This window comes from Sphaerodactylus townsendi, linkage group LG07 (assembly GCF_021028975.2).
Source record: "Sphaerodactylus townsendi isolate TG3544 linkage group LG07, MPM_Stown_v2.3, whole genome shotgun sequence".
Lineage (NCBI taxonomy): Eukaryota > Metazoa > Chordata > Lepidosauria > Squamata > Sphaerodactylidae > Sphaerodactylus > Sphaerodactylus townsendi.
Window position 1 is genome coordinate 88,920,460 of NC_059431.1, and position 144,179 is coordinate 89,064,638.

A 144,179-nucleotide genomic window follows, 5' to 3' on the forward strand; every position below is an offset into this window, starting at 1 on the left:
TTAACTGTGATTCGAGAAGATCTCCAAGCCCCATTTGGAGGCTGGTAAGTCTAGATGTTTTTAGACCTATTTGACTCAGACTCCAACGGGAAGATTTAAACATAGAATATCCATTGATCTCTCTTATTCCAGCTGAATCTGTGTGGTGGCAAATGATACCAGAAAGTCCCATTAAAGATTGTTCTCAGTTAAGAGAAGAGTGTTGCAGTGAAATTTGCTATTTTTCTAGAAAAAAGGAAAGTGAAAGGTAATGAACAAAAATATCCTCCAGTTTGCCAGCCCCAAGTAAACTGAAACTGCTAAATTTAGTCAGCAGACTTCTGCTAGAGAAGAGGCAGTTAGTCACAAGGAATACCACTTAAAAACTGTTAATTTATATGCTAAAAAGCTCCTTTTAATTAGGACTATGTGAAATGTGTCTCAAGGGGTGAAGTCCAAACACTGGCAAAAATGAGAGTAGGAGAAATTAAAAATTATATTATTTTTCAACTTAATTTTAAGACCAAAAATGACTTGCTTCTCTTAAAAAGAGAATGCTGGTGAATCTTTACCTAACCTTTTTTCAGTAGGTCTTGCTGCCACATTTCCTGTGGGCTATGAAATAAAATGGACTTATTCAATAACCATAAAATGGACTAATCCAATAACCACAAAAAAATCGTTTATGCCCTTTTGGGCATGTTCCTCTGTGCCTCAGAATTGGCAAGCATTTACAAATTGTGAGCATCACAATTATTTACCAGTAGAATAAGAATTTTTGGTTTTCGTGATCTCCCTATTTATAAGGAAGATGCCACTGAGGTGCCAACATCAGTCAGAACTGTTTAAAACGGTGGGAAGTCGAAGCAAAAAGAGACATTGAGAAGTTTACATGTCCATTGAGATAATGTGCGAGATCTTTTGCCAGTGGTTTAGGATGACTTTTATACTTATTTCAATCATTTTTTCCTGACCATTCTTCAAGGAGCTTGGGGGACATGCATCATCCCCCCCCCCATTTGATCTCTACAGCAATCTATCTAGTGAGGTATATTAGGCTTAGAAATAATGACCTGAAAGACCAGTGAAAGACAATTTGAATCTGGATTTTTCACTTCTGGTTTCCAAACATAGAGCAGCATAAGGCACCAAATGAGGCAAGTCAAGTACTTTATATAGGAAATTAGATTGAATACATTCAGTGTCCTGGCTCCAAGCCTGGATCCAGAGTGGAATGCCTGTGGGCACACTTTGGCATTAAAAACTTTTAATGCCACAGGCAGATACTCGTGTCCTTTTCTGCAAAAAAATAAAGAAGGGGGGTAGAATTGCCATTGTATTAGTTTTACTAGTTACTGTGGCTTTATTCCTATGAGGAAACCATCCTGCTCTAAAATGGAAACTTAGGCCTAAATAACTTAACCTGTTCTAGGGCCACACCACTGAGGACCCATCTTGAAGAATGCCACGTGCTAGTAAAAGACATGATCTTGGATGTAGCATAATTGAGAGTCAAGTTGTTGATGTTGCAGTACTCAGCACAGCAAGAGAGGAGACACTTAAGACCAACTGTAGAACGAGAGATCTGCTTAGAGTAAGATAGGCACTCTCATGTTCCTGATAGTAGGACAGTGAGAGTCTACTTTTTGCTGGATAGAAGACAAATCATTAAGGAAGAGGTGGAATAGTGTGGGAGCCCTGACCCCTCTTTCTGTTGCAATCATGGGGTTGAGAAGCCCATCATTAGTGTACTTAACTTGACAAAAAGTGTTGCTCTGGAGAGCCATTATCAGAAAAAGCAATCTTTTGTCCATATCCAACCCCATTAGTTTCCTCCATAAAAGATCTCCAGAAACAGAGTCAAAAGCTGTTGTGCACTTTGAAAATATTTCTACTGCAGTTTATCACACCAGATAACTGCACATAGAAGACCAAGAGACTATATTTTTGCATAAGTTCCAGCAGTAGCTTTTCCTTAAAACAAATACTCATTCTCTGTAGTTTCACTCTGAAATAAAATGCACCTTGAACATCCTAAGATTTGTTAGCTGCAACGGAATTAAATTATGGTGCAGATTTCCTTAGCATGCGTGGATGCAACTCACCTTATTCATTTAAAAATCAGGGTTCAGTAATTTTATTATAAAATGTTTGTGTTATTCTAAAGCAGTAGTTTATTTTCTGAAAGAGATTTTTTCCTCTCTATAAGATTCTCTCCCCACCCCCCACCCCCCACCCCCCAATTTCTTTGACTTCAATGGTAACAATATCAGAAGCAGGGATCTTTGATACAATAAGGAAAGAAATGAGAAAATTTGAACATAGGAAACTGCCTTATACTGAGTCAGGTTTTCGGGCATTTTGTGCTCTTTTCTACTGCTGCGATTACTATGGCAGGAATTAACAATGGCGTCTCATATTTGCTTCTGAAATTATCCAATTTTCATGAATTTAAACAAGGTTTGTCTCATGACTATATCCATGAACGAGTTAGCGTCCAGTTAATCTCCAAATGCCAGCAGCAGCATCATGTGGTGGGGGGAGCAAATTCAGTTCTTGCCCTGGGGGCCATTTTCTGTAGCTATGCCCCTGCTCAAAGCAGCTGACAATTGCCTTCCCTTCCCTCCCCCAACAGGCACCTTGTGAGGTAGTTGGGGCTGAGTGAGTTCTGACAGGACTGTGACTGACACAAGTAACCCAGTAGACTTCATGTGGAGGAGCGGGGAATCAAACTTGGTTCTCCAGATTAGAGTCCTCCACTCTTAATCACTATGCCATTGCTGGTTCAAGCATTTTGAATTGTGCCCAGAAAAATTGAGCAGCAGTGGAGATCTTTTAACTACAGGATTACATGATCTCTATATCCTGCCACTGGCAGCAGCCTGGCCACTGCATTTTGAACCAACTGAGATTCCGAGACCATTTTCACAGACAATCCCACAGAGAGTACATTGAAGTAATCAAACTTGGATGTAATCGAAGCATGGACCAACAGGCCAGATCATGCAGTAGAAAGCAACGAAAGGGTAATCCTCAAGGACTGTCTATGTACAAAACCAGAAAGAAGACCTTGGATTAAGCATGAAATTCAGCAACATCAAGAAGTGTCACATTGCCAGTTACTTCTTTTAACATTAGATCTTTAGCACAATGGAAGGGAGGACCAGTCAAATTTTGTTATGTAATATGTTTTATCTTGCTCTTCCTCCAAGGCACTCAGGAAGGCATACATCCCTTTTCCCCTCCTCACAGCAGGAGCCCCGTGAGGCAAATGAAGTTGACAGAACCCAGCAAGCTTCATGGCAGGTTAGAGATTCAAATCTTGTCACCCATATACTAGACCAGCACATGAACATCACAGTGGCCAAACATGTCATGGACATTTCTAGAAGACTAGTTCACAGAACCTTTCCATGGCATATCATGGCACTGGGTTTTCTTGAACAGGGGTGTCATCAGACCCCACTGCAGCCAGGAGAGGGGGACTGCCACAAGGGGCATAATATTTCACAAGTGTAATACAAACCTGAGTGCTCCAATAATGATAGCCACGTGGTAAACAAAATGCCTTTCAGTTGTATGGTGTCCCCATTCATGGCCAAACTATGCCTCCATTCCCATTCTGGTTGTCTAGCACTGCTGCACAATGCTACAACACATTTGGTAAGATTGATTTAAGAACCAGCTCCAGTTAGGCTGGCCATGTCTCCCACTGTAGCAAGAGTAGCAGACTTCCTGCCATGGATCTCTACCCCCCCTCCTCCACAATTCCCTGTCACAATTCCTTGACAAGGTAAAGCACAGGAGAAATGGGGGGGGGAGGATTGATAGTATGTAATATGTGACACCACTTCTGGTACAAAAGCAGTTCAACCATAGGGTTTTGAGTGAATCCTAAAATATTGCCATGACATAATGACACCACTTCCGGTTTTGCACTGGAAATGATTGCTGAATTGCTTGTCTCCATCCCCTGAATTTTCATGCTGGTTGTCAGCTAACTCTAGGTTCAAGATAACTTTTAGAATCAGTAAGCAGCACCTCAAATTATGATATTGTACTGGGAAAATTCCTTTGATGTGTGAACTAAAATCTTTTATTAAAGCAGGACATAGGAATGTTAAAGATGATTCTAACTAAGAGAACTTTAACCTGCAAAGTACACTTTATCCTTTTCAAGACTCCTCAAGGACTGGTACTGTCCCCATTGTAAAAAGGAATATTCTGGTTATTGTTTTAAATAGAACACAGTTGTTGATTGTTCCAGCTCTATATTCAGTCTTTCTAAGCTATTTCAGGCTTTTAAAAAAATCACCTGAACAGAGACCTACATATTGTACAGAACCCTTTAAACCATTATATCTGGGCAGCTGCTGTGAAACTTCACACTTACAAAAGGCTTTTTTATTTCAGTCTGGTCTAAGTGTTTGCATTGCAGTGCTGCTCCAATGTTTCCAATCTGGGGACCAATTAAATGTACATTTGTTTGATGTGTGCGGATGATCTGCACAGAACACAACAGCTTAGAGAGATCAATGAATTTGGGTAATAAAATATAATGTGACATCAAGAACCATCAGACTAATTATTTTGTTGCAAAAAAAATTCAAATCTTGCCAATCCTCCAGCAATTTCCAAATTTCCTCTGACTCCATGTACCTTGTAACAGGGAAATACTGGAATACTTCTGTTGTGATAGCTATGAAGCTGCTAACCTTCTCTCAGACCATACTATGTATGCCATCAAATCACAATTGACTTATGGTGACCCTGGAGGATTTTCAAGGCAAGAGATGTTGCCATTGCCAACCTCTGTGTGGACTGAGACAGTTCTGAGAGAACTGTGACTGGCCCAAGGTCACCCAGTAGGCTTCCTGTAGAAGAATGGGGAATCAAACCTAATTCTCCAATGTACTGTCGAAGGCTTTCATGACCAGATTCAACTGGTTCTGGTGGGTTTTCCGGGCTGTGTGGCAGTGGTCTGGTGGATCTTGTTCCTAATGTTTTGCCTGCATCTGTGGCTGGCATCTTCAGAGGTGTATCACAAAGGGAAGTCTGTTACACACTGTGTGTCTGTTACAGACTTGTGTCTGTTAACAGACTTCCCTCTGTGATCCACCTCTGAAGATGCCAGCCACAGATGCAGGCGAAACGTTAGGAACAAGTTCCACCAGACCATGGCCACACAGCCTGGAAAACCCACCAGAACTAATTCTCCAAATTTCACTATGATTCTCCCTCCCCTTTTTAAGACAACCTGGAGTTTTCTTTAATAAACTGTATTGGTGTCCCTATGTATTGATTTAAACAGGAAACTTTTCTGAGGAAGAAAATGTCCTGTTTTTTTCAGCAGCGGGATATGTACTGCAGAAGCCTTTTACAACAGTGAGGAATATAATAACCCATTAAAGCTCTGCTAGGACAGGAGACGCCACCTGTGATATTTTAAGTAACGCGATTGGGTTCCTCCTCTTGGGATCCACCCAGCTAATTTGGAAACTGGAAAAAGGATTTCTGTTTTGGAGGCAATTAAAATGCTGCCTTTAGGGTTGCCAACCTCCAGGTGGGACCTGGGGATCCCCCAGAATTCAACCTCATCACCAGACTACACAGACCAGTACCTCTGGAGAAAATGGGTGCTTTGGAGGGCTCCACTGGTATAGTATTGTGCTCCACTGAGGTCCTTATCTCCCTAGGCTCCATCTGAAAATTGTTAGGAGTTTCCCAGTCTGGATCTGGCAAGCCTACTCCTATCCCCTGCTGGTGGTCAGGGGAGACCTGGCAAGCCTAGTTACTTTCCTCCCATTGTTTTGTAGGCAGCTAAAGTGCTTCCCACACACCCTAGCCCCACTGGTGGCCTGGAAGAACATGGCAATAATAGTTGCTTTACAGAGCGGGTACAGGGTGACATGAAATGGATTCTGCCTAAGGATTTATATCAAAGAAATATTCATAGTTTAAACAAAACAACAATTACCAATGTTGGCCCCAGGCTGTAGAACCACTAGCTGATTACGGACAAGGCATCTACTGGTGATGGGTGCAAATGTGCGTTGCCACAAGATTTTTGGTACAGATATATTTCCTAAAGCCCTGCTTTCATTTTTTTTCCTGGCAGCAAGACTACTTCTAGCATGAATTTAATTTTGCTTCATAGCCAGAGTGAGCAGATTTGCCAGTGAGCACAGCTTGTCCCCTGACCTCTTCACTCCACCCAAAACCAGCCTGCCTATTCTTACCTCTCCACTGTCTCGCACTGCTTTGCATGCTTTCCCCTTGCCCTCCTCCCTGTTGCCAGCTCCTTCCCACTTCTTTAATGCTTGTATTGATACATCAATATAGAGCCAGTGCGGTGTAGTGGTTAAGAGCAGGTGCACTTTTCCGGGTTTGATTTCCTGCTCTGCCATTTGAACTGCCTCAAATGTGGAGACTTATCTGGTGAACCAGATTAGCTTGTGCACTCTAACACATGCCAGGTGGGTGACCTTGGGCAGTCACAGTTCTTTAGAGCTCTCTCAGCCCCACTCACCTCACAGGGTGTTTGTTTGGGGGGAGGAGGGAAGAGAGAGAGTCTGCTTACAGGAGAGAAAGGGGGGATATAAATCCAAACTACTACTACTACTACTACTCTTCTTCTAAAAGCAGAGAGTTGGCTTTTGCAAAGAAAGAGCAGAAGCAGAGTCTCTTTTTGGCTCCATACCACCTCTCCCGCTCTGCTTCTGCCCTCCCGAAGATCAGGAGGGTTTTTTAAAAAAACTTTATTTCAGACAAGCTTCTACTTGCAGCAGCAGTTAAGAAGAGAGAGAGAAAGAGTGAGTGGGAGTATGTGTATGTGTAGGGGAAGGGGAAGGGAGGGGAGGGGAGGGGAAGGGAGGGGAGGGGAGGGGAGGGGAAGAGAATATCAGTGATATCTGTGTCTTCAAGGCTGTTGATGGGCAAAATTAAGAGAAGCAGCAAAAGGAGAGACTTCAGCAGGCAGCTGTAGGGCAGGCAGTGGGCTGCCTCCTTGCATGTAAACAGAGGAGTGTAAGCCCATTGTGTTGAGAAGAGTCCTGAGGTAAGTGTTCTCTGCAAAACTGGTCACTAATAACCTTTTGGATATAAAGTGAAAGAGACCACAGAATTTACAAATGGTCAAAGGCTAAGCAGTACAAGAGGGTGGTGTCTCATCACTACAAACAAGTTCTTTCAGAGGTCCAGAGAGATCTGGATAGCAGCTAGCATTTGAGGCCCTTGGTGGAAAAAATATATGTACAAACAAAAAGTACAACACACGATGAATATAAAAACAAGTTGTGAAACTTATGAAATGTCCCAAAATTAACTAGTGAGTACATCTGAAGCCGCCCCAGAGAAAAGTGAAGTCAAGATCCTGGATGTAAGTGGCAACAACTGGCAAGATAAATGATAAACACAACAAATGTTTCATGGCTGCTGTGAGGGTTTTTTCCCTCTCTTTTTGACTATTTGTAGAATTGATGCTTTGAAGACTCAATGCATGGATGTTGCTGTGTGTAATCAATGCTTTGAAGATTTAATCAGTTTTTTAATATAAAGTATTAAATTCTTCAGAAAGAATACATTGAGGGGGGAAATCATGCTTAATCAACATCATACAGATATTTCAACCTCCATCTTCACAATCATCTGAGAAATAACTATCTTACCCAGAACTGATGTAAATAAAGAGGCGAGGGGGAACTGGGTGAGCTCAGGGATGGGATAAAACGGTATTGAGTGGAAGTTCAGAGATGGCACCAAGGCATGGAGAATGCAGCAAGAAAGATAAAACATTTGAAATAGGCCTGCAAAGCAAGGGAAGATGTTTTGAAAACGTTTCAGACAAAAGAATTGTTGTAAAAGGGTTTTCAGATAAAATGTTTCCAAGCTGGAAATAAAACGTTTCCAGAATGTAAGGGGGAGGGGGGACCAAAGCAGGCCTCCATGGAGAAAATGTTTTATTTCCTGCCTCAAAACTTTTTAAAAGGTTTGTGCGAAAAGAGCCTAAGTTTGCCCAATGACAGGTTGAATGGTGCAGGGGGCACCAAAGTGGGTGATCCTCAGCCATCAGTGGGAGGGAGTCTAGCAACCCTAGACCTCATTGTCTCCAAGGTCCATGACACAAATCCAGAGGCATAGGGGGGCAAAATGACACCTGGGGCAAAATGGCACCCAGCCGCCACCCCTTCCTCTTCCCTCCGCTGCCACTCCCCCTCACTTACCTTACTTTAAAGCAGCCTGGTGGGAACTACACTTCCTGGTGTAGAAAAACCAGCCGGGTGGAAACTACACTTCCCAGGAGACCTTGTGAGCCTGATTTTACACCCTCACATGACCCACTGGTGCACACCTGGTGTGTGGCACAATCCCCCATCCCCTTATAGCTACACCTCTGCACAAATCTCCAGGTATTTCCTAGCCCAGAGCTGGCAGTTCCAATAGAGTTGTGTATAGTCCTTCTACAGAGGTTACAGGCACTCTGAAAAGATGCTTGGGTTGCTTCCTGCCCTCCCATGGATTCCCTCATAAATGGTGTTTAGTAGTCTAGTAGTTTGTAGTAGTGTTTCATTCAACTGAGCTGGCTGGCCAGCTACAACGTTTGGGAGGTTGTAGCATGCAAATCATCCCATGAAAACAACTTCCTTGGTTTCTTTTCCATATTATTTCTCTTTGCTATCTCTGAAGTGTAGGCCAGCACTCATCAGGCAATTGCATATCTCTAACAGAGCTCAAACACTCTGCATGACAGTAACTCTGAGGACAAAGACAGCATTCTTCAAGGCTCAAGTAAAAAAACTGCTTGGATTTTATTGTATTGATTAAAACAGTTACCTTTCACCAGATCCTTTTTAATCTATAGGCCTTTTTGCCCTCCAATTTGGAAGAGAAAAGTCAAATTTGAACTGAGAGTGGGAGTAAGGGAGATAGGGGCCAAGAAGCCTGAAGTATCCCCCATTTCAATGGTGCTTGTCAGACACGGAGTTTTCAGTTCATTTATTCATTCAACCCGCAGTCCCTGTCATCATTCCATCTGCAAATACTGGCAGAAGCCAAAAGCTTTGATAAGTTTCATAAAAGCTGCTGCAGATCTGCAATTTGTCCTGCTAGGCCTTGAGTTAGTATAATAGGAGGGGAGGGGTTGTGTCACATTTTCTCACCCCTCCCATGCTATATTTAATATCAGGTTAACTTAAGAGTCAGCTCTGGTAAAATTAGTCTCCACTTTAAGCTGCTAAGTACCCGTATCCAAATTACTAGCAGTTATTTCTAGCCTGAGAGAAGAACTAAATGAGAATTTAATTTTTAAGAGAATTTCATTTCTAGCCGAAAGGGATAACAATTACAAAGAATGAGCTGAACGACTCCCCCCACCCTTAAATTCTGTACCAAATGACATGGTGCGGGTGCAAGAGGATACTGTACTATGGTTTGAAATAGCAGGGTATAGGAGGGGAGGAAATGTACGGAAGACATTGCTAATAAGGCATTCAATTGCTTGACTATATCTCTGTTAGAAAAAGGAGGTCCTCTCCTGTCACTTGGTGGGCTCAAAGAAATTTTGCATACACATCGAGATTTCTACCATATGCACTGCAGTGGGTGATGAACAAAAAAACCCCATTCTGAGATGCTGCATCATGGTGATATGTTAACTTCCCTTTCTGTAGCGCTATTAGCCGCATGCCTGCAAACCACTTTCTCCAAAGTTTAAAAAAAATAGTGTTTGGAATGGAGCCAAAAGGAAGGACAGATTCTATTTTTGTTCACATAGCCTCACACATTTAAATGTAAATGTGTCATCTGGGGGAAGGAGAGAGAACATCATAGAAACTTTCCATTTAGAGTTTATTTTTCATTACGGGCTTCTCCAGATGGCAACTTCTGCCAGGATGGAAAGCTCTGACCTTGCTGATTGCAATGCGAGAGTTCAGATTTCCCGATGATGACACAGCAGAAGGCAAGGCAAGCATCCAGCCTTGTTGGCTCCTAGCTTCAGCCATCCGTTCCTTCACAGCTGGGTCTTTAGTGTGTTGTTAACCAAGAAGCAAAGATAAAGTTTTGAGAAACAAGTACCATTGATTGACACTCTTAACCATGAACAGATTAATGTCCCTTACCTTCAAACTAACTGTTGGTTTCTCAAGGTCAATATTGTCTGCTGTGATGGGCTGCAGCCCTCCATGGTCCCTTGTAGAGTTTTTCACATCATTTACTATCTGATCCTTTTAACTGGAGATGCCACAGATTGAACCTGGCACTTTCTGAATGCAAAGTGTTGGCTCTGCCACAAAGTCATGGCTTCACTCCTAGCTCATCATGCTAATTCCTGATCTCCCATGTGGCCACTAAAAAAGTGTATGGTTCGTGAACACTTGGGAGCTGCTAGGAAGAGTTAGATGCAGTGTACAGGAGGATTTTGGCAAGGTGCCTCACAGTGCTTCTCCTCCTCTGCCAGATAGGAGACGGATGAAAGTAGAGCTCCTTGAAGCCACACAAGAGACTTCCCACCTAATAAAACCTCTTTTTGATGCCCTCCCACAGTGTGGCTATATCCCTACTGAACAGTCAACTGTCTTCCCAGCAGATCAGAAAGGAAGAGATACAGAAGTGATGGGCAGGAGAGATCCCATCCTTTGTCTTCATTGCCTGAGTAGTTGCTGGCAGAACAAGGTGGGGGAGGAGGCACTGCCAGAGTCATGCCAGGAACGGGAAGGCCTTATTGCTGCTGCCCATGCTCAAAAGCCAATACAGGGCCAATAAGTAAGCAACAACAGGACACCTGGTTTCTGTCCATTTTATCAGTTGCTCCTCCCAGCACACCTGCTCTGCTGCTCCCAGCAGTCTTTGCTACTTCTGTATTCCCTCTGATTTCTGTCCAATTCCAGGAAAGAGAAACAGGTCGATTCCCCACTGGCAGGTTTGACCTAGGTTCAACCTATGTTTGACTTAGGTATTCCTCACAGCCTCTGAGTTCGACATGGTTCCGTCCCAGCTTCACCCCCTCAAACTGTCAAATTCCGACTCCATCAGGGAGGTACAACTTTTTCAGCGAACCTAGGTCGAACTCAGGTCGAAGCCGGTAAAGTGGGGAATCATCGAGGAACTGTTTCCTCTGGTCAGTCAATCACAGTTCAGTGTTTGGGGTATGCTCAGAACGAAAGACTCGTGGCGGGGAAAAGCGCGTTCCTTTTAAAAAAAAAAAAATCCTTCTTGTAAGGCGAAGCCGATGTATTACACATATAAACAGCACACGTTTACAGGCTGCTTTTAGCTACATAGAGCACTGATTTGTGGCTATGTTGCCGTTATGTAAAAAACAAACGCATGTTCATGTTCCCATGGTAACACAACAGCCAATTGGGAACAAAGAGCAGAAGAGGCACTGAGGTGATCCCGCCCTCTGAGCTCAGCTCTGGTGGGACTAACTTGGCTGCTGTGGGGAGTAACAATGGAGTCGAACTAGGTCAGTTCCTTTTCAGGGAACCGGGTCGAATCTAGTCGACTCTGCAGTGGGGAATCAACCAGAGTGTGGCATCCATGCCCTGAGCCTCATCTCAGAAAAAATATCCCTAGCCATATGTAGGAGCCTGCTGCACATCAAAGAATGGCTACCATAGTGATGATCTGCTTGAATGGTGTTGGCTTTCCTTGGCACAAGGACAAGTAGGTGAATGTTTAAAAGACACATCATCCCAAGGTTAGCCTCACACTGGTGACCCTTCTGGATACTAGCTTGGCTTCTATTTGCTTGGCTGCTCTACCTGCACTTCACTGGGTAGATCCTTGCTCCCTTGAAGTGGACTGCTCCACTCCTGTCCATCTCCTTGCTTGTGAACCTTTAGAAATCTCCAAGTTTAGGTTTGATGCCCCTGTCAGCCAAAGCCATAGCAGGGGGGAACTGTGCCTGGGGCACATGAGCACCCTACGCCCCGCCCCGCCACACCCATGCCCCGCCACACCCCAGAAAGCCCCTGTCATGCCCCCACACTGGCACGTACTCAGTGTGTCATGCCCCATGCCCAGTGGCGGGATTCAAATAATTTAACAACCGATTCCGGTTGTGGGATTAAAATAATTTAGCATCATTTGGTCAGATGGCTGGATCTACAGCAGCAGGCAGTAGCAAGCAAACTATTGTGAAGTGCCTCATGATGCAAATTTCAACAATGAAAAGCCACCAACTGCACACATAGGCAATGCAAATAAGTGGACTTGTTTCATTAAAAAAAATTAGGCCACCTACAATCATGCTCATCTATGCTGATGATTCCCTACCAGTGCACCATAAGAAAGGCCAAACTGTCTGTTGAAAAAGAAAGCCCCCATGCTGTTTGATGCATTCAAAATTACAAGCCACTTGGTGCTGGAAAGTCTTCTGCTGCACTGATACTGCCTGCCTAGCTAATGTAAGAGGAAAGAGTAGGGTTGCTTTGAGATTTATTCATTCAAATGTTAAAACCCTGTGGTTGTTTTGGCAAGAAAATATCCCAAAGCAGCTTGGAGTAGTAGTAGAAAGTACGATCAAGTTGCAGCTGACTTATGGTGACCCAGTCCCGTTTTCAAGGCAAGAGATATCAAATCAACACTCAACAATCAGAGAAAGGGGACAAAGGCAAGTAACTTTTTTTTTTTTAAAAAAAGGTGATTCCTTGAACTGCACCTCTTATGCAGTTGAAAAGCTATCACTGCTGCCCAGGGAGCATGATCCCATCCATGAACCCTGACAGAGCTAGCAAGATGGTGGCTTGTCGGATGGAATCACTGTTGTCATGCAGTTGCAAGCATATTTGCCTACTTTTTCTGAAAACAGCTTAACATCTAAAATCATAGAATCAAGTGTGCTTCCCCCTTTAATCCACACCGCAAACCATCCTATCCCGTCCCATGTATCGAACTATTGAGAAGAACTGAAAATAGAATGATGTGATGTTTAGGAGGTAGGTATTTCTATATCCTTCCCTCCGACACTGATTGTCCCTTACAAATATCTTCAGGACACTTTAATCCTCTGCTCAGCCAGGATTCAAAATAAGAAATAAACTTTACAGTGGGGGCAGAGAGAGAGAGAGAGAGAGAGAGAGAGAGAGAGAGAGAGAGAGAGAGAGAGAGAGAGAACTTTGAGGGCATTTGCAACGTGGATTAAACACATACTCTCCCCACCACCAATTCTCTCCTGAAAATATCTTTCCCTGCCTTTGTATTACATTGGCAAATATGAATTTACTGTCACCAACAATTGCAGATTATGGAGGATACATTCTCTCTGCTCTCGTAATTGCAAGCTGTACAATGAAATTGGACCTGTTTCTTGCATAGCCAAGTTTTTTCCCCACAATCAGAAATGCCTTCTCTAAAGCTTCCCTCCCCACCCCCACAGTGAGTGTGGGGGCAAAGGTGTGTGTGTAGGAAGAGATTTTAGCTAATGATGCTGTGTCAGGGAACTATGGAGGTTGTATCAGGCAACCATAATGACTGATTTGTATGCTGTGCAGTTGTAATGAGCATAATCATGGGGGCTTCACATTATTGCTCACATAGAAAAAAATATTTGGTCATTGACCGGAAATAAAGTATTCTATTCACATAGAAAAAATGTATAAAATGTATACTATGTTTTCTATAAGATTTTATCAACGCTGAAGTGATCTTTAGGGTTCTTCATCAATTTTTTTCAGTAATGCAAAGGAATAGAAAAAGAACTTTCCATGCATTCTCACTTTATCTGCCCATCCTTGTCCACACCACACTAGTGACCTGATAAAACATGTACATATATAGCACTACCCACCCACTCCCTTACACAAAATACCTTTCAATGCTTCATTAAACTAAATGGTAATCAAAAGACTATTTTTTGACTACTGTGTACCAGGAAGCTTCTAGCTTTTGAAAATTAACTGTAAGATTGGGTTGACTTTTAAAGGCGCAATGTGAGTTTCTCATTAGCCTTATTATCATTTCTGAATCATAAATATGTAAATGATGAGTTTCACATGGGAGGTTTAATTCTGTGCTCTTAGTTCTGATTAGCTCAAAATATACTCTGGCTCTGTCAGATAATTGGTAACACTGCACACCAATAAGGCATTTCCCTACGCTTCATCAGAAGTGGTTGAAATTAAAGAAGGCAGCACTGTTACCATTTTGACAGATTTTTAACACCAACTTGTTAAAGTTTTAACTCAGCCATTAATATCACCAATGAATTATGAATCTAATTTTTACATTCATTTTTTTAAACAAAAAAAAAGAGTATCTAAGCCTTACCATAGAAACATGGTAGAAAACAGAATTTTCCTTGTGTGTGAGTGTGGGTGTGCGTGCCCTTTTAAAAATCTGTACCCTAAATAAAACATATCAATTTCTTTGAATTTCTATGAAGGGACAGTTACCAGTGATGTTTTGCAATCTGTCTGAACATGTAAGTGCTCAAAAAGAACATTGCTACTGGAGATAAATTGATTTGGTGACACTACTCAAGGAAGTCTGGAAAACAGGTATGAATTCCTTGCAAAGTGGGCACTGTACAAAAAGGGGGCAGGGAAGCAGTGGCTAGCTTACCTGAACTGCATTTAGGATTGCCTCAAAAAGTTATACTGCAGTCAGGCAACAAAGAATATAAATATAATGCAAATAATGTTTGGGAATCCTGTGTACAAAGTTGGAATACATAAATGCCACATAATAATGTTAAATTTTATTCCTTGGTCCAGTGGTCATACAAACCAGCTACAAAATGTACATTGCTACATTCTCACTGGAACTTTGAGCTCAAAGTAAATGCATCCCTTTTAAAAAAAATCAAATTCCTGGATTTTATCACTTTGTCACACGCTGGTGTAACTAACAAATACAATGCAAAGTAGAGCTAGAGCAGACAGGTGTAGCTTGACTTTCAGCGACTCTCACTGAATTCCATGGAATAAAGTAAATGGGAATTTGACTAAACATACGAAGAAGCCAAACCCATCCATGAAGCTGCAGATTCATCCCACCCCAAAGAACATCCCTGAACATTTTGCTTTCTCTAATCACAATTACCTTATAAGAGAGAGAAAAAATCAGTCTATTCTGTTTTTATTTGACACTTTTCCTACATGTTCCGGACAGCAATTCCTACTATGCTACAACAGAACTAGCAACTCACAGGATCCACAATGTAGTGTTGCAGCACAGAAATGGTATGCATAAAATTTCAGGTTTAATACCATCATCTCCAGTTAAAAGGATCCCAGATAGCAAGACTGGGAAAGATTCTTCCTGGAACCCGAACAGCTGCTGCTACCAGTTAGAGGAGATAAATCAATTATAGGGATGAGTGAATATGCCCCTTTTCATTTCTTTTGGTTACTGTGTGCTTTCTTACGAGCCAGTTTTGAAAAACAGGTTGAGCCTGTAGCCTATCTTCCAATGTCTCAAATTTTGTGTGTTTGTATCAGCACCACCCAAATGCGGAGACATGGCAACAATATAAGGGTGCAACTAGGTTTCATTAATTGGCTGATCAGCATCATTAAACTACTCGCTCCACTTTTAAGTGGGAGCTGCACCACACATTTGCTACCCACATCTTGGGCAACACTACCTTGACACCAAAGCTAGCCACCATTATTGCTGTTACTGTTACAATTTATCCTAGCTGGTACATTAACTAATGGGGTGTGCCAGATTTCGCCCTCCACCTCCAACATTCTGCTCTTGGCAGCCCACACTATCCCTGACATCCCTACTTATGGCCTGAGTTGTTTTACAAGGTACCATAATATATCCTCCATCCCCAGATCCTATTTCCTGCTGCCGCTTCCAGTGGTATAATTAATAAGGTTTATTAAAAGAAAATGATTACAACTACAACTACAAGAACAATGCAAAAAAATGACAAAAATAATAAAAACTAAACAGCTGAATTAAAATACACATACAGGCTTTTCAGTCCTTTAATCCAGATTTTACCTGACAGACTGGAAAACAGAGTCTAAATAGAGTTCCAAAGTCCAAGAGCAGGTATTACGGAGGGTTCCAGTGCTATACAGGAACAGGGCCAATGGGCTGGCTATTGCTGTGCTTTGCTTGACGCTGACATACTCAATGAGGTGCACACATTGCACAGCATCGCTACTGCTTTCCAATTACAGCTATGGGCATGGGTAGCCAGGGACCTCGCCATAGGCTTCATCATGACTGATAGTACAGCAAACATCTGGGCAGCAGCAAAGGCATTGGGCCTGAAGTGCATTTACTGTGTGACCCACCTTCTCCACCTTGTGTTGAATTATGCTCTTAGCCTGAGTTCTGCAGAGAATCCCAGAATGGACACTGAGGCTTGTGCATTCCAACATCTTTTCCAGAAATGCCGGCACATTGTGGATCATGTCTCATGCAGTGTGAGGGATTTCCACTTGCTGCGTGAGAAATAGGCATTGACAGGCACGCTGCAGCATAGCCTGATCTGTGATGTAGCAACTCACTGGAACTCCACCTACACCCTGCTTGAGCATCTGGTGGTGCATAAGGAAGCCCTCATCGCCTTGTTCCAAGAGACTAAGGTAGTGCACAGAGAGAGCCAGCTAATTAGTAGTGGTTGACTGTCTCTCAGACAGTGGAGGTCATTAAGCCCTTTGAGGATTTCACACTGTTGCATTTGTCTGACATGGTGATGCTGACACTGATCATTCCCATGGTCCATACAGCCCATGACAACCCAACCACACTTCTTGAGCCAGCTGAAAAACATGCAGACCTCCTTCCAGCAGTGCCCATTCTGCAAGAAGTGGTGGCACGCCATCTTGAAACTTTTGCTCAGAAAGAGGGCTACATGTTGGTGAGCATGTGTGACCCACATATCAAGGGCAGCATTGCTGAGTAGGCCAGAGAGCCCATGCTTTGGAGAGATGCTGTCATCCAGCCCCTTGAACAAATGTGTGCCCAAATGGAAACATGGGCAAGGAAGGGAGGGGGCTTGCAGTAGCTCTGCTGCTGCTGCTGCTGCTCCACCCCTCCCTCTCCCCCTCCAGGTGATGCTTCCCCAAGGACAACTGCCATGATGACCCTAAGAAATTTCTGAGGGTCTCTGTATGGGGTACATTTTTCAAGGTGGTGACACCGAAATTGTAGGGTGAATTTGGGAGACCCTCCTGATAAGTCCATCCAGGTTTGGTAAAATTTGGTTCAAGGGGGCCAATTTTATGGGTCATCAATGGGGTAGCTCCTAGCTCACATTAGAAATGACTGGAAACAATGGGAGATGGGGCATTTATTTTGGGGGCCCATAAAATTTGGCACCCTGAACCAAACTTCACCACACTTGGGTCGTCTCATTAGGAGAGTCTTTCAAAGCCACCATGCAGGTTTGGTAATGCTTCCTTGAAAAATGGTCCCCTACATTGGAAAACCATAAAAATGCGAAAAAATCTCCATAAGGTTAAACAGACACAATTTATTTTGAGTTTTTTCAGGAAACCTGACTATTTTTGGGTTCCTGGCCTTGAAGCTCCCACAATCATATTTGTACCTGGGTCCATCTCATCACTTATCTCCCTCTCTGAACTACAAGTCATCATGATATTAAGTACCAAGGAAGGCCTTTGGTAACTTACTGGGCCCAAAGGCCTGGAAGATTTTGAAAAGGCCCAAAAAATGGCTAAGTCAAGACCAGTTTCTCAACAGTGCAAAGGGTATCTCTAGGAATTGCCAGAATTTGATGGTAAGAATTTCTGGTTTGTCATTTCAGATAAACCAAAGAACATGCAACACCACTGAAAATCCCTGTTTCTTGTTGCTGGTAGGATGAATATAGGCAGAGGCTGTTTCCTTCAAGCATTCTGGCCCCAAGCAGTTTAAGACCTTAAAAGGAAAGAAGCAACACTTTGTACTGTGCACAGAAACAGATTGGCAGTCAGTGCAGCTCTTGAAGTATCAGGGTGATACAATCCAGTATTATTTGTCATCTTAGTGTTCCAAATATTTGAAAAATTCCCCAAACCGGGTAGTCTGGTTTTTTATGTCTTGTCTTCTCATCCACAAAACATGGTTCTTTAATTATTCTTTAACAGATGCTCGCATTGTCTGATCTTTGAGAGGGGAGAGGATAGCAACTCTGGCTAACACAGAAGGAACTTCTAGATAATAAAGCCAACATGCACTCAAACACTTTCAATGTGGGCTGCCTTTAGCTTAGAGATAAAAAAGGTTTTTTTCTGCCAAAATCAGTTTACAGTACACTTAATCTCTGCAGCATTTTTGTGTTTGCTTCAATTTTTTTTTAACATCTCAAGCATAATTGCATGGCAAAAACACACAAAGCCAAGCAAGTCTGTTTTGTTGTTGCATCAGATTTGTTGTACAACGATAGACCAGCAGGGGGGCTTTTTTCCTCCCCTGACATTCAGCGTGCTAATTTTCCATTTTTTCCTGTTAGTCAAGAAAGGAGACACATATGAGCATATCTCAAGATCCAAAGGAGGATAAAACAACAAAATTACCACATGCAAACTGCCCACTCAATTTCCCACAAAGTTTCCCAACAGAGCACTGATTCCCAAACAGTATGCTGGGATGAGCTAATTTGCCACAACAGAACAGTTAGAGTTCTGCCAGAAATAAATTAATTAAAACATAAAGGCTCCTGTGAGCCCTAAGAACTAACTCACAATGGAGCAGAGGGGCTCACTATAGCCATGCATGATTCACTAGTACGCTATTTGCAATAAGCCTCTGCTGTCTGTTGGTCTGTCTAGCTGAGAGATGGATTTAGACATGAGCTCAGTAAACTATGGTTTGGGGCTTGAAATTATCAGAAACCTCTTAATAAAAATAACTGAAATAGTAAACTTTTATTGTAATACTATGAGGTCTCTTAAATTTGACATAGTTTAGGGCCTGAGTAAGTCTTAATTTGGCCCTGAACCAGTTAGCTAGCTAGTGTGGTATAGTGGTTAGTGTATCAGACTAGAGCCTGGGAGACTAAGGTACAATCTTCATCCCAGCCATTAAGCTCACTGAATGATCTTAAGCCAACCGGTCTGTCTCAGGCTTATTTATGTTGCAGGACTTTGTGAATATAAAATGGGAAAGAGAAAGTCATTTCTGTTACCCCAAGGTTCTTGGAGGGATGAAAATATACTAACACAGACTCAGCTAGTAGATAAGTTATCTAACAAGATTGCTATATATCCCAGTCAGGTATGATTGTGTCACTTGTTTACTCTTAATTGAGTGAAATGCACAAGTACATGCATTCAGAGAAAGAATAGTGGGTTGGATCTCACCATGGAAGTCTGCTGCAGTGGGAGACCTCCCACTCTGCCTGCTGCCATGCAAGTGAGCAGCAGGGAAAACCTGTAGGAGGAGAATGGAAGTGATCAATAGGGTGCAGTTCTGGTTTGGAAAATTCATGGAGATTTTGGCAGTGGTGATTCCCCAGCAAGCCATAATAACATGGGAGGGGGGATATTTCTGAGTGCCCTACCAGTCATACTCTTGATATTATATACAGCCCAGACTCATGGAGCAGAGCAAGGGTAAAATGAACACCAATCATAATTCAAGGGCTTTGATATCAAGAGGGTTTGCCTAAGACAGTGATGGCGAACCTATGGCACGGGTGCCAGAGGTGGCACTCGGAGCCCTCTCTGTGGGCACGTGCACAGAGTGGAAAATCACCCACACACATACATCTAGGCTGGCCTGGATCACTGAGCATAAGGTGTGCGCACCGCGGTGAGCAGGGAGGACTCGGCTGGCGAGCCTGGTGCCTGTGCTCCGGGTGGCTGCTGCCCGAGGGGTAGGGGCACAGAGGAGGCAGAGAGGCTAGAGAGGCACAGAGCGGTGCGTGCAGGACTTGCTGGAGGCTAGAGCAGGCTGGCCTCTGCTTGAGCGGGTGGGGCGAAGGAAGAGGGAGCCAACCGATTTTTTCTAAACTAAAACCTCAGCATTCAGGTTAAATTGCCGGGTTGGCACTTTGCGATAAATAAGTGGAGTTTGGGTTGCAATTTGGGCACTCAGTCTCAAAAAGGTTCGCCATCTCTGGCCTAAGACATGTCATCAGTCTTTCCTCTACCAAATTAACAATGCATAGCTTCAGACAATGCCTCTCCTGAGGGCCCAGCCACTTGAATCTGGTTCACAACAGTCCAGCCTTGAGCTCTTGCACCTGGCTCTGGCTTCACAAGGTACTTGCAAATGCTCACATCCTGATTTCATCAGTGGACTTGCTAAATTACCCTGCACCCCTTTCTCCCAGATGTTAACCCAGTCTTAAACCTCCTGCCCAACTATTAAGGGTCATAAAACTTTCAGAGTTTCTTTTTTTTTAACAGTCCAAGTTCCTCAAGACTTGGAATATTCATGTTTTAATTTCTTCAGCACAGCCCCAAAGCCCGTCAAGTTTTGGGCCAACCCTGGTCTTAATCAAATCAAACAATTTTCCAGAATATTCTCTGTTCCTGGGAATATAGCAAAAGACCCTTCTAAATAGACTAGTCTTACAGGTCTTCCTAAGGGTCAGCATAGCAACCAGCCTCCTGACCTTTGTTGGTAAACCATTCCATAACATTGGCACCATTTATGACATAATCCAAGCTGCTGATCAGAAGAGCATAGCTGGAGTCCAATATATGAATGAATGAAGTACACCTGCAATTTTACATCAGAAAAATTGTACCTCAATTTGTTAACTGCACTAAAGACAAGAATGGAGATGGTTGCACATTGTAGATAATCTGCACGCTTCTTTTTTAAAAGCTGATTGACTCTGGATTGACTTGCCAGTCCTTACTGTGAGCTGTGCAGGAAACAGGAATCTGCTGCCAGCGCCAAGTAATGTTTAATTTGAGGTCAAGAACCAAAAATGAAGCTAGAATGATTGCAAAATAACTGTATTTATTTTACATAGTACAACTAACAAGCACAGCAATAGGCTTTGATCAGGTTCTCAAGCTGTACAGTGTTCCTTTCCAGTAATATAATGTGTGTCTCCCAACCCTATTTTATTTTTATTTTTTTGCTAGAAGCACTGTGGAACTCGGGCTTCAAATTGCAGTACCATACCACAGCTATTCTATGCAGCCTTCATGCAATGTAGACTCCTCATGCAGCCTATTCACCATAAACTATGCATAGTGTGGGAATCCCTGCACAGATATAAGAAGTACACCTACTCACTTAATGCCACTCCTATAGTGCATTGCAAATCTCGTCAAATAGTGTATTCTACTGGTTCCAGTCTTCCCTAGGAGGAAAGGCACCAAAAGGCCTTTGGATCTATTTACAGTAGAGACTATGTCTCTGATTCACTCTTCATACACGCTTAGGCTACCAAGAAAAACAGAAGGGATTCTCTGTGAACCATACTCACATATATTGGGTAAGACCAGTTTCTTTTCAGACTATAATATATACTCCTGAGTGTTTTTAATAAATTTATTGTAATATTTATTGTAATATTTATTGTAATTTATCATGCATTTATATTACACTAGCGAGGCCCGGCCACGCGTTGCTGTGGCAATTGTCATTCTCATCACAGTCCGCAACCCACACAGATGTCCATGCAGGTCCAATGATCCCCAGCATAGCCTTTTGGGAGCAGCAGTGGCGTAGTGGCTAAGAGCAGGTGCACTCTGATCTGGAGGAACCGGGTTTGATTCCCAGCTCTGCAGCTTGAGTTGTGGAGGCTATCTGGGGAATTCAGATTAGCCTGTGCACTCCCACACACGCCAGCTGTGTGATGTTACAGCCTTAACAGGGGAAGGGGTTTTAGGAAAGGGATACTCCACCAGCTGCTAAGAGTGTAGCAGCACACTTTTAGGTTTTTATGTAGCACAGGGGAATAAAAACAAAAACTCACGTTGGCAGCAAGAGGTTGGCCAAGGGGATCTTTAGGACTGTATAATACGGGGAAGGGATTCTGGCAAAGAATATTCCACAGAGGAACGCAAGAGTCCAATTGAGTTTAAACGTTTTATATTAATTTAGTTCAAAAATACACACATACAGTAAGGCACAAGAGCACATACATTCAAGTTCTAGTATATAAAAAGGTTTGAAAGATAGATGGGAGGATAGAAAGGGAATGTGGTTTTGCAGGGTAATACATTACCTAACGATTCTTGAGAGTAGACAAAGTAGAAGGCAGGGATTCCACGCCAGCACAGAAACTCGGTGAAGACGATATCGTGTCTCAACACTGACCAGACCAAGGGAGGAAAAGGCTAGTAATGAGCAAGGTGCTCCAGGGGAACTAAACCTTTTTAGGGTAGATCGTTCTTTGGCAGGAAAGGGAACCAATCAGAGTAAGTTTAACATCTGTGCTGGATTTGGGGTGCTGACCTCGATAAGTCAGCTCACCTACTGCTAACCCCGTGACAATAGGGCCAGAATTGCATTGTTAAGCTAAATGAGGGAGGGCTGCAATGCTCCCATGCAGATTAACCCTGTAGGGTCACTGCCCAAGATATTCAGATTTTGGCTGAGACCTTTAGACCTGGGAGAGGTAAAGGGCTTTTAGGAGAACCATTACAAAAGAAGGGGGAAATGCAGAGCAGTAAGTGTTTGCTGCTGACCTGTGTTTCCAATAGAGATAAAGAATACAGTATCTGCTGGCAGGGTGACTTTCCATATCCTTTGTCTTTAACAGTTCTATAGCAAGGTATGGTAATCAAGCACACTATTAACTCAAATGAGACCTCCAGGTTGCCAGGAGTAACTCATTATCTTAACTTAGCTTTTGTTAAAGTAGTTTTGACCTTTAGCTTGTGGCCAAGTGATCATGCGGCTACCTACACCCAGAGGAGTGCTTTTTGGCAACTGGCTTTTGCCAATATGATTTTAAAGCAAAGTATATTTACTAATATTATTCTGGGGGTCCTTTGGGTTGTTACAGTGACCTTGGGCTAGTCACAGCTTTTCTCTCAGCCCCACCCACCTCACAGGGTGTTTGTTGTGAGGGGTGAAGGGCACGGAGGTTTTAAGCCCCTTTGAATCTCCTACAGGAGAGAAAGGGGGGATATAAATCCAAACTACTACTACTACTACTACTACTACTACTACTACTACTACTACTACTACTACTACTACTACTACTTCTTCTTCTTCTTCTTCTTCTTCTTCTTCTTCTTCTTCTTCTTCTTCTTCTTCTTCTTCTTCTTCTTTTGGGGTGGTCAAATGGAATGCCTCTTTCCCTTTTCAATTCACATTATCATATGGTGCTGTCTTGATTTTTAGTATAATGTAACCCTTTCCATTCCACAACGGAACTGTCCAGAGCGCGAATCCCGCTGTCCATGAGGCTGGTTGACACACAGTCCTGGCTTGGGTAAAGCAGAACTGGGGCAAGGAGGCTATCCCAGTCAGGCAGCAGAGGCAGGGTGGTGAGGCGCTCAGATCGAGGCCAGCTCCCTGGGTTCTTAAAGGGCCATGTGCAAAAGAAGCGGAGCCGGTAGTGTTGGTTCGCCCCCACCCCACGGATTTTCTTAGAAGAAAAAGGCAAACTCCAGCTCGCTTTTAGTAAAAGAGAGCTGTGGTGAATATGGGTGAGGAATTGGGTAAGTGTTGGTTGGATGTGAGAGAGGGCAGAGTGAGGTGTGTGAGGATGAGATGGATGTGTATTGTGTGGTAGCAGTGGGTGAGGCACAGAGAGTGAAAGTTACCTGTGTGTGAGGGGGGGAACCCCACCTGACATCTCACACGACAAAGTGTGTATGTGTTTCACTTCCACTTGTATTACCTAACAGTGTTACCTATTTACTGTTTCCACTGCTCATCTCTGCCCATCTGCATGAACATTCTAAGCCTTCATACCAAGCCCTCAGGCCACAGACAGACAGGCTGCACGGACATTCTAAGGGTGACAGTTAAACACAGCCAGCTTCATGGCCTGGTGTGCCAGGAAAAAGATGTTTTACCTAGCTCAGGTATGGACTTTCAGCGATTTGAAGGTCCCATTACCAGCCCGCAACAGGGAGGAACGTCATGTGAAAATTTGGGGGTGTTTCGGCGTTAGGGAGTGACCAACAAAGTCACTGTTTGCTTTATATATATATATATATATAGATAGATTTATTACAGATGTCTAGTGATCATATGTTTTGACAGCATTTTGTATATATCACAGGCAATACTGTATAATATTTCAAGGATTATGGACTGAGATCTGTTGGAATTATGAATGTTGTATAAGCACTGAAGATTTACAGCTCGAAAACATATCCTCAGAGCACAGGCGTTCTGCTGCCGATACAGCTACGAGCCACTTGCTTGCTACTGTTTGCTGCCGATACAGCTACGTGCAACTTGTTTGCCATGTTTACTATATTGGAGTGCGATTTGCATCTTTCTTACCTGTGATTCATTTATTGCATGGTGTAGTCCTGAAGAATTTTTTGTATACATGATTTGAAGCAATAGTGGAACGTTTACATCTTCGCACAACACTTACCCACATAATTATCGCTATTGTAGAACTTTATATATTTATGAATGGACTATCCCCGTTGATGTATGCTTCATGTACTATGCTGATGAATGAATCATTTCTTTGATGTATTTTGATGCATTTTAACTGATGATGTTTACCTAAAGTTTCACTTTAAAAATTATAAGAATATACATCTTCCCTTGTTGTTGGGTGAGTAATTGGGTCTTGGCCAATCTTGTTGCTTTGCATCGAGTAATTTTATGCCATCATTAGTGGCTATTTTTGGGAAAGAATTGTTTCACCCACTGGCTACTGGTGACAAGAGATCTTGCACCCCCAGTGTGCACATGACAGCCCTAGTCTGAGATGAGGATTGTCCAACTAATATTAACTGAGATTGAGCTGTTTTCTTCTCCAATATCCTAATGGTCACGTAAAGCAACAATTACACCTAGTAGGATCTCTATCATAACTCCAGCACTGTTGTAAACAGGTTCAAGACCACTGAAACTATAGATAAATAGTTTCAACTGAATCCCCTGTAGTTCCCAAAAGCCTCAGATGCTTAAGACTGCATTGGCTTGGGTGGTTTGTTTGCGCCCCCCCCCCCAGCCAGCCAGTGTTTTTTCTGCCTTTTGGGGTAGGGGTGGGAGTGAGGCGTCGGCTGCAGGTGGGTGGGTGGTTCTGGGCTTTTTTGCAGTTCTACAGACTCCGACGAGCAGCGGCTCAAACAAGCCACCGATCTTAATCCCATGGATTCAGATTGGGCAAGATTCAAACAGCTTGGGTTCAAACACTGCTTGTCTGAGCCCCTCCAAATCAATGTGGCTCAGTCCGAACCGTGGATTCGGAGCGTCTGAATCTCCAACTTCAAATGCAACTGCTATGTCTACAGCTGTATGGAACAAGGGAGACCCCCTTAAGATTTCTGTGGCCATCATAGGAAAGCAGAGATCATCCATAATTCATCCTCATCACTCACTCAGGTGATCATTCACAATGTAACCATGATCAGCTGGTATTTCTTCTATTGGAATGTCCCTATGAAAAAAATCGTAGAGATGTGTTACCCACAGTAGATTCTTCCTTTAGTTACCCCCCCCCCCCAAATATGAGTTTGGGGAGAACAGTAGCATTAACAGAATTCAGACATGAGCCCAGGGGGTACACTGTCATAGTTAACATTCTCAATTGGACTCAAATTCCCTTGAGTCTACTCATGTGAGACCTAGGAACCCTCCAGAGTCTGGAAGAACCAACATTCAGATGGATCACATGTCATCAGACTGGATCATGATGAACCATTCATTCATCATTTTAAACTTCCCCTGGTCACATTTTGAATGGAGCAACATGGGTGTTTGTCAAGCTATATGTGCTATACATCCAGGCTCTATAGCTCATAAGCGAGATTGTCTGCTTGTATGCAAATATGTACGTTGCACTTGTAGATGTGTGTGATCATTTAAAAAGGCAATATTATGTTTGTTCCTGTACAAGATGCTGTTATGTGAGCATTTTTTCTTTGTATAACCAAAAGAGGATTTTTGTTTTGTTTTATGGATTGGGCCACTTTTGTTTGAATTCTTCTCTTGTCATGCAAATTGTCATCACAGCCCATAATTATGAAGAATCCCTGATTGTAAAATAAAATAATGAGGAAAAAAGCAAGAGGAGACTGCCTGTGGTGAATTTATGATGCGTTTATAGTGTGAAGCTGTTCATTTAACCCTTAACAATATTCATTTTCTTCACAGTGTGTAAGCCTTGTCAGTAGTTTGAAAAGCTATGAATTAAAATTACCATAAATAGTCTGAAAAAAGAATAATTTGAGATGTATATGTGTTAGTCTGTTGGCCACCTTCCTTCCTCTTCACCTTCAGGGATTTAGGGGATGTTCACCAAATCCAGGGGTGCATCAAAGAGGGAGAAATACATTTATTTTAAGGGGGAAGGAAAATAAAATTCTCAAGCACAACTTTTGACAACATATTGATAAAACCCAGAACCACTTTTTCCCCTCTTCTGTGGAATAATAGCATCTTTTCAACAAAAGTCTCATTCTAATGGATGAGAGTAAACTGATGAGTCAATGGCCCTTCGAAAGCCAGTTTTGTTCAGTGTAATACTATTTCATAATCAAGGTACATACAAGTTCACTAACTTGCTTTGACTGATAGCCTTGTTGATGTTAGTGGGGGCGGGGAGGGTGAATAAGATCCCTTCATCAAATGCCTTCCCTTCTGCGAATCTGCAAGACTACAGGAGAGCTGAAACATATTCATTCAGCTCAGGACTCAGCCTCTGTTTGGTGGCTTTACACACTTGGCATTCCCTGCAGAATGGAGAGACTGAACAAATGTAATTCAGGATTCGCTGGTTCCTCCAGATGCTGTGTCCCACACCCACATACACAAAGGCCAAAGGTTGATTTGATTTGGAGTTAAAGAACACAGTAACCAGCACGGCAGCTTATTGACATGTGTACAGTGTACACTCCAACAAATACGGCAGGGCAGATCTCAGCTCAGAACCGTTAGTTCTTTATATCCAGCAGTCAGCATGAGTATGAAGGAGACCTGTGTATAAAGTGAGTGCAGGTGGGAGCCTGGGCGACTAGTAAAACTTTGAAAATGCCACATAAGCCCACATTAGCAAGCAGTGAGCTCTCATCAGCTTAATACTGAAGGGTTTCTAATTAATTCCATATATGTGACTTCTTTAAATTTAGGCACTGCACAAATTGGGCCATATCATAGCCTTGCTCAACTGAACTGGAATGTCAAAGGGGGGGAAGTATAAAAATCTTCAGAGTAAATAATTCCACTTTACCATCAGAAATTAACATGGGTTCATCTGTTAATATGTGTGGTGAAAAGACATGTACAGCCTCAACATGTCAGTGTGAATATGGCCTACTATTCAATTGAGGCCAAAAGTAGACTACCTTCTCTCACTATCTCTCACTCCTAGGAGCTGCTGGTTTGGGTTCTACACCTGTCTTAAACAAGCTCTCAAATCTCAGCAGTGACCCGTATGACTGTATTAAGAAATCTGTGACTAAAGTGGTAAGGTGACTGGAAGGAACAGTGACAGAAATATTATTTCTGAAGGCAAATAATACAAACATGTGGGCTGAGGAATTAGCAGATCTCATAGCAAAAATAACTTCAAGCACTCTAAGTTAATACCAGCTGCTATAAGTCCATTGAGGAACCAGTCACTCGAGGTATCCAACCAGTCTGCGAGTTATACCACTCCAGAGAGGTAAGGTTGCCAACACTAACCTGAATAATTCCTGGTGATTTGGGGCAGTGCCTATAGAGGGTGGAATTTAGGCAGGAATTTCACCTAGAATCTATGGTATACCATAACATTTTCCATCTGAAACTGTCATTATGTTCAGAAGAACTGATCTCTGAAATCTGATCAATTGTAATTCCTGGAGAAATCCAGGCCCCATATGGAGATTGGCAACCCCAGCAAGGGGCTAACTACTACTGATTCCTTGAAGATCATGTGGTGGGGGGAGAGCGAGAGAAAGAAACAAGGCAGGAATCCAAGCATTTGAGATAGTATAAACTGAGAAAGGAGAAGAATAAGGATCATGTCTCATCATAGTCCAAATCAGAAGCTTTTCCCTTTATAGAAGACAAAGCAGAAGGAACAAAAATTATATCTGCTTTGGTTGCTGTGTGGTTTCCAGGCTGTATGGCCGTGTTCTAGCAGCATTCTCTCCTGACGTTTCGCCTGCATCTGTGGCTGGCATCTTCAGAGCCTTCGACAATATATCTGCTTTGCTATTCTACCATAAAGCAAACATGACATACCATTCTCTCCTGCTTCTAGTCTTTTGAAATAGCCTGTGTCATTCATGTCAGTGGTTACCATAAGCAGAGAACAAGTCTGGAAGCTGAAAACAGAAGCAGAAGTAGAAAGATCCCAGAAAAGTGAAAGTTGACCCACATATAACTTTTTGGCTCACCCAAAAATTCCACATGTGACCAGGTCATCACAATTAGGATTTTGTAATGATGTCAGCTCTTCAGTCATGAAATAGTTAATGATGCTATTTGTTGATAGACATTAGCAAGATTTGTCTGTAAACATTAACTAGATTAGCATAGCCCAGGGGTCGGGAACCCGCGGCTCTCGAGCCGCAAGCGGCTCTTTCACTCCTCTCCTGCGGCTCCACGGGGCTTCCCGCATGGTCCTGCAAGAGAGTCCTGCAGGCAGATTTCCTGCCTGCTCGAACGTGGTGTCTCGGTGTCCCACCACCTCCACCGCCACCACCAGGTCATTCATACGCAAGGCCGACCGCACCGCACGTGGCTCCATTTCTCCCCACCCTGCACGCCTCTGGCATGTGCAGAGCGCTCTCAGTGGCCTCACTCACACACACGCCCCTGACCTCATCCTGCGGCTTTTCCGGAGTGGAGATCCCAAGAAGGAGCAGTCAGGTGGGAGGGGCCTCTTGGAGGGAAGGGGAAGGGCTCCTGGGTGGGGGAGGGGGTTTTGCAGCGTGGCTCTCCACGGCCAGGTTTCCCCAGGCAGCCCTTCGGTTCCATTTTCTCAAGGCAAGCCTCCCCGCACGTGTGCAAGCAAACACGCGCGCCATCCCAGCCACTCCGCCCATGTCTCCCTGGCCCAGCTGCAGCCGACTCTGACCGGACTGGCCCTGCGCAGAGCGGCTCCTCCCATGCGTCTGGCATCAGGTCTGTGGGCAGCATCCTGGGGGTTGCGGGCGCGGCGCAAGTTCGCTGGCAACCTCTTGGCCCCGAGCTAGACCCTCCTTGCTTGCCAGCCCTTTGCCCCCTCCCCGCCCGCCCGCCCGCCCGCCCGCCCGGGTCTGACCCAGACCCAAAGCGGGTTTGCTATGTCGATTTTCTTCCCAGCAGGCATCCAAGAGGCAGCAGACGCTGTTCTCCTTTTCCCCTTTTTATCCCCACAACAACAACCCCACGAGGTAGGGTAGGCTGAAATAAGATGACTGGCCCAAGGCTGACCACTAAACTTCCGTGGCAGTGCAGAGATTTGAACCGGGGTCTCCCAGACTCCAGTTTGCCAGCTACTTCCCTGGTGCTCTGTGGGCCTGACCCAGCAAAGAATACCCCAGAGCAGAGGGGGAGGTGTGGTAGATTTGGATTTCCCCCCTACTGCATAGAGATGCTGCTGCAGATATGGCCTCCAACGCAGCCTAAGGGCAGTCTCTTTTAAAAAATGTATTATTATTATAATTATTATATGTATAATTTTTCATAATTAACAAAACGAGGAAATACATGCATGCCTTATCAACAAAGAGAGCCTTTAAAGTTTCCCAATACTTTCCCACAAAAACCAAGTGTTGTTTCCTGAAAGCCCCATTGAGGGTGGCCCCTTTCCTTGGGGGGAATTAGGCCAGCTGGCCATGTGTTTTGGAAATGCTGTAAGGCCTGGTTTTTTGGGGGGGTGGGGTGGGGGTGGGAGAATACCAGGTTGTAAAATGGAAGATAAGGCTGATTTGCAAATGAGCAAACACTCATATTGTGGCCTTTAAAAGATGTAGCATGAAATATTTATGCAGGGCAATCATCAGCATTAGATAATAATCCCTATGCCAGTTATGGGCCAGAATTTAGGATGGAGCTGTCAGGCATTTATATTTGGAAATTTCATAAATCTGCCAAATAATATAATGTTATATGCTAATTTATAAAGGATGCATTTATGTTGTAAAAAAGTAACATAATTTAAATCTGACAGGAACTAAGTATTGCATATATATATCAATTTCCCCCAAAATTTCTGGGTTTGTTTGAGAAAATAAACCACCACTACCCCTGAGTTCAAAATGTTCAAAATGTGTTTACATAAATAAAAAATTATTTTATCTATAGCACTTCATGGATTTCATAAGCAACACACTGTAATTGTTTATATACAAAGCGTAAAGGTAAAAAAAACAATATATACAGTGTTATATTCATTTTAAATGTCAAAAAGTATTTGCGGCTCCACGTGTTTTCTTTTCCGTGGAAAACGGGTCCAAATGGCTCTTTGAGTGTTAAAGGTTCCCTACCCCTGGCATAGCCAATGGGTTGTCGAATATAGGCTCGGTGATTCAGTAAATCAGAATCACCAAAAACCCAAAGAGCCCTTATTGGGTCAGTGAAGAAATGACTTTTCCCTCTTACGGTTTGAAGGAAATATTTTGACCATTTTTTTCTCTCCGCAGGAAAATGGGATGAGGAAGAGAGAGTGTGATCTAAATGCTGTGCTGGGCTCAGATCTCACCATCATCTTCGTCTTTGTCTCCCAATCACTCCTGGGAGTGACAGAACAGGCCCCCATTGCAAGATTGCCCCCCATCTCTGCTGTCTAAGCCTCAAAGGATTTTATTTGGCTTTACCGAGTTAAAAAACCCCAGGCCCAAAATTTATCAATAGTTTCTATCAGTGTTCAAGCCTAGTCAAATAAATAGTTACCAGCATTAACGAAATGATCCACTGATTGTCACTGACTCATCAATATATTGGAATTGACTGTGTGTTTCTAAGCACATATACTTGAGAGGAAGTTGAAAAAGTAGCTTCCCATCTTTGTTCTCAGTCAAAGCTGTGCAGCATGTAGCTCACCTTTGTTTTGTTGTTTTCTACCATGTTAGCCTTCCCTTCTGTTTTTCTTAGTAAACTTTATTTAAGCTAACCAGCAGTGTCTATAATTGTTTACTCTGCTAACTATTTATATTTTTCAACAACAATAGGTTATGGGCCCAGATGCTTTTTTGCTTTTTGTTAGTTAGGCAGACTTAGACTATTTTTAAAAGGTTCCTTTTTTTCCTGTGGTTGCTAATTTTACCAACTGAACATTTTGGATTAATTGTGCAAGAGCCCACCAGTCATGTGGGACAGAGGGAAAGGGAGTTTGCTGTGAATTATGCCAGCATGGAAAAGGAAATGCAAGCATTCCAAAGGAGGTTTAAATTGTGCTCCTAAAGCCAGCAATATGTCTACACCATCAAGCAGCTGCAGCAACATACCCACAAAAGATTACAAGTCAAACTATTCCTTCTATCCCTAAAGTTCCATAGCTAAACCAACAAAACTATTTAATGTGGCAAAACACAATTCCTTGTCTCTTGGAAATCCAAGAGGTTTTAAAAGTTATTACAGAAGAAATGCTGCAGTCAGACCCAGAAAAAAAGTGCATTTATGAAAACACACTTTACAATTTTGAGTTCAATTAATGACACTGACTGCTTTCTAATAAATGAATGTAAAACTGCAAAAGACTTGTGGAAAAAATTAGAAAAGAAATACTGTGTAAAGTCTTCTAAACAAATACAGCTGTTGAGGAAACAGCTGTATACTTTTAGATTGCATGAAACTGGAGATTTGCATGAACACCTTAACGAAATAGTGGAGCATATGAATCAAGTTAAGGCAGTAGGGATTTCAATCACAAATGAGGAAATTAATACCACAATTTTGAGCAGTTTGCCAAGCTCATATGCCAATCAAATTGCTGCATTAGAGATAAGAGATGAGGTGGATGCTGAACATACACTAACCTTCTTAAAAGATGAATTTTCAAAGAGACTCTAATGAAATTTCTGTTAGAATGTCAGTGTTAAAATTACAGCATGGAAGGGAAGATGCTGTATGTTACAATTGCCATTAAAAGGGGACTATTGCAATTTTTTGTCGGTTTAGGGAGTCAAGCAGACAGAAGCAGGATAATGTGGCTTTTAGATTCTGGAACTTTTTGTCATGTTTGTAACAGCATGAATTATTTTGTGGAACTGAATGAAGTAAAAGGGGATAGCTTATTTCAGGCTGATGATACTCCTTTTTGTCTGTGGAAGGAACTGGTGTAGTGCTCCATGGTGTAGTGCTCCATATGCTCAATGCAGAAGGTACTGGTTGAGCTTCACCTAAAGGAATGCACGTATGCACTGCAAGCCAATAAGAACCTGTTATCTGTGAGGAAAACTGCAGATAGTGGAACTCAATTCTTATTAAAAGAAAAAGTTTTCAGCATTTTTCATTCTGAGTCAAATGTTGAGAGAGAACTGGTGCATTTTACTATTGAGGAATATTAAAGAGAGAGTGTATAAGGCAAAGCAAATGGAATGGTCTCATTCAAAATGTGTACAAGCATGGCATGTAAGAGTGGGTCACAGGAATCTTCAGTCTGTGCAAAAGCTGCTGAAGGAATGTGGCATTGGTATGGATAAATGGGATCAGATGGTTTGCTGTGAAAAATGTACAAAAGCGAAGGGGATGGTACCCAGTTATGAGGGGAATCAGACTGTGTACAATGAGGAACAGTTAAAGCAAGTGCGTTCTGATCTAATTAGCTCTTTTAGTCCCTCAACTGGAGGAAATAATTCATTTGAACTTTTATGGATGCTGGCCATCACTTTATTTATATCTTATAAAATCTAAGGGTGAGGTGCTTGAGAGATTTGGAGTTAAGGTGGTAATTGTGAAAAACAAATTCCAAAATGCTCCAGAGGTTTTGTTTATGGACAGCAGGACTGAATACTGTAGCAATGAGTTCCAAAGTTTCCTTGAACGAGGAAAAATAGAGCACCTTAAAAGCGTAATATTCTCACCTCAGCAAAATGGTGCTGTTGAGCACCTCAACAGAACCATCCAAGAAATGGCATGCTGCCTATTCTTTCAAGCTGGCATGCTTGATCTCTGCTGGGCAGAGGCTGTAAATACAGCTGTCTGTCTTTATAATAGGAGCCCCTGTCAGGCTACAAGAAAAACACCATTTGAACTATGGTATTGAAAGAAGCTATAGTACAAAAAGAAGAAACATTTGAAACATCTGGGTCTAAAGCTTATGACCATGTACCCAAGGAGAGAAGGGGGAATCTAGACACCAGAGCTCAGGAGGGAATCCTTGTTGGTGTTGCTCCAAGTGGGAAAAATTACAGAATTATGGCTCCAAGACATTTTTGATCAAAATATGTGATGTGGTGCACATTGATGAAAGCAAAATACTCCAAGCTAACAAGCAAGTTGAGTTCACAGAGCTGACTAGCCATGAAGCTAGAGGAGTCTCTTTTGCTGACATTTGAATTAAATGTGGATCAGTGCATACAGTACAACCCAATAGAAATTACACTGAAGAAGGCTCACAGCAATTGCTGTCTACTTTCAAATGAAGTCTTGCTACAAGTATAATATGTGTCCAAAAAAAAAATACAACAGTACTACAAGGTGTCTGAAATACAGACCCTAATAATACTGATAAAAATCCTGGGTAGTACAAAGCGAAGATCCTGTATAGTACAATGAAAGTCCACTAAGCTAACTGGAACCTGGATGTGCAGTGGTCTTGAAAATTTTTCAAGGCTAGTGGAACATAAATTCCATGTGTCTGTGCTTCCAAAATGTACAACAGTTTGTATGAACGGCAATAATTTGAAACTTTCAGGGACTGCAGTCTTCTCTGGAAACTCTGCTGCTGCTGCAGATTTTCCTTTCATGCAAATATACAACTTGATCATGAATTCTCAAGTATGGAGCTGACAAGTGAACTGCAGATGATGGGGACAAAACTGCAACTGCAAATATACCTTCATCAGAGCTTTTCTGAGTATAGGAGCATCGAGGGGAATGTATGTTGGACATGTGGATACTGGAACAGCATTCCTCAATGGGCTGTTGCACACAGCTGAAATAAGACATCCTGAGGATGCAAAAAAAGCATCCTGGGAAGGCACTCTGCAGAGCCTTTTTCAAAATTCATCTGCAAAATGCCTTATTTCTGCTCAAGACCTCTCTTTTTTAAAAAAAAAAAAACTTCAAAGTGCCCCCTTTCCCCCTAAGCTGCTTGCAAGACATCTCTTGCCTAGCTGTGCAGAATGCAGAGCTCAGGAGGTGTCTTATGTTTCCTGCCTGACTGTTTTGCTCTCTGATCAGTTTCTTCCTCAGCTTGTGCTCGACATTTTGTGTACAGTTATGTACAGTCCCCACCACCGTTTGATGAAGGTAGCCCTTGGACGTTTGCTCTGCAGGTTCCGATCCTGGGTGCCTTTTCTGCCCAAAAAGTACATAGCTGTACTCAGCTTGTCCTGCCAATTCTGGCAATATATAGTTTTCCTAGTTTTTTTTCAAGGAGCTATCTTTGAAGATATGAATTCACACATAAGAGAATCTTAGTCGATTGGAAGCCAAGTATGCCACCCATTGAAAAGCATTGGGTTGACCTGCTCTCTGCTGGTCAACTTTTTTCTATTAGAAAAAAAGTTGGCTGGTGGAGGGCAGGTCAACCCAATGTTTTTCAATGAACAGCGGACTTGTCCTCCAAGCTGTTAAGATTCTCTTCTGTGTGTCTGTACAGCGACAAAGATAGCTTCTCAAAAATAAAAAAGGAAAACTGTATGTTACCGAAATCTGTAAGACCAGCTGAAAAGGTGCCCAGGATCGGAGCCTGCAAAGCAAACATCCTGGAGCTCCCTTCAGCAAATGGCAGCAGGGAGAATCCATTCAGGTGCAAGCTGTGGGTGAAACTAACCAGGAAGCAAATTGTTCAGGTGGGAAACAGTCTCTTTACCCCTCTGATGCCTTTGCTGTCTGGAAAGCACCTAGAAACCTCTTCTCTTTAAGATGTTTTCCAGACATTTTACTTTGAGTATGCAGAGTGAAAAGGGGCAGTTGCCTCTTTTAAAGATGTCCCACAGAGACCTTTTTTGTGCTGTGCAGAATGAACCAATGATAGTCTTAACACGCAGCCAGAACGTGAAGCAAAAAGTTAACTATGCTACTACAACATCAAGTTTTCTAATAAGGAAAGGTAGAACCCTGTCAATTCATGAGAAAGAACGATGACCAGTGCCAGCATGTACTAACTTCTGAAGATGATTTATTGTTGTGCTGTCAAAGCAAAAAAGATGCAAGATAAATTGATCAAGACTTGAGCCAAACAGTGGAAGTCAAACAACTGGGACAAGAACCATTATCTTGGAATACAAATTGAAAGATCTGAAGATGGAAGTTTTTTCTTGAACCACTAATGCACAATTATGGAATGTGCTGAGTTTATGGGTCTGAAGGATGCCAGAGGTGTAGATGCTCCACTTGAACCAGTTTACTTTAAACTACATAATGGAACATTGCTCAAGAACCATCACAGTACAAAGAGGTAATTGACAGACTTCTGTGCTTGAGTACAGTGACAAGCCCTGACATTTCTGCAGTTGTTGGAATCGTAAGCAGAAAAATGGATTTACCTAGTGATCATGATTGGAAAGCTGTAATGAGATGGGCTATATGCCTCAAACAACTGATTTGAAAAAAAAGTTCTCATCTTGTGACAACGCACAACTGATTAAATACATGGATTCTGACCAGGGTGAACTCAAAACTAGTTATAAGTCAACAAGCAGATACTTGTTTTTCTATGGAGCCTGGTCAGCAGAACTAGTAAAAAGCAATCAAAAGTTGTTGGATCAACAACTGAAGCAGAACACACCTCTGCTGCAAATGGATGCAGTGAGCTTCAGTGAATTGTACAACTACTAATGTACTTCAGCATAGATGAACCCTAAGCCAATAATATTATTTGAAGACAACCGGTCATGCATTACTTTATAAAAGTGTAAAAGCATCAAAACAAGAAGCAAATATATTGTTGTCAAGTGTTCTTCTGTTAGAAAGATGCAGCAGGAAGGAACCATTGGTATCAAATATTGTCCTTCAGAAGAGACGGTTGCTAATATGTTCACCAAGCCACTGACCAGAGGAAAGTTCGACAACTTGTTCAAGAGACTGAACCTTCATGACTTCAGCAGTTGATACTTGAGAAGAGGTATTGGTGTATTTGCTCTTCAGTTATGAAAGAGTTAATGATGCTGTTTTTATTCACTCTGCTATTTATATTTTTAACCAACATTATTTTATAAATTTCATTTTCCTTGATCCACAATTTTTATTTCATAAAAATAAGATTCAGTATTACAATTCATATAATAGGAGAAGCTTGCTCACATCTCATATATTACAGCATCTAAAATTCCAGTTGGGGTTTTCAAGTGCAAATGTGAACTAAAACCCAAGTTCAATATTTTCTTCTTACACATATAAACCTCATCTTTAGTTATCAGAGTCTTTGGTTAATATAGGGCGTTTGTGCACTTATGGCTTGTCTCAAGGTGTTTGCTTTGCATTCTATTTACAGAAGAGATTAGACTAGAGTACTCACTGGAGTACTCACTCAAGCACTGGTTCTCAGTGCAAAGACAAGCTGGTCCAAAACAACAACTTTTATTTGCAAGGAAGGCACCTCCTACAATCATCAGCATTAGATAACACACAAAGACTAAAAATTGAAACCAAGAGCTTCACTAGAAGAGCCCATTTGAGGAGGCTACCTTCCCCCATTTTTCCAGGTGTCTGATAGCTCGGAAGACTGATCCCTTGCTCGAGTATTAGACTTGTAGCATGTAAAATACACACACACATACACTTACAAAAATAAAACCCTTCATTTGAGAGTGATGGCCACAAGAATGGGGAAATCTGCTGTTGGATGAGCTGGGGAAGGCAGGAAGAAGCAACAAAACCCAGATAAAGAATTATGCTTCCTGTTTAGCTGTTTTGCTTCCTGGAAAAAAGTGAAGCAACAGGAAAAGCCACATTTTGCCAGCATTTGGAAATTGTGCAGCTTCTCTGCCCCACAGAAGTTTTGGAAAGGGCAAAAAACAATGCATAAAATCTATGGAAAAGAAAAAGTAAGCTTGCTCCAGGGACAGTCTGTTATGTACCAAAGGTATCAGCTTGCCATTGTTGAATATTCTGTTAATGTTCTATTAATTCATTCATCCATTCTGTAAGATCTGGGTGATAAGTTGCTTTCCATCTTGTTGCAAACACAATTCTGGCTGCTGTCACCATATATCTAAACAGTACATTATACATTTTTCATACATTATTTAGTAGAATATTTAATAACATAGTTTTGGGATTTAATACAAACTTAACTTTCAATATCTTTTGCATTTCATCAAAAATCATAATTTAATATTTCCTATAAATTCCAGCATTTCCATTTCAGACTTGACAATGCTTAACATTGGTGGATTCTGAACACCGCATGTAAAACAGATTGCAGCCGTTATAAAGGGACCAGTTTTCCTTTTTCCTGTTCACGTGAATGCCCTTTATCCATTCAGGAAGTGATTGGAGCCATGGAAACAATCCAGTTGCATTTGTGCCTTCGCATGGAGACCTCTCTCTCTCTCTCTCTCTCTCTCTCTCTCTCTCTCTCTCTCTCTCTCTCTCTCTTTTTTTCCCTGGAACACAGGAATACTGGCTGCCACAGAGAGAAAACATGCTTGGGGGACTTTGTACACTGTCAGGCGCTCAGAGGATCTGCCCCTAACCTGCTGGGCAACCTGCACAAAAGGTTGGGTGAGTGAATTCTCTCTGACAGTGGACAGCATGGAACTTATAGTGTATGGGTGAAAGGGAGGGAAATAAAACATCTCCTTCCTGCTGTGTTCACTCAGGAGCACCTCCAACCCTGGATTGTGCAAAAGGATTGCTGGTTTAGCAATTTTCAAAAATCCTGGGTTGAGGGGAATAAAACGAGCCAAACTCGTTTTGGGAATGGGATCTGTGTGAAGACTCCCCCACCAAAATATGGTTTATATAACATCCTACACCCATCCTACACACACACACACACACACACACACACACACACACACACACACACACACACATACACACACACACACCCCTAGGTTCCAAACCAAGGCAGTCGGAAAAAAAATCAGTCAAAATCAGTCAATGACAGCACCTAAAACTTAAATAGTGATCCTTAAAATAAGTCAGTGAGCAGGAATAAAATATAGGGCTCATTCAGAAAATGCCTTCTCCAAACTATAATTCCCAAACATTTTACCCGTCTGCTAAAATGCCACTATATATAGAGAGAAGAGACTCTCCTCAGAAGAGTTTTCAGAGATCATCTAGTAAATAGATTGACATCACAATATGATATAACCAATCAGATTTGGTAGCATCCCTAAGGGCAAATGAAAGTAACTGAAAGAAAGAGCAAGCAAGAGCAGTGTACAGTGATATATGAACATCTTCTTAAGGAGTGTTAAACTCACAAAAAATAAGGGAGCTAAAAATGTCCAGGAAGAACAGTGAGTAATTTCAGCTCAGCCTTACCCAAAGCATCTTTGTAAAAGTTCTGAAGGAAGCAGTCATTTTCAAGTAATAGAGGAAATGTATCTCTATTTCACATTACTTATCCTGGGAAAAAAGTAGGCATTTGCATCCTGCCCAGACCTACTTAAGTACAGCAGTACATATGAATCTTTGATCTCTAAGAAATTGTGAGATCAAAGTATTCACTGTTTCGGATATCAATCTGAACTAAAATCATCTGATTATAGCTCTGGCCAAGTAAGAGAAACCTCGTACCTACGTCTTTGAACTCATGTCACTCCAGGTAGTCAGTGCACTTTCAGTTAATTAGCATTTCTTTGAACTTAATTTTGATCCTGTTGCATGGTTGGGCATAGCTATCGGTCACTAATAGTCTATTTCAAATTCATCTTCAATGCCAGTGCTTTGCCAGCAAAGTGAAAGGCAGAGAAAAACAAATGGTGCAGGATGAAGTCAGTCTCGCTGCATTTTCAATGTATAAACCTGCGTGGTACTCCATTAATTGGCATCTCTTCCTCCTCGCGTAAGCACTTGTGTTTTTAGTTAAGTAATCTCAATTCATTAGAATGAACAATTAAAAAAAATTTAAATGTCAAGAAAATCCAACACTCCAAGCCATTGATGCAGTTGGGTCTGACTGAATCCAAATCTGGGTCTAAATTCTAATAAGAATAGTTGCATTTTGACATTTTTCCCTAGATTATGTTTTGTTTGGGACTACAGGAGATAATTTGATTAATTGCCTTGATATGGGCCTGCTGACTTGTCAACTGCTAAACACGTGGGCAGTATAAAGATCCATTGCCCAGATGGATTGCTGTGAATTATCACTAGGCCTTTTCAGACAATTTATAGGTATCAAACTCGTGGCCCTCCAAATGTTCATGAACTACAATTCCCATCAGCCCTTGCCAGTATAGCAAATGCTCATGCTGGGAGGGACTGATGGGAATTGTAGTTCATGAACATCTGGAGGGCCGCGAGTTTGACACCCCAATATAGTCCATGAGTACCAAGAGTACCAATCTTCCTGGTGCATGTTATCATGCTGTCTAATAGAAGCAACATGTGGACTTTCAGCTGTGATACATGGAAACAAGAAAGCTGAAAAATCAGGGTTCAGTGTAGCATGTATAGACACTGTATGCATGTGCAAAATCCACACATCATGGTACCTCCATGGATCAAAAGGATCATGGGTAATGCATGCTCCTGATATATGTGCTTGGAAGGCTCCCAATACAGAAAATCATAACATTTTATTTCATGTTTGTTTATTTGAACATCTGTTTTGTAATCACATAGTTTAATCACATCTGAATCACACCCTTTCCATTCCAACTTTTTTGGCCTGTTCCTTGCTGGGATTTCCATCATGGCCAGTATGTTGTTAACAATTCCCTGAGGAAACAGGTTATGGAATTCATAAGTGCTCATCACTTTGTTATATTTTAATCCTAATAAAAGGTATTAAATTGATACTATCTTGCATAGTTAGTCGACATGATTGTACATGAAATCTATGAACATATCCATGTTAATGTTATTTATGACTGATTTCTCACAATAAAGTAACACTAGATTGTTTGTTCTGACATGGGACATCGACAGTCTCTGCAGTGATAAAATGCAATTAAAATAGGCAAATGTTGACTCATGTGTAGCAAGTGGACACACCAAAGTTTACAGCAGGCACAAGCTGACTTGTACTATTGTGGAACACTCTCTTGTTCTCTCTCTGCGCTATGAATCTGTTTTCACCCCTTCATTTCTGGTTTCCTCATTCTTTCTTTCAGTTTCTCTCACTCCCTCTCCTTTACAAGGATGATTGAGGGACTGGAGCACCTTCCCTATGAGGAGAGGCTGCAGCGTTTGGGACTCTTTAGTTTGGAGAGAAGGCGGCTGAGGGGGGATATGATTGAAGTCTATAAAATTATGCATGGGGTAGAAAATGTTGACAGAGAGAAATTTTTCTCTCTCTCTCACAATACTAGAACCATGGGGCATTCATTGAAAATGCTGGGGGGAAGAATTAGGACTAATAAAAGGAAACACTTCTTCACGCAACGTGTGATTGGTGTTTGGAATATGCTGCCACAGGAGGTGGTGATGGCCACTAACCTGGATAGCTTTAAAAGGGGCTTGGACAGATTTATGGAGGAGAAGTCGATTTATGGCTACCAATCTTGATCCTCTTTGATCTGAGATTGCAAGTGCCTTAACAGACCAGGTGCTCGGGAGCAACAGCCGCAGAAGACCATTGCTTTCACCTCCTGCATGTGAGCTCCCAAAGGCACCTGGTGGGCCACTGCGAGTAGCAGAGAGCTGGACTAGATGGACTCTGGTCTGATCCAGCTGGCTTGTTCTTATGTTCTTATGTTCTTAAGTGTGATGTTATTCACATTCCCCCTTTCCCCTGTACACAGATAGTTCCCACAGGCCTATTTTCTCCTGCAGCACTCCCTCAGAACTCTTCTCTTTTACCTCTCCTTCAAGAAAGAGCCACTGTTTCTTGGATGAGTTTCAGGAGCTTTTGAGAGATGTTGTTCTTGAGGAGGCCATGACAATATCCTTCTCTGTGGCTGTAGGTCTATTAACAAGACAGTTTTTCTGTAGTGTGGCCTGGCAGATGAACCAATACATCCAATCTTACCATACTTTATAAAGAATCACATACCTCAAAAGTTAAATTTCTGAGTAGATAGAACACTAGTTTTCTCAGTTTAGGTTTGAGAAAAAATATTAATGTTGCTTTGATTCTGTGGAGGAAGGGATGCCATTTGCAAGAGGAAGTAGAGAGATCTGTCATATATACACACATGGCAAAGCCAGGCCATATGTACATAATAAATAGAAATTTGCAAATATTCCAACGCCACAAAAACATAGCATGCTCTTTCTGAGTAATTATCGCCACCTGTCTTTTCCTCTTACTGAAAACATCATGTCACCACTTTTTAGCACAAAAATTAATGGAGCCAATCAGGGAGAGATATAAACAAAATTGACTCACAAACACCTGCAGCTCATTACATTTTTCAAAATAGAAAAAAACCCCACCAGATATGTGTAAAAACTTTGCATTTTAAACAGTGCTAATATTCACATGCTGTTTAAGTTTGCAAGTGTTATAAAGGAAATGTCGGTTTTTTTCTTTCCACCTTTTAAGTAACAAGGTCAGGGGGGAAATGCCACATGGGTGGGTTTTAGCACTACTGTGCAAATGTGTTGTCATTTTATGTATAAAATAGACTGTATTTTGCATTTGTTGCTGCCATGAGTAAAAGCAAAAAAAAAAATGGCATATCAGTATTTTAAATAAATACTTTCCTTTTCCAGTGGGTTCGGGGCTTATGTCCTCCATCTCTATTTTATCCTCACAACAACAACTCCGTGAGGTAGAATAGATCACCTAGAAAGAGGTTACCTAGAAAGATTCCATGGCTAACGGGGATTTGAACCTGGATGACCCAGATCCTTGTCCAGTATCCTAACTAGTGTTACCTGTTAGAAGTGAAGGACTTCATGTTGTCTCTTAACTTCAAAGAGGGACTTGATGAGAAAGCCAGAGAGATAGAAGGATCAAGGCCCAGACATCCTTTCTTTACAGCTCTGATGTTACCTCTTTGATGTGTAGATTGCAACTTTCAGGGAAACTTCCTTCCGTTTTTTTACTTCCCTCCATACTTCTTATCCATCTTGCAACCATAAGATCAGGATGCAGGTTCTGTGCCTCCCTCCGTCCTAGTTGATTAAATTAGATTAGAAAACTATGGTCAGTTATGCACAGAACAAATAAAACATCCTGGGGAGTCTGAAAAAAAAGCTGCCACCACATTTTTTGTCTGGACAGCACAGACAAAAAAGGCATCAGATGAGAAAGAGACTTTCTCCCCCTGCCCACCATTTCCTCCCGCCACAATTTAAAGCTCTTACACCTGACATTTTATGGTGCTGCAGGAATAGGGTCACCCAGGTCCCCAAGCATATGCCTTTTGGTCATGTAGGAGGACGCCGGGCAGATCCCCACATGACAAAATGGTGTGCACCCCAGCTGCACATCACCAAGCCCCATGCAGGGATGTGGGGACGAGGCTTGGTGGTGGGTAGCTGTAGCACCCACCTGGGCCACCCACCGCTATTGAGCTCCATTTCCCGGCCTTCATGCAGGCTGGCTTTTGCCCTCCCCAGCAAGGACATAGGTAAGGGGGGGTTCTCTCATTCAACCCCCCCCCCCAATTACATGTCCAAAGCTCTGCCACCCGTTTGTGGGTTTTTTTGAAATTTTAAGGGTTTTTTTCTCTGCAGGGGGCACAACTTTTAGGCTAGCAGCACCAAAATTTCAAGGATTTTGGGGAGACTCTCCTGATGATACTATCCAGGTTTGGTGAGATTTGGTTCAGGGAGTCCAAAGTTAGGGACTCCCAAATGAGGTGCCCCATCCCTCATTGTTTCCAATGGGAGTTATCGAAGATCAGGGCTACACATTTGAGGTTCCATAACTTTGGAGCCCCTGAACCAAACTTCACCAAACCTGGGTGGTATCATTAGGAGAGTCTCCTAAAGATACTCTGAAAATTTTGTGCTGCTAGCTTAACAATTGCACCCCTGACAGCAGGCACCCCCCAAGTTTCCCCAGATTCTCTTTTTAAATCCACCACCTTTGGACTTTCTAATTTAAACACCATTGACAGTTATGCTGTTTGGGGGTGGATTCCAGCATCACAGCGGCCACCCATGGTGGGCCCCCCAAAAACTCAGGTTTTGCACCGGGCCCCATTTTCCCTAGCTACGCCTCTGCCCAGAAGGGAGGGCAGAAGGGGCTGCTGGCTGGGAGCCCAGCTGGTGGAGGGGTGGGGCAGGGTGGGGCAGGGGAGTCTGCCATCCCCAGCCTCTGAGAGCTGCTTTTATAAGCACTGAGGCTGGGGCAGGGCTTGGGGAGGCATGGCCATGCCCCCAGGGGAGGGTGGGGTGTGTGGCCCTGCCCCCCAACCCCCCATAAAAAATCTATACCTACATCCCTGCTCCCCAGGCTATGGAGATGGCAGGAGCCAGCCTGCAGAGAGACAGGGGGCTTGATATGAGTCCCATTTCTGAGCCCCACCCCAAGTGTGGGGGGCACAGGGGCAGGGGGCACCCAGAGGAGGTGTTGCCCCTGGGTGCCATTTTCCCTTGATTCTGTCTGCAGCTATTTGCTGATGGTTTTCCCAGGAGGTCTGCCATTCAAATACTTGCCAGGGTCAACCCTGGTTAGTTTCTGGGACCAGATGAGATCATGCTAGCCTGAACAATCGAGGTCAGTGCTTGACTCCTACCTCCACTCTAAGTAGCTTTTCTGTTGGACCACAATGGTAGCACAGGTCTCCATTTACATAGCAGAGCAGATGAGGATGGGCACCTCCTTTGTTTTTCTGATTCAAATTCTTTGTGGTTCACATAATTCAGAATCTTCAAAGGCAATAGAGTTTACCCTACCTTTAAAGCAGGAAATAGAATCCAACCAACATTTTGTATTTTGAAGTGGAAAGAAATGGATATGCAATGGGGAATATTAGAAGTACTTTGTTTTAGCTTGGATTGTGCCTGAAATTACATACACAATTTACCCACGTGTATTCTCTTATGCTCTTAATTCAAAGGATTAAAAATACACTTTTTCTTCAGAATGAAATTTAGTAGATCATAAACCTCCTTTTCTACTTTTGTTTACTAATTTATAACATCACTAGCGAGGCCTGGCCATGTGTTGCTGTGGCAATTGTCCTTCTCATCACAGTCTGCAACCCACACAGATGTCCATGCAGGTCCAATGATCCACAGCATAGCCTTTTGGGGTGGTCAAATGGAATCCCTCTTTCCCTTTTCAATTCACATTGTTATATGGTGGTGTCTTGGTTTTTTTAGTATAAGGTAACCTTTTCCATTCCACAACGGAACTGTCCAGAGTGCGAATCCCGCTGTCCATGAGGCTGGTTGACATGCACAGTCCTGGCTTGGGTAAGGCAGAACTGGGGCAAGGAGGCTATCCCAGTCAGGTAGCAGAGGCAGGGTGGTGAGGTGTTCAGATCGAGGCCAGCTCCCTGGGTTCTTAAAGGGCCATGTACAAAGGAAGCGGAGCCAGTAGTGTTGGTTCACCCCCACCCTGCAGATTTTCTTAGAAGAAAAAGGCAAACTGCAGCTCGCTTTTAGTAAAAGAGAGCTGTGGCAGATATGGGTGAGGAAGTGGGCAAGTGGTGGTTGGTTGTGGGGGAGGGCAGAGTGAGGTGTGTGAGGATGAGCTGGATGTGTATGAGAGTATGTGTGTTGTGTGGTAGCAGTGGGTGAGGCACAGAGAGTGAAAGTTACCTGCATGTGAGGGGGGGAACCCCACTTAACGTCTCACATGGCAAAGTGTGTATGTGTTTCACTTCCACTCGTATTACCTAACAGTATTCCCTATTTACTGTTTTCACTGCTCATCTCTGGCCATCTGTGTAAACATTCTAAGGGTGACAGTTAAACACAGCCAGCTTCATGGCCTGGTGCGTCAGGAAAAAGACATTTTACCTGACTCAGGTATGGACTTTCGGTGATTTGAAGGTCTGATTACCTGCCCGCAACAGGGAGGGACATCATGTGAAAATTTGGGGGCGATCCGTCCAGCCGTTTCGGCGTTAGGGCATGACTAACAAAGTCACTGTTAGCTTTTTATATATATAGATTACAAGTATCAGAATGAGAGAAGAAGAGTTAGATTTTATACTTACTTTTCTCTGTCTTTAAGTAGTCTCAAAGCAGTTTACAGTCACCTTGCCTTCCCCTTACCACAACAGACATTTTGTGAGGTAGGTGGGGCTGAGATAGTTCTGACAGAACTGTGACCAGTCCAAGGTTACCCAGCAGGTGTTATGTGGAGGAGTGGGGAAAGAAACCCAGTTCTCCAGATTAGAGTCTATTGCTACACCACATTGACTATTAGCTGTGAGGCATTTATGAGCTTTTTTGCAAAGTCGCGTCGCTCCGCCAAGACCTTCCTTCCACCTTAGAGACAATAAGTGAACTGGAGGCTCCCTTGCCGTCTTCTGGCCCTTGTCTGGCCCAGTTCTCCCTGCTCTCTGAAGCCGCTGTTGACAGGGTCCTGGCTGCTGTTAGACCTACTACCTGTCCTCTGGATCCGTGCCCCTCCTGGCTTATTAAAACATGCTGGGCGGAGCTACGACCCCACCTGTTGAATATCATCAATAGCTCCCTTGAGCAAGGAGTTTTTCCGGGTGGGTTGAAGGAGGCAGTGGTCCGCCCACTCTTGAAAAGACCATCCTTAGATCCTAGTGATCTGGCCAATTACCGCCCCGTCTCGAATCTTTCGTTTCTGGGGAAGGTAATTGAGAGAGTGGTGTTGGAGCAGCTTCAGGGCTTCCTGGAGGACACATCGGCTTTTGAACCCTTCCAGTCCGGCTTCCGTGCTGGGCATGGGACGGAGACCGTTCTTGTCGCCGTCACAGATACGCTCCGTATACAACTAGACCGAGGCAGATCGGCGCTGCTGGTGTTGTTAGATCTCACTGCAGCGTTTGATGTGGTCGATCACGACCTCTTGACCCACCGCCTGGCCGCTTCCGGGGTACGAGGCACTGTCCTTCAGTGGATTGCCTCGTTCCTCCGGGACCGGACTCAGCAAGTGTGTTGTGGGGACCAAGCCTCCCGAAAGTGCCCACTTCAGTGTGGTGTGCCTCAGGGAGCGCTGCTGTCCCCGCTATTATTTAACATCTATATGCGACCCCTTGCTCAGTTGGTACGGAGCTTTGGGCTGACCTGTCACCAATATGCTGATGACACTCAGCTCATTCTGTTGATGGAGGGGGGAGCGGTCATCGCCCCTGCGGCTCTGCAGCACTGTTTGGAGGCGGTTGCTGGGTGGTTGAAGCAGAGCAGGTTGAAACTGAATCCATCGAAGACCGAGATCCTCTGGCTGGGTCGGGAGGGAGGGGTTGGGGATTTCCAGCTGCCGGTGTGGGAGGGGGCTACATTGGCACCGGCCTCCTCCGTCCGCAACCTGGGGGTCCACCTGGATTCGTCTCTTTCAATGGAGACCCAGGTGGCCCATGTAACCCGGGTTGCATTTTTCCATCTTCGTCAAGCCCGACGGCTGGCCCCCTTCCTCTCTCAAACGGATCTGGCCACTGTGATCCATGCAACGGTCACCTCCAGGTTAGACTATTGCAACTCGCTCTACGCAGGCCTTCCCTTGCGTCTGATTCGGAAACTAAAACTGGTCCAGAATGCGGCGGCCCGTCTTCTCACAGGGGGTGCCGCCAGAGACCATATTTCACCTGTGTTGCGTCGCCTGCACTGGTTACCGGTTGAATTCCGAATCATTTTCAAGGTGCTGGTATTGACCTTTAAGGCCTTGCGCGGTCTGGGACCTCCGTACCTGTGGGACCGCCTTGCCCCATACGTCCCAAATCGGCCTCTGTGTTCGGCAGAGGCCAACTATAATAATAATAATAAGCCTTTATTTGGCATAACAATAATCATAACACAATAAAAAACCTGAGATAAAAGGTATACAAATACAAAGGTTTAAGATAAAAGGTATACAAATACAAAGGTTTAAGATAAAATATAAATTATTGATTGTGCATCACCTCCAGTAAAAATTGTGCAACCAATTCACAAGTTTCATTGTCAGAATTGTCCAGAAGAAAAGGAAGTCTACTTGATTCTTCCATTTCACTAGGTATCCTAGAAAGAATGTTGGAATATTTTGATCTGATATTAGCAGATTTAGGGCAGCAAAGCAGTTGATGTGCCAATGTTTCAATTTGTTGTTCACCACAAGAGCATACCCTTTCGCTCATTTCCAAGTTGTTAAATCTACCACGCAATAAAGCGGAGGGGAAAACATTGAAGCGAGCAAGTGTGAGGGCTCTTCTCTGCATTGGATTAGTCAAAAAATACAAATAGGGAGCCATCCTGTTTTGATATAGGGGTATTGAAAGATGTAAGGGTGAACAAGTTTTCATAGCAGCCCTAAATAAATTAATCCATTCGCTTCCAACAATTTTTGTTTTAACAAGTTGTAGGATTCTGAACTAGATAGCGGGAAAAGAGAGTCAGATATACCTAGTTATTTAATCTTTTTTTTCATCAGAGAGAACCATGGATTAGCCGGAGTATCAGACAAAAGTAGGTGAATCCGCGAGTGCTCATCATGCGAGACATTCAGGCTTTGCCAAAATTTAAAAGCTCTCAACCAATTCCTATAAACTAATGAATTTTGGCCCAGTTCTAAACAGAGGGTCGATACGGTACCACAATTTGGCAGGCCCATAATTTTACGGAAAAAAATTTGGGATTGGACAGTATTCAAGGAGGCGACGACTGCTTGCAGCCAGGTAGGTACTCCAGAAAGTAACTGCGCTTCTATCTTAGTGTTAGAGATTTTTGGTGCTGCTGGGACAAGGGGGCGGCCCTTTACCTAAAAGAAGCGTGCAATGGCAGAATAACTGATGGTAGCACCTGCAATAGCAGCTTTTGTGGGGTAACCAGGAGAGCTTATAAGAAAATGTAATTCCAACATATTTGTATTGGTTAACCTGCTCCACTGGCACTTTATTAATCTTGAGTTATGTTTTTTGTATTGTTTGGCAAAGATCAAAATCTTGGTCTTTTGATAATTGATGACTAGTCCGTTATCTGTACAGTACTGCCCACATCTATTCAGCAAGTACGAAGCTCAAGTCCAAACCTTTTGAGCCCGTAGATAGAAGGATGCAGTATCATCAGCATATAGAAGTATTGGAATATGCCTTGGGCCTCCAATTTAGGGGGGCATGGTTATTAATTTCCAATAAGGCTGATGGAAGGTCACTCAAAAGTAGAATTGAAAAGGGTTGAATTGCTAACACACAGCCTTGCCTTTCAGCACCTTTAAAGGTAGAAATAGAATCAGTTTCATGAGTATCCCTTCACGTGAGCACTTAACTCTGCAGTTTGTGTTGGTATAAAGTTGCCTGATTAGAAAAGAAGTTCAGTATTGTCTATTCCTTGTATAGCCAATTTATTCCAAAGACGTTCTTCTTAGAGACTGTATTCATAAACGTGCTGCTCTTCAAATCAATGAAGGCAGCATAAAGTTTGCTTCTTTGGACTTTTGGAGTATTTATTAACCAAATGCGTAAGAAGCATAGCATGGTCTAACGTGGATTTCCCCTAAATCGTGAAGCTCTATTTGCTTCTGGGCCAATGATATTCTGATGAATCATCCCAGGCCTGTAGTTTGGGTAGAAGTGTCTTAGCATATATTTTCCCAATGACTGATGTCAAACTAATTGGGCGGAAGTTGGCAGGATCCGATGGGTCACCTTTTTTATAAATAGGTACAATGACTGCAGATAGCCAAGGCTTAGGAATGAGGCCTGAGTCATTGATTTGGGTGAATAGATTGGCCAAAAGGGGTGCCCACCACTCTATATGCGACTTCAGTATCTCTGGGGAGCAGAGGCCAACTTACTGGTGATCCCTGGCCCCTCAATGATGCGCGAAGCTGAAGTTTCACCTCGGGCTACAGAGCCTTTACAGCTCTGGCCCCTGCCTGGTGGAACGCTCTACCTCCAGCTACGCGGGCCCTGCGGGATCTTAATGATTTCCGTAGGGCCTGCAAGACAAGACAGAGCTGTTCCGCCGGGCTTTCGGGGAGGCCGGCCACTGATGGCTCCCCCCCTCCCCCCTTTCCCCTTCCTCTTATGTCATCTATGGACCATGCACCGCCCTTCCTCCTTTCCTTTTCCTCTGAGGGGATTTTGAAGTAGATGGACAATCCCCACTCGATTATTTTGGTTTGTTAGAACACTGCTTTTAATGGGGTTGGTTTTAATGACGTAGAGCCATTATCTAATGTCTATCTAAATTCGGTTTTATTGATTTTAATGTGCTCTACCTATTTGTCTGTACACCGCCTTGAGCCCTCCGGGGGAGGGCGGTTTATAAATACAATAATAAATAAATAAATAAATAAATAAATAAATAAAAATTGACTGTCAACATTCTTCATTAGATTGTTTTATTCAGCCCTTTCTCCAAGAAGCCCAGGGTGCTGAGCAGTGTTCTCCATTTCCACATTCCATCCCCACAATGACCCAGTGAGTTAGCCTTGGGTGAGAGTGTGACAAGCTTGAGGTAATACAGTGAACTTCATGGTACAAGATTCATCTGAACTTAGTTATTCCTCGACACAATCTAGCTACCTCATCACTGCACCTCATCAATGCTTCTTCTATCACAATACTGAATCAATCTATTGTACCATAACTCTATCTATTACCTTTATCTATATTCCCCCCCCCTCCTTTCCTTTGGATATGTGGTGTCAAAACCCATAAGAGCTTTCAGCATTTATTGATACAATAAATCACTTTATCCATTCTGTGAAATCCCCCCCACTCTAACCAAGCACTGCCTTACTTGCTTCTAAGATCACGCTATGCATGTCCAGCGTGGTATGCCTGTAAGCCTCTGTTTTTAATTTCTGTGGAAAAATAGGCTTTTCCTCACAGTAAGGCCCATACTTTTCATCTCTATAGCTACCAATTCTGTACCCAGTCTAGTTAGACTTATCAGCCATAGCCAGCTACCTGTAGGAGACAATTGGGAGGTGGGGAGAGGTGCCATGGAGTTTTGGTCAAATCCTAGAGTGTTGTTCCGATGAAATAAATCTCTTATGGTTTTCAATTTAAGTGATGTTGCATGCTGACACAACATGGCTCAGACACCCTATTCCCCTCTCCAACAGTGCTGGAAGGGAATGGGGGTAATTGTTGGGAAGTCTCCCACTATAGCGCTAGATCTACCCCGTGCATCAAGTGGTAGAATGAGAGAAGTATACTGATAATCTCTGTACAGACTTAGTAGTAATGAATATGCTACTTGGAGAAATCATTGCAATTGCCCAGAAACAAAATATTATTGGGAACTAGGACAGTCCCACAAGAACTCTGAGACAAGATGGCATGGTCTTTATATGGAGGATGTACCTTTGTTGCATTACAAAGTGGTCCAGAAAGGTTCTTCATTTGCTAAGAGAAGAGACGCCCGTTGCATTTCCCAGCCTTGCCCAAAATATGCAACCTCGGAGAATGATTAAAGTGCCTATTTGCCCAGAGACAAAGATATTCAACTGTCACCACCATGGATGTCAGGAAGCCGCCACTGAAGAGGCGGAGGGGAGGGACGTGTCGTGCAATATCTTAGACGGGCACTAGCACTTTGTAAACAAGCTATTAAATATATGAATCATGTACCTCATTCATCTCAAAATGTTCAACCTCTGCTGACAGAGTTTTGTAACACTGAATAAATTAGTAGTGCATTTGGCATGTGAAGCCCTTCCCTTCTTCACTTTCTCTCAAAAACAACACCCCTCATCTGCCTGATTATTCAGTTTATTTCTGGTGGGATTTTTTTGTCTGTCAAGAGCTTTCTTTTTTCATAAATTATAGGTGAAAAGGATATTTAGACAGAATTTAAACTAACTGAATTATTTAGAATACAGATGCCAGGAACTGATGCATAATTTATTCTAAAACTGTATAATTCAGATTTAAGTACCCAGTGCTTTGTGATGGTGGTGGACTTCTTCTTCCTTTGCTCTCTTGGGATAGAGGCCCACATCAAGGCAAGGCACCCTGGCCATCACAAGGGTTTCATATTACTATTACATTTTTTAATCCCATTAGTTTTCAGAACAGCCAAATATGTTGACATGGCCTATTCTAGCCCCACAACTATCTTGTAAGGTAGGTTCAGTTGAATGATTGATGGCAATTGGCCCAGAGTCACTCAGTGATCTGAATAAAACATTAGTTTTGGGCCTCCCTAGTCTAAGCTCAGCACTATACCCATTAAACCCTACTGGCTATGAAAGTCTTCATTTGTTGGAGTTCCCTGATGTTACACTTCCCTACACTTCACCCTTCAGGGTGAAGACTGAAGTAGGATTTTAAGAACAGTCTCAGTGAGTTTGTTACTCTTATATAAAAAGTGAAAATGCTTTAGTCAATAACATGTAACTAACTGCCCTCACTCCTCATCCTCACAATTAGGACAGTTCAAAGTAGGGTTGTTGAGAAATTCAGTGTTACCCTGATCACTAACGAACATGCTTTGATGAAATGTCTGGGTTATGTGGAAATCCCAGTTAAAAATGCCTTGATGTTGAAGGTTGATGTTCAGTTCAAATTCAGGCTGAACAACTCTGCAGCTGCACAGTAACTTCTTGTACCATGGAGTATTCTCAGGCATCCTTCTCTTGCCTTTCCTTTTGACTGTCAATGTGGGTACCATATCCCAGGAATACTAGGGCAAATTCAGAGATCCTTATCTTTAATTAAAGTTTTTAAAAACTGGGTTTTTTTCAGACAAGGAGGAGGGAGAATATAGGGAAATAAACTACATCTCCCATGACAGCATGCAGAAATACATATGTCAGAATTGGTCCAGATCTAGATTGCTGTTGCTGCAGATGGTGAGACCTTTCTTCGCTCAAATAAAGACACAACAATGACAGGCTGGAAAAAGAATGGGCCGCAGCCCAGTTTATTAATATATAATAATCAATAACATGATCAAACTTCAATTATGTACAAAATGAAGCTGGGCGGCAAACGGGTCGCACATCAACATCCCAATCTCCTTTGGGAAATGTCGGGAAGGGAAGCCCCAGAGATATCACTCTGGCTTCCACCCTTCCCTCCTTTGCTGAGGAGACGGGCACCGGCTAAGCCCATGGCCGCCTACCGGCCCGCCCTCCTCTCCTTGCTTGCTGGGGTGTCGGGCACCGGCTAAGCCCACGGCCGCCTATCGGCCCGACCCAACCCCACTCCCTGGGGTGTCGGGCAGCTGCCTGGCCTGCCGGGCTCGTTAACAGCCTGCCCGCTTCCACCCCTCGCCCTTTCCACAGGGCAATAAGCCTGGGAGAACCTGCCGGAAGGCTCGCTTTCTCCGCCATGATCGGTGCGACCCCCCCGTTGTCAAACCTCGCCAGGGTTGGCGCACAGTATTAATCTCACAACAACCCAACCCCCTAAACATATAGGGAGGTTGGGTGGGCCACGCCTTTCTGAGTCTCACTGCCGGGAAGGGCGAGGTCTGGGTGAGGCGTTCTTATATACCCTGGCTCCTCCCCGCCTTTACCGGCTGGGAGCCAATCAATGCACCCCGTTTCTGCAGCATGCCGCCAAGCCATGCTTGCAACTTATTTTTGCTCCTTGGCTCACCCCAGCAGCAATGGCTGCCCCCGGTTATTCGGTTGCAGCTTTTTTAGCATAGAGCAATTTATGCTGTCATTGTAAGCACACGGAGATTTTGAAGCAGTAAGTACAAAATGAAAATTTTACCAATGTACCATTTAAGTTGGAAGGGGATGATAGTGCTGCCAGGCCTCATAGTGGGTTAAAAAATACCAGTTGGATGTGTTCAAGCAGTTTGGACTCAGGTGAAAAGTATGTCAAACTTTGGCTCCTATGATCACATGTGGTGGGCACATTTGAACTGGGGAATAATAGAGCATCCCTTGTTGGAAGCCATTGTAAATACAAGAGAAATCGTTCCATAATTCAAGTGTGGAAATTCTCAATGGAAGTGGTAAGTATTAGGCAGTAGCAATTGGCTTCAAGCATGTTTTGACAGAGGCATCCAACTGGTTTTTCCATTGTGCTTTAAATAGCTCACTTTCTACATAGAAACAACAGACCTATCTAACTTTAGATCAGCTTTATCCTAGTGTAAATGGTCACAGAAATGGTCACAGAATCATGTACAGAAGCTTGGAAAGTATAATTTGGTGAAGGGAGTATTGTTTGGAGAGATTTTATTTACTCAGTTTCTCCCTGAAATAGAGCAATCTGTTTCTGTTCCTTTTGAAAGAAACTTTGAGTCTGTTTTGAATTAACCCCATTTTGAGCAAAATAGAAATTTAAATAAAGAAGAAACAGGAAGGGAGGTTCTGCAAAATTTCAGAATTGCATTCTGCAGATGCTCACAGACAATGTCTTCCCAAACCTTTGCCTCTATATGTACCATAAAAAAGGAAGAGTTAAAGCTGCAGAAGGTTGCATAGATGTGTAATAGAAAACTACAAAGATAAATCAAAGAGAACTTCATTTAAAAGAAAACAAGAGAAGAGAAATCAATGGCTACATTTTTAAAAATAAATTTTAGAAAAATAATTTTTACTCCCCATAACACTAGGTGAAGGATCTGAGAATACTTTATTAGAGATCTCTTGCTCCATGCACTGAATAATCCTTCACAATTTCAACCAGGGACAAAGTGTTTGAATAAGCAACTTCTACATGCCTGGACAATGGGGCGTGCTATGTATCTCTAAGCTGTTCTATTGTTTGGGGTTCTATGTCTGGGGTTCACCCACCAACTCCTCCTCCTTCACCCTGCAGCCATTTTCTTTCTCCTTCTCCTTTGTACCAAGCACAATGGTAATGGTTACGTGCTCCTGGTGGGGCTTTCCCTCAGAAGCAGATCACACTCACACATACGTGATGGCGTGTTAGAGCCCACTTGTTATAGGGAAGTTATCTCTTTAGACTAGGGTTTATTTCTATCTACCTTTCACCTGGAACATTGCCTGTGATCCGAAGTTACTTAAAATACATAACGGCACTAGATTCAACTAGGCCGTAATTGCGACAGGGGGCAGGGCACATGGCGAGCTCCGGAGCAGTGAGCATGCGTGCCCTGGGCCGGCTGTGCAGCCAAGCCACACCCGGCCTGATCGCGTGATGCTCATGAGTTTTAAGGGTGGAGCACGCTCCCTATATATTAGGCAGCACACGGTTGCTCCGGCCTTCTTCGACACCTGGAGCAAACTGACCCACCCACCCTTCATATTTTAAAGGGTTGTGTGACTGCTTTACTTGTTGCAGCCCTGGCAGTTTGGGCAGAGGAGCACATCCTGGTGGGGAGGCCGAGCTTGCACACTGGACCTCCCCGCGGTTGGGGGCCTCCTTAAGAGGCTTGGGGTGGGGTAGGCTCATGGCGCATGCCGCAGAGGCCTCTGCAATTCGAGCCTGACACCCCAGCAGTTAGGGGGCCACAAAGGGCAGGCGCCCCGGTGGCACAGTATCTCTCTGTCCTCCCCAATAGGGATTGGGGTTGTTGCCGGGGTCAGCCAAGGGTGCTGACTGGCTGCTGAATGGATGTGCCCCTCTTGCTGGCCCAGCTTCTGTTTTGACAATAATAAAAAAGGCTGTGGTTATTCACCAAATGAAACCTCTGCACATCTGGGCACAAATGTAAGTTTTCTTTTTTGCATATATATATTTTTGGAGGAGCTCCTTTACTGCACTCACACACAGGCCTGGGCTGATCCATATTCAACTAATTCCAACTCAAAAGAGGAATCAGCAAACATTTTTATGAGTGCAAATCTGATCTGGACAGCCCCAGACTAGCTTGATCTTGTCAGATCTCAGAAACTAAGCAGGATCAGCCCTGGTTAGTATTTCTATGGGAGATGTTCAAGGAACACCAGGTCAAGATGCAGAGGAAGGCAATGGCAAAGCACCTCCAAACGTCTTTTGCCTCAAAAACCCTATGGAATCATCATTGATCAGTTGTAACTTGACAGCACAGTACTCTGTGTGTGTGTGTGTGCATGCACGCACACAAGCACTGGGTCACATATACAGGTAAAGGTCACAGGTGTAGATATAATGGCAACATCTGGGGACAACTGCCCCAGACAGCCCCCTTTGAGTCACTTGGGGTGCGTAAAATCACCCCACACGCCTAGCTAGCCAGGTGCAGAGCAGAGTTGGACACCAGCTGGGCAGGCCTCAGCTGGCTTGGCTGCTGCCCAAGGGGTGGGCTGAGGTGAGCCAGAGGAGGCAGGGCGGCTGGGCCACAGTGTGCACAGGCATGGTGGAGCAGCCAGGTGCTGCCCAAACAGGCCTCAGGCCATTGTCTGGCTTGGCTGCTGCCCAAGGGGCAGGCCGAGGCAAGCCAGAGAGGGTCTCCACTTTTTTTCTCCCCATCTCCAACCAAGGTAAGTGGGGCACAGGGAGTCGGGCAAGAGGGGAGTGGCGAGGAGGGAAAGAGCAGGGAAGCAAGGTGCAAGGGGCAATGCAGGGGACAGCGTGGAGGCCCATGGGGGGTGGAAAACTGGGAGTCCACCCCATTTTCCCTAGTTACACCACTGGTAAAGCACAGAGTCATTGCTGGGGTGATGTTACATCACCATATTTACTAGTCAGACTTTGTTTATGGGGTGGTTTGGCATTGCCTTCCTTTGCCATTGCAAGCTGCGTACTTATTTTACCGACCTCAGAAGAATGGAAGGCTGAGTCAACCTTGAGCTGGCTACTTGAAACTGACTCCTGTCGACATCAAACTCAGGTTATGAGCAGAGTACTGCAACTTACCCCTCTGCACCACAGGACTCATAATATAGATGTATAGCATCTTCCTGAACCTAGAAATATTGTCAGACTTCCAATATGCTCCAGAACCAGATGTGGCAACATTTATCATGAGTAAATGCTTCAGCATTTGGCAACCAAGGCCATTCTCTCCGCTTTAAAACCCAATGAATGGAAAGGCCATGAATTTAATACCGATGGAAGTGAATCTGATGTTTGTGCTGCAATGTCGAGCAAGGGATCCAGAAAATATCCATCACTTTTTTCTGTCAACCGTCTGTAAAACACCTTGCTAAGTGTAAACATTTCTTGAGACAGGTGGCAAGTCAAGAGACCATGTGACCACCTCTTCCAGGATTTCAAGGACTATATATCATCATTTGGGGTTTTCATTAAGAGCAAGATGGGTCTTAACACTGATTGACACATACAGGAGGGAAAAGAACATTTTGCCAGAATGTAAAACATCTGATTCAGAATTGTCATTTCATCCATTCCCAGCCACTTCCTAATTTCCATTTTCTGTTGTAATTTTTCATTTCATTATCACTCTGTGTGTTTTCTTTCTTTCCCAAACTCAATTCATCCCTCCCTTTCTTTTGGTTTCCTTTGATACCCTAACAGCTGGCTTTAAGGAAGTGTCACTTTTTTTTTGTAACTGGAGGGAAGGAAATTAGCACCTTGATGGAAAGCATACTATGCAGAGCAGAGGCATTACTGAATTTAAACACAATTCCTGTCGTTGTGATTACAAAGAAACTTAAAGGAGGCATCACAATTTTCAACCATTTTACCCCTCCGATCACTATTATAGCATGACAGCCATAAAAATGCAGGTTATAAAAGGGAACCTAAATACCTCTCTTCTGACATTGTTATCAGACAGTGTCAGAGGCGATGAATGTTTCCCTTTGCATCTGCAGAAGAAGAACATGCTGTGTAACTCTAATATCGATACTTGTTTACCTTGCTCTGTGTGCACTTAAGGTATTTTTCTGCTGCAAGACCAAGCAGGTTGTAAAGTGATGGAATAGTTACACTGTGTTGTCACACATAAGAGCAGTTGACTGAGGCTCTAACCAGTTTGGGAGGCTCTCATGATTTTCATCAGACTTGTACATAAAATTCTGCTTGGGCTTTGAAACTTGTTAATTATCTAGTATACATGTATTTCCTCAAAGGGACATTTTCTGCACAGCACAAATAACACGTCTTCAGGACATTATAAAAAATGTTTTGTGGAGGATGTTTGCATAGCTTTCTCCCCCAAAATGTTTTCGTGTCATTTTATTTTTCTCAACCCATTTTTTCCAAAAATTGCTGAAGAAGCGACCTTTTTTCTCCATGCTAGGTTGAAGATGTTTCTTGCTTGCCCTATGCAAACACAAAGGCAGAAAACGTCTTCTTTCTCTCATGCAATTTAAAGCTTCCTCCCTTCCACTCTGCTAGTTACATTTTTACTACCACCTGTGATTTTAAACTGACTCTCTACCCACCTGTCATTTTGTGGAGTTCACCAAGCATGCTTCACCCACCCCCCTCTCGGTAGCAATGTGGTCCCCTATTTCCCCCACTGAAGTACGGCATGCCTGTTTCATGAAAGTGCCCCTTCCCCCTTTTAAAAAAATTGTCTGTTGAAAACGCAAAGCTATGAACTTGCACATGAGGGTAACCATGATGGGGTGTTTGTGAGGAGGTAGGGAAGGTTCTTGTGTTTATTACCATAGTTTTATTGATTATATCATTAAATTTTAAGAAGGATAGTGCATGAGGAATACTTTCCATTGTTAAAGTGCTATACTGTACTGGAGAAAAAAGTGGGGGAGGTATTGGTCGGGTCACTCAAGTCTGCTGTAGAAAGTCACCACCAATTGGAAGTATTCTCTCATTTGAGGGTGAGAACCAATAGAAGCTAAGGATACAGGGAGAAATGGGTACATCCAACCAGAGCGAAGACAACAAGTAACAGCCAAACATATAGCTCGAAAATTGGGATGGCTGCAGGGATTCCTGTTTTTGTGATTTCGAAACTGCATGTATGGTAAAAAATAAAAATACTACAAATAAATAAAAGTGTTTTCTGTGTGAATGAGCCAAAACAACATGAATTATTTTCAGGAGCTTAACATGCTTGCAAAGCATTATAAAAGGCACCAAGCAAGCAAAAAAATGAAAATGGGTTTTTTATAATGTCCTGAAGATGTTATATTTGTGCTGTGTGGATAAGACTAAGAAATATAACTGATCAGAAAAATGGTACTGTAGGAGGTCTGAAGTCCTTCTCCATTCTCATTGTGGTTCCAATCTGAATTGGGCACCAGGAGTAGGCACCAGGAGAACCTGAAACTCCAACCTGTATATTCCATTATCTGTTAATCAGTTGCCAGTAAAGAAAAAAAAAACATTGCTGGGGGATTTCATGAACTGAGTTTTCAAAGCATTATTTTTAAAAATAAATATGGCAATAAATGTAGATGTGAACCCATTTGTATTAACAGGAAACATTCACAGTGGGAAGTATTATCATTCCAGAGCAACTTACAAGTCTTGTGCATGCAGGTTCACTGCACATAACATTTTCAAAATATTCTGACTAGAAGCTTTCTTTCTAAGTATGCTCATCAAACATATGTATCTGCTGCCCAAGGACATAACATTCACCTTGTGACCCTAGTTATCATTACCCAAGCTCAAAACCCTGGTGATTCTACTTCACAAATTTTGGAGTACTGTTTTTTCCTGCTTGCTAAGTCTAGGAAATCCCTTTCAAGTCTTCCTGTGTGTTTTTTCCCCTTTTCCATCCCAAGGTAGAAAATTGCATCTTCTTTTCAGCAAGTTTTCTGTGTTTTCACAATATCAGACTACGCTGCCTGCAATTTGCAATCATTTGGGCTTATTATGAAGGCACATTAGCAGGCCACTGTGAAACTATAAAGTATTTTGGAGAAAATTTCAGGATATTTAGCTTCATTTCTCGTTGAAAAATATGCAAAAGCCCTTCAGGGAAAAACATAAGCAGATGGTGTTGGAGGCGTTCATTGTTTTCCCACAATGCTGTAAACAAATACTGTAAATTAAAAACCACAACTGACCTTTATAAAATCTAGTCTAAAGCTAGGAGTTGATTTGGCAATGTGGTGAATTTTTTCTCTGTGAAACTGTATCCAATTTCACTCAATTTATGGAAAAGTTCTGAAGGAATGTTCACCCATGTTAAGGTACTGACATTGCTCCATTCATTTTGTTCTGTGTATCTTTATATTCACGTGCAGTAATGCTTTCCCACATATGATTGTGTGTTTATGGTGCAGGTATGCAAAAATCTCTGCTTATCTCTCAGAGTATCCTTTCAGGTTTGTTATGTGTGACAGAAATTGGATGCATCTAGCTTTCACACTGGATCTTCCTCATCTATTCACGTTTCTTTCTGGAGTGTGAGAAGTTGCATGTAGAGTTCTGAAAATAGGATGTTTTGGTGTCTCCCTTGGTTCTCTGCCTTTAAGAGGGCAAAGGGCCTCTTTAAAACAGTAATGGAGAAAAAAGAAATGCTGATGCTCCATACTCTTTCTGGCAAAAAAATTAAGACTTTACAAAAAAAAAAGATTGAAGAGACCTGTGTTTAATTGAAGCTGGAGAGGGAACAAAACCATGTAAAATCACAGAGAAACTACCAGAGAACTTCTGAATGAAACAGTCATACCAGCAAGGCCCCCAGGGAAGTAATACCCATGAGAAATAGACCCAGGGTGAAGCGAGGGGAAACTGTGCCCGGGGCATGCGCTCACCCTGTGGCCCCGCCGCAGTGCCACTTGCCCTTGCCCCAGAAAGCCCCTGCCATGCCCCCTCCACGGTCTGGCCACGCCTCCTCTGTGGCTCCACCTGGGGGATCGCACCCCCCTGTCCCATGGGCGCTACACCACTGAATAGACTATAAGGTAATTAAACGTAGAAAGTGACCCTCATGTTCTGCAAGTATGTTTTAGGTTTCAGGTTTAATGCTGCAACAAGTGTGGGGAGGGACCTGCAATTCTCACTGATTTTGAATATGTCACCCCATTTAGATGGTACAATGGAATTGTGTAGTCCCTATGATACACCTAATAGTGCATCCACTCTTTCATGTGAATTGCAGAATGTGTATGCATGTACAGTTTATGTACAAGAGCCAGAATCAAATTATATACATGGTTGCTGGGGACCCAGCTCCTGCGGATGCTTTATATCTGGAATGGGTAGTAGGGTGAACAACAAAGCATAAATTTCCCTTGGAGCTGTACACTGAGGATATCGTCAGAGTGAAAAGATAGAGGTAGATGTTTACTTAGGTATATATTCATATTACTTTCCTTCTATTTCCCTTCCTGAATGTCAGAGTTTGAAGGGAGAGGGTTGTTTATTCATCTGTCTCCTGATGCTGAATGTAGCACTTCAGAATGCTGGCTGCGGAGGGCACTTCTCAGCTCACCTTTCTTCCTTCCCCCAAATCTTTTCACTCACCATTCTTATGCAAGGGGTTCAATAAATCTACAATCGCCCACAAGCTCAGAGAGATGTGAAAGAAATCTTCCTCCCTCTTCCAATCCTCCTCCACCTTTCCCCCTTCCTTTGCAGTTTATACACCTGCCCAGTGAAGCTTCTTCATCACCCCATCAGCAGGTAGACCAGAAGGAACAATACTGTAAGAATGTCAGCTTTTACATCCTTGTAGCCTTACCAGAAAATGCCCTAATATTGACCTGCTCCCATTCTTTTTGATTGCACATTTCAGAGTCTGCAGCTCCTGCATCAACATTCGTGCTATTGTTACGAAGATATACGAGCTCTATAAGCTCATTGGTGATAATGTCAGTGCCATGAAGGAAATTCAGGCCAGTTACAATTCGCGGTACCAACCTGTCTGAAATTGTAAGTGTGGGCGTTTCAAGCTCATTTCTTATCTCATTTGAAATTGAAATATGTTTGCAGTGCTTGAATGTGGGAAAATTAATTATCACCTCTGTTTCAAAATAAAAAGCAGTAGAAACCCATCACAGCAAAAAAAAAGGAGTCACGTTGTCAACAGCTAACTCTAGAGCCTTTTCAACTGAAAAATAATAGGAAATAGAAGTTTTTTTAAAAAACAAAGAAGAACATTCTCTCTAAATAGAAGTAAATGGAAACTAATCTTGAAGTGGATGGCATGTTCCAGCAGTACCACAGCTCTAGATGGGGCCTGCCAAGCTAGTTTGTAGACAGGGGGGATCGCTGATAATTTTGTCTGAGAACGTTGATTTTCAAAAATTAGGTATACGTGGGTTTCCCTAGTTTTAATTCCGTATATTTACTTCTGGACTGTTTCTATGTGCTGAGGCATTCCATTGTTTCTGAATTCAAATTTAACTAAGGCTGATTCCAGATGGGCCAAAAACAGTGGTGTGAAAACGGTGTGAAAATGGTATAAATCCTTTTACACTGCTTTAAGCCCTTTTACATCATTTTCACACCATTTTCACACCGGTGTTTTTGGCCCATGCGGAATGAGCCTAAGTGAACTTCTAAAATTAATTCCAGTGCATATGTGTTCCTTCCATCTCTGCAGTACAGCCTGGCACATGGGCATTAATAAAACACTGCACAGAAGCAATTTTAGTATGACAGTATATATTATTACATTGCAGTTTTTTTCATGATGTGTTTTACTGATGAGTACTACATGTCCTTCCCTTTTTTTCAAAACACACACACACACCCTAATACATGCAATCTTACAGCAAGGATTTTTTTATTGTATTATTTGAGCAATGCTCATGTGCCATGCAGAAAGGGTGAATATGCAAATAAACTAAAGGAACTGAATGTACATGCGTGATAGCATGAAGTTCAGAAACTGAAATGATGGAGGGTTATTAAAGCATCTGTGAGAAAAAGACTAGTGTTTGGAACTAAATGACATTTTGTTCGTGGGAGCAAGTTTTATTAACTTCCCACTCTGATTGCCTACCGCTTCCCATGCTTACCTCTCATGCTGTTCCTTATGATCCCATCCAGAACATTTTGGGAGCTCAGGAGAGAGCCACAAGAGAGGGAGAGGCAGGAATCTTTCATTATTCAAGTAAGACCTGCCAAGATCTGAGTTGATTTGGAGAATCCATAGAATTTTCCAAGTTTCCAGCAATTCTTAGTGTTGTCGTCATTGCCTCCAGGTTTCCCCCCAGCTATGACACCATCATGGTTCCTACAACACCCCTCCACCATGTCTCCCCAACACTCTTGTCAGTTGCCTGGCAACCCTGCAGTGCAGATAGAAATGGCTTCTGTCTGTACAAAATCTCTGTCCAAAAGGGAGAGATTTGGATTCCTGTAATTTTGATGCTTCTCTACTGAAAAGTCTTTCAGCTTCCCTTTACATTCCTTGACTATTAATTTTTGCCTCAGGCAGCATCTCCTAATTGTCTTTACATTTCTCTTTAAGCATAACATGGCAAGAACCAACGGGTATGTTGGACTTCACCCCCAAAAGTTATGTTGCTAATTTTAGCAAAGTCTTTGTAATCATTACCTCAGATTTCCTTTTTCACCTGAGCAGAAGCCTCCAATTTTGTTTCAAATGTTGCTGTAGGCAATATCAAATCATAATTGTGGACAGGAACATTTAAGTGGTTTGCCCCCCCCCCCCCCCAAAAAAAAAAAAGGTTATTCACTCAGGCCCTTGGAGATTATCATTGTGGTGAAATGACATTTCCCTTGGGATATCTGAGGAAAAGATTACAACTTTGCAATGTGAATGTTGAATTCGCATACTGAATGTTCAAAGGTTAATCTAAAATTACTTTTGCTGCTTGGCAAAAAGACATAGAACCAGATTTTTCTCTCTTGCTTTCAGTTCACAAAAATAGCTGGCTGTCTATTCATATGCTGAGGAAGTTACCCAGAAGAACAGCATGCTGTTGGTTGAAGCATCCAGAAGCTGCAAATAGGCAACAGAGGCTGGCAGAATCTTCCAGATAGATGGGGAGGGTCTTACAAACTGCACAGAAAACCCCTATCTTGTGAGAGATAAACTAGAGTACATGGTAGGATGTGAAGAGAAATATTAGGATTATTTTGTGGGAACTTAGATTTCAAGGAAGAAGGTCAACAAGATTTTTCTGTCTTGCTTCCAGGGAGAGACAGAAATTGAGTCTGAACAAAAAATCTGAAAACTTTAAGATGGCTCTGCACTATCCGTTAATTTACTATTGAGGATGCACATATTACCTATTGCTCAGATGTGTTCAAGTATGTTTTCCTTGTGTAACCAGTGGCTGTTTCTACAAGTATAGTGTTTTCTTTTTCTGAAATGTGTATTATATGGTCACTCTGTACCTGTTCAAAAACTAACTCAACTGATGTTTGCCAAGATACACAGTGGTGGCAAGGATTAGCTCTGAGTAACTTGGAGATTTCCAAGGGTTTCCTGGTATCCATGGTAGATTGCAGTAAGAAGGTAATTCCAACTATGAATGTCTTAAGAAAAATCTCTTAAGAAACAGAATTGTAGGTCTGGTTTGGAGATTACAAATCAGGTATACCTGCAACTCTCAACCTGCTGGTGGCAGTGAAAAGGATCCTATGTGTGCTGTGGTGGAAGATTGAGCTAAAACTGGTCAGGTAAAGTTCGTACAGATGTCTAGCACCTTGAGATCTCGACTAGCTGATTAAATTCCCCATTCCCCATGGGAGAATGAGATCCCCATAGACCCCACAGATAGCAAAGTTTAAGTTTGCATCTCTAGCTCTTTTTTAAAAAAAACAACAACCGTGCCTTTCATTAGGTTTTATCAAGATTTACTATACTATTTTTCTTTTTAAGATCTTATATCATGAACTGCATGGAGGATTTAGTAGGCTAATAACACATTATAAAAATAAATTTCATTTAGCAACTAAAAGTGGAAAAGCTGGGTAACTAATTCATTTAAACTGACTTAATTTTAAGATAATTTCTCTTTAACAGATTCTTGGTTTTCAGCTCTTCTAGGTGAACAAGTATGCCTGATGTAAAATTGCCACTGGTTTTTTCTGCCCTTGAATTTAGAGTTCCTGAATGAACAAAACATTCAAGAAACACAGTGACAGGTTTGATAGGATTCATGAAGGTCCTCATGTATTTGTGCTGGAAATCCATCCAAAAAAATTTAATGCAGGTTTTAATGTAAATTGGTAAAGCCAGAAGTTAGCTCTGCAACAGAATTTTGCACAAAGCAAACATTGAGGCAAATTTGGAGGTTCTGATTTAACAGCCATGGAGTTTTATACACTTGGAGTTTCACAGAATTTCTTAGAACCAATTGATAAGGTTATAAAACTAGTTTTCTTTTCTCTCTCATGAACTTACTCGGGAGATATTGGCCCATTCCACAAAAGCCCCTGAAAACATTTTCAAAACCCCTTGTTTATCCTCACTCATCCCCTCAAAAACACTTTCTGGGTGCCATTTTGTGGTCGTTCTGGTTTTTGTTTGCTTCTTTTTTACTTCTTCATAGCTATGAAACTTCAAAGTCTCATGCTGCAATTCTCTAGGGGTCATGCCTACATAGCTACATAGACATGACTCACTGAAAATGTTTTAAAAACCTGATGGAAAGACAGCTAGCGTGACTTCAGAAAATGACACTGATGAGGAAGTCCAGGGACTGCAGGGTGGTATGGGAAATGTTTTAAAGAGCAAGTGAAACGATTTTCATTTTTTTTTCAAAAAGAACAGCATGCAAATAAAACCTTTTCAGGCAGGAAATAAAACATATTTGGGGTAAAACCATGTGGAACTCCATGGAGGAAACATTTTATTTCCTACCTCAAAATGTTTTATTTGGTTTGTGCAGAAAAGGCCATAATCAGACATTCTTTTATTCTGGCACCTGTTTTGAGCAAAAATGGGCCATTATATTATACAGAACAGCTGTGGTTCAGTGTTAGAGCCTCTGCTTTGCACGCTGAAAGCCCACATTCCTCCCCAACATCTACAGTTAAAAGCACCAGGAACTGTGTGATGTGAAAGACCTCTGCGTGAATACTCCTCATAATCAAATACACATACAACTTTTATTCTTCAGCTGCCTAAGATTACCAGCTTCCAGGTAGGGCCAGGTGCTCTCCTGGCAATACAGCTGATCTCCAGACATCAGAGATCAATTCTCTTGGAGAATGTGGTTGTCTTGGAGGGTGGGTTCCATGGCCTTATATTCCTTCACTCCCCCAACTCTGTTTTTCCCAGTCTTTTCCCAATCTTCAGAAAACCAGTCATTCTCCAAAGAGCTACCACCTACACAGATGCACTTGTCATCTCCTCTGGTTTGGATAGGGAAGGGAAACCTATGCTTGCGACATAGACCTGTTTTGGATTCCCAAACCTGGCTTGCCTATATAGACATTTTCCACATGAATGGACCCATTTCAGTTCATTGGAACCTATCACATTCTTGCCTATCAAGTCACTATACTTTCAAACACCCTCACAGACACATCTCTAACTTTCAGCCTATTCACCTTGCTTTGGAAACTTGGTAGGCAGCCTAAAGAAAAAAGCAGTGTTAGCCAAGTGGCATTCTGAATTTGTCTACTGTCATTCCTCTTCTGTGCTGTAGCTTTCAGAGCCACGGTGGACCCTACAGGGACAATTTGGCTTAGTCATAACCAAGCTGCTTCCCATCAGGCGCCTGCATCTTTCATAACCATAATCATTCCTGAAACCAAATGCATTTCCTGATATCTCAATAAGGCCGATCTCAAAATAAGGCAAGGAAAGTCAGCTTGATTCTCTTAACGTTAAGATTAATCTGGAGTGCACAAAGACATGGGAAACCTTATTTTGACTATTATACTGAGCAGTTATGACAGCAGTCGTCAAGGGGAAAGCATGTGTCGTGCAAATACATAAACATGCCACAACAACAAGCTGTAACACTTCAGACTGACTGTTCTCTTAGTACAGAAACACTTGGTTGCAAAACTTCTTTTTGGGGATGAAGGGAGAAATGGCTTGTGGTTTTTTAACCATATTGAAATGGATTGCTTTGTCAGACAAACAAGCAGCTTTTGAAAAACCAAGTATTTCCCAAGCAATTATGTCAACTTGCTTTCAAATACAAGGATGGCTGCAGGTTTTTCTAGGACTCTGGCAAGAGAATTCCCCCAACCTAAATATGGACACTGTAAAACCAGGAAGATAGTTGCGACCACATAGGGCTGAACTGTTGCTTTTACTATTTCCTTCCTGCCACAATCCACAATCCCTTTTCAAGAATCATTGTAGTATATGGAAGCTGCCCCCAAAGCTCTTTTCTGTGTGTCAGTCACATTTTTTTTCATTCTGATCATCATCTAAAGAAACTAAAAGTCCTATCCAAAGGGGAGGGGTGTGTGAATCCACTCATGGGAGCAGCACATGGCCATTTCAGCAGATTCACCCTCCCCAGGGCACTTCTCCCAGCGGAGAGGTGATTCTACCAGTGTGCAATTGCCATGTCCCCCCGGCACTGGAAAATGACACTGGTCACCATGCCAGTGTCCCAGGGCACCTGCTGCTGCTGGCATAGTCGGGGCGGGGCATGGCCAAGGGAGGAGCCAGCTTTAGTCCCTCCCAACCTTTGTTGGCATGATGCCGGTGGACCATACTCTGGACTTAAAACCACCCTTTTGGGCACCATAAAGTCCATCACAGCCCATAGAGGCTTCTTGGAGGTGAGGAGGCTTTTTAACTTTTTGAGCCTTCCCATGCTGTCAGGATGCCTCTTTAGGAGTGGCTGGTGCCCGGCTCTTGGATGGGGCTGCCCTGCAGTCGACATGGTTCTTGCTTTGCTCTTTAGTCCTCAGAATAACCCTGTGAGGTAGATCAGGCTGATTCACACATTATGACATATATGTTAGCTCTGAGGACCCTAGCTTGTGTCAGATGTATCACAGCCACAAGGGAGTTGCAAGATCTCCTGTAATCCTATGTGCAACACCTGATTCAGATAAAAGAATACATGAAGAGAGGGTTTCAGCATTCTCTTCTGTGCCATATCACTAGCTTGAAACAGTCCCAGGGAGCAGTACTGGACCTACCCCAATATCCTAAGAACATAAAGTTTTCCCCAAACACTGTCCTCTGGGACTTATTCAGGTTGGGAAAACTGCAAGGTAAGACAGAGAAACCCACATGTGTTGCTGCCCTTATCTAATTTGGGCACTGTACATACCTAGGAGCTAAGGAGATACTGCAACTCACATGTGCCTGTGTTACCTCTGAAACAGTGGAGACCCCGGCCCCAACTTGTATAATCTTAAGATACTTTGCTACAGTCCACATAAGTATCTGGAATATGAACAGTCTCTTCCCTCCTGCTTTGCAAGATACAGCCATGACATAAGTAACTTGTGGTCGTGGATGTTGGTGTGAGGACCCTCAACTATGAATAAGCATGGACTAAATAAGTAAAACAAAAAAATGTTGACAAGGAATGGAATGAATGTACTTATTAATACTACACAGTGGAGGAGACTTCTCTCTCCCACACTCTGATCCTTTCTGAGGAGAGTTGCTGTAGCGGTTTGTGACGTTAACACAATCACTTCCATTTCAGAAAGTGCTCCTAAGGGGACATCTTCAGAAGGTTCAGAGACTGGAATGGAAAGAATAATTTGATGCCAGAAATATTTCATCACTATGTAACCCACTGCCTCCAGCAAATCTAATAAGATTTCCTTCCGTGTCATAACTCCATTGCAGACCCCTGGACAGATAATACCTGACATAGTTTTTATTCTTTTTTTAAGTGTTCCTTTTGGCATTTTTGGAGAATTTGAATTTCCAAGTATATTTTTACTGCCATTGCCATGAATTTTTATTTTACTTTGTGTACTTTTTTTAACCTCCTTTGTTCTCAGAGATACTGGGAAACCTGCTGAGCATATGCAAGGAAAGATGCTCAGGCACCCATCTGTTCACATCACAAATTGCAAAGCCCCTCATGTTATGGTGTACTCCTCTGGAGAAAAAAACAGACTAAGTCCTGTGTGAGATTTCAGTTGAGTCACAAACTTCATTATACTGACATGACCAAAGTACATACACATCCTAGATTTGGGGGTGGCGGGGCAAAACAAAATCACTTCTGGCCATCTGTCACAATAATAGAATCAGTGGAGAATTTCCTCTTGTCTGACACCCATTCATTCGCCTCTGTACTCCATCTGCTTCCTCTCCATTTTACACTATAGATCTTGTGCACAAAACCCTCCTGATCCTGGGGAAATAGTTGACTGGTCAGATCTTCCTTTGGTGAGAAGTTTAAATGAGCACTCCACATTTTGATTAGGCCAAGGCCAACTCCTTTGTAATATGGACTAGAAAGGAGCAATCTTTTGTCACTCTTTTGCCAAGCTCTCTAGCCTACTGTGGAAAATATGATCTTTGGGCGGGGGGGTGGGGGGGGCATAGTATCTAAGTAATCTAAGTGTTTAGATCAGAAGAAATTGGGAGCATTTCTGCACATTTCTGAAAATGTTTTGAGGATGTTAAAAGAAGCAGGAAGTGTAAGGATTCAACCCTTGTTTCAAGGGTAGATAAAAGAAGAATCCTCCCATTGAGACAGAAAGGGTTAGCCTCATGCTTTGATAATTTTGTTAGTTTCTATAACACTTCTGCTAATATTATGATAACATTTTCCTGTGTATCTATGCTTCTTGTAAAAAAGTTATGTATGTTAATAACTAAAGATCTTTTCCCTCCCCCTTTTAAAGACTTGAGATTGTGACCAAAAGCTCTTGCCCAAGCATCTGGCCGATATACCAGTACACAGACCAAAATACTTCACTGGGCTAGAGAGTCAGCAGTCAAAGGGAAAAAGAGATTGTAGCTGCCAGTGCATAGGTTGCCCCCATCAGTGCCTCAAACCACTGTCAGCAAGGGGAGCTGTGAATGGTCCACATAATTCCCAGATAACTGTGAATGGTTGCAGAAATCTTACCCTGTATGATAGGAAGAAGAAAGGACTAGAGCAGGGGTCGGGAACCTTTGCTACCCAAAGAGCCATTTGGACCCGGTGGCAGCAGCTGGGGAGCCTCACCCCGGCCCCGTGGCGCTGCCCCACCCAGCCCCACCCCACCCCCAGCCAGCCCTAGCTCTGCAGCTCCAGTTGCCGCCGATGGCAGAGCACCTCCTCCCCCCTTCCACAACAGGGGGAGAGTGCCTCCTCCCCAGCAGGCTCCTGCCCCCCACCCTTACCCCCACCCCTATCCCCCACCCCCACCCCCCACCCCCACCCCCACCAACTGGCCAGCCAGCCGTCATTCCCCTCCTTCCCTCACCCTCCCACGGCAGGCTCTGAGGCTCCGCTTCTGGCAGCCAGCCTCTATGTGACTTTCTTAAAAGGGCAATTCTCCAAAGATTGATTAAAGATTGCTTTCCCCTTTAAGCAATCTTTTGGGGAATTGCCTCTTTAAGAAAGTCATAGAGGCTGGCTGGCTGCCTGGAACGGCAGCTTGGAACTAGCCTGGGTAAGTCGGGGTGGCTGCAGAGGAGGCCAGGCTGCGCAAGTAAGCGCTGCAGTGCTTACTCGCGAGTAAGCCGCTGCGCTTACTCGCGAGTAAGCGGGGCTCCGCAGCGGGGGTGCCTGGAGGGTTTTTTGGTCTCCAGGCACCATTTGGACCTAGTATGCCTCTGGAAGGGGCAGCCGTGCCAGGAGCCACAGTACAAGCGGGAAGGAGCCGCATGCCGCTCGCGAGCCGCAGGTTCCCGACCCCTGGACTAGAGGATCAAGCCCTCTCACTCACACACTGATCATCACGCTAAGCCTACCGGCCACCTACCGGCCCAACCCAACCCAACCCTACTTGCTGGGGTGTCAGGCACCGGCTAAGCCTACTGGCTTGCCTACCGGCCCGCCACACCCCCTGGCCCTTTCGCAGGGCACAAGCATGGGAGAAGACCGGCCGCCTGGCTCGGCTTCTCCCCAGATGTTGCGACTCCCGTTGTCAACCCGCCAGGCTGCGACAAAATATAAACAGGAACACATGCAATCATGAAAACATAGGGAGGGTGGGTGGTCCACGCCGTTCCTGAGTCTCGGCAGCCAAGAAGGCTGAGCTCAGGGTGTGGTGCTCTTTATACCTTGGCTCCTTCCACCTTTAAGGCTTGGCGCCAATCAATGCAGACCTTCTGCAAGCTTACTGCTAGGCATTGCATCTTGCAAGCAACCACCCTTTGCCTATTTGCTCACCACAGCCGCAATGGCTGCCCCCGGTGATTCGGTTGCTGCTATTAGTGATGGATGGCAGTTGAGTGGGAGAAAGGCTCTGTATACCCTTTCCTGGTGGTGTCTAAGATATGAGGGCACTCTTGGAAATACCAACCCATTTGCTTCTAATGAAGGCCCCATCACTATATACCGGAGCACAGTTCCGAGTGAGACTGTGGAAGACAGTAACATTCATTCTTTTGCCTGAGACTGGATCAACTGTTTTGAGCTGGATGCTTGAATATCCATCCTGAACAGCTTACTCCACAGTCTACTGATGCATACACAACACATTTCTAATTATATGCAAACACCATGCAAACTATTCAAAGCTGAGTTGAAAAGAAACCAATCATACCCTACTTAACCCTGCTGCAGTGGAGAGCTGAGTTACAAATGAAGTGAAATGAATATAAAAATTATGTTTTGCTCAGTTCTGTTGTGCTTAACAATTAATACTGATATGCAAATGTTTCCATTTATAGCCATGTTGAGGAAAAGGTGCTTATCAAAAGTGTAGTGACAAAGCTGGAGGTATGCATGTTTCTTTTAAAAACAAAGATTGCCAGAGAATGACCTTTCCCTTCTCTCCCCTTTACAAATTGGCCTCTAGGCTGAGAGTTTCTGACAATAGTCGCATTAGGGTCAAATGAACCAAAAATAATCTGAGAAGCAGAAAACTGGTTAAAAGAAGAAGGATAGGGCTCAGAATTGCAAGCCAATGCTTTTCCCAGCCACACACCCAGTGGAGAATGCTTGCTACCACAACAGAGGGGAGAGAGGATGGTATTTCCAAATAGTTCATTTTCTGAAGTAGTATAGAGGAGTTCATTCAGATATTCCCAAACGAAAGCAGCTTCTGTTTCATTTAAGGTTGTAAATAGTGTAAACAAACCACAACACTCTGAATAAATTTCTCTCAAAATTTTGGGAGTTGTTTGGGTTTGGAGAAATAGTAGGAGATGGAGTGGCTTAGGAGGGGAGGGAGAGAGAGAGAGAGAGAGAGAGAGAGAGAGAGAGAGAGAGAGAGAGAGCATCCTAACTGAGCTGGTGCCTGAATGCTTCAGAGTCCTTTTAAATGTTAAAATTCCTGGGCAGGGTATCAGCATAAAAGTACTAAATACAAATGACCTTTATTGGCATACTAAATGTTAAAAAGCCAACATGTTTGATAAAATGGGTCTTAAATCAAACAGTTCTGGATTTTTGAGCTGAGTTGTGCAGAGACAGCTCCAACAACAAATCTTAAAGAACCACCTTGAAATGACTGCAGGGATCCATCAAATTTCCAAATCACTGAATAGTTCCAAAGCAGTATGGGTGAGGTGGGGAACTGAAGCAGAGAGATAGCATGTGTGTGTGGGGAGCATCAGGTGCTTAATTATCTCTTTGTTTTCCTGTAGCTGTATTTTCTGAAGCCAGGGTTCTGGATGCAATTGCTGCCTTATAAGGAACCATCCTGGAAAGATGATATTTTTGAGAGAAAGTAGAAAACAGGACAAGGATCAAGTACCACCTCTGACATGCTTCTCCGCTGGAAATAGGACCCTTCCATTCCATATCCACATTGCAGCTGTTTAACAGAAAGCTCAGTTTCCAAACATTGGCCTTTAATTCTGTTCTGAAATGATCACATTTCAGTCACAAGTCCTACAAAGCAGGAGGGATGCAAAACTTCCAGCAATGATCTCTACCTCTTTAAATCCTACAGGCCAACTTTTAAAGGTGGTGTCAAAACAGTCTGTGCTGTCTGTCTTATTAAAGAAAGACTCAGACATATGGTGGGGTGATGTTTTTATCCATTGCAGCTTCACAGCTTGTTAACTTGAACCTCTGGATATCTCCTTGGTCCTTCTGCCTACATTTTGAGCCTTGGAGTATATCATTTAATAATGGGTGTTTGCTTCCCAAGAGAAACATTTAACTGATGTTTGCTCCACATTAACACTTGCTCTTGCCAGTAGCCTTCACTGTAGGGTATGTGAACTGCAGTCTGGTAGAACACCTGAATAAATCAACTAGAATTTTAGGACATGTTTTGAAATGTTATGTAAAAGCTGATGAAACAAGTACGTGCATTGAGATTTTAAAAGAGCACCGTAGGCATAGTTAAGAAGGTCTTTTTTGCTATGTTTCATGGGGGGTATCCAGTGAAGCTACATTTTGACAGTAGCTGTGTTGAGATATGGGTCAATATACAAATAATCTAGAATTTCATGGGAACTAACTTTTGGTTTATGTTACTCTGTAAAATGAGATGTATACTGATTATTTGAATCATATAATAAAAAGAATCAACTCTATAAGCCCTAATACAGCTGAGAGGTTGTCTTCCTAGTTGACTGCTGGCATCTTGATGTCAGCTGGAGAAATGTATCCCTCCATCACATTTAGAGCCAGATCCATCTGACAACTGCTAACTCCCCAGCTGCAAGCAACATATATTTTCAGCAGCCATGATTATTTGGGAGCTGACTGTCACATTCCCTTGCCTCATCCCCATACTGATTGTGTTGCTACTCAACAGCTTTGCAGCTGTTCAGTAGCTGTGGTGGCAAAATTCAGTCCTTCTGCCTGGTGGCTTTTTTGTAGCAGCAGGTGAAATCAACTCTCCCCCTCATGAATGGTCAGATCATTTAGTTAAGTAACATGAGGCCAGGAATGATGACATTTTGTACTTATCTAATTTTCCGCAGCAGTATGTTATTTTGTAACATTGGTAACACAAACTATGTCAAACACCGAATGGTAAAAAAAAATACTTTCAATCTCTGACTGACTGACGAGATTGTTCACTCCTTTTCAAGGACTAGCTGCTGAGTAGTGGTGACAAATCTATAGATGGGGGTAACCTAAGACTCTCACTGAGTTTATTAAAAATCTGCCAATTGCACTATACTATGTGTAAATGCAGAAGTAATCCTCCTAACAACCACAAGCTGCTCATGAGTACCCAAACTGTTCAACAGAAAATCATCCCCATGCTTACGGCAGGCAAGCAAAATGTGAACCAAAGCAGTGAGTAAGTCTTCAAGATTTATTTTCAAAATGCTGTCTCATATCTATTTTATATTTATAATAAGCACAGCTAGCTTGCCCCCTCCCCAACCAGCGCAAAAACACTGCTTTTGCAACTTGCTCCCTGAATGAGTTTTTTCAAAAGTGGTATCTTCCATCTGGTATGGTGCGAAGCACACAGACGTCAAGGCACCATTTTTGGCCCCTCCAGTGTTCTGGTCACCTACCTGTTCTCCCTGAGCAGCTCTGGACACCTGGAGGGACAAGGCTCTGCTGTCTTCTGGCCTCTGGGAGTCGGAGGGCAGCATGGCCGTGTCCCTCCAGCTGTCCAGAGCTGTGTAGGGAGGAGAGGTAGGTGAACTGGATGAACTCCGTGCGGAGCCACCTTTGCAGTTCGCTGCAGCTTTAGAGCTGCCTGCAGGAGGTCAGCTTAGTTATATGTAGTGCTCACCTTTGTCGTTCACATAATATAGAGTATCTGGTTCACTATTGTTTATTTTACAACATTAGCTTTGCTGTAGTTAAAAACAATAAAATTATTATTGAAAATATTTTGAACAAATTTGTTAAAAGTATCATGTCCCAAATGTCTATTACTTGCTTTAAACATTCATTCTGAGACAGAGACTGATAAATTTTTGGAGATTTCCAAACTAATGTTTGGAAACTTCTCACCAAAGTTGACAATTTGATGTCTAAGACACCAGTAGCTCATCACAGGTTTTTCTGTTGTCTGACTGCCAGGTTTTATTATAGAGATTAAGACTGCATAACCAACGTATCTACTTGTACTGAGACTTTTTTTAAACAAAGTTTTACAACAACAATGGGAGAGGATCCATTGTCATGTAAAATATCAGCTGCAGCAAGCCAGATGAGAGCTTGAAAGGCTGTTTCCTTCTCATTTCCTTAGAGTCATAAATTACGACCTTTCCCAAAGATAAGATTACACAAAATCATTATGTATGTGGTAGATAAGCATTGCTTTCTGAGTGACTTCATAGGTAGCAGGAAAATTTATTTTTAAGAGCTTCTCTCTGCTCCCAAATCATATACTTTCTATACGACAGTTGGCTAACCACAATGCTGGTTTCATAAGAAAACAAAATCTCTCTGAGAGCTGAACTATACATTATTTGGGCAAACATGGGTTCCAAATGTTTGAGGTATTTAAAAGGAAGTGTCTGTGGAAGAGAGGTACTTGCCACATGCGCCACCCCTGTAAAAAAAAGTGCAGTGCAGTACAGTACAGTTCTCATCCAGGTTCATCGAAGTCAATGGGACCCTTTGTTAGGTTGCACAGATGTGTGAGTACATGACGGTTTGGGTGACTGATCTATGTCTGGACCATCATGGTGCCAACAGGACCCAATACCATGGCAGAAGGAAATGGATGAGCACATAGTGAAAATATGTGTGTGTGTTTGAGGACTATGTTCAAGGTTCTAAGTGTTATTAAAAGTACTAACAAGCTCAGGCTATCTTTATTAATTAATTAATTAATTAATTAATTAATTAATTAAACTTATAGGCCGCCTCATCCCCGAAGGGCTCGTGGTTTGCTTAGTGGATGTGTTTTAGAATGTAATAGTGGTTTTTAGGATGTTGTTTAGTTTTTCAAGATGAGCCTGCTCTTTGCTGTTCTGTTTCTCCCACCTTTCTTGGTTTAAAAACCCACAATCTCCATTGCACCAGTCTTTGAAGCGTGAATTTGGGAGAGTCAGATTCTTCCATCAAAGTAGATCTTGATAGGTAGCTGTGTTAGTCTGCCTATAGCAGCAGAACAGAGCAAGAATATTGTAGCATCTTAAAGACTAACTGAATTTCTGGCAGGGTATGAGCTTGCGTGAGTCACAGGTCACTTCTTCAGATCTCTGAAAAATTGAGTTGTAACTCATGAAAGTTCATACCCTGCCAGAAATGTTGTTAGTATTTAAGGTGCTACTGGAGTGTTGCTCTTGTGCCAGTAATTTAACTGTCAAGATGTTCTACAATAATGGCTTTTCCTACCCAAGTCATCTAGAACATTTTCAACCCCACCCCACCCCCCTTATCATGATGTTTGTTTGCCCTCACTTCCTCCAAAATGTTTCATGGCCCCCTCTTTTTGGTAGTTATTTGTAGAAATGAGGCTTCAATGATTATTTCCTTTAAGTCTCTGTGGCTCCATTTAATCAATGCTTCAACCGAACAACAACCCCCTCCCACAGAAATGGGGGAAAAAAGTGAGGGGGAAAGGAATGAAGTCTGGGACTTTAAAAAAAGGCGCCAAAGGTGGAAGTTGGGTGATGGTACAGAAGTGTGGAAAACAGCAGTGGGAAGGCTAAACCATTCTAAATATGACTGCACAATCAGGAAGATGGTTTGGAAAACATTCACTCTAAAGAATGGTTGTAAAAGGGGCTTCACTAAAAACAGAAAAAGCTGCTTGGAAACGTTTTCAGAAACAAAGTTGGCCGGGGGAGGGGAGGGGTGACAATACGGAACTCCATGGAGGAAAAGTTTCAGTTCCTGCCTAACATTTTAAATGGTGTGCACAGAAAAGGCCAATGATGAGCTTTTATAGTCACTTCAATGGGTTGGGGAGGTAGGTTTCTTTTTTAACCCTGTAAACACTCATTGAGCCTTATATTTTAAAGCAGACTCCGATTATCAGTGATGCTTTAAGTAATTACTTCTTGAAAGCATTCTCCGTTGGATGCTTTAGTGACTGCATTTTCTTGGCAGCAGCGCTTGAGTATTGATTCTTTTTTCATTTTTTCATAATAGTAATTTTGTAATTGCACATTGTGTGCATTTTGTTACGAAAATGGATGCTCCTTGTTCTTTCAGTGGGAAAATGGTGCAGTTAAAGTTTGACTCTCTTGCTCCCATAAAGGAACCATTACAAACAAATAGGAAGTAACGTAGAATTTTATGCGTGAAACCCCCTTTTCGATACTACTCGAAGCTGAAAGCAGAAAAATAATACTTCAGTAGTGCAAAAGGCCATTTGTGTAGAAACGGGAGGAATGGGAGGAAAAATTATATTTAAATGGGAGGAGAAATGGGAGGAAATTGGGAGGAAAAATATATTTAAAAATGTTAAATAGGTCATGGCAGAGAGAATTGGTAGGGAAAGGGTTAAATGCTTCTTCCCATTGTTCTCCATGGAGTGAAACCCATCCCCCAAACTGCTGATGGGAAGAAAAAAAAAACATTATCCAAGGACTTTGAAGAGCAGGTCTTTCTATTTTCTTCTCTTTGTTCAGTCCAATTAATCCTTCCAAAATTGTGCTTCAGGAAGTCAGTGGATCCTCATGCATACAGTGGGGGTGTGGGGAATGCATTGAGATGGGGAAACTGATAGAAATAGATTACTCTTCCTCTGCACCTGTACTGCAAGATTGAAACCACCAAAGAAACTTCCTATTGCGTAAACGAGATCTCTCCCCACCCACCCACCCCTTTGGGCCAGTGCATGTGGAAGGAAGACAGACATGGCCAACTGTATGTGATTTTAATGGAAGACTGTCATATGGCAAGGAGATAGTGAACCTTTACAAAACTCCATGGATTCTCTCCTGTGGGAAATCATTCCATGGACAGGTTGCTGGTGCCACTTGCAATTAGTCTGTGGCAGCTTTTTAAAATGCCAGGCAAACTTCAAAGACCTTGTCTCACTGGTTGATGAGAAACTGTGCTGACATGTGCCCAGCAATTCACCCTACAGAATAACAACACAAGAGGACTGAATTGGATTCCCAGTATTCAGGTAGGGATGTCATAAGCCTATCTTTTCTAGATTGGACCATGTTACATAATCACCACCTTGCTTATAGCGCCTTGTTAAAAACTTAATGAATGCCATCTTAATCCCAAACAATTTGTCATCTTTTGGGGTATCCTGCAATCTACAACATATGCTGACTGGGCTGGCCCTATTTCTAAAGTAAGGCAATGATCCATAGAATCATAGGCTGTTTCCACGTGGCCAAATAACAGCACCCTAGGGACGGAAAAAATGCTGCATCGCAACAGCGTCGTCCTGGCCACCCTGGAGCAGCGTGAAGGCGCCACTTTAAACCTCGCTCAACGAGCGAGGTTTTTGCAAAGTGGCGGCTTCCCACCGGCATGGTGCGAACCACACCAGCAGGCTGCCGCCGCTTTTCCCATCGCCTCCACTCACTTTCCTGTCCAGCATTGCTCTGGAGGGCTTCAGAGACCCGCCCACACTGCCCTACGACCCATCGGAGGGCAGCGTGGATGGGTCCCTGCAGCCCTCCAGAGTGACACTGGACAGGAAGGTGAGTGGAGGGGGCCGACCCAGAGGCGGCTCCATGTAAAGCCGCCTCTCCGGCAGGGGAGCAAGTCAGGGCTGCTTGCACGACAACATGCAAATGGCCTCTGAGCCTCCACCGGCACAATTCATGCTGGTGGAGCTGCGTTTCCGCGCATGTTCAGAAACAGCCATAGAGTTGGAAGAAACCACAAGGGCCATCAAGTCCAACCCCCTGCCATGCAGGTATACAAACCCAGGTTGCTGGGGATTTATTGTGGATGAGAGTTTTAGATGTTATGCAAGTAGCTCGTCCCCTTCAACACAAACTTCCTATGAAGTGATCCACTACCCCCTCATCACAAAGTTATAGACCCCCAAACGGGTTGCCCCATCCCCCATTGTTTCCAATGGGAGCTAAGGAGATGGGGGCTGCATAACTTTGTCCCCCCTGAACCAAGCTTCACCAAACTTGGGAGGCATCATCAGGACAGTCTCCTTATGATATCCAAAATTTTGGTGTCACTAGCTTAACAATTGCACCCCTGACAGGCACCCTCAGAAATTTGCCCAAGAATCTTACTTCTGCATTGATTTTTTTCCATTGATGTCAATGGGGAATTTCTGGTGCAGCCTGTGGGGTGCACATTTCTGAAGGCACAGTCACAAAACTTTCAGGGTATCTTCAGGAGACTGTCCTGATGACACCCCCCAAGTTTGGTGAAGTTTGGTTCAGGGGGGCTAAAGTCATGGACCCTCAAAGGGGCAGCCTCTATCTTCTATTATCTCCCACTGGAAACAATGGGGGATGGGGCACCCCTTTTGGGAGTCCATTAAATTTGCCCCCCCATTTCCCCACCCTTTGGTGCCAATATCTCTAAAAATACGCCCCCTGCAGGCCAAAATGTGAAAAAACACCAAAAAACCACATCCAAGAACCTCTGATGTTACCACAAGTTTGGATTGCGCAGAGTTCGGAGGGGGCGGGCTCGGGCTCTTGGCCCTCCAAGTGCGTCCGAACCAGCTCAGCTCAGCCTGATCCACGGATCGGGCCGAGCCGAATTGCCAAGCCTTGCTGCCTGTACTCCGCCTCTTGTCAGCCCTGCTGCATCCTCGGATGGATCTTTGTGGGATGGCAAGACTAGCAGTCAGGGGTGCACGCGCACCTGGCTGACCCACCGACCATGCCACTCTCCCCTGGATGCCGCTGCTCCTCGCCACTGCCCACCCGCCCCTCGCATCTCATGCCCTTTCACCGGTAAGGGGGGTGCCTAAGTTCAGCCGGCAGGGAAGGGGGAAGCCACAAGCCACCAGGGGAGGAGGACGGAGGAGCTCCACCTCCTTCTGCTGCCCATGGGGGGGGCATCAAACTCATGTTTTGCCCAGGGCTCCAGTTTTCCTCGTTACACCCCTACCTTTTCATAATCAATTTGCCCCTCAAAACAAAAAAGCTAGTTGCTACTTATAATCAAAACAAATCAGTCTGTAGTACTGGCAAGGGTCCTCTGTAGGACCAAGGCACAGTAAGGGTCCTCCATTGTAATCCAAGGCTTTTCAAGTTACATCAGAGCAGCAGTGGGACTTTGCTGTACATGGCTGGGCAAGTGCAGATCTGCTAATCCCTTCCTGAGATCAGATTGTCTGTAATACATGCCTTTCTTTCCCTCCTCCTCGCCTTTGCAGGTAATACAAACTAATTACAAGTAGAGAACTGACAATAAACCTCCTAATCGAATTTTGGATTTTTCTGATCATTATCAGATGAAAATTATGGAGTTCTGAAATCATTCAGAAGTAACTCTCTGTTTTAGACATTTAGGGTTGCCAACTCCATTGGGGGTGGGTAGAGTCTTGGGAGGTTAGTATTTGGGGAGGAGTGGATCCTCAACAAGGTATAATGCCAAAGGGTTCACCTGCCAAAGCAGCCATTTTCTCCAGGGAAACTGATCTCTGTCATGTTGGAGATCAATTTTAATCCTGGGAGATCACCATGTCTCACCAGGCGGTTAGCAATCCCACAGATATCGCCAGCCCAATCTGATAACAGGAAAATGGTATGACTTTTAGAGTTGGCAATATTTTATTGCAGAATCCTTAAGCATAAGAATTCAGTTGACTGCATAGACAGGCAGCCCTTGCAGATCTTTCAGAATATCCTAGTTCTCCCATACGCAACTATTCTTAGAAGCAAATACACAAACCTATTTATTAAGCAGGTATGTCTATGGAACCAATTCCTGTGTTGTTTTTTTAAAGGGAGGAGCACTACAACAAATGCTTGTGTAGCACTGCTTTTTTCCAATTCAACTTGAATATGGCTTTTGGAATCTTGCATAATTTTCCACCATTCACACTGAAACATCTCTGTTCCCTACCCTGACTGCAATCTTAAATTACGTACCCTCTGAACTTCACCCTCTGGACCTCAGCCAGAGTGGTGTAGTGGTTAAGAGCAGGTGGATTCTAATCTGGAGAACTGGGTTGATTCCCCGCTCCTGCACCTGAGTGGCAGAGGCTCATCTGGTGAACTGGATGTGTTTCTGCACTCCTACATTCCTGCTGGGTGACCTAGTCACAGTACTTCGGAACTCTCTCAGAGAGGAAGGGAAAGGAGCTTGTAAGCCACCTTGATTCTCCTTGCAGGAGAGAAAGGTGCGGTATAAATCCAAACTCTTTTTCTTCTATTGCAAGTGTACAGAAGGCTCAACTGCTTTGTCCTTCCTCATTTAAAGGATTCTATTTTCTAGTTCAAGTCAGCAAGATTACAGTGAAATCTGAAGCCTTCCCTGGGTCAGGATCCACCATAAACTAAAATGCAATCCAGGTATTTTGAGAGATTTGCAACACTTCTGAGCAAGCCTGGAGCTCTGCTTGGAGCAAGGACGACTTTGACAGAAAACAGGATGATTGTCTGGGCTGACAAATGAAAGAAAAACCAGTTAGTTTCGGTGGCTGCAAATGGATATGAATTGAGGCTTCAAAATACTTTTGCATGGATCTCTCTGAAATGAAAATGCCATGTTAAATCTGCAATGTTTGAAGGCACCTAGCTGACAGACACTCCATTTAAGAGAAGGCTATCTTCAGAACAAACTATTATGATGATTCAATGGCTCAGTGATCATGCCTAATACATCCAGCCTCTATCAGAGCCCAGAATACAGTACACAAAAGGATTATAAGAGGAAACTGTTACTATGGGAGAGTGGCGCTAGCTTTTTTAACACCTCAACGTAGGAGAAACCATTAGGGAAAGGTTAAGCATTTCTTATCCTTTGCTGTGTATATTCAAAATGGTGTTGTTCTGCAACTTGCTATCTGGGGCTCAAGATGAATGAAGGCTATTTGCAAAAAGTGAGCTAACTCTTTAATTTGATATATAATTTGGGTGATCATGTGTTGAGCTTGTTATAGAACTTCAAGCTATTGCAAACATTTAGAAATTTTACATTGAAAAACTCCAGTCTGGATTTGGAGGGAGGAAGAGTCAGAACTGATAAGGTTAATATTTGCATGTTATACATAATATTTGCATAGTGTTTGCATACTCCCCGGGATTGGTGTTGCCTGGAGAAACAGATGAATATGCTCTTTTTTTGTTTCAATTTTTTGTCTTTGTAAACAGATTTGGGCTGCCTGGGTTTATTTGCTGGTATTGGTGATTTGCATGCTTCTTAAGCACAATTTTTCACCCGTTCTAAGCTATTGTATGTCATTTATATGTATAATGCTGATTTATTTACTGTCAGAATGTATGTATAGGGAAAATCCAGCATGAAGAAAACAGAAAATGGCATGAAAATAATTCAGAGAGTTCTGATTCGTACAAAGGAGAAGCCAAATGTCTCAGCTTCAGGGAAAAGGGGAATAAATACACCACCCAACTTATGTCCTTCCTGCCAGTGTTGCTGTTTGCCCCAGCTCATAACTCATTAGCAATTCCTTCCTGATAGGACTTCTGCTTTTCCTTCTGAAATAGACATACTAGATATAAATGACGACTAGCAACTCTTATTTGATTCAGGCCACTGTTGTTGTGGCAGGACTGTCTAGGGTCTAAGATCTCTATCAGTGGGATCTCTATCAGAAAATGGGAGATTGTCACATTGGCCACTTTTTGTAGATATTGCATACCTGCTTGTACTGGCTTACTTTTACCCCTAGTAATTATGCAACCTGTGCTCTACTGTTATGACATTAAACAGGGTCATCTTCCCTCAGTCCTACCACCTATGCATGTTGAAGCAATTTCTTCTGCACACTTTCAATATTATATATAAGTGGACATGACTATCAAATCAAGAAGAGTTACACCAACTCTTTTCAATCAACCATTTTTCGCTGTAGCTCAGGAGTGGCCAAGGAGGGCAATTAGATGACAATCAATCCAAGAGGCAATTGTTTCTCGCCACTGGTGGCCTGACCAAATTTCAACCCCAGCGTAGTTCAGTTTTGCCCACAATTTTGTTTGCAAGCACAGGAGAAATCCCATAATTGACACAATAACTTTTGGGGCTTTGTATACGACACCAATAACTACTCAGAGGCTTTATAATAAGAACTTGGTCACCCCCAAAGGGGTTGGGTTGTACAGCAGAAAGCACTGCTGCTGTCGAGACTGGGTCAATAGAATCCATCCAAGAATACTTCACGACTTTGATTTCATTTTATTGGTGCAAAGTTAATACTGAAAATAGGGTTGGGTCTAATATTTAATTCCTTGCCTATCAATTATGATTTGAAAAAAATGTTCTGTGGAAGGAAGCAGGCAATGACTCTGTCTTTACACCTGCTGCCGCATCAGTTGGCAGTTACCCATCACCCTTCCTCCATATTCATGAGAACTAATTGAAAGGTTGCAATCTGGAGCAGAAGAGTAATGACTGTTTAATTATTTCCCCTCCTGCCTTTTGTCTGTGAAAAATCATAACCCACCCCCCAGCCATTTTTATGCCAAGCAGGGAGGAATATGGGGAAAGGGTTAAGCTGCCTCTCTTCCTGCCACTTCTCTGTTCCCAAATGTGGTCTTCCAAAGCTACTTTTCATTTTAAAAATGCACCAGGGGAAGACACTCAGACCTTTCTACCATGTCTAGTTTGGACCTCACACTGTCCTCAAATTTTGTGAAGGAGGACCTACTTCTAAACTTATGCTACTTTTTGGGCCCAATCACTGGAGCAACTCAGACCACTAGTAGTGCGGATGCTGGTGACAACAGGTGTAGGCTATGCCCACTTTCCACACCATGCAGGCCAAGAATGATCCAATCCCTGGGACAAATTGGAGAGGGTACATTACAAAGAACTGGAGGAATGAATATACAGTTTTACCCCCTCTTCTGCTTTTCTCCACAGGCTCATGACTTACATGTAAGAGAATCACACCCCACTTTTTGGTCACAACCTTTGCCCCAATACAATCTAGCCCACACGGCCTTTTCTCTCAGGCCCTAATTGTTTGTGCTGTGAGTTGCCTCCATATTCTGTCCAGTATTTTCACTTTTGCTAGATTTTAGCCCATTACTTCCAGTTGTTCCTCCCTGCGCTTTTCTGAACCATCCACCTTTACAGTTTAGTATTCAGAAGATGAACTTTACTGTTCAAACATTAAACATTTTGTTTAAATATTAAATAGTAATGTTTTTCTCATGCCAGTTAAGCCTACTATATTGCAGAGTTTAAATTGGTTTACAAATCTTTGACACTGGGCTTCCATATTAGCAATGTCAGAAATGATGCAGGAGGGTTTTGCTTTTTTTAGTCAGCAGTGCGAACACTCAACACTGCTATAACTTTGGAGACAGATGTTCTTTTATAGGAAGGATTTTAGAATGTTCTAGTCCTAGCAGAAGAGTCTGCTTTTATGTATGCATGTGTTGCCTTAGAACTCTCAGCGGCTTTGTTCTCTAACAATTAATAAAAAAATGAAAAAGAAAAACTACACAACATGCATCTTTATAATCATAATCAGTCACCTGGTGATTATTTTCCTGAGATGAGAATCTGAAGTGTTGGAATAAGCGTATGAGTGTTCTATTAAAATTTTCATGCAAGCTGCCAGAATACCCACTGAGAGCCTCTTTCTCATCTTGCAGCTCCTTAAAAATTATTTCCTGACATCTAAATATAGGCTAAGCACAGGCTTTCTAGTTTAACCCCTTTTTAAGTTTCAGGGTGTAGTCACATTTCACTCAAATCTCCAGGCCAGTATCTCCTCAAGAGGATCATGTGGCCTAGGCCTCAAGCTCAATGGAGGCCTCACATTTCAACACTTGTTTGTTTGGAGGTATTCGATAAGTTTCGCAGCTTGGTTTTATGCACATCTCTGTGAGTCCAAAATAGGGCTTGTTTTCTCTCAAACACAAATTTAAACAAATAAGAAGAGCGATTGGGCAAGAGGCATCATTGTTTTTGTCATCGTTTTGTTAAGTGATATTAGATTTTGTCATAATAAGAACTATCACCATTCCGCTGTGGGACAAGAGGGTTTGAAAGGGCTCTCTGTGCCTAATATTGCATGACAGCTATTTCCCCCCTCAATAACATAAGAACATAAGAACAAGCCAGCTGGATCAGACCAGAGTCCATCTAGTCCAGCTCTCTGCTACTCGCAGTGGCCCACCAGGTGCCTTTGGGAGTTCACATGTAGGATGTGAAAGCAATGGCCTTCTGCGGCTGTTGCTCCCGAGCACCTGGACTGTTAAGGCATTTGCAATCTCAGATCAAAGAGGATCAAGATTGGTAGCCATAAATTGACTTCTCCTCCATAAATCTGTCCAAGCCCCTTTTAAAGCTATCCAGGTTAGTGGCCATCACCACCTCCTGTGGCAGCATATTCCAAACACCAATCACACGTTGCGTGAAGAAGTGTTTCCTTTTATTAGTTCTAATTCTTCCCCCCAGCATTTTCAATGAATGCCCCCTGGTTCTAGTATTGTGAGAAAGAGAGAAAAATTTCTCTCTGTCAACATTTTCTACCCCATGCATAATTTTATAGACTTCAATCATATCCCCCCTCAGACGTCTCCTCTCCAAACTAAAGAGTCCCAAACGCTGCAGCCTTTCCTCATAAGGAAGGTGCTCCAGTCCCTCAATCATCCTCGTTGCCCTTCTCTGCACTTTTTCTATCTCTTCAATATCCTTTTTGAGATGTGGTGACCAGAACTGAACACAGTACTCCAAGTGTGGTCACACCACGGCTTTATATAAGGGCATGACAATCTTTGCAGTTTTATTATCAATTCCTTTCCTGATTATCCCCAGCATAGAGTTTGCCTTTTTCACAGCTGCCATACATTGAGTTGACATTCCCATGGAACTATCAATTAAGACGCCCAAATCCCTTTCCTGGTCTGTGACTGATAGCACTGACCCCTGTAGCGTGTATGTGAAGTTTGGATTTTTTGCCCCTATGTGCATCACTTTGCATTTTGCTACATTGAACTGCATTTGCCATTTCTTAGCCCACTCACCTAATTTATCAAGGTCCGCTTGGACCTCCTCGCAATCCTTTGTGGTTCTCACCACCCTACATAATTTGGTATCATCTGCAAACTTGGCCACCATGCTACCCACCCCTACTTCCAGGTCATTTATGAATAGGTTAAAGAGCACTGGTCCCAATACGGATCCTTGGGGGACACCACTCCCCACATCTCTCCATTGTGAGAATTTCCCATTTACACCCACTCTTTGCTTCCTGTTTCTCAACCAGTTTTTAATCCATAGGAGCACTTCCCCTCTTATTCCTTCATTGCTGAGTTTTCTCAATAGTCTCTGGTGAGGAACTTTGTCAAAAGCCTTTTGGAAATCCAAGTAGACAATGTCCACTGGTTCCCCCTTATCCACATGCCTATTTACATCCTCAAATAACCAATGTATTTGCACAATAAAAAGTAAGAAAATAAATTCAAATCATGCCTCACTCTTTTTTATGACTTCATGACTTATTTTGTATAGATGTGTGTATGTATGTATATGTTTGTACACATGCACAGCAAGGGCTCTCAACAGCTGGAAATGACCCAAGCCTGCACCCAAGGGCTCAAGGCCTATTTCACCCTACACTCAGAAAAATATATGTATTTCCTTAATCAGCTTGCACAATTATGAGCAGTCAGTATCCTAGAAAACTTTACTCTCCTGTTTGCTTCGATTGCCTGCTCATTCCTGGCAGCTGTAGATTGGGCTGTATTAGGGAATCCTAATGATGGCTCATTCCACACATGCAAAATAATGCACTTTCAAACTGCTTTCAGTGCTCTTTGAAGCTGTGCAGAATAGCAAAATCCACTTGCAAACAGTTGTGAAAGTGGTTTGAAAATGCATTATTTTGCGTGTGCGGAAGGGGCCGATGTCAGGGCAAAGTTAATGTTTGGACTCCCTCTCACATTGGTCTGTTCTGCACAACTCAAAAAAGATGTCAGTGGGACAACTTAAAAAGGCAACTGCCTCTTTTGACTCAGCATACCCAAAATAAGGTGTCTGGGGAAACCTTAAAAAGAGGCAACTTCTTTCCAGAGAGCAAAGGTGCCAGAGGGGAAAAGAGGCTGTTTCCCGCCTGACAGTTTTGCTCTCTGGTCACTTTCACTTTCAGCTTGCATCCTCTTATTGATAACATCTAGCATTCTAATCTGTTTTACAGACTTTTTATCTGCATTTCAACAGTTCCATTATATGTTTTAAAGTGAATTCTTTAATGTTTTTTCTTACAAAATTCTTTGGTACTTGCTACCCAAGTGATTCTCTGCAGTCGCCTTTATATGTAAAGAGTAGTCCTTCTCATTCAGGCCAAATGAATCTTAACTGTTTTTTCTTTAGAGTGTACAATAGAAAAGTATAGTCCTTTCGCTTCTAAAGGATTCTCAACTGAATTTCTTTCACAATGATGATGTCTTTGTCATCCATCTTAAATACTGATTTTCGATGAGCCTCCATGATTTCATCTGCAGAGTTTTTTTGCACAGGAGGAGACAACAATATTTCTATACCCTGTTATTTTAGATTTCTGGAGTTTACTATGCATTTCTCTCATTTTTTGCAGCCATCTCTTCATCATGTCTCATCATAAATTTGATCAAAGCCAAGGACATTTTCTTTTTAAGGTTCTCTTTTGAAGAGAATGCCCCTCTGTAACTTTCCTCAATCTTAAGGCCTTCTTTCTAGTCTGATATTCCAATCCAAGTATGACTTGGTCATGTGCTTTGAATACCATTTGAACTGAGTTAACTCCTTTTTTCAAATCTTTAATTTCTTCCATTGCCATTTTTAAGCCTCCCCCAAACTGACCCATTTTTTGAGATCATTCTTTATTTCTTTATATTCCTTCAATAATTTGGACATTGTTGCTGGTATGTTTCTTCCAACACTATTTTTATAGAGTCCATTTCTGACTGTAGACTTTGTAGTGATTTTGCCACCTTGGGAGGAAATGGACAGAATTTCTCCCTAGTACCCTCTGTCTTCCTCAGGTCAGAACCCAGCTCTGTGTTTTATCACATTGCAGAAGGAACTAAAGAAGGTTGGAAGACATCTTCAGAATTGTTGCTAAAAACTAAGGCCACATTTGACAGAGCAAAACATGTAGCATATTGGAGGGTATGTAAGGTAGTGGTGTGGGCAGCGGCAATGGTAAAGAACATTAAATTCTCTGCTAGCATTATGTCTACTGAATAATATCCGGCACAATCATTTAGGGTAATTCAGTATTTAGCAACTCCAAGATTGAAAGTGACTCCAAGATTGAAAGTGATTTGACTATTAGCTATTATGTTTTTGTGCATTTCTTTGCTGATAAAATCACTCTGATCTGCTTTGATTTATAGGCCAGTTTGGGAATAGATCAAACTGCAGAGGTGTCCAAAGTTCCATCTGCTCATTTTTTAATGGATAATTTCAGAATTGTGTCCCTAATCAATGTTGACAGTATCTTGGATGTTGTGAAAGTCACCACCTGTAGTCTAGAGTGCTGTCCCTCTTGGCTATTGAAGTCTTGCCAGGAGAAGGTACAAGAACAATGATCAAGATCATCTACGCTTCTCTGTCAGAGGACCAGTTTCCGGGGCAGTGAAAGAAGTTGTAATTTGTTAATAGTTTTTAAAAACCCTCTGTGGTGAAATGGCTTCTGGTATGACTGCCAACATCCCTGTGAGGCATGGAGATCTGGAATTACAACTGATCTCCATGCGACAAAGATCAGTTTTGCTGAAGAAAATGGCGACTTTGCAGAATGGACTTTATGGCATTATATACTGCTGAAATCCCTCCCTCAAATCCTGCCCTGCCAAGTCTCTACCACCAATCTCAAGGCATTTCTCTAGCCAGAAGTGGCAACCCTAGCTATGGGCCACTCATAGATTCCAGTTTGTCATTTTTAAGGAATGTCACTTAACAGGTGATGGGATAGCAGCCCCAGGGGTTCCTGGATTGCTCATCAACCCTTGACAGTTGTCAGTCTGGCTTCAGGTCTGGTTCAGGCTTTGGTAGACCATCTTTGTTTAAAGACATATAAGATAATTTTTATGTTTTTAGTTTTGCTTTACTTTATATCTGCTTCAATGCTGTTGGCCATGAAATATAGTTGAGGTATTTGGAAAAGAGAAGGTAGTTGTAGGAATGGTTCTTAAGTGGTTTATGGCCTTTCTTTTGGGATGTGTATGATATACAACTTGCTGTTTAGGATGTATATTATGGGGTTCTGTAAGGTTCTGTTTAATATTTCTGTAAGACCTCAATCTAACATTCTCTGCTTTGAAATTTGGTGATATTAATATGCTAATGACACCCAGCTCTCTATTTCCTCATGTAAACCACCAGAAGTGTTGTTTCTGCTTTGTGGTCCTCCTCCTGTACTGTTAAGTCAGCCAGCAAAGGAATTTACTTGTGGCAGCAAAGGAATTTACTTGTGTACTCTTAGGCTCTGTCACCAGTGATGCACACATGTCACTTCTGGTGCACACTGGAAATGATGTCATCACATCACCAGCAACATGAATATTCCAATATTTGGGCAAAAACTCAATGGTAAAAAAAGCCTTCTACCATTGAATTTTTGCCAAAATACCACAGTATCCTCACAACACTAGCAATTACTAGCAACACTAGTAACTACATTACTTCTGTGTGGGCTGGAAGTGATGATGACATATCACCAGCAACAGAAGTATAGACCTTTGCTGCTGGTAAGTTCTCCATCCCCCCATCCCACAAATGGGGTACTGGACAAGTTTACCCTGTCCTAGGTCAATGACTGGATTCAGAGGCCAAATGGCTGAGGGAAAACAAGTGGAAATCTAATCCAAATAAGAGAGAAGTAAATCTTCTAATATATGAGTAGACTTGCATGTGAATTTCCACTTCAAACTTTAGTGACAGCAGAAAGCAGAAGAATGTCTACTTGTGCATGCCCCTGGAATAACCTACCAGTCTGCGTGCAGACAGGACATCTTCACGGTACATTCAGAAAGGTGCTTAAGAGGGCTTTTATTCCAGAGTACTTGGTGGAAGGTCAAATTTTCTAGCAGTTGTATGTTTGAGTGTTAACTGTGTGTATTGTTTTTAATTTTGCACTTTAATTGTGGACTTTTTTTAGCTTGTTGCTGGTTTTGTATAAGGTTTTGTGGCTTCAGAGCTTTGGCTGTCTTGCCAGCTCCTTTGAATCTGAGGCAATAAGGAAGGGTATAAATATTTTAAATGTCAAAATTGCACATCGAGTTTTCACTCTAAATTACAATATGCAAAAGAGTTTATTAACTAAAGAAAGGCAAGCAAACTGAATTTTAGCTTCTGAAATGCCTGCGACATGCCATTCAAGGATCAACTAAAGCTTCCCAGACCATATCTGCAATGAGTTCAGTTTCTTCTTGCCTTACTTTATTTTCATAACAACACTGTGAGGTAACTTAAGGGTCAGGGAGAGAGACTCACTGAGCCAAGGTCATCTAGTGAGCTTTGTGGTTTTGTTGGGAGCAACTGGCAAAGCATTTTCTTCAGTGGGTGAGTTCAGCCTGCAGATTACGCCAACTGGATTTTTTGAACGCTTCCCTGTTTTGAAAATGTGCACAGGGAAAATTCCTTGCATATCAAGGAGAAGGGGTCTATACTGGCTTTGCACTAGTGTACAATGTCACTTCTGGCAAAAAAAGAAGAAGTAATATCATGACATCAGGGGGTGATGCCATCCAATTTGCAAAAACGCTATAATTTAACAATAGAATATTTGGTGTACCCTCCCCAGCATCATGGCGTCACATTCAGATTTGCTGCTGGATGTGACATTATACTCCAGCATGCTTATTCCTACCCCCAAAATCCTCCTAGTGAGTACCAATTGTAGCTGAGAACCCTGTCTTTAATAGTTAAATAATCTTTATTGAGATGACCTCAGATTGTTGGAGTGGTATTGATAGGACTGAAAGATCAATTTGTGAAAAACATGTTAGATTAAGATCCAGTTTCCACAAAGCTAAAGTTCTCTTCAAAGTAAGGTCTGAAGGACATCCTATAAAACACAGGCTGAACTTCTATGTATTGTTACAAGTATAGAAGCATAGAAGAGGGATTATAATATTTTTTTTTCCAGTTTCCAGTATATCACTGTAAGAGAAGAACAGAACCAAATGACACTAACCTTCTGCTACTTCTGCTTCAAAAACTGTGTTGCTCCCCTCTCCTTTTTCCTCCTTCAGACTCAATGCAAGATGCTGGTTATGGCCTATAAAATCTCCAAGGGATTATGTTGCTAAGAGACCACCACTCCCCTATGTCATATCAGGACTGAAGCAAGAGCACCCTCTGGAGCTGGCAGTCTGTGCGCCAAGGAAGGATAACAAGGCCACATTGAAACAGTAACCCCTCAGCTATGGAATTCCCCTTCCTTACAGCCCAAACTTACTGCAGGCAATGATTATTTTTATTAGGTGTTGCGGGTTGGCATTCCTCTGGCAAAGATAACCAGTTAGGTTCTACTGTAATGGTATTCAAGGATTGCTGGCATATTGATATCTCCTAGTATTCTAAGAAGACCACTATGCACTCAACCTGTTTTTGCTACTCCTTTTAACCCAACTAGCAAAGTAACCAACATTTTATTTGTTTGTAGTCATATGAAATAAGTGTACTATTAGACAAGCAAAGCACAGTGGGACTTGGGGTTTTTGTACACAATAGACACACAGCTACTATTCATTTGCTGCATGAAATCCAGATGCTATTTCCTAAGAAAGCACTTCATTTACAAGATTGCGTTCCTTCAGCAGTAAAACAGCAACGTTTTGACACTGAATGAAAGATGTGGGTCACTAAATTAACAGAAACAAGACAGATCCTCAGGCAAACATCTTCAGAATCAGAGAGTCAGAAAGGCAGGAAAGCTTGACATGCTGAGAAAGGTGCCGATAAAAGGTGGGCTGTCTTTTAACTAACAGCTGCTTTTTAAAACATCACCTAGATAATACGAAGCAACATCATATATCATGAAATGACAATCCCGATTTTTGATAGGGGCTGCCAGCTACAAGATTATGGGGGATCTTCATCATCATGCCTTGCATTGCCTTGCAACACAGCTATAGTGAGAAATTCAACACCCCACAATGTCAAAGCCACATCTTACCTTGAATTTTTTTGAGAAAAGCAATTTCCTTTTCTTTCTTTCTTTCTTTTCTTTCTTTTTTTATTCTACTGACTGCATTCATTACTATCATGCTAGTGCTTTGGAGTACACAAATGCTGGAGGGGAGTGTCACAGAAACATTAATTCTGTTACAAGAAGTCTGCTGTGGAAGAGACAGCTGGTAGTTAATTTAAATTAAGAAATGAAATTCAACACCTTCCCCTTCTTTGCATGTGTATGAATGCACACCTCCTTTCCCCTGTTTGTTTCCCCCTTGGGGTTACATGGTCATAATGCTGCTGTGACTGTGAATGCCACAATGGAAAGAATTCCACTGTCAGCATTTAAATGCTGGACCAATCACTGTATGCCCCTATAGCGTGAAACTTTCAGTCCTGTCTTCTTTTCGATTTCTCTAACTTTTACTGACCTCAAGTCCTGTGCTCCCTCCATACCACACTATCTCAGGTTGTCAGACTACGACGACGGACAAGGTGTTCCCCACTGCTGCTCACTTGTCTGCGTGGGGACAGTGCTAAAACAGGAGGATGTCAGCAGTGTCCCAATATGGTGATGTCACTCCCCAAGCACCCAGAGGTATTGTCAGTGCAACACAGGAGGATTCCAGGAATACTCTGGAACTGTGGTTAAATCATAGAATTTTGGCCAGATGCCGCAGCATCACTGATGCTAGTGATGACATGCCGACATCACTTGTAGTGCACACAGAAGGTGACATCAGTGCAACACTGACAACATTAGCACATTGCTAGCAAGGCCCCACCCACCCATTACTCCCCTCCTGCTTCCTTTGTGTTGCCAGAGTGGACCTGGCAACCCTAACACCATCCCAGAACTAGAATAGGAAACACTCTTGCCCTTCTTATTCCTGAGGTGTCCAAGCATTGGATAGCTCTACTAGTCATCTTGGGGAAAAAGGGAAAGGTGGTGTGGTTGTGACAATGAAGGCAAAGCAGCAACAGAAGCAGAAGCTGCATTCTCCAAAACCCAAAACCTGTTGCCGCTATACCTCACTTCATTATACAAAATGACTGCTGGGGGAATACTTATCAAATAATGGGAGGCTCTAGAGAATGTTAGGAGATCCCATGCCAATTATATATGCCCCAATATGGTTGTTTCCTGCAGGGGTGTATCTATACAATATGGTGCCCAAGGCAAACACTGAAATTGTCACACACACCCTCATGTAGCCTAAAAATACTTGCTAGGAAATATATTAGAATATGACAGGCCATCCATGGACGCCATATTGGGAATCACTGATCTAGACTATCACTGCTTTAGTACAAAATTTGAACACTTTGGGTGGGCATATAATGAAGCAATTAACCTGCTCACCAGTCTCATGACATTTGCACATAAAGGATGAATGATTTTGGATTCGAGAGGTGTAGTGGTTAAGAGCAACAGACTCTAATTTGGAGAACTGTGTTTGATTCCATACTCCTCCACATGAAGTCTGATCACAGTCCCAGTTCTGTCAGAACTCTCACAGCCCCACCTACTTCACAAGTTGCCTATTGTGGGAAGAGGAAGGGAAGGTGATTGTAAGCCACTTTGAGACTCCTTAGAGGTAAAGAAAAACAATGTATCAAAACCAGTTCTTCTTCTACTATTACACATGTCTATTTTGTTCACAAGTAGAGTATCTGTGGCAAAGCCATATTGACTGACTACAAGAGCTCCCCTCCCTTCTCCTTGCTACAAAGATGTGCGTGGTTTGGAGGTTGTGACTGTGTTTTACTGAAGGCTACTGTTGCTCAGCAATATGTCTTCAGTAATCAATGTCTTTCGCGAGCCCAAGTCTCTGCCAGCTACAGTGTAACAGACAGTGTAACTGTCTCTGATCACACTGGGAGTGGGTGTATGCACCCCCAGCTGACAGTGAGAGGAATTAACACTCCCACTTTGCCTCTATTTGACCTGTCCTTAGCCTCTCCTTTGGCTAAAAAAAAAAGGCCACAGCTGTTGCTGCATAGAAAAGTATGAACTCCAGTTTCAAGTCAAAGACCTCATTCTGCAGCAAAACGCAGTTTGTTTACTATAATTATTGTTGCACTGTGGAGTTTAGGCATTCTCTCTCTTGACTCTTGACAGAAAATCTGACTATCAGATTAATTTTGGAAATTTTGTGTAAGGCTTAAACATATTGTGCCTGTATTTCCTAGATTTATCCTCCTATTTTCCTGCTGAAAGGCCATCAGGCCTTCGAAGGGAGGTACAACTTGATCACTTTTAGGCAGCCTTAGGGGTCTGGTCTGCTCCTCAGTGAAAGGCAGAATGATTACCCAGGGTTCCTCAAGATAGGTAGGAAGGGGCACTCTTCTTTTATACCTCTCATCTCCCTGCAGACTAACAAGTGAACAGGCTAAGCCTCTAGCTCCATCTGTTGTGAAAAAATGCCTTTTATTTAAATCTGTAAAACAGAAAGAGCTAGGTAGTAATGGGGTGTATCATTTTAATAGCCACTGGTGGTTCTAGATCTAACCAGATGGACTTTACTGAACATGTATAAATCATCCTATCTAATTAGGTCCTTGGCAATCATCATAAACAATGGAGTGGAAGAGTCAATAACACAAATGTCATGGAACTCTCAGAACTCAAGTTCACAGTCAGTCTTCAACTGATGACCTTAGGGAGGCCAGGAAAATATTCACTCTGCACACCTTCATTCAAAGAAGGCCATTGCAGGATTACCAGCCACATGAGCCAAGGAAGCCATGCCAGTCTTTCCTGAGGTGCTAGACAAGCCACTGTCCACTCACAATGTAGCTGTTTGGGTGGTATTCTCCAATGCTACTCTTCAAAATGGAGAACCAGTGAGGTTTATGGTCTCAGCACAGAATATTGACCAAATCCAAGAATCTGACTAGTTCAGTACAAGACAGTAGAATCTCTCACATGTAGGCCAGATTTGAGTTCCCATAATGGGAGAAAAATGGGGTATACATGTAAGAAAAAAAATCAGCTTTAGAATCATGAAATAGATAAGATCTATATTCGCAATTTCCGGTATGTTGCCTATATATAGGCCCACTGTAATGAAATCAAAGTTATGGTATGCCTGAAGCTCTTCTGAGTCATAAATTGTATAATCTCAGCAATAAAAAAAAGCTGTGCTTATAGTAAAGCGATAAAATATCCCTGCTGGCTCCCCCTTTCTCCTTTCCACCCCATTACCTGGTTAGGTTAAGAGAACAATGCAGCCACAGCTTGATTTGGGCTTGATTCATCACTGATCTGCTTGTTTTCAAAAGGTTAGCAGGGACAATATTGGTCTGTCAAAAACAAATGCATGATTAATTGGCCCTATGACATGTGACTACAGATCAATCAATATCTATGAAATGGCAGACTTTTCTCCATTTAACAACTGAGTTAATATTGCTCATTTTCCTCCTATTATTTCAAATCTGGAAGATAAGGAAATGTCCATTTTGTTAATGTACACTACCATAATTAATTCATGAACATAGAGTAAATTCTCATTGCCTTACTCTATTAGCAATATTTAACAATCTCATCCCCTATTGGGAGTATACTGCCAAGTCTTGCTTGCTATGGCTCATAGATAACAGATACTAGCAGTCCAATCCAGAGCCCCTGGCAGTCGTATGCAGCACTATTGTGGCACTGCCCTGCTGCCTCCAGGAGGGCTTCTCAGCAGCACAGGGAAGGCAAAAACAAAACAAAAAAGTCTCTTCTCTGCTAAAAAGTCCTCCACAGAGCTCTGTGGGCTTATGCCACCCAAGTGGGTGGTGTAAGTCCAGGTCCCCAGCACCAGAATTCTGGGCAAAGTCTGGGTAGAACCCAATTAATGCTGGCTCTACTCACCAGCCATACCTCCAGAATGCTCCCGCTATGCCAGTGGAGGCACTGTAACAATATGTCCCCCTGATACTTATTATTGGCTTTTAGATACCATGGATTTATTTTACCTCTAAAGAAACCAAACTTGAGCTAAAACATAAAAATATAAACATAAAACTGACACAAACCTTAATGCTAATCCGAAAAAACCTAGCCCTGAGCCAGCTCAAAGTTGGCTCTGCCTTCCATTTTTCCGCAGTTGGTAAAATTCCCCAGGTTGCTGCGGGTAAAGTGTAGGCAACTAGGGAAGGAAATGTCAAACCACCCCATAAAGCAAAGTATTCCTAGTAAGCATTGTGATGTGGCATCACCCCATGGGTCGGTCTTTGTCTTTTACCTAATCTAAAAAAAGGTTACTGTTTTCATGAAATAAACCAAATCTTATTTTCCAAAAACTTTCATGAAATAATGCTGTTAAAGGTTAGGATTTGCTATCTTCTGTTTGGTAACAACCTTAATAGCTCAAACAAGGGTGATCTCATCAGAGTTTGAAAGCTAAACACTGTTCATATGTGGATGGAGATCAGTAAAGAAGCTATAAGGACCATGTCATACACCATGCAGAGGCACACCAAGGTATGTCACTGTGCTGACGGAACCAGAAGCAAAAGCCTTTAAGGTCTTGAACCTTAAGCCAATAAATGGATTCTGTATTGTTGATCTACGGCATTTATTGATAAAGCATCAGAGAACCCAAGCTTAGCAAAGCCAGTTCTGAAAAACCTGGCCTTTGCCATTCCCTTTATCCCGTTACAAGTCCCATCCCCCCCACCTCGCTTTCCCAAGAAAGTTGTGAAAAACAGTCCCTGGAGCTAAGACACCCCAAGATCAGTGACAGATAGTAAAAGAAAGCCATCTGGCTTCCTGCACCCACAAGATAATGGATGCAATCCTGTTTCCCATGGGACCATGGTGTCAGTGGAAATCTAGTCATCTACAAAGTGTGTGAAGCCATAAAGTAACAATCAAGGAAAGAATGTTCCAGATGGCAGTGGTAACATATAGCAGGCGTATAGCAGCATTATAGCAGCATTTGATTTGTAGTTTTAAGTAGTTACATTGAGTTAGGAATGCATCTCAGTCACATAGATACAATCTTCCTGATACAGCCAAACATACCTATAGGATGCACATTTTGCATGGTTTTATTTGTTGCATTCATGCCATACATTTTCAGACGTCTGCTTGAATAAAGGATCAATTTACACATAACAGCTTTTCAGATGTACACAGAGTGGCCACAGACATTAAAACTCCACAGGATGGTCATAGACACTTGAAAAAATGCATATCCAAAATGGCTTTATGCTGACCTATAATCATGCCCCCCAAAAGAGATCTGTTGTAAAAATAGATGCTCTGGATATTCTTTTATGGAGAAAAATGGAAAGACTAAAGCAATTTAAAGCACAGAGTACTTTAAATATGAAGTACTAAAAAGGAAATATGAGAAAGGTGTGGGGGGGTGGAGAATCTCTGCTCACCGAGCAAAGAATTAGGTGCCAAAATGGCAGTGTAGCCTTCATGGAAAGATTTAATGGAGGTGAATCAAAAGGTAAAGGAGACAGTAAATAAAGTAAATGGGTTAAAAGGAAGCTAGTTCAATGCCTAAACTGACTTCAAAGAAATTAAAGAAAAGGTACTGGCAAATGAAGCAGAACAAAAAGCCACAGATTGTAAAGATTAAGTGTCCAAACTCTCAAACAAATTAGACTTTTAGGAAGTTCACTTAGAACACACAAGGAAGTAATAACATCCTAATTCGGGACCAAGGCCTTTTCTGCATGAGTGCTTTACACCATTTCGTGCTGTCACATGCCTCATGTTACTTTTTGATTTTCTCATGGTTTTTATTTATTTATTTGTTTGTTTGTTTGTTGCATTTGTACCCTGCCAAATCTCCTAGAGGACTCAGGGTGGCTTACAATTTTCTCTGTTTGGTTTTCAAACCGTTTTCTCTGTGTTATTTCTCTGTGTTTTTACTACTTTAATGGCAATGGGGTTTTTTCATCTGTTTCAAAACCAGATTCAGTACATAAGTGAAATTCCCAAACTTTTAATTTATTTACCCCATGAAATGGCCAGCACTTATCCACACCCCCATTTTTGGTTTTACTCTGTGAGGGAGCAAGAGTAACACATAGCATTCACACAGGCTTCTCCCCCTTTCCTTTCTACTCTCTTCTCCCCACCCCTCCTTTTCTTCCTTCCCTCTCCCTTTTACCCCTCCTCCATCCCAGTAGCATCTCACCTAGCCCAACTGAAAGCAGTGACAGCAGAGAAGAAACAAGCCATGATAGATGTGAGCTCCTGCTTCAATCGCTTCACTGTCTCCCTTTCCTCCCTCATCCCATTGGTCTGTTGGTGGGGTGTGGGTGTGAATCAAGAAAGCAGAGGTGACAAGGCAGAAAAAAGATGAAGCAGATTTGCAAGATTTGCTTCAGCAGCTCTGGTGCTCTCCTCCCTCTACTCTACATGTTTGCGGCACTAAGGAGAAGACAGAAGAGGAGTCAGCACTCCTCCCAGCCAAGATTACTGTTGTCATTGCTGTTGTTGGCCTTCAATCCCTCAATCCATTCGCTCTGTTTTTTTAAATGATAGAATTAGTTATAAAACAGTGGAATAACTTAGCACTACAATCCCTGAACTCCCTGCCTGATGTTAATTCAAGCTGCTGCTCAAAAAACCCCAGCCAATCAGAACATGGGAAGACGGGCATGCACGGATACGTTTGCAATGTAAACACAAAAGACCTGGGCTCATGTGAAAGAAATTGGAGTATTTCCTGGTCTTCACGGCATTCCTTCACAAAATGGCTAGCCATGCGAAGGGAGAAACCAGGATAAAACAGACCTGGATTGTAAGATGCCAATTGTAACCCAGTATGATTGTGCTGTGTTAGAATGCCCCAAGAGACAATATTGAATGCACTAGATTCTTCTCTTTCTACTAGGGAGGTTTTTCTTGGGCTGGGTCAATCAGAATGCGGGAATTCAGGCTAGCACAAATACGCTTGCAATGTAAATACAAAAGACCTGGGCTCGTGTGAAATGACAAAGGAAGAAAAATGCCAAAGCTACTGAGCCAGAGGTGGAGTGAGTTGGGGAATGATTTCCCAGAAAGTGTTTCCAATCCCCACGATTCAACTACTGCAAATACATGTAGTATACTGTGCATGCGTAAAAGGCTACGTGCAGGCTCGTAGCCACGGTGGGGCAAAAGGGGGAGGTACCCCAGCATCATTTGTTATGACCCTCCAAACAGCACTAAGGGTTGGTGTGAAATTTGTCACAAGTCCTTCAAGTGTAAATTCTCTATGTAAAGGGAAAGAATTGAGGCAAAAGGGTGTGAATCCTGTCATTCCAACTGTGAATTATTTAAGCAATTGGCTAAAACAGAATGAATAGTTGGCAAGGCTGAAGAGTCCTGATTTTAAATGCCTGAGAACAAGTAAAAATATATTGGAAGAGAGAGAGAGAGAGAGAGAGAGAGAGAGATTAAGTAATAAAGGGGTAAAAATCATGTTGTATCAGACTCTGAACAAAGCAAAGAGAAAGACAGAGAGAACAAAACAGTGTTCCACAAAAGTCCTGAAGAATTCTCATTGTTGGAGAAATTATTTTTGACAAATTACAAAAAATTTAGGCCCAGGGGTAATTGCTAATTTCTGTGACCCCACATAAATCTTATTCACGGGGGGGGGGGGTGTGTGGTTCTTTCTCTGAAGATGGAAAGTTGCTGGAAAAGGATCCCTACCTTGAGGGCAGCTCAGGGATCATGCCACTGTTTCTTGATGCGTTCATGTTCACTTAGAAAAATATCCTCCTCTAGGGTTGGTCAATACTAAAAAAATTTGGTAAAATTCGGATTTGGGTATTTTGGGGCATAAAATGATTTGTATGCCCGAATCCGAATCATAGCCGATTCAGATATGCCCGAAAATTCGGGTAAATCCGAAAAATTTGGGTCCGTTTTATTATTTTTTTGAATTTTTGGTTGTTTATTACACGCTTTGGCCTCAGTAGAGGGGCACACAATTTTAAAGCTAGCAGCATCTAAACTTTCAGGATATCATCCTGGAGACTGTTCACTGATGAAGTTCTCCCCAAGTTTAATGAAGTTTGGTGCTTGGGGGGGCAAGTTATTGACCCTCAAAGGTGCCCCCATCCCCATTGTTTCCAAAGGAAGCTAACAGGGAGATGGGGGTCATTACACTTCTTGAAGAGTCCATAACTTTGGACCCCCTGAGACCAAACTTCTCACCAAACTTGGGGAGTATCATAAGACAGTACCTGTATGATCCACCCCTGAAATTGTGGTGACAGTAGCTCTAAAACTGCACTCCTTCACAGTCACCCAAAGAAATTTCCCCAGATTCTGTGCTCTGCTAGTGGCTGGCTGGCTCGCATTTGCAGCCAATGCAGGAAATTTCTGGGGGAGGCTTGTGGAGTGCATTATTTCTCTGACTGGTAACCTTAAAAACTTTCAGAGTGTCTTCAGGAGAGTCTCTTCGCCTTGACCTTACCCGTCCAGGTTTGGGAATTTTGCTTCAGGGGGTTTAATTCAATGGGGACCTGAAAAAAAGGTAGGGCCCATCTCCCACTGCCCCCTGGAAGCCAAAAGGGGATCTCCCCCAAACCTGGATGGTGTCATCCAGAGACTTTCTCCTGGAAGATACCCTGAACAAGTGTTTTGTGGGTTTACCATGAAAAATGTGCACTCCACAGGCTCCCTCTATCAGTAAACAAATTCCGCATTGACAGCAATGCAGCTAAGTCACTGCAGAACAAAGAATCTTGTGCAAATTTCTGGGGTGCATTTGTAGATGTATTGGTACCAATATTTCAGGGTATCCTCAGGAGACTGTCCTGATGATACCCTCCAAGTTTGGTGCAGTTTGGTTTAGGGGGGCCAAAGTTATGGACCCTCAAAAGGGTAGCTCTCATCTCCTTAGTTCCCATTGGAAAGAATGGGGGATAGGGACACCCCTTTTGGGGGTCCATAACTTTGGCCCCCCCTAAATCAAACTGCACCAAACATGGGGGTGTCATCAGGACAGTCTCCTGATGATACCCTGAAAATTTGGTGCCGATATGTTTAAAGATGCACCCCCTGCAGGCTGAAACGTGAAAAAACACCAAAAAATAAAAACGCAATTCAGCTGGTGATCCGAATCCCATGGATCCGGATCTGATAGGATTCGGACAGCTCAGATTCGGATCCTGCTCATCCGAATCCATCCAAATTAGTGCAGATTCGGTAAAAATCCAGATTTGGACTGTCCGAATCTCCAACCCTATCCTCCTCATGGCATTGTATTTATTTTATTTACTTCACTGATGGTCTATCTTTGTCAATGAGACTCAAAACAGATTACATAATGTAACTCAATGCAATCAATCAGATGCTGTATCTAATAAGCAATGCAATAAGGAAAGGATTATAGCAATTTGAATCATTGCACATGATATCGCAAACTATGGCGAAAATAATGCATGCAGCAAATAGATAGTACACAATATAGTGATATACTCCACAGTTTTGTTGCTTTTATAAAAGCTCCTTCCTGAATTATTCCATTATCATGTAGCTTTATTGTCTTTATAAAAATGCCCTCTTGAACCATCCTGCTTTACAAAGTTTGCAGAATCAGAAAAATGTAGGAGTTTTCTTGACATCCTCAGAAAGGTCATTCCACAGATAATGCATACCTATGTGCCGTTGTTGATCTTATGCATTTGTTGGATGGCACCATTAGAAGTCATGAGCTACTGATTTAGTTTTGTGTTCAATTTGTAAATCATTTGAAAACATTTTTGTATGTGACTTGAATATTGGGAATCTCATTTGGCATCAGTTTAATAATTTAATCCTGTAAGAAAATGGACAGATTCCAAACTATAACCCAATAACTGAATTTCAAGCACAGAACTACAACAGAGACCAAGAATTTTATAGAACTAAATTAATTTGTTCTCCAGACTTAGATACAGGTTCAGTTGTTTACCCCAAAACAAAATAAGAACTTTTATCAGTTAGCTACAGATGGTATGATAGGAGTTCTTGGTTTGAAAACTCTGTTTTGAGTGACAGAGTTTTCTGTTTCCTTTGCAGAAAATTTATGGAGAAAGGGAGGTTGTATTTGCAGTTTCAGGTGTCAATAACTGGAAGAAAAACTCCCACACTTCTTTAATTCTGCAAGCTATGTAAAATAGTTGTTTGGGAGAGCATTTTTATAAAGTTAATAGAGAACAGGTCTGCAGTCTATGCCACAGTGTATGCTATTCCTTCATGATCTTACAGCATTGTTTTCAATTTTTTTGTGATTCCATTTTCTGTATTGCTTGACATAGCATGTCTGATACTTTTTTACACTTTCTGAATGTTTGTAACCCTAATTAGGGTAGGTAAATACCCTAAAAATTCTGTAAAATTTGGATTCGGATTTATTCAGGCATGAAATTATTTGTATGCCCGAATAGGACAAATAACATATTCGGATATACCTGAATATTCGGGTATATTTGAAAAATTCGGGTCTGAATTTTTTTGTTATTTTTTGGTGTTTTTTCACATTTTGTTCTGATGATATCACCCAAGTTTAGTGAAGTTTGATTCAGGGAGGGCAAAGTTATGGACCCCCAAAACAGGTGTCCACATCCACATCCCCCATTCTTTCCAATGGGAGCTAACAGGAGATGGGGGTTACCGCTAGCTTTAAAGATGCACCCCCTGCAGGCTGAAATGCAAAAAAACACCAAAAAATACCCCCCAAAGCCTGAATACCTTGCATTCGGATTCGCTCATATCCAGGCAGGGCATATTCGGCCGATTTTTGGCTGAATATGCCCGAATTCACCCAGATTCGGGCTGAATATGGTATTTGTTTTACCCCAATCTCCAAGCCTAACCCTAATCCTGTTGCATTGCTTTAGAGATCTCTCTTGCTACTTGATTACATTACCATATGCCATGTAATCCACCTTGACTCTCAAGTAGAAAATGGGTCCATAAATATAGCAAATAGTGATGTTATACTCATTTGCCCCCTAATAAAATTTTTATGTAAGAACATTTTTTTAAACTTAATTCCCGAAAGACAAATATGAAAACAGCAGACCTATTCCCCCAAATTCTAGCAAAATAAGAAGGTATTAATTTCTTTTTGGGAAAGAGAGAATTTACAATGAGCCTTGAAGGATTTTTCACAACCAGCATGCCACCACCAAAAGGGACTTGACAGCATCAGTCTATCCAGAGCAGTTATTGTCAACTTCATTAAATCACATGATGCAGTTACATTTTTAAAAAGAGATTAAAGTTTAGCATAAATTAACTTTGCCCTTGAAATTCTCTGTCATCAGCTTCATCTGACTCAGTGGGAGGCAGGCTGGCCAGTGAGCTAGGAGCCACTGGCAATGGTGAAGAACAGCAGCAGGAGCTGAGCACTAACACATGATCTGCAGGGCGACATACTGTTGGCAGAGGAAATAAATAATGTGTCAAAACAGCTGGGCTTTACTGTCATGCTCCACCATCCAAAATCACTCCCGACTCTGACCAAACCAGAGCCTCTGACTCCATCCAGGTTCCATCCAGGTACCTTTTCTTTTCATTTCAAGAGTTGCAAACTTAAAAATAGAACACCAGCAGCCAGTCCTCCCCCCACCTGAAAAAAGAAAAACCCTTTAACGTTCATCCTCCTCTCATATGTGACAACACATTATGAGCTCCCTACTTCTCATTGATAGCAATGCAATTAGGTCATTTTAGACTCTTGCATTATAGAGGTTTCTCTGTAAATGTGAAACTTTAGCCTTTCTCTTAAACAGACACTTAATGGGATATTACTTACCTCCTGCCAATTTCTACACAAATAATCTCTATTAAAGGGACAGGAAATGTTTGTCCAGGTCTGTTGGCACTCAAGACCACTTATTACTACCAAGCCCCTATATAAGCCTGAACTTTCACTGTAAATTCCTGTCTTTAAAGTTTAACTCTTTCCATTTGTCTTCATTATAGTCTATGGGAATTTTTTCTGGGGCGTGGGGGGGGGGGGCTGTTTTTTTAGCAGAAACATAAAATGTCCAGCACAACTTCTGATCAGTCTCCTTTGAAGAGCCACCACATTTGTTAAAGATGGGATTGGGGGGGGGTCAATTTTATGGGGCCCCAAAGAGAGTTTTATCGTCCACCCTCCACTGGAAACAATTGAGGGAAAAATGGGGCCCACACAATTGGATTCCCTGACCCACTGTTGACTAAATTTGGGGGCAATGACTTGGCAGTTCTTCTAAGGACAGCTGAGCCTCTACCTCAGAAACAGCCCCCTCCAAGAGCCCTGGAAAGTTCCTCATAGGCTATAATGCAGTCACATTTCTTTTCAGAATCCTGAAACTCCACCCCTCAAAAAGAAAACCATTATACTGGCATGGGAATTTGAGAATATTTAGGAATCTTGACATTTTTCAGGTCCAATATGTCCAAATACAAATTTTACTGATTTTTTTTTGCACATTCCTACTTTATTGTATATTTTACAAGAAAGGTTTACAACAAAAAATAAAAGGTCTGAAGTTTAGTGAGATACTGAACAGCAAACTATTTGGTTCAGGTATAGAAAAGCTGGAGAGAAGGCTTTAATCTCTGTACAGAAATAGTCATAGTTGATAAACAGCTGGCTGTGGAAAATAAAACTGTTTGGATAGTTGATTGGAGAAAGAAGGAAAGAGATAAGTGAGGCTTGTGATGACATACCTCCAGCTCGATGTACCTCAGAAGCAATAATAGGCTGCTTTAATATTCTGTCAGCACAGAAGAATAAAGGAGTGGGAAGGGCAGAGGCTCCTTACCAGCATTCAAGCTGCAGAGGAAGTTATAGGCAAGCATGTTGCCAAATTTCAAAGACTGGCAGGCAATTGCCATTTCAGTCATATTAAAAGATACACTGATAAGTAGTGAGGTGTATGGTTATTAGCATTTTTATATGAGAGGAGTCAGGATAAAGCTGACTTCAATCTGGGATGGAGAGTCAAAAGGGTGCAAAGATGCAAGGGGAGAATGGAGACTCTGAAAGGGCTGGCAAATATTGTGGAAGATTACATGCAAAACAGCTAACTTTGCAGGTCAAAGAGGACCAGTCATCCTTCGAAATTATTGAGGAAGCACCATTACAAGTGAGTTGAACTTTCATCATAACAGATATTTTATAGAGATAAACATTAGAGTGCACCAAAACAGAAGCACTGTTTGCAACAAAAGCAACCTTCACTCTTTGGTCTCCTCTTGGCCCTCCTGTTGAAAGAGGCCCACTGCTTCAGGTAAATGGTACGCTGTTTTGAGGATGTGGAAATTTTATGTGTTTGATCACTGTGATGGTTTTGCTCATTAGAAAGGCCTGAATGAAGAAAAGATAGAGGGATGAGTCATAGGTTCTCTCTAAGAACTCCCTAGGCTAGGGTTGCCAACTCTTTAAGATCTCCCTAGGCTAGGGTTGCCAACTCCTGCTTGAGAAATTCCTGAAGATGTGGGGTAGAGTCAGAGAGGAAGGGAAGGGACTTGGGAAGGGACTTCACTTGAGTATAATTCCCTAGAGTGCATTCTCCAAGACAGCCATGTTAGCCATGGGAACAGACTTCTCTCATCTGGACATCAGTTGTAATTCTAAGAGATCTCCAAGCCAGCTTGGAGGTAACTTGGACCCTACCAGTTGCTAGAACCTTGCCTCACACAAACACTTCAGGGTCATGCATATAGGCCAAGCAAAAATCTGAATCTGTAAGTACAGTGTCAGTTTTAATCAAGGAGAGTCCTATTTTAAGTCAATCCCCTGCACAATACCACTGCAGCCATGGACACCATCCATCTGGCTCACCCTGTGGTCATTATGTCTCTCTTGCCCAGTAGTGGGATTCAAATAACAACCAGTTCCAGTTTTGGGGTTTCATATAATTTAACAACTGATTGTTTACAAGCACCATTTTAACAACCGGTTCTGCTGAAGTGGTGCAAACCTGCTGAATCCCACCACTGCTCTTGCCTCATACTCATGCACAACCAGTAGTAAACAGGCTTTTTGAAACAAATCCAGAAGAACCTCTTGCTGCTCTTTCACTGGTCTCAAGTTCTGGGTTGGGAAATTCCTGGAGAACTGGAAGGTAAAGCCTGAAGAGGATGGGGTTTGGGGGATGAAATTACCTCAATAGAGCATAATGCCATAGAGTTCACCCTTGAAAGCAGCTATTTTCTCATGGGAGATTGATCTCTTTTAGTCTGGAAATCATTTGTAATTCCAGGAGGACTCAACATAAAACTCAGTCTGTCTCCCTGGCCTGCAATAGCCCCAGTTTTCTTTTCTTTTTTTCCCCGCTCCACAGTTTGGAATTCCAGTTTCCCATTTGCTAACCTGTTATAACAAGCAACTGAAAACAATTTTAATTCCAAACATGATAGATTATAGATATTAAATAGGCATAACAATTAATGCAATATTCAGTAAGACAGAATAAGCTGAGAGACTGGTGAATAGGGTTGCTAACCTTCAGGCTATGGCTGAAGATCTCCTGGGATTATAACTAATCTCCAGGTGACAAAGATATTTCATCTGGAGAAAATGGCTGCTTAGGAAGATGGATAGTATGTTATTGTGCCCACTGAAATCCCTCCCTTTCCCAAACCCTGTCCTGCTGAGGCTCCACCACACCCCCAACCCAATTTTCAGTTATTTAATGGTAGGGACAGGCCTTACCTAAAGGAAATTTTCTTACGCTGCAATGTCACTTCTGATTTCAGAACCAGAAGTGTGCTCATTAAAGCCTTGTATACCCTAGAATTCACCTGAAACTCTAGGGTAAAAACCATAGAGTCTTGGGTAAATCCTAGAACATTCTTTGATACAGAGATGTCACTTCCAGCTAAATAACTAAAATTATAGCATTGGAAGTTTGCTGCTGCCCACTAATTGTCATCAAGGGATGGGGAAGCGATTCCTGCACCACTGACAGGCAAGCCTAGCATTAGCCCAAGCAAAATCTCCTTTCTTCTCCTTCCTGTTTCTTGTCTTAACATGCTACATTCTCCAGCAGTCAGTGCCTTCTATTCTGAAGTTTCTAATATATCTAAGAACACTACAGACTGCAGTTTATTCAAGCCCAGGAGGGGCCATTGCACCTGTCACGTCCACGAACAAATGAAGCTGCCTTATATGGTTATGAGATTAATTATTTCATGTACCTCAGCCAGGAGGTTTCTAAGAACATATGGGGGAGTGCTACTTTTGCCTCAAAGTATAAAATAAGCAATCTTTCACAGCAGCTCTCTAATTGATTTTGCTTCTTCAGAGCACAAAAACCATATGATTTTCCTGAAATGAGACTGCAGATATTTTGTAAAAGACAAGAGGAATGAGATGGGCAACCTCTGAATACCTGCTGCGGATTTATAAATTAGCAACCTATCCCATATCATCTCACTCATGCTTTAAAATTCTGGGTGACCTTGCCTGATATGGGCCACCATCTGAACATCAATACCAAATCAAGTGCCTTTTGAGTGGTGCTCCCCTTTGGGAGGGAATTTCCTCTAGGGAAAAAAAAGCCTTGGCTGACACTCACATGGCTTTTAGTTAGGGATGTACAAATATACCAATTTCCTTTTTATTTTGTTATTAAACTAGGTAGACCAAGTGATTCGATATTATGCAATTTCATAAATTTGATTTGGTATTTTGTGTCCGTGTGTAAAGGGATGTGAAACACAGCCAACTCATGGTCACCTTAGCAAGGGGATTTTGAGGGAAGTGATTAAGTAGAGGTGGTTTACCATTGCCTTCCTCTGCAGAGTCTTCCTTGAAGGTCTCCCTTCCAAGTACTGACCCCTGCTTAGCTTCTGAGACCAGACGAGATCTGGCTATACCATATTGCCTTCCCTCCCAGACATTTGTTTTAGCATATTCTTTATATTTAAAATGCAGAGTTTTTAAAAATGTCCATGGAACATCTGCATTCATCTCCCATCACACAGCCATCATAGTAAAACTAATAATAACAAACACTAACAACAGCTCCAATAATCTTCCTTGAATTTGACCAATATAATGTCAGCTACAATATTTAAAAAGAGAAATTATTGATATTTAGTTCATCTTTTATTAATCTTTTTCTCAAATAGGCTCCATTCCTTAAAAATAAAGAGCCAATTTATATTTATTAGATTTGAAATATATTATGATATGTTCATGTGGGCTTATTTGAGTTTTATAACTTGGAGTATATTGAAATGGCTGCAAACTGACAGAAAGTAACAATTTATCCTGACAGATGTGACCTTATCAAGAATGTAAGCATCATCCATTTCATTTAGAATGTTCGATGGCAGGGAAGGGTTGTTATTGTAGATTGCTGATTCTGTTTATTAATGGAAAGCTTTTTGATGGATTGGTATATGCAAGGAATAAAGATATGCAGGACAAAAAGGGGGACACATTTTAGCAAACCTGCCATTTCAGTATTGAAGGCAGAATGTTTAATTGCAGTGTGGCTCACATGGATGCATGCAAAATGGCATGCAATTATAGAGCATAATACTAGCTTCAGAAAATCTAATTCATATTAGGAATCAAGTCTTTTTAAAAAGGAGAAAGATTAGGGTTTTTTCATGTTTTTGTTGCAGCCATTTCAGAAAGCTTGTCACAAAACCTGGTTTCAATATTGCCCACAAAAGAAACTGCCTTCTACAAAGACTAAGAGAAACAGTCCTGGGAAAATGCTGTTTTCAGAGTAATTCTTGCTGTTTCAACTTCTATTCAAATTTCCCATCAAATATCCTGTCTACTTACTTTGTCTGTTTTACAGAGAGAGGAAATGGCTCTTGCAGCAAAGACCATCATCTGTTATAAACAGGAGGCTATAATTTGTCAGTTGCTTGTGAGCCATTGGCTGGGATACTGGGATGTAATGGAATGCTGGAGGAAGCTGCCATTAATAAAAAAATTCTGACAAAAAGCATGCTTCCATCAAGGGAATGGAATATTGACTGGAGTAAACTCATCTAGAGCCTGGGACAGAGGCAGAGGTGCTGAGCTGCAAAGGAAACTGAAGTTTGGAAAGTTGAATGAAAGCTGATGTGTAGAAATGAGGAACAGTTGACAAAGAATGCATAGAAGGGAAGAAAGGAAAGTAAGTTGGGGAGAAATCTCACAAAGAGCCAAAGAACAACACAAGCTGTGTGCTTTGAGAAAGCCAGCTAATAGACCACATGTCTAACAGACTGCAGGCCTATGTATTGGACTGAAAGTAATATATTGATTTGAACTCTGCACCCATATGTTTGATTGCAAGTATCTAATCATAGTTACTGAGTTCTATCTAGGCTTTGGTCACAAGATTCCATCTTTTTTGTTTTGTATTATAAAGCAGCTAGCTGTACTGCCTAGTAAAGGTCACACTGCCATCTTGGATTATATCTGCCCATGAATCAAGATCCCAAATATATTGTCAAAGGTTTTCACAGCTGGATTCAACTGGTTGTGGTGGGTTCCGGGCAGTGTGGCCGTGGTCTGGTAGATCTTGGTCCTAACGTTTTGCCTGCATCTGTGACTGGCATCTTCTGAGGTGTGTTGTTGTTGTTGTTGTTGTTGTTGTTGTTGTTGTTGATTTGACTTTATACCGGCCACCCCCGGAGGTGTACAACATTTCAATATAACATAAATAAGCAAAAGGAGCCCTCTCAATAAATTAAATACAATATAAGATAAAATAAGGGCTCTAAGCATCGAATTAAAACCATTTAGAATACAGCATACAAAATGAAGTAAAATATAAATGTAAAAATATAGTGTCTGGTCATCTAAAAAAACCCTCTTAAGAGGGAATGGAAGGCCCAAGATGGAAAAGGGCCACAGATGATAAAAAGCGAGGAAGGGGCGCCATCAGTGGCCGGCATCTCCAAAAGCCCGGTGGAACAGCTCGGTCTTACAGGCCCTGCGGAACTCTCCAAGATCCCGCAGGGCTTGGACAGTTGGAGGAAGAGCGTTCCACCAGGCAGGGGCCAGGGCTGTAAAAGCCCTGGCCCTAGTGAAGGCCAGCCGCATCATTGAGGGGCCGGGGACTACCAGAAGATTGGCCTCCGCCAAACGCAGAGGCCAAACTGGGACATGCGGGATCAGATGGTCCCGAGGGTATGAGGGTCCCAGGCCACGTAAGGCCTAAAAGGTTAGAACCAACACCTTGAAGATGATTCGGAACTCATTGTGTAACAGACTTCTCTCTGTGATACACCTCTGAAGATGCCAGCCACAGATGCAGGTGAAATGTTAGGAACAAGATCTACCAGACCACAGCCATACAGCCCAGAAAACCCACCACAACCACAAGATCCCAAAGTTTGCTCAACCAGCCCTGTGAATCCACAAATTTGTATTTCATGAACATGAGATTTCTCACACATACCCGCAAAATGGGAAGAAACAATAGAAACTCAGGGGAGTTCTAGAGTGTGCTGAGATGGGAACTTGCTGGTCAAAAGCACAAAGTTAAAAAACAGTGTTGGGTGAACTCTCCTGAATCATAACTGGATAACAAATTGCACAGAGCATTCTCATACATATGGGGGAAATGCTTATTTACCACCAAATGTTAATTGACTTCCAAATATTTTGCAACACATGATCTCATACTCTTTCTTGAGAACTGTCTGTTTGCAGAGGAAGGCACCTATCAAGAATTGAGCAATTTACTCCCCAATTACCCAACAGCCCAACTAACCCAGAAGACTCTATGAGAAAAAAAACAATTCTCAAAAGATGTGTACTTTCTATGATGGTTACTTGATTTTCCCATTTTGCTACCTGAAGGCCAATCTTGCCTGAGGAGAGAGGGAAGTTTGTAGCATGTTCTAAATAGGACTGTGTGACAGGTCCTTCACACTCCTAACTATTTGTGGCAGACTCAGGCAGCCTCCTAACTATGCTAGGCAGGTTTTCCTGTCTTTTCTATTGCTGAGCAGTTTTGATGGTAGCATATGAGGGTTTTTTTATGCCTGCCTGCTCAGCCTTAGGAACTCCAGAAAGGTGAAAGGAGCTTTTTTCCCCCTATGGCAAATACTCCTTTTCAAGTCACTAGAGAATGGAGGCAAGTTCAACAAACAGAAGTCAAAGTTATTGAACAAATTAGATGGGATCAGGAGGTATTTCAAAGGGATGGAAATCATGCAAGAGATGACTGTATACCAATATCAGTTTTGGCACAGGCATAGTTCTTAATCAAGCTTTATAAGAACATAAGAACAAGCCAGCTGGATCAGACCAAAGTCCATCTAGTCCAGCTCTCTGCTACTCGCAGTGGCCCACCAGGTGCCTTTGGGAGCTCACATGTAGGATGTGAACGCAATGGCCTTCTGCGGCTGTTGCTCCCGATCACCTGGTCTGTTAAGGCATTTGCAATCTCAGATCAAGGAGGATCAATTATAAGTTTCTTCAATTGCTTAGATGTTGTAAGAGGTTCTTACTTACTTTAAGAGGGTTCAGTTAGATGTTACTGGCTATGGACTGAGGATGACTTTCGGTTCTAACAGGCTGGAACCCTTTTACATAGTACACATACAGCCTTGACACTGTTAGCTACGCATTTCACACAAATCTCTCTCCTGAGGCAACTTTATTTCCCATGCCAGATTGGGAATCCACATATGTGTATAATTCCATTCTAACTAGCTCAGGAATTCTTCTTCACCCAGAAGATATATTCCATTCTCTTTTACTGATGATAACCTGTAGAAAGTCTCACCCTATTTCACCTTCAGCCTTGACCACTAAATAACACTCCTAGTCCTTCTGTGTATTTTCTGCTTTCAGTATACACTGAACTCAGTATATTTCAAGTCATATTCACTCTCTGACTGAAATTCCCTCAGAGTAGATATTTTACACCTACAGTTGGAGGATGTTAACTTCCAGGAACCTAAATTCAAAAGCCTACCAAACTTTCCTCTCGGAGAGATACAGCCTCCCTCTCTGAGTTATCTGGTAGCTCCACCGATCAGAGCGCAAGTCAGTTTACCCAGTCATGGTGCTTTCCCATTCCTAGGAAGTGTTTCCCCACTCTGCTGTGATAGCACCTTCTTCCATTGACTGACTTGCATCTTTTAAACACATTTTTGTGCAGTCCGTCATAGACCACAAACACTTTCACGCAATCTGGTGTGGTCATTTGGGAACAGACTTTTCTGTGCATAGCGGGCACTGTATTGTCTAAGTACAAGTGGAGTGTACAGTGCATGACATGATTCTGAGAATGCATCAGCCTCAGCTACCAGTCAACTGCCAATCGTGGTGATGAATACTTTAAAAACTGCACAAAAACAAAATAAAAAGGCAATCACAAAGTTCTTTTTTAAAAAAACGTTCAAAATTACTCTATATTGCAAAATGTTTTGCACATGAGAGTAATCTTGTGACCACCAATCAACTCAACAGAAAAAGAATCATAACAAGAGATATCCCTTGATTGCCTCTACCTCTCAGCCATGCCCCCCATGAAGCTACTGAGCTATCTTCCATGCCAAATGCCTGCATGTGGACAGATGCAAAAACTATGATTTTTTTTTAATTGTGAGGAAAACATCAATGGAATCCTGAGGTGCTCAGTATTAATCACAGGAACTACCAAACTCCATGTACAAACAGCACTGGGAAATGGGCATTACAAGCATTACCTGAACAATGCCTTATTGGCTGGTAAGTAAGAAATATGGGAATGATACTGGCTATACAGAGAGGTTCTGGTAGAGGACAAAAGTAAAAAGAACAGCAACCAGCAAGATAAGGAACCTGAGAGATCCCAGTTCTGCATGATTCAACAAATCCAACGAGGAGTACAACAGTATCAGGAAGTGCAGGAGGACTTCAGGTCAGCCTAAAGGAAAAGTACAAGCATTACCAGAGACATGAAGGTTCAGCTGATGACTTAAGCACTCTGGTGACAAAAGATATTAGCTACCTTGTCCTGGACACTGCATGCATATACAGATTGCAAGGCCATCATTCAAGTAAAAAACTGGTGGCAGAGCCATTTGGAGATGATCTGTCCAAAGATAATCAAGAAAAAACCAATGGTTGTGGTGGGTTTTCTGGGCTGTGTGGCCGTGTGGCCGTGGTCTGGTGGATCTTGTTCTTAACGTTTCGACTGCATCTGTGGCTGGCATCTTCAGAGGTGTATCACAGAGGGAAGTCTGTTACACACTTAGGAATGTTAGGAACAAGATCCACCAGACCACGGCCACACAGCCTGGAAAACCCACCACAACCAGTTATATTCAGCTGTGAAAGCCTTCAACAATAAAAAAACCAATGGTCTACGTGATGGGGCCAAGTACTTTCTGTGATCTTTACACATAGAGACTGGAAGCAGGGACAGTGTGTTTACACTTTTTTTCCAGGTCTTTAAATTTCATGTGAAGATCTCTAAAGTTGCAGCTTGTGTTATCTGGCCCATAACCTGTGTGCTGTGTGCTCTTCTTGCTCCCCTCAAATGTTGTCCCACCCCAAGAACAACTGCAGTCTATGGCAGTTATAGATTGCAAGCTGCAACCTGAAAATTAGGAACAAGCTTTAGAAATTGTTGGTTCAGCAGTTCCCTTCAAAAACAGACATTAGTTGTCCCTGTAGCCTATACATGCCATATGTTGTTTTAATGTTTCTGTGCAAGAAACTTTGGGAGGTAACTGTGCTTTCAAAGTTAACACATATGCTAAAAATGACAGCGCCTCTCCTGCAATTTCAAATTAAAATGGCCATATGGCATTCTGATATTGTTATCCAATATTCTCTTGCTCAGATGCACAAGAGTTACTGTTTTATTACTTTTATCCCTTGGTGCAGGATGGGAGAGAAAAAAGAAGTTATTAACGCATGTTTAGGTACAACATGTCTAAAGTATTCATGTCATAACAATTTTTCCAGTAGTAGCAAGCTTAGCCTTCCACTAGGAAATTAAGTGCCATTAAATTTTCACACTTAGCATCATTTTTATAATGGGGTGTCTCCTTGGCATACAGTAAGCAGTCAGATTCTGCTGGAGTAGTTTTGCCTTTGTCTTCTCAGGGAGAGAAACTGTCACAAATTTTCAATTTGCCACTGGGCTTATTATCTGCAAACCCATGCTGAGGCTTGCAGGAAATGAAGTTCACTATTATAGCAGGAACTCCATTCCAGGCTAGCAACAACAGCCATGAGAAAGTCATGCAGTTTAAAAGGGCCTTGCTTAGTTGTCTGTTCTTCCCCAAAAAGCACAGAAAACCTGCGCAGATTACAATTTCTGGGGAGTTCAGTGGAACCCCCGTCACCCATACTTCCAGACAGCAAGGAGTTGTGCATGGCTCTTTGTAGCCTTGCTGGCACCCATACAATGTAGAGATGTCTGAATGAGTGTCAGTTGGCACAGGATTACAGTTTCAGTGCAAACTTCATTTGCATGGCTACTATCTTAAACTAGGTACAAAGGTATCCTGGGGAGAAAAGGAATTGGATCCAACTGAGAGTGTAGTGATTGTCCTTGTGGACTTGCTGGATGTTCCCTCATGGCAACCTTCTCTTCCAGTTGCTCCTTCTCTTCTACTTCCAATACTCAAATTGCTTCTGTGGTCTCACCAGCCTCCACACAGCTATCCTTGACTAACTCATCTAGCAACTTGGAGAGATTCTTTCATAATTTAATTGCATGCAGGCTGGGAGAAGGGGTGTGTGTGTGGCTCTTCCTGCACCCTCTGCTAGCAAGAAGTTTAAATGGCAGACTGAAGATGAGAATGCTCTATCAGCACCAAAGGATCTGGGTCAATCCCAGAATGCTGTGGCTGCCTGGGGGGAAATTTTAATAGCCTTGGGCAACCAAAAGCAACCAGCTGTTTGCATTTCTAAACTAAAATACATACAAAATGTGTAAACAGAAAAGACAAATGCATTTCCAAATAGACTGGAATGCATTTTGTGTATGTTCATATGGCGAATATTGCTATTTTCACATCACAAAGCAGAATGGGCACATGGCATCTGTAATATTATTAGGAAGCTCAGAACTACCTGCCAGCTTTAGGATTTTATTACTTATTTTCCTTTTTCATTTCCTAATCTACCCAATGCTATTAGGTTGAAGGTCAGCAATAAAGGCACACCAACACACCAACAACCCATTAAATCTAAAATGAAAACTCTCATGAACCTGGCACTTAAGAACCTTACAGATAACTCAAGCTACAGAATAACAACATAAATAAATCTACTTCCTGTCTAATATACTTCCATATTCAGACTGTGGTGAACTTTGTGGAAAAGTTCTGATGAATAGATTTATGAGGACCACTAAGTTGGAACTGCAAATATACAAACAAACTCTGATGCATTTGCAGAATTCAGCAATAAATTGGACCCAATCCCTTTGCGGCTAATCCTGACCCATAGAATCATTTCTGCTGCAAATTAGGTCTTTATATCAAATTATGTAGAAGTAGTGTTTCTGACCTCCAAGTAGAGCCTAAAGATCTCCTGAAATTCCAGCTATTCTCCAGACCACAGATATCAGTTTCCCGGGGGAAAATGTCTGCTTTAGAAGGTGGACTGTATGCCATTACACACATGAGCACACTGAATAAGACCCTTTGACCATCAGTCAGCACTGTCTACTCAGACTGGAAGTGGCTCTTCAGGATCACAAAACCTCCAGCCTTTCACATAACCTCTTACCTGACCCACAAGTGAAGATGTCGGGGATTGAAACTGGGACATTCTGAATGCTGAGCAGATGTTCTTCTACTAAGCCACAGCCTTTCCATAGTTTGTTGAGGCCCTTCTCTCTCCAAAGTCTTCCTCCCTCAATTTCACTGCCAAAATCTTCAGGTGTTTCCCAAGATAGAGATGGCAATCCTACTTAGTGTCCAAGTCAACAGTCACTTGGGCCCTTTCCGCATGGGACAAATACAGCACCCTGGTGACGGCAAAAACGCCGTCCCCAGGGAGCTGTTCGCCGTCCCCAGAGAGCTGTTCACCCTCACACCTCCCCAGCAGCGCGAAGCCGCCATTTTCCCACCTCGCTCCCCAAGTGAGGTTTTGGGAAAACGGCGGCTTCCAGCCGCTGCTGTGCGAACGGCAGCAGCTGGAAGGCGCCATCCCTCCCCCCTTTGCCCGATCGACCTACCTTCTCTGTGACCATCCGGCGCGTCTCCGAGGCCTGAGGACACCCCCCCCGCCCTGCAACTCCGGAGCGGTCGCACAGGGCAGGGGAGGGGAGGCGTGTCCCCTGGCCTCAGCGACGCCCCAGACGGTCGCAGAGAAGATAGGTCGATCGGACGACGGCGCTCCATGGCGCCGTCTTCCCTTTCATTACCAGGACCGTTCGTGCGAACAGTCCAGGGGAGGTTGGGTCGGTGTCATGTACGCTGACCCAACCCCCAGCATGGCCATGCGGAAATGGCCTTGGTCTCAATGCACAAGCTTTGGACATGGTATGTCATTAGGAGGCAGAGAATTCTGGGATGATGAACCACACACTTCATTTGCCTTTATTCCATCACAATATGGGCATACATTAAAAAGCCATTGCACTTTTAGAGAACAAAAAGGCAAAACTGCTACAGAACAGAAGACCATTCTGTTTTATTTAGAAAAAGCTACAGGCTGCAACTGAAATCTTTTTGTTTAACCAACTTGTATCTTGGGGGCTGGGATGGGGATCACAGATAATTAAAAAAATTAGAACAAGAACACATGGAGGCTCTTTGTTTACAGGGAGTGGTTGAAGCTAATATTTGTGTAGCTAAGAGCAGCTGAATTTTCTTACCAAGTCAAAGCTAGGTCCATCCAGTTCAGCAGACTGACAGATGCACATTTATTTAATATATCTATATACTGCAGTCTGTCAATTCTCAAGGCAGTTTCCAAGAGAGACCTGCCCCCCCATATTATTTTTAAAACCCACAAGTATATGAATAGCAGTTAAAGCATCAATCATTAAAAATATCAAAACTTCGCAGAAACTGACTGCCGATATAGCCCACAGCACTGCAACTGGCGTGATGGTTTTCCACACAGCAGTAGATGTGAATGTGGATATAAACATGGTGTGCAATCCAGCCAGATAAATCCCTTGAAAGTGCTATTTATTTCAATAAAAGGAATGGCTTTTAATTTGAGCTGGATTGCAGCGGCATTAAATACATATTTTTTTTAAAAAAAACTGTATCCTGCTGTTTGACTCACGAATTTGCAGTTGCAGGGAGGGAAAATAATCCAGCTCTCATTTTCTCTTAGTGTGCTTAAAATCTCCCTTTGGTCAGTCTTTGCCTACGCTGAATGCAAGTGGCAAGCATACTGTGGTAAAGTTGACACTTGATCATCATTCTCAGAGCCTCCAGCCACAATCAGTGTGTAGTCATGTGGCAAAGCCTCGGCTTTTCTATCAATTCTCTTGACAAGAATGTTGTCAAGTCTCATTTGTTCTTTTCTTAGATGATGAACTTATTTCAGGATGCTGGTAGTTATACCTCCCATCTGTCTAAGAAGTGGTGTATTATCCTTCAGGCACCATATCTTCTCCATCTTCTCTCAGCCAGTGCAGATTGTAGGAGATGAGTGTCCGTGATCGCATTACATCACGTGTGCAAGATACACTGGTCAGTGAAAGAAAACATTGAAGGGCTTGGTGAGATCCAGCAAGCGGCTGGATTTTCAGTGTCACAAACACTGAAAGGAACAATTCTGAAGAAGTAACCGAGTTGGTTACTTGCAGCAAAATGAGTAGGAGTCTTGTGGCACCTAATGGATTAGCAAGCTTTTATTCTACCATAAGCTTCCATGAAATTGCGTAGGTTTTCTTGGCTTAGAGCCCACTTCTTCAGATATATGTATCTGACATAGTAGGCTCAAGCCCACAAAAACGTCTGTAGGAGGAAAACTTGTTAATCCGTAAGGTGCCACAAGACTCTTATTTATGAACAAAGAACTTCTCATCAATTGAAACACACATAGTAAAGAGATTAACATGTTTCAGATGAATATAGTAAGGCTTCAAGATGGCGGGAGGGGGGAATGGCACCCTAGGACCAAGTAGTCAAGTATCGAAGTATATACACGTTGGGTGGTATTTATCTGTACATTGCTGCCAGTTCTCAGTGTGATTTAGTGTTGCTGACTCCAGCCTAGGACATTCCTGGAGATTTAGAGTGGTGCACATGGAAGGGGGAGTGTGGGAAGGAATTTCACCTAGAGTCCACGGTATGCCATGCAGCCTGCCCTCTGAAGCTGCCATTTTCTCCAGGGCAACTGCTCTGTGTAGTCTGCAGATCAGTTATCATTCTAGAAGAGCTCCAGGTCCCACTTAGTTGGCAAAATTAATGTGACCACAAAACAGAACTCAGGATGGAGGAACACAAATAGTCTTTGTTCTGGATGGCTCCCATTGAGTTCTACAAGAACAAAGCAAGGATCAGGAAATGCATCCTGGTCTTTACTGTTTCCATGGTGATGAGCTTGGGAATAGAAAGAAAAAGGGGAAGAGGTAGGGAAATAAAGACGCAGGAGTTCTTTAGGTACATCTTAGGCATTAGATTCTTTCTATTCTACTTTCGTTCTATTTGCTTTGTTTTTGACACCTCCAGTCAATTTATGGTAGTACTAGAACTAGGCAAAAGCAGACCCAAACTTAAGTGATCAAGAAGCTGCTTAACAGGTGCAAGGGAGTTTGGGCCAACACTATACAACTTCGCCAGGGAACACTGGGATGATCCAGTCAAGAGCCTGAAAATTACAGGTGCTTGAACTATGAAGGTTTGCTTGGTCACGATATTCACCACATTCTCCACAATCAGAAAATACAAAGGCTAAATGCAAATAAATGCAGTTAACTTGTCCTTAAAGCTGGTAAAACTTGGCTGTGAAGAACGTAAAGCCTCACGGAAACTCAATTTTGTGGAAAACTTTGAAGGTAGGTGATGAGACATATTTAGGAATGAAAGCAGCAAAGGATTATGAGTGGAGTCAATTAACAGAGAAAGGCTTAACAGGCAGCTGAGGATGGGTAGAGTTTGAGAAGCAAAGGTGATATAATGGGAAATAAGGGCAGGAGAATACAGGGCAATGCACGGCTATAAAGAAGTCCAGCAATTCCAAAGTATCTCGCCTGTTCTATTACATATACACATTGCTTGAGTTTTCCTTCATTTGTCTTTCAGACTTTCTCCAGCAGAAAAGGAAGTTTTCATGAGCATGCATATGTTTGTTTGTTTCCTCTGCAAGCGGCATCCAGCTGCCTCATTTAACATTTCTGAGACATGAACCGTTTTCTAAAAATCTCCATGTGTCAAAACTGAAAAATAAATCAACACTGTTGCAACAAAAAAACCCCAGAAATTAGAAAAAATGTCATATTTCAAGATCAACTGTTCCACAGAGTACAGTACAAGCTGGTAGTCAGCATAACACCATACATTAGCCAGCATAAGGTCTGAAAAATGTCTGACAGTGAATACATGCTGGAGCTGGGATGTAAAAGAATCAGTTGTCCCTGGGGCTTGGTGTGTTGTGCTGCTACAGCAGGTAAAATGCTTCTGAATCCCTACAATCCCAGTTTCAGTTCTGCTGGTCTTGCCACCATAAACACACATACAATTTATTGCAATATGCAACAGAACAAGAGAGAAAATTTGATAAGGGTCTGAAATCCCTCTCTACACAAGAAATGAATGGTGAGCTTTCATAGTGATAGTATGCTTCCTGTCACCATTCTCACTGTATATAGAGAGGAAAAGTGATAATTAATTTAGCGAATCCTGTCACAGATTTTCCAGAATGGTTTACTAGTGGTGATGGCTATTAGCATAAATAGCTTTAGGTAAATTTACAGAAGGTAGAGTCCGTGACTTAAAAAATATTCAGTCATAAATTGTCACCCGAACCCTAATGCTAACACGAAACCTTACAACGACCATGGCCCTGGTTCTAGGGTGCAGACTCGGACCAGGGCCATGGTCATTGTAAGGTTTGGTGTTAGCGTTAGGGTTCAGTTAACAATTTATGACTGATTTTTTTCCCCAAAAAACATAAGTTAGGGTTAGGGTTCAGGGCAGGGCATTGGATTTGGGTATGGTTTAATTGCGATCTAGGGGAGGGACTAGGACTAGGGCTGTGGCCCGTGTGAGGTTTTGGGTCAGAGTTAACGTTCGGGTGACAATTTATGACTTAATTTTTTTCCCAAAAAACATATGTTAGGGTTAGTGTTTAGTGTAGGGCAGGGGTTTAGTGTAGGGCTAGAATGCAATGAAACCATAACCCGAATATGAATCCCTGCCCTAGCCTGAACCCTAACCCTAACCTATGTTTTTGGATGAAAAATATTCACTCATAAATTGTCACCCAAACCCTAACTCTGACCAAAACCTGACACGGACCACAGCTCTAGTTCTAGTCTGTCCCCTAGAATGCAATGAAACCATAACCCTAATCTAATTCCCTGCCCTAGCCTGAACCCTAACCCTAACCTATGTTTTTGGATAAAAAATATTCAGTCATAAATTGTCATCTGAACCCTAATGCGAACCCCAAACCTGACAATGACCGTGGTCCTAGTTCAAGTCTGCACCCTAGAACTCAATGTTACCCTAACCCGAATCTAAGCCCCTGCCCTAGCCTTAACCTTAACCCTAACTTGATTTTAAAAAGAATTTATTCAGTCATAAATTGTCACTCGAACCCTAACTCTGACCCAAAACCTGAAACAGACCACATCCCTTTTCCTAGTTCATGCCCTAGAAAGCAATGAAACTCTAACCCAAATCCGAGTCCATTCCCTAGACTTAGCCCTAATCCTAACTTTGTTTTTGAAAACCATTCCATCATAAATTGTGACAGTAATGCTTAACCAAAATCTGAAACCAACCATAGCCCTAGTCTTAGCAATTGCCCAAGACCTCAACCTATCCCAAAACAGTGTTTAAGTTCCTGCCCTAGCCTTAACCCTAACCCCAACATATGTTTTTTGGGGAAAAAATTAAGTTAAATTAATTTAATTTAAAAAAATTTTTAAAGGGGTTTCATTAGGGCTGGGGCTAAGATTTGGGTGAGGGTTACATTGAGTTCTAGGGTGCAGACTCAGACCAGGGCCACAGTCATTGTAAGGTTTGGGGTTAGCATTAGGGCTCAGGTAACAATTTATGTGGTTAGTGGTTAGTAGACATGCTAAAGCAGACACTTCTCTAAACAAGTATAGGTACAAAAAAGATTGGTTACCTCCATGCCTTTGGGGAGATGTCATAAATAAATGGAAAACCTCAGTTAAAGGATCTTGAGTAGCAGATGTTGAGAAAAATCTGTCAGAGATCCTGGACAGCAGCTGCCAGTTAGAGAAGATGCCTGGTCTTTGACCTTTCCAGACACAGGATCCACCAGGAAACTACTGAGCTGTGACAGGAAACTGCATGAGGTCATAGTCACATAGCAGGAAAGGGTAGAGGAATAAATGGCTAAATTATGACCTCATTGATTGGGGGAGGACACTGCAATACAGAATACCAGAGAATAGACTAAGTATGGAAGGGTGGGTGTGCTAGGTGAGGGGAAGAGAGAGAGAGATGGCAAGGGGTCAGGGAAGGATTCTGTACATTCCTGTTCTACAAATAAATCCTCTACACTGTGTTGAATGAGATATCTTGCCATCCTGCAGCTGATGTCACCAGGGGTATAAGAGAGACAGGAATCATCAGATCTCCAGGAATTTCCCAACTCAACCGTTGGTCAGATGTATCCCAGATTCTCTCAGTATGCAAGTTGTTAGGATAATTAAAAATCTTGTGTGCTGGTGACTGTGATGAAATGAGTGCAGGTATTGGAGAGGGAGGAAATAGAGGAGAAAACGCAATAAGGAAAGGGGAATTAGATGGGATGCAAAAAGACCAGTGGAGTGAGGTAATGGCCAAAGAGTGACCTCAGTTGGATATAAGCCCAGGTTCCAAAAAAGAACCATTTGCTCCTGAGTAACTGATCTCTTTAGTCTGGAAATCACTTGTAATTCCAGGAGATCTCCAGGCCCTACCTGGAAGATGGCAACCCAAAAGAGGGTACATCTTCCATATTGAATTAATGAGTGCTCGTGTGTGTTTTAATCTTCTCCTATCTGTCAGTATGTGATGTCTTTGCTGTTTAGAAGAAACACTGTTATTTCAGTCATATTCTGTACAATAGTAAAACAATTTAGCAAAGTCTTTGGCCTAAGATACATCATAAAACAAGACACATCACAAATCGAGATAACTGCCATTTGAAGTAGTTTACCTAACACAGATGGAGAAAAGTTCTGTCAGGAATCTTCTCTTTCAGTATCATTCATCATGGGAAATACTTTGTTTTGAGAACATCACAGCAACAAAACTTTTCTGTGTTTAACTAGATGTTCCTGAGGCCTCTGTGGTTTCTATGGATACTTTCAGTTGATTTTGCCTGAGGATACGGACAGAATCCTCAGAGATGTGTGGACCACTACCTGTATTTCTCAACCTTTGCCCCTCACAGCTTTTAAAATCAGCTACAGAAAAGTTGCATCAACAGCTTTTTTATGTGATAGGCCCCCTTTTTTAGAAGTCTTAAAGGAGGCTGGGTATAGCTGAAAAAGCCTATTTGGGCCCTTAACATTTAAAATGATTTCTGCCCCATGGACAAAGTGCTTGAGAAAAGGGTGGCAGTATAATTCCAGGTTTCTCTGGACAAAATGTATTATCTGCTTGCCTTTCAACCAGGTTTCCAACCTGGTTTTAAGGCCAAAATTGCCTTCGTTTCCCATAGAGATTCTATTTGGGCTTTGGGATCTCTCCCTTTCCATGACAATGGCCGTTTCTCCACTGAGAAAACGAATGTAGATACAACCCGGTTTGAAAAGAATCAGCACCTTTTCATTACGGTTTCGTGGTCCCCACCGCAGCTTGTGCTCCCCAAATGATCCTTGTTTCAAGCAACACAGCAGCAATGTAGGAACACCCACTCTCGAGAGATCAAACACACGATCCGCTCAGGGCTATCCTGATTGGCTGTTGTGTTGGGATGGGAATTTTTTTATTTTTTCCTGGCGGAGCCACGTCTGGGTGAGCATGCACAGATCGACTCCATGTGGAAACAATAAAATGGCTGATTAAAGCAAAGCCCCATTTCTGCGTGGCTCCATCCTATCTTATCCACGTGGATACAGGGTTTTGCGCTGCCTTTCATTGTCTTATATTTGTTTAAACAGTCAAAAACAGTCCCACATTGCTCTGTCTCCATGTTGCTTCCAGGTATGTGAAAAAAGATTGATTGAATGTGAGGCTCCACGTCACTCGCAACGGCGGGAGATTCAACCCCCCGATCCTCCCTACTGCTCCCCTCCGATCCGGATTCATCATAGCGTTTTTCAAAAGGTCTACTTTCAACCAGGTCCGGGAAAAACACGTGATAATCCAGACAAGGAGCGCCAGAACTATGATCGCCAGGAAAGCAGTGAGGAGTTTTGCACCAAACCTGGATATTTTGCATGAGTATCATGCATCTAAACCTCAGTGGGAAAACGGCCAGAGGTATCTTTCTGAGACATTCAGAACAGATCTGGAGTGGCTGCTTTCGTACATGTTGGATAATGCATTTCTAATGCACAATTTCTAATGCAGTTGATTGAAAGTGGATTTTCCTGTTTCACAGGAAATCCCATTGCAAACAATCATTGATGTGTATTGGAAGTGTGTTATCTTACATGTGTAAAAGCAACCCCATGGATCAGAGATGTCAAAGGGTGACTGTCTTTTGTCTCTTGTGTCCCAGTAATGCCACAAGATTCCACCTGGTCTCCTATACTCTTTAAAATGTATACAAGATACTTGAGAAAAGACTTCCAGGAATCTGGAGAATGGGGGCACTGATATGCTGATGAAACACAGGCCTATTATTTCTGCCTGAATCCAAAGAGGCAGCTGCTTGGATCCAATGAAGCAATTCCACATAAATAAAGATTTCTACCTGCCGAGCATACCTTGCTCACCCTTGCCTCCCAATGCAGCCCAAAATGTCCCCCAAATTGCTGCTCCTGGGTGACAAAAGGATCTGAGGAACAGTAATGTATTGGGGGGGGGGGTAGATTTGGGACTGCAACAGGAGGAGAGGCAAAAAAAGTCACGCTCCTGATCCATTGAACAAAAGCTTTGAATCTGAAACTAAGAAGCAAGGGACAGGCTGAAAGGGACAGAGCAGCAATAATAACAACTGCTGACTAGCTCACAACAGCATCCTTCTGCATTCTTAAATGGCTGCTGGGGAGATTGAAACCGGAATCTAGCCAGGTACTATGAGACCTGCACAACTTCCCCATTGACTCACCCAACATATGTGTAGCAGGTCAAGGAGGGAGAAAAGTCAAGGGCTGAACTTGTGGCCTCATTTCCCCTAATCTTGATTTCCTCTCATTGTTTCTGGCCTTTCAGACTGTAAAAAGTATCCCCTTTGTATCCACTGATTTATGCTCCTTTGTATCCACTATTTACGCTCAAAGCATTTCCCACATTCTGTTTGTAAAGTAGGTCCTTGTTAAACTCAAGTGCTAACCTGAAGATATGAAAATTCTTGTATACATATAGGCACACACACAGCAACCATAAATATATTCCTTGCTGCCATTATGAGAATGTGTTACAAAATAAGATGCTTTCCCGTTTCAGGGCTTGATCCTCCTTAAGCCTTTAAAAACATCCATTCTCTCCTGACTGAAAAACAATATTTTATCTGTCTACAACAAGATGTTCTACCCCACCTTTCCTCAAGGAGCTTGGAGAGGGGCATACATTTTTTCCCTTCCTTTTTTATCTTTACAACAACTTGGGAAAAAGTTGAAAAAATGTGACTTGCCCAAAATTGCTCGGGAATGTTCCATGGTGGAAGAGGGATTTGAGTCCAGAGCTTCCTAATCCTAACCTGACATTAACCTTTGCTAAAAATTGCTAAAAATTGCTCTGAATCTATCTGCTGGAAAATGAGGACACAACAGCTTCTTACACTCTCCAGTTTTAGAATCTGAATGTCTATGGAGACTTCCCACACAGCTCTGCCTCCTCTATGATGCATCCCTGCATAACAGTGCAAATCTTTCTACCGCCACTGCAAGAACAGTTGTGCTGTATAAAGAGAGAAGATTTTGAGGAGACATGATGTTTCAAGGACATAGCATCAGCCACTGCATTCATGAGGTCCAGGTTCATTCCCTGGCATTTCCAGCTTAAAGAATCAAGTAGCTGGTATGAAAGACCTCTGTCTTAAACTCTGAACAGCCAATTAGGATGGACTCTATTGACCTAGATAAACCAACAGTCGGACTCAAGATAAGGAAGCTGCGGTTCTTCAAGCCCCTTCTTTATTGCATGCAAATAGGTAAACGAATGACTGTATCATGCCTGATTTGCAACACTGCCCTCAGCTGACATTTATACGAGGCTGACAGCTCTTAGCCCTAAAGAGAGGTGAGTTAACACACTGATTAAATTCACCAAACTTGCCAGCTCCTCATCACAACACACCAGCCGCTGGGTAAGCAATGACTCATTAATATCTGTCACCTCTTTGAAATCTCCACATTTCAGCAGGGCCTCATCACAACCAAGTAGTTTAGATGGCTTTTGAAAGAATTAGATGCATTGGCTGTTGTGGATTTTCTGAGTTGTGTGGCCATGGTCTGGTAGTTAGAGGCATTCATGGAGATTCAGTTTGTCAGTAGCTGTGACTAGCCATCACAAAAATAGAATCATGTTCATAGGTAACATACTGTCAGATTCCCTGTTCAGATAACAAATCACTTGACTGGTTCAAGGCTTTTATTGAAAACATGTCAGGAACATAGAAAGAGAGTTTTTGGCGAAAACCGCACCAAACTCTTGATAATATGAACGTAAGATCCCCACCCCCAAAAGAGAAGCAGACAGTTCGCATTGTCCAGCCTGGAGTCTCTTCCCAGCTGCAGAACTCCAAGGTCACAGCTAGCAGTGATAAAACTACACCTGCAAAAGTGAAAGCGATTTCCCACCCCCATAGCACCATCATGATACTTACCTCCAATTAGTAGTACTAACTACAAGGATGAACCGTGGAGAATACCTATTCTCATCACCTCTTGCCAGAAAACTAAAGGTAAGCCTTGCATTCTGTGGGAAAGAACCAAAGTGACCTAACTGAGCCAGGGAATTTTTATGTAATTTTATGTAATTTTTATGTATATTTGTGGATTGGATCGATATTAAAATGGTTACATCCATTTCTACAAATCTTTGAGAATATTTCTATCTGGAACCCACAATTGTGGACTTTGAATTAAAAATGAAAACGTTGACTTGGATCCACTGGGATGTTTCCAGAGACCAGTATTTCTGCTGGGGTTGCAAGTTCTGGGTTAGAAAAAACCTGGAGATTTTGGGTGTGCAGCCTGAGGAGGGCAGGGTTAGGGGAGGGGAGGGACTTCAGTGAAGTACAGTAGTACCTCGGTTATCGTTGACTTCAGTTTTCGTCGGTTTCGGTTTTCGTCGACTTTTTCTGGGCAAAATTTGTCTCGGTTTTCGTCGATTGCCTCAGTTTTCGTCCTCAAACCCAGAAAAATTCCACGAAAACCAAAACCGGTTGGGGTTTGAGGAAGCCCAGCCGGGAGGCAGAGGGATCTTCTTATGTGGGCAGTGACACCCCCTGATGTCACTGCCCAAATAAAGAGCTCCCTCTGCCTCCCGGCTGGGGTTTGAGAAAGCCAATTAATCCGAGGCACTTTTTGGAGTGCCTCGAACAGATTACTTGGATTTGCATTGATTCTTATGGGAAATGGTGCCTCGGTTTTCGTCAATTTCGGTTTTTATCAATTCCTTTTGGACAAATTATCAACGAAAACTGAGGTACCACTGTATAATACCATACAATCCATCTTCTAAAGTGGTTCTTTTTTCCAGAGAAGCTGATCCCTGTCACCTGAAGATCAGCTGTAACAGTGGGAGATCTCCAGCTACCACTGGATTAATTTCTGCAGCTCAAAATGCCATCCCCAAATGTTGTTCCTGGGTGGGTGTCAGGGAATATTTTGGAATGTAGAAGGCGTGGGCACGAGAGCGGGAGGGGGAAATTCAGTCCGCAAAGGCAGCAATGCTTTCCTCTGCAGAAACACTATAGTAGACCCAGGTAATTATTTTTTCCCACCCCCCAAAAAAGTGATTGAACATGATCCATTGCCTGGCATAAAAAGATCTGCTTTCTTGGAAAGAGAAAGGGGCAACTTCGCTGTTCAAGACTATGTGTCAAATAGTTACATTCTTTAAAGGGAAGAACAGTGCCTTCTTTAAATACCGCAGACTTTTCCTGGCCTTGCCATCGAAAACTTGCGGCAACTTCCATTTATAAATCTTAATGGGTGTTTCACATTTATTGGTCACAGAAAGCTTCGTTCCCAACTGTAAAGAAAACCCATCCACTCTAATATCTGCTCACAAAGAAAAGGTCAATCCAAAACTGTCTGACTCCCACAGTAGGCTTTGAAAAACGAGCACATTTTCTTTCAAGTGGTCTGGTGTGCATTCCAAACGTGATAGTCGAAAGGTAGGTCACCACTTCCAAACATGCTATTTTGGCCACTTCCATGGTTCACCCTCTGCTTTATTACTTATTCCTTATTCGAGTAACTTTCAGTTTCTTTCTACCATTCATGCTAGAGTCAGAGGATTGCATAGCAATGCAGAATTATTTGCTACTATTAAGGGCCATTATTTTGAGAACTGGGAAAAATGATCACCATGATTTGGTTACTTTATCAATTATTGTAAGATAATTTCAATCATCTGAAAATTAACACAACACCCTTCAGTCTTCACTGCAACCCAGAAATATGCATCTGTACAGCAAGGATGGAAATGTCCAATGAAGGATATATACATAGGTTTGCTAAATACCCTCCAGGGGGATCCACTACCCAGTTCCTGTGTCTCAATGCCACTGCTGTGGTTAACAGGATAAAATTAATTTTAGAAATGGCCATCAGGCAATGGCATAACATCATTTCCAGGAAAATCCAGAAATCCTCTCTAGAAATCACTGAAAACAGCTTCCAGGAAGGACCTGGAGTTCTTCCACATTTATAACTGATTTCCAGAAATCAGTTCCTCTTGAGAAAGTGGCAGGTTTGGAGGGTGAATTTTGTAGCAAATCCCCAAATTCCACTGTTCCCAGGCACTGCCCCCCTAATTTCCACTAAATTCCCAAATTAGAATTAGCACACACCTCACCGTGGAGCTCACACCTCACCATGGAGGAACATGAGGTGAGGCAAGTTTTGAGGGCTGTGAATCCAAGGAAGGCAGCTGGACCGGATGGTATTCCCGGTCGGGTGTTAAAGGAATGCGCTAACCAACTGGCTGGTGTTTTTACTGGGATCTTTAATCGATCTTTATCCCAGTCCACCATTCCATCTTGTTTGAAGGCTTCCATCATTGTTCCACTACCAAAGAGATTTCCTGCTGACAGTCTTCAGGATTATAGACCAGTGGCACTCACCCCCCTCATCATGAAGTGTTTTGAAAAACTGGTCCATAGGCATATTAGTTCTTACCTTCCAGATACATTTGATAAACATCAGTTCACATATCGGACAAACAGATCTACGGAGGACACCATTGCCATTAGTCTCCACACTGCTTTGACGCATTTGGAAAAACAGGGGAATTATGTGCGAATGCTCTTTGCGGACTTTAGTTTCGCATTTAATACAATCTTGCCACAAAGACTGGTGACAAAACTTGTGGATCTTGGACTCTCACATTCAATCTGTTTGTGGATTAGGGACTTCTTGTCTGGACGTTCCCAGAGGGTTAGACTGGGAAATCGGGTTTCCTCAGTTCTTACTCTAAATATGGGAAAGCCACAGGGCTGTGTGTTGAGTCCTTTATTGTTCTCCCTTTATACATATGATTGTACTCCTGTCTATCATAGTAACACCATTATCAAATTTGCCGATGACACAACGGTGGTGGGGCTCATCTCTGGAGGGGATGAGTCTGCCTATCAGAGTGAGGTGGACCGACTGCTCTCATGGTGCAGGGAAAATAACCTGGTTCTTAATACTAACAAGACAAAGGAGCTTATAGTGGACTATAGAAGGAATAGTTCAGAAATTCAGCCCTTGACTATAAATGGAGATCAAGTAGAGCGGGTGGCTAGTTTTAAATTTCTGGGCGTTATGATTAAAGAGGACTTAACCTGGGGCATACAGACTGCCGCGGTGGTTAAGAAGGCCCAGCAAAGACTGTACTATCTGAGACTTTTAAGGAAGCAACAACTGGATGGAAAACTCCTGGTGTCCTTTTACCGCTGTGCTATAGAGAGTGTCTTAACCTACTGCATCTGTGTATGGTTCTCCAGTTGCACAGTGGCAGATAAGAAGGCGCTCCAAAGGGTGATCACTACTGCACAAAGGATTGTCGGCTGCCCTCTCTCCTCCTTGGAAGAACTCTATAATTCCCGAAGCCTAAAAAAAGCCCAAAATATTCTGAGGGACCCGTCTCATCCAGCACAATCTCTTTTTGAACTGCTACCATCTGGTAGGCGATACAGGACTATCAAATCTAGGACAAAGAGGCTTAGAGACAGCTTCTACTCTAGAGCTGTGGCTATGCTAAACTCTGTGGCTTCGTGTTGATGTGTTTGGGGCTGTGTAGGGATGGGTGGAGGAAGGGGAAAGTGAGGATGGGGTATGAGTCTGAAATTGTATGAGTATGATGTATTGTATGAAATTGTATGAGTATGATGTATGATTCTGAAATTGTGTGCATAGAGGAATGCTGCTGTAAATTTCGTTGTGCGTGCACAATGACAATAAAAATGCTTATGCTTAAGCACCCTAGGAGCACCTCAACAAAGTCTGGAACACTGTTTAAAGGACAGCCACTAGATGAAAATGACATGAAAACAGTACAAGACAAACAAATCTGATCTTTATATATTCTTGCAAACACTGAATGGCTGCAGGCCAGCTTCTCCAACTGTGGCATATTGTCCACTTCTGTGGCTTGCCATCTGCTTTATTAATTATTCCTTACTCAAGCAATTATATACTGATAAATACCACTTGAAGGAAAATGTGTGCTGCCTTTACAGAGCTGCCTTTACAGTAACACCCTAGAGACCAGGTATAAGCTTTCCCCCTTCATCAGATATGAGAAGGAAGATACCCCAAAATTCTTGTTGGTTTTTAAAATTCTGCTTGTCTCTAATCTAGCTGTTCTTCTGCAGACCAACATGGCTATTCTCCGAAACTCTCAATTGATAGGATTCTTTCATACTAGACATAAGGAAATTGTGAATTCTATTTGTGTGGGCCTTATCCATTTGGCTAAAGAACAACTCTAGGGGTTGTCATCTCTTGAAATAATAATTTCAAGGCAGGATGTAGGGAAGAATATGCCAGGAAACAGGGTGGAGGCCACAGCATGGTGTATGGTACTTTTTTCTAACATAACCAGCACAAAACCTTTCCATCTAAATGTATGTCTTTTTGGAGTGGTGATTTGAGGACAAATCTCAGTCCCTGCCCCTCACTTTTCTGGCAACTGGCCTGACAGCAAAACAATTCCTTTTCTAGTCCGTTGGCAGTCCTAAGCAGCCTCCATAACTGAAGCAGATACCAGGAACTCTTTTATTTATATTTCAGAACGTGCATATCCCCATAGAGCCCAGGTGAATTGACATGACTGATACAAGTGACTTAAAATTCTGCCTTGCCCTCAGGATCAGTAGCCTTGCAAGCTAGGGTTGCCAACTTCAGTTACAGAAATTTAGGGCACCACTTGAGGAGAGAGGTTTCTTGAAAAGTGAGTGAGATCAATGGGGATATAGTGCTAGAATCCACCCTTTGAAGCTGCAATTTCTTCTAGAGAAACTGATAGTGTTGACAGGCCCCCTCTGGCCACTGGTGGGGGATGGTGAGGTAGGGTTGACCCACCTAGGTTAGGAAACTTTTGGAGATTTGGGAATAGAGGAGGACAAGGACCTGAACTAGGTACGATGCCATAAGAACCCACCCTCTAAAGCATCACTTTTCTCTAGGTAACTGACCTATGTAGTCTGGAAATGAGCTGTCATTCCAGGGGATCTCCAGGTCCCACCAGGATTATAGCATCCCTAGGAACTGATCTCTGTAATCTGGAGATCAACTGTATTTCCGGGAGAATTCCAGGCCCCATTTGGATATTGGTAATGAGTTGTGGATCTCTTACCACCCCCCCCAGGTACAGTTGTCCAGGACTCTGGTAGAAGCCATGCCAGTAAAAAAAGTATAAAACCAATAAAAATTATAACACAGTTATGTAGTATCATAAACAAAATAGTTTTTATCTTAAATAAAATCTTCCATCTTTTCCTTCCTCTACCATATGCAGGCTAAAGTTTACATGGACTTAAGAGGGGAGCGAGAGCAGGTCAGTCTTGTTTATATAAGGAAAACACAGTAGTTCCTTTATACCTCCTTTGGGGAAGTATGGGCAGGAAGAACCCTCCAAATGCCAACAACCATTTTAATTACAGCTTTTTTAAAATAATTAAATAAATGTGCACTCACTCAGCACTTGTGGTACAATCAGCCAATCCCAAAGTCCACACACATCATTCCATTCTTTACCTAATTACTTCTCTGAATGTAAGCCATAAGCAGTGCTGCCATAAAAGTTTACTGCTGCATATTATGCATTATTTTATATTCCTGTTTTCAAAACAGAGCTGACTTGCTATCCTATACAAGTGAACACATGAAGTTGCCTGATACTGAGTCAGACCACTGGTCTATGTAGGTCAGCTGCTCTCCGGGGTCTCAGGTCACATCACCTGGCACATCACCTGTGACTTGATCCTTTCAACTGGAGATGGCAGGGACTGAACCTAGGGACTTTTGCATGCTGAGCAGATGCTCTACTGCTAAGCCAGAGCCCTTCCTGAGTAAGTACAATTATGGTTTCAGGGCAAGGTGCAATTGCTCAGTCCTTATGATTGGAAGTGTTTGAAGATCGTCATTCCTGTTCACAGGGATAGAGCCTATGCTAACAGGTGAACTAATGGGTGAGCCTATGCTAATCAGATAGGCATGAAACCATTGCCTAATGTTTTGTTGTTGTTTTTTGCTGTATTGGAGTACTTGAATATTGTTCCAATGATCTGGTTTTTGGAGCATGCTACCTTTCCCCCATACTGCTATCTTTCCCCCATGCCTGTTTACATTAGGATTATTCTCCCCTCTTTCTGGGAACTGCCTTGATCGGGGGTAGGGAGATCTTGTCTTTCACTTGTGCGCTCCCAGCCACATTGGCTCCCAAGGGGAAGACAAAGTAGCAGCAGCTTTAAAATGATCCAAATGCCATTTTGAATGCAGTAAATAGGGTTGTAAGCTCTGGGTTGTGACATACCTGAAGATTATGGGGGTGGAACCTAGGGAGGGTGAGCTTTGGGGAGGAGAATGACTTCTAGAAAAGCATAATGCTGTAGAGCCTACCCTCCAAAGCAGATATTTTTTCCTCAGGATCTGTTCTTGGTCATCTGGAGATAAATTGTAATAGCAGAAGAGCTCCAGGTGCGAACTGGAGATTGTCAGCCCTAACAGTAACACATGAAAAGACCAGTGCAGGCTCATTAGTCAAATTACGTGGAATAGCCAGCCTGGTGCAGTGTCTAGAATGCTATACAAGGAGTTGGGAAATATATGTTGAGATCCTCACTCAGCAGTGAAGGTCAGAGCTGTGAGCCTGCCTGAGGGACAGACCTGATGCCCAGAATGAGAGCAAACGTGACTCCTACGGTGGATGCTAGTTACAAAAGTGCCTCTCTGTGAGCAGCAGGGCTTAATGCTGTAAATGGCAGCTATAGCATCCAAATCATAATCATTGATTTAGATCTTTAAAATGCCTCATACATCTTAGAAACTTTTAACCCAGACATCAGAGAACAATTATCCCTGCATTGAAGGTAAATTGATGAGACTGGGAAATAGTAGGTTGGCTAAAGAAGAAAGCAATTCATGGCTGAGGTAATATTTGAACTGGGCACATTCCAATTCACACTTGGGCAGGCCAATCCAGAGGCCGGGGGGGGGGGGTGCTGCTGCCATGCCACCTCACCACCTCCAGAGGGCTTTTTGGTGGTGCAGGGAGAAAGAAATGATGGCGCATCTGGAGGGAAAACCAGGGTAGAAACCTCTGGAGGGAAAACCAGGGTAGAAACCAACTGATGTCAGCTCCATCCCAGCCATGACTCCAGAAAACCCCCGCTATGCTGGCCGTTATGACATTGGAGCTCCAATGCAGTGCTGGGGTAAGTGCCCCAGGGAGGCATTTCCCTGATGTAGGGCTGTGCCACCTTCACAACTCCCTTCAGCCCTCCCCCTCTGGATTGGGTTATTAGCTTAGTAACATGCAAACATAGAAATAGTTAACATAATTGGTGATCCAGTACACAGGGATCTTTCAAAGCCAGATCTTACTGTAGTATTTCACAAACATTACAGATAACAGACTCATAATTTAAATATATCGATATCTATACAGAAGGGGTAAGACCAACTTCCCTGTGAAATGTGAGAAGTAATATTCTAGAGCTTCTGAGAGGATAATAATTTGAAAACAACATGTGTAAAAGGGAGAAAAGACACCTGCAGGTATAATCATTTTATCATGATCTGTGAATATTTTCTTATCTCGGATATAGCAACAAAATATCTTATTTGCAACTGGCACCTATGTCCAATGTCAACCAATACAGTGCCATCCTAAGCAGAATTACTTCCTTATAAGCCTATTGAACTAAGTGGACTTAGAAGGATATAATTCTGCTTAGCACGGGATTGCTAGACATCTACATATGATCATAGAAAAAATTGTCATAGAAAATTTGAGCCAGAACTGTATTTAATTTGGGCAATACCTTTATCTGATTTTAAAATCTGTTTTTGTATTTGATTTTATCTGTTTTGTCGTTGTACTTGATTTATTGTTGGCTATTGTTTATTTGATTGTAATAGCCTTTGTCCATAGACAATAAACTATACCTGGGACAGCAAGTGTATCACACCACCAAGACCAACAATAACCTTTCATACACACAGAGGCTTTCTAAGCATATGACATGATAGCTTCCATCTGAACAATGCTACTTTCTTTTCAGAAGTAACTGACGTTACCAAAGGGATATTATGAGATCCATCTGATTGCTCATGTAGTAAGGATTGACCAGTTGAGGGTGGCTTGTTCAAGATCACAGTAACCTTCATGTTAAAGTGATCCTTCAAAAAATCTCACTCAGCTGTTATAACTATATGGTTAAAAGGGTAGATAGGTACTTAAAATATTTTATTGAAAGGATTTGTTCCCTTATAAACAAGTTAACACTTCTGAACTTTAGAAAATAGCTGTCCTTTTTCAGCTTTTATAGTTCTGATGCCAACAATTTGTAGACATTAAAATATATTTGGAAGCTGGACTTGGTAAAAGGTTATACAAGTTTCTGCTGGATGCTATTTGTTTGCCACTCATGTCTTGGAATTGCACACAGAAATGTGGCAGTCCCATGTAGAAGAAGAATAATTTGGATTTATACCCCCACTTTCTCTCCTGTAAGGAGACTCAATGGGGTTTACAACCTCCTTTCTCTTCTTCTCCCCACCACAACAAACACCCTGTGGGGGGAGGGGGGCTGAAAAAGCTCCAAAGACCTGTGATTCACCCAAGGTCACCCAGCTGGCATGTGTTGGAGTAAACAGGCTAATCTAGTTTCCCAGAGAAGCCTCCACAGCTCAAGTGGCAGAGCAGGGAATCAAACCCGGTTCTCCAGATTAGAGTGCACCTGCTCTTAACCACTACGCCACTGCTCCTCCCAGAGAGAGTTCATCAGACCACTTCATTTTTATCCGACTCTTGAAAAGTTGTTCAGGGCAACCTCCCTAATGCTTCCTTCTGCTTTTCTTCATAACATCTCAATGAGCTGGTTTGGCTGAGACAGACAGTAACTGGCCCTGGAAATACTGAGCATAAATTTGAAGCAGGGTCTTCTGTAAACAATACCTTATTCTTGTTCTTAGGGTCACATGTGGAATTGCCAACTTCCAGGTGTAGCCTGAAGATCTCTTGGTATTACAACTGATCTCCAGATGACAGTGATAAGTCTTCTAGGAAAAAATAGCATCTTTGGAGGAGAGGATCTTATTCCACACCAGTATCTCTCCTCAAACGGCAAACTCCCCAGGCTCCACCCCCAAATTTCCAGCTATTTCCCAACCTGGAGCTGGCAGCCCAGTTTTGATGGCTAGAAAACCTAACGTTCCTCTTCCTTGTTTTATGGCAGACTAGTTTGAAAACACCGATTGGGGCAGCATTCCTTTTAGCCCTTGAAAAGAATTTTTCTCACAAGAAGAGTTCTAAGCAATACAGAACAATATCTAAAAGAGGAATCAGTTCACAGTACAAGATCCAGTGAAAGTCACAACTCATCAGCAGATACCATTCAGAACCACCATGTTTTAGATGGTATTAAAAGTGGTACAGGCAGGGATCCCAAGTTTTCAAAGGTGGTGGGTTGCTGCAGCCAAAAGTGCCATGCCCTGTACCATCACAATTCCTATCACGGTTAAGAAAGAAAAACAGAGTGAGGCCTTCCAAGCTGATCTCGTAAAAGCACGTACATGTGGAATAAGAGGCTGTTACCTAAGATATAAAAGATCATGCGAGATAATACCCTCAGTTCGTAGGTCAATATAAGCAGCTGTGTTGAACTGGAACTGAAAATGCCTTCGGAATTTTTTTAAAAAACAAGAAGTCATCTAAATTCAAGGAAGTCACAGTGTCCCTAGGATTTATATATGACACCTACAAAATGCTTCAAAGCAAAGCTACTTTTTTACTTTAACCAGTATCACAGAGAATCTTAAATAAATCATCTGTCATAGCTGACTGGCAAGATAACAGTTCTATGTTAGTAAAGAGAGGGAGACATAAATGATGTGTTGTGAAGTAATAACCTGAAATTGTTTAACGGGTAAGTGAAAAATGGCACAAATGTCTAATGTAACAAACCCAATATGACAGCATAGTAAATGTTAGCACATAGGAGTTGTGAGAGCAATTCAAACGCCTCCCCCCCAGCTTTGAGACATATTATGCATTAACATTTTTCGTTCTAATCAACAAAAAGTATCAGTTGTATTTCTGGTTCAGATCTCCTTCCAACTTCATTTTGAAAAATAGATTTCAAATAGGAGAGATACAGCAAAACTGGGGAAATTAAAGAAGATTAAAATCTACTAATCACCCAATCTGATGATATCTTTATATCTAATTCTGAACATAGCCCTAGCAGAGTGAGGAACAAATAATCCACATGGCGGAACCATGTACAGATAGAAAAAGCCCCAGATTGGCAGAAAAATATGAAAATTAAAAAATAGTGAAAGAGATTCGATGTTAAAGAAATAAACTGAGATGCTGTGGCACTGTATTGTGAAATCTCAGCCACCACCGAAGGAGGGAGGTGGGGTTCCTAGTAGCCCCAGTAAGCAATGCCTCAGAGTGCAGCAGCAGCAGCAGCTACAGAAGAGGAAGAGGCAGAAAGACATATGGCAATGGCAGAGGGAAAAAGAGAGAATGAGGAAGTGGGGGCAATGGGGGAGAGAGAGAAAGATTGGCAGAGGAGGGGACAAAGAGAAAGGTTGTACATACACTGTAACCTTAGCCAACTTTCTAAACCCATTGATTCTGAAAGGGTCATATATAAGTTGCAGCTATACTTTTATTAGCTACATTCTGGAAACAAGATGGTTTACCTAGAGGTGATATGTGGTTCTGCAGAGTCTAGAACATAATGTTCAAGTTAATACGAATGTTTCTGGGAAAGGAAATTCCAATCAGATGAGGAACCTGGGGTAAAAGCAAGCTAATATGGATGAGTACTGATTATTGGTTAAGAACAGTTGCTGGAATACAGTCACCTATATCTTCTGCTGCAAAGCTTACAAGAGGGGCAGCACTGGTAAGAAATTTCAGTGGCTCTTATACCTGTGAGGAACTGAAAAAATTACAGAATTCACTTATCTCCCATTGGATTAAAATTAATCAACTGGGTAATGTTTATAAAATCATGTAGAATTTACACTAGTGTAGTGAATACTTTTTTGTGGGTTTTGTTCTTTAAAGTTCTATATCTTTCATATTGACATGTTTGTAATTTTTTTCTAGTAGTTTTTTAAAATAAATTATTTTTATGCCCTCCTCCCTGCCCCCCAGTCCGCATCCTTAGATGCTATTTGCAGCATGGAAACCAGTTAACAGAGTCGTATAACAGTTAATAAAAATGGACTTTGATCTGGAGAACCAGGGGACTCCTCCCAGCCTTTCCTGGGCAGCAACTGCGGCTGTGATGATTCATGGCCGCTCTTTTTTCAGCAGCATCCATATGCTTCTTGTGACTGTTGGTTCATAGAATCATGGAGTTGGATGAGACTACAAGGGCCATCAAGTCCAACCTCCTGCCATGCAGGAACACACTATCAAAGCATTCCTGACATACAATCATCCAACCTCTGTTTAAAAACGTCCAAAGAAGGAGACTCCACCATTCTCCAAGGCAATGAATTCCACTGTCTAACAGCCCTGACAGACTAACATCCTACTGTGATCAATGGTAACTCACAACTGACTTCGCCAGGCAATTCCTTTCTTGCTGCAGGATGAGATTATGGAATCAAACAGCAGAATAAGCTTAACAAAGATCCACCTTTTAACTAACCAAACTCCTTGCAATTTACAGCTAATGGGACAGTTTTTATCTCTCAGGCAACGGCATTAATCAGTCCACTGACATCACTGGCATTTCAACAGACTAAACTGGTGCAAATGAGATTAGATTCTGTTTTCATCTCTCTAGGCTATTTGGCTGCCATATTGCAATTCGCTCTCCATTCTTTGCCCAGCAAAGGGTATTGAGGGAAAACTGCTACAAAGAGGAAACACTAGAAAAATCTTACCTTTATGTTTCATGAAAACTTCAACCAAACACATTAATTTGCATTTTAAGGGCAAATATCCTTAACTTTGTCATCTTTTCCACTCTAGATAACAAAATCATAGTGCTTGGACATGGGACTCACACATTATTCTAAATATAATTGCTCGTATCTAGAGTTCTACGCATGTGGGTTCCATTTCAAAATGAGTGCAACAGCAATATTTTCACATTCTCCCTCCTCCAGGAAAAAATTTCCCACAAAATGCACCAAGACCTCATCTTGCCCAAAGTCTCCCTAGAACAGTTTTTCCCAGTGTGGTACACAAGGGCAGCATGGTGTTCACTGACTGTTTTCCTTGTGCTCATTTGCCCCTTTCCCAGCAATAACAATGTTAGCCTTCCTCCATCTTAGTGGTGCTTCAAAAGAACCCTGCAGGTATCACCTTTGTGTTTTCAGGGAGCATCTATTCAAAGACCATTGTCTCCACTGCAGGAAGGTACTTTGCTTGCAGTGTCCCAACATTCTGTGATTGGCCTTTATCCCCAATGGCAGCTATTTTAAGATACCCTGGAACATAGGTGCAACATCAATATTGATAGACTTGCAAACCATGGGCTGGAAAATTCCTGAAGATTGGTGGGGGGGAGAGAGAGAGAAATGGAAGGTCAGCAAGATTATGATGCCATTAAGTTCACCCTCCATTACGTTCACCCTCCAAAGCAGCCATTTTCTTTAGAGGAATTGAATTGATCTCTGTCATCTGGAGATGAGTTCTAATTTTAGGAGCTCTCCAATCCCCGTCAGCAGGTTGACCATTCTAAATAGTGCACAGCAGAACCACAGCACTGCAAAATTCACAGCATGTTTAACTCATCTGGGCCCACCCATTGTATGATGTTGCTCATTTTTTGTACTGGGAGCAGGTTAGCTGCACCTAGCAGAAATATTGAGAAGAGAAAGAGAAATGCTGCAGTACAGAGAAGTGGATTGCTGCCACCATGCACTGTGCCTTCTCTGCATGCTGCAAACTCAGCCTAGCATACTTTCTGGACTGACATTCCTTTTCTGGAGGAGAATGACTCTCTGAAAGAAGTGGAACATTTTGAACAGAAATGGTGGATATCTCAAAAGGCATATCAAGAGTATCACCAGTTTTCCACAGCTGGAGAAGTAAAAATGCAAGCCTCTGTGCATGCCATATAACCTGCCAAACACCTATCTCTGATTCCTTAGAGTATAAAACAAAAGGCTTCACCTTTCTCCCTTGGGGTGCCAAATGTCTCATTGTGACCTCTCAGTAAGGTTGCCTACCCTCAGGATTGCCAAATGTCTGTCTCTGGACACCACAAATGAAAGCTTAGATGCCCTATAAAATTGGAACCTTTTAAGACATGTCTCTATTATGCATGGAAGGCTTACCTCGGGGCTCTTCACTGAGCAGTGTGCTTGTAGTGGGGGGTCTCCTCATATGAGGAGACAACCTGCAGCCTCTAGTAGTTTGCTGAATTCCACTGGCTCTCAGTGCCTAGTTCTCTTAACTGTGCCCATCAAACCAGCCTTAAAGGCACATATTTTTCCTATAAAAATATGTTTTTCCCATTGAGATGTTTTTTCATTGACAATAATGGGAAAAATAGAAATTGCAGTAAGTTCATTTTTTGTTATATGCCTAAAATTTAAAACAAAACCAAAAAATGAGCCACAGTAAAATGAAGAATCACATATCCCTAACAAATCATTAATTTTGCTTCTCTTTTTTTCAATTTCCGTTGAGCTGTGTTACTTATACCTGTTGAAAACCTCTCCACTTTAATATCCTCATTATCTTCAGGGTTATATCATGGAAGAGGGCTTTCCATTACAAATGACTTATATTACTTACCATCTACACTGCAGAATATTTCAGTAAACATCAAGCAAGAAATATATCTGTCTAAAGGTGATGAGGGGGAGGGAAGAAAATAGAACATTTCCTAATACCACCTTTGTCGAATGGCCCAATTTCTCAAGCAAGAGAGAGAATGAGATTATAGACTACAGAACAAACAAAAGAAAGGGTGGGTTGCCTGAATGACTTCTCTTTTATTTTTACTACAGATCTCTCTCTTTCTCTCTCTCCACTATTTGATGGAGTCCATAGCATCAAGAGACTTCCATCTGCTAAGATAGGCAATGCTTAGAAGCAAGCAGTGCCCACGTTAACAAAGGTGTGTAGCAAAGCTGTGACTCTTTTGTGTGATTACATTGTGTGTGAAAAGGGGGGGGGGTCTTTCCTTTTCTTTTTGGAAGAGTTCCTTGCACTAAGGCTTGTAAATTGTTAATGTGCCTTATGTTGCTGTATATTATGGAAAATCAAGCAAGCCCTGTTCAGATTTTTCATTAAAATAGTAAATAGTTAAAAATAGGAGTACAGGGATATTGAGGGAGGGGTTAGGTTAGGTTATGAAGAGAAAAAGAGAGAGATGCAGAGAGAGATTTTTGTGTTTTTACAATTAAATAGCTTTGGTAGGCATGGTAGCAGCCGTTCAGTGGTAGTGATTTAAAAGATCCAAATGACACGTTGAGCAATGAATTATGCATGTTTCATTTATTAGCTTGGTGACCCTTTGTCTAGCTAAGCCTGACAAAAACGAAGATTATTTTTGTGGTGGTGTTCTTTTCCCCCTCCGGGTATGACAGCAATTGTAGAGTGTGTGTGTGTGTGTGTGTATGCTTATAAGTATGCACCCACCCGTATTTATGCTAAGATTAGTTTCATCTAATATACTTTTGCATGTATGCATTGGGACTACTTTTTGGCATAATAGAAAGTTCCAGGTGGCCTTTTACATGGGCAGCTTACCCACAACAACAATTATCCACAAAGGTTTCCATGTATAGTATAATAACATTATAATGATCTACTAGTTCCTCTGCATTTCCAGGGTTTTTAAAAAATAGGTGTCTAGCCCTTTTAATTGCAGAGATATGAGGGACAACAGATCACTATAACATTATTGCACTATGACAATCTAGCTATTACAGGTTTCTATAAAATCCTGAAAAAGCTCTCTGGTAATGTAGGGGGGTGACAGCAGCAGGAGCTTAAGGGAAGGGAAATAGTGCCTAAGGACACTTTTCTCTCCACACTTCATGCAAAGGCACCCTGATGGTGATCTTTCCAAAATGATTGCATCAAATAGAGTTTGAGAAAAATCACAGTAAAGTAAGGGAAAACCCAGGAGGTGGACAATTAGGGGGACAACAAGTAGAGAACCTGCAATGATTGGAGGTCATCCCTTCATTTTCCCCTGCCTCACAGTCCTCCCTTGTTCTCTCCTTTGGCAAGCCTCCATATTCTCTCCCTTTTCCCTTCTTCCATTTCTCCTTCCCACCTGCCAACCCACCTTTCTTTAATCTGTCTCCCACAAGTCCTCATTTGCTAACGTTTTCCCACAACAGAACCCAAAGCAGAGAAAATGACTGGCTCAAGATCACCCTGCAAGCTTCCATGGGAGAGTGGAAACATTTTGATGGCTCCTAAGGCAAAAGGGAACAGGATAAAATATACCGGGTCTGTGGTGTTTGCACGGCGGCGGGGTCACACCAGGATCTTTTAAAAGAACTGCCAAACTGGCGATTTTTGAAAGTTGTGGGGCAAAGGAAAATATCTGCACAGACCCTGTGCAGCTTTGGGAACCGTGCGGAATTCCCAGCTGCACAGGGATATTTTGACTGTGCAAAAACGGCCCTTACTGATACTCTAACACTGCACTATACAGGTTCTCAACTTTCCCCTCTTCCCTCCCCTTGAAAAAAATCTGGCCAGTTTGTGAGGCAACAAATCGTTCAATTGCATTGTGGGGTGGACACTGAAGATTCAGCCTAGTTGTATGGAAATACTGCTGCTCTCAAGTGGCATTAAGCCACCACCACACCTGAATGGCTTACACCAATTGAATGCCAAAAAGTTGCCCGGCAGCTGCCGCTGGGTCTGGCCCCAATGAGTCCTCCTTTCAAGGCATTAGGGATGGGGATAGGAGTGAACTTGAGGCCAAAATAGCCCTAGAAAGGACTCTCCCCTTCCATTTCTTTACTGACAGAAATCAGGATTTGAACACTCAGAATAGTATTGTGGTTGCTTCACATACTCTCCCGCATTTCACCCCATGCTTTCCACTGAGATCTCAGACAGCATCCATTGATTCCCAAGCAGGCAGGACAGCACTTCCAGGACATCACACCATAGGTCAACAATCTTTTTAAAACTTTTTTGCCCTTCTGCTCTGAGTGGCAATGGGAAAAGTGAGTTAGGGACAGGGTATCCTCTGCCCTTACTGGGACATTCAATCCCAAAACATGAACCACCACACTTTGGAGTAGCTGCAGCCTGATGCTTCATGGCCCACATGCAGTGAGGATTCAGTTTTCTGAGAGGCTTCAAAATGGGCCATTTGCATCCATTACTTCACTTCTCTTCTAACTTTCATAACAATTTTTTCTACTCTACCTAGAACAGATGTTAGACTAACTAACTTGCAGTTTCCTGAATCCCCTCTGGGCCCCTTTTTAAAAATCTGTGTGACATTTGCTACTTTTCAGTCTTCCAGCACAGAGGCTAATTTTCATGACATGTTACATATACCAGTTAATAGATAAACAGTTTCAGATTTGAGTTCTTTATGAACCCTCAGGTGTACGCCATCTGGACTCAGAGATGTATTAGTTTTCAATTTGCCTAGTAGCCCTAGTACTTTACCTATTCACACCTGAACTTGAATCACTTCCTCTGAACCTTTCCTGCAAACAGCAGCTCTAGGGTGAGTACACATAAGCCCCACATTTTCCACAACAAAAACAGATGCCATCTCCCCATATTTCTTAAGCAATCTTTTCTCTCCTTTGTCATTCAAAGGCCCAGCCACCTCCCTTTCCAGTTCCAGTGTATATTATTTGTGTTCTCTCAGCCCCATCTACCTTACGGGATGTCTGTTGTGGAACGAGGAAAGGAAAGGAGTTTGTAAGCCCCATTGAGTCACCTTACAGGCAAGAAAGGCTGGGTATAAGTCCAAACTCTTCTTCTTCTTAATGGTTTTAAGCAATCTGCTCCTCAGATTCCCTTTTTCCTCGCCTTCTTGTTCACCAAAAGCAAGGAACCTATGTGGGAACCTATTCTCTTTTCCATTCCCTTTGTTGGGAAAAGCCTTCCACTTTCTATAGGAAGCCTTTTTTTCTTTCTTTCATGGTTTCTTTAACTTGGGACGTTAACCTTGCATTTATCCTTTTAGATTTGGTGGCACTTTTTCAAACTTGGGTTTGTTTCTCTCAATACAGCTTTAAATGATGTCCAGGCAACATGGAGGGATTTGAATCTCTTATTTCTCTCCCTTAACTTCTGAATAGTCCACTTATTTTTGCAAACCTCCCTTATTTGAAATCAAATGTGATTGTATTGTATTGTATTATTTGATTTGTAAATCGCCCTCCCCCAAAGGGCTCTTTGAAGGTGAAGTCCCATTGACGTGAATCCAGAAGGCATTGTGGTCACTGTTCCCAATTGGTACATCATTTACATTTCACATCAGACATTGAGCCCTCAGAACGAAGTCCATACTCACACCACCATTAATCAGCTCTGTGACGAACTGCTCTAATTCAATTATTTAAGCCATACAAACCTTATTTTTGTGTCATGATTTGAGCACACATTTGCTCAGCCAATGTGAGGGTACCTGTCTCCCAGCATTACACCTTTCAGGCTTGTTTCTCTCTCCATCTTGAACTCTGCCTCATGTCTTTGACCAGGAGACAAATATACAACTCTTAAGGCCCAAATATCCACATCCACAGTGATTCTGTGTGGGGAGTTTATTCCCCTGATGTCTGTGCCCTCTTTGATATCCAAAGAAGCACTGGCCCCCTCTTGTCCTTCCCTGTCCTTTCTATAATATCCTGCAGCAGTTATGTAAACATCAAAATAATAAAATAAATCCAATTACCAGGTCAATTTTAAGTTGTCACTATTGCTGCAGAACCAAAAGCACCCCCATATTGCAATTACTGCTATACACATTGCTCAGGCTTGAATTCATGTTTGAAATTAACACCACATTCAAGGAAAATACTTTTTCAGCTGCCACAGCATTAAAAGAGCATTTTTTTCTTCTGAAAGCATCAGAAATACAACCGAGCCTGTGCTTCCTAAAGTAGCAACTGCCTTTTCAGCTGAAAGAGAATCTCCTTCTGTCAGCAATAATGCCACCTCAGATATCCTTCCCAAAGCATCCAGTTTGCTGTGACATCTATAATGTATTCACCCTGTGATGCACACACCATCTACAGCTCCTTCAGTTGTGTCTTTGATACTCCATTAACTTGAAAGAATATAATGTAACTAGTCCCCAGGTAAGAAGTTTAAAAGTTAAATAGGGTTGCTGTTCCAAGAGAAAAGTTTGACTAGGAAAAAAAGCCATAAAAAGAGGACATATCCATTTGCATGTAACAGTTGGGGGAATAGCCGGGATTTTTTTTCTCCCCTCCCCTCTGTGTCCATCAATCCTGTTTAGGCCACTGGGAGGGATCAGCAATGATAAACTATTTAACTCTCCCCACATGTAAACAAGGAAATGCTAGGAGACCTCACTACAACTCCACAGTGGAATGAAGAGCATTGCAGAAAGTGCTACATGCATACTGGGTCTTAGTGACTAAGGAAGTGACATGATAGTACAGTGGTGGTGAACCTATGGCAAGAGGTGGCACTCAGAGCCTTCTCTGTGGGCACGCGCAAACAGAGTGCCCCCCACACACATCTAGGCTGGCCTGGGCCGCTGGGCTCGATTATTAGCACTAAACCTAAGACCTAGTTTTGGGGAAGCAGTGTATGTAACCCTGTTAAGCGCTGTTAAATCCCACTGGTTTTCATGCGAAGAACTAAAGTGTGATCCTTTACCTGGGAGTAAGCTCAGTTGCTGGCAATGGGGCTTGCTTCTGAGTAAACCCTCTTAGGGTCATGATTCACCCATTGGAAGAGTTGCACAGTTGCTTCAAAGCAAAGCCACCGACTACCACCAAGCTTACTCCCAAGTAATGCACGCCTCGAAGTCAGCCGTTTTTTTCTAAACTGAAGCCTCAATCTTCATATTAAATT

General features: G+C 42.4%; 1 long non-coding RNA gene across 1 annotated transcript; it reads right to left on the reverse strand.

The window, feature by feature from the left end:
- Positions 1-42,077: 42,077 nt before the first annotated feature.
- Positions 42,078-90,177, reverse strand: LOC125436850. Its single transcript, XR_007245126.1, has 2 exons — positions 90,129-90,177; positions 42,078-42,318 (listed from the first exon to the last, which is right to left on the reverse strand). It is a non-coding gene; the product is annotated as an uncharacterized LOC125436850 (long non-coding RNA).
- Between the last annotated feature and the right edge of the window lie 54,002 nt (positions 90,178-144,179).